This window comes from Saccopteryx bilineata, chromosome 8 (assembly GCF_036850765.1).
Source record: "Saccopteryx bilineata isolate mSacBil1 chromosome 8, mSacBil1_pri_phased_curated, whole genome shotgun sequence".
Classification (NCBI taxonomy): Eukaryota; Metazoa; Chordata; class Mammalia; order Chiroptera; family Emballonuridae; genus Saccopteryx; species Saccopteryx bilineata.
The window spans coordinates 36999418-37143596 of record NC_089497.1 but is presented as its reverse complement, the minus strand read 5'-3'; the positions used below and the strand labels follow the sequence as shown (position 1 = coordinate 37143596).

The following is a 144179-nucleotide window of genomic DNA, read 5'->3' as shown; positions in this document are numbered from 1 at the left end:
TTTAGTACCGCAACATAATCCATCTTGATTGATAAAAGAACCAACAGAGAGATTGGAGGGCTAGGTAATGAGCACAGTTTTCCTCTTGGCATACTATCACCAAAAGATATAAAATTATGGGCTTCTAATTTTAAGGCTTGAATATTAAAGGTACTTAAATTTGTTCCTTCAAAGAAATTTTCAGGATGTGAAAATTAATGAAAGAATATCTAGAATGTACAATACATACAGAGACAGAACTCCATAGGAAAAAAATCTGTGCATCCACAGGCTATTTATGGAAAAGAAAACCATAGGGTAGCAAGTATATATATAACAAAATGTTCAAACTTATTAGTAATCAAAGAAATGTAAATTAAGAAAAGATAGGACTTTATACCTATTACCTGGAAGTAGAAAGCTAGATAATTTTCAAGTATTGGCAAGAATAAAGAAATACGGTTTCTTCAATAATTGTTGATGGGAACATGACTAGTGAAGTCCTTCCAGAGAATAACTGGTTATGGTCAAATTAAGGATCCACAAAATTAGTTCTGGGTATAAAAAGTATAAAATAGAATAAAATACCCAGAACAAAATAAACCATTTCTGTAAGTTAATATATGTATGCAGAACAGTATGCATTTTTGAAAAACACAGATATAAGTACAAACATTTTCTCAATTAGAATGTTTGCCATTGTCAGCAGAGGGCAATGAGAGTAAAGAATGAGGATAAATGGAATGGTAAAAGTCTTGATGATCATGATCCATAAACTAATTTACATTACCATCTGCACTAGACATCTTCCCCTCCAAAACTAACTTTGTTACTTTCCTCACCCCAACTGAAAGTGGGTTATGGAAAAGGAGCAAATAATTTTTTTAGTAGTTGCCAAATGCCCAATGATTTTAAGCCATAGAAAGATACCTTGAGTCAGAGGAATGGTGGTATAAAAAATACTCCCAATCTCTTCTTCTTGAAATTTCTACAAATTGAACAGCTATAATAGAGCAGAGCAACCCCAGTGGGGCTAGAAGGCATGTCTGAAAGATCTGTGCCCCAAATGGACTAAAAGAAGAAGAAATTAAATACCATGGCTACATAAGACAGAGATGTCATTCAAAAAGAAAATAAAAACACCCAGAAAGCAATTTAAATCACATGGAAACCTTGGAGTAAAATAGCAGAGAATTCAAAATTGAAGTTCTGAAAATACACAAGATGTAAAAAAACAAAAATAAGCAACTTAATGAGCTCAGAAAACAAAATGAATACCTTACCAAGGAGATTAAAACTTTAAAACAGAGATGAAGAACTACATACATGAATTTAAAAACAAGGTAGCAAGTCTAGCTAATAGAACAGGCCAGATAGAGGAGAACATCAGTGACATTGAAGATAGTCCACTAGGGATGCTACAAAGCAAAGCAGAGAAAGATTTGTGAATTAAAAAAAAAACAAAAAACGATAGTGCTTACAAGAATTATCTGGTTCCATCAGAAAGAGCAATATAAGAATAATGGGTGTATCAGATGAAGTGAGGGAGAAGGAAATGGAGAGCCTATTCAAACAAATAATTGAGGAGAACTTTCCAAGCCTATGGAGTTAGATCCTTAATCCAAGAAGCAAACAGAATGCTGTTACCTCAACCCAAACAGAACTTCCCCAAAAACATTGTAATAAAATTGTCAAAAATCAATGACAAAGAAAGAATACACAAGGAAACTAGGAAAAAGAAAAACATAATATATAAAAGAAAGCCCATTAGATTATCATTAGACTTCTCAGCAGAAACTCTACAAGCCAGAAGAGAGTAGACCCAAATATTTAAAGTACCGAAAGAGAGGAATTGCCAGAAAAAAAATACTATATTCATGAAAGCTATCCTTCAAATATGAAGGAAAAAAACCTTTGCAGACACACAGAAGCTGAAGAAATTTATCACCAGAGAACTTCCACTGCAGAAAATACTCATGGGGGTTATTTGACCAGATACAAAGAACAAAACAAATCAAAACTACAAGTAAAAGCTCCAGCAAGTTTACATTAAAAAAAATTTTTAAAAAGACTAACCTGTGACAACAATAACATAAAAGGAGAGAGGATAAAGATCTGAGTAGCAAAGAAGGATGGAGTGCAGAAGCACTCATAAGACAAAGGATTCTTATACATATGAAAATTTTTCTTTTAATAACATAATGGTAACCACCCACAAAAAATCCAATACTGAAACACTTAGTTTAAAAAAAGAAGAAACAGGGGAAAGAAGTATGGAATACAATCAAACAAACAAACAAAAAAAAACAACTGACAGAAACACAAGAGAAGAACCAAATGAGACACAGAGCTACCAGAAAACAAAACATAAAAGGGCATAAATCTTCAAGCGTCAATAATTAACCTAACTGTAAATGGACTGAACTCACCAATACAGAGACACAGGGTAGCAGAGTGGATCAAAAAGCAAAATAGAACCATATGCTGCCTTCAAGTGACACACCTAAGCTGCAAGGATAAAAGTAGACTCAAAGTGAAAGGTTGGAAAATGATTCTGCAAGAAAATAATACCCAGAGAAAAGCAGATGTAGCCATACTACTATCTGACAATGCTAATTCCAGACAACAAAAATAACAAGAGACAAAGATGGACATAATAATAAAGGGGATATTGTATCAAGAAGATGCAACACTTCCCAATATATATTCACTGAATCAGGGAGCACCAAAATATATGACATCTACTAACTGATCTAAAAATAAAAACAGACAAAAACACAATTATACTTGAAGTTCTCAACATGCCATTGAAGGGCTTCGTATAGATCATGCAAACAGAAAATCAATTAAAAAAATCTTCCTAGATTGAGTCACAAAAGAATTAGAAAACCAAAATAGACTCATAAGCAGGGAGGACACTATCAAAAATCTCCTTCAAAATAAAAGTCCAGGACCAGATGGCTACACCAGTGAATTCTACCAAATATTCCAAAAAGATTTAGCATCTATCCTTCTCAAAGTCTTCCAAGAGTAGAATAAGAAACAGTACTCCCTAACACATTTTATGAGGCCAACATAACCCTGATATTAAAACCTGACAAGAAGAACACAAATTAAGAAAACTACAGACCAATATCACTAATGGATTCAGATGCAAAAATCCTAAACAAAATACTAGCAAATCTAATACAATTATATATTTAAAAATAATACATCATGACTAAGTGGGTTCATTCCAGGCATACATGGATGGTTCAATATATGTAACCCAGTCAATGTAATACACCACATCAATAAAACAAAGAACAAAAATCATATGATCCTATCAATAGATGCAGAAAAGGCATTTGGTAAAATACAATATTAATTTATGGTAAAAACACTCAATAAAATAGATATAGTAGGAAAGTACCTCAACATAATAAAGGCCATATATGACAAACCATCAGCTAATATCAAACTAAGTGGTGAAAAAATGAAGGCTTTTCTTCTAAAATCAGAAACAAGACAAGGTAGCCCACTCTCTTCATTCTTATTCAGCATAGATTGGAAATTTTAGACAGAGCTATCAGGCAGGAGAAAGAAATAAAAGGTATCCATATTGGGAAAGAAGAAGTCATTTATAAAAAGTAATACCTTTTTACAGTAATATCTTTTTACAGATGAAATGATCCTGTATATAGAAAACCCCAAAGACTCCACCTAAAAACTATCATATTAGAAACAATAAACCAATATAGTAAAGTCACAGAATACAAAATTAATACACAAAAGCTTTACTATATACCAATGATGAAACTTCAGAAAATGAACTCAAAATACAATTTATTTTACAACAGCAACAACAACAAAAAGACCTAGAAATAAACTTAATGAAGAATGTGAAGAACCTATATACTGAAAACTACAAAGGATTATTAAAAGAAATTGAAAAAGATGCAATGAAATAGAAATATATTCCATGTTAATTGATTGAAGGAATCAACATAGTTGAAATGGCCATATTACCCAAAGCAATATACAAATTCAGTGTAACCCCTATTAAAATCTCAATGTCATTTTTTAAAGACATAGAACAAAAAATTGCCAGGTTTGTATGGAACCATAAAAAACCCACAATAGCCAAAGCAATCCTGCAAAAAAGAATGAAGCCGTAGGTATCACACTACCTGACTTCAAATTATACTATAGAGCTACAATAATCAAAACAGCATGGTATTAGCAGAAAAACAGACACACAGACCAATGCAACAAAATCTAGAGCCCAGACATAAAACAATACAAAATGGACAAATAATCTTCAACAAAGGACCCCAAAACACACAATGGAGAACAGAAAGCATCTTCAATAAATGGTGGTGGCAAAATTGGAAAGCTACATGCAAAAGAATAAAACTTGACTACACCTGTCCCCCTGCACAAAAAATGAACTAAAAATGAATCAAAAGCCTAAATATTAGATCTGAAACAATAAATTACATAGAAGAAAACATAAGTACTAAACTTATGGACCTTCACCATAGAGAGCATTTCATGAATTTGATCCCAAAGTCAAGGGAAGTAAAGGCAAAAATAAATGAATGGGACTATAACAAACTAAAAATCTGCTACATTGCAAAAGAAACAGACAACAAAACAAAAGTGCAGCCAAACAAATGGGAGATGATATTTTCAAACAATAGCTCCAATAAGGGGTTAATATAAAAAATATATAAAGAACTCACAAAGCTCAGCAACACCAACCAAACAATCCAATAAAAGAATGGGAAGAGGACCTGAACAGACACTTCTCTCAAGATGACATAGAAATCACCAATAGATATATAAAAAATACTTATCTTTACTATCTGTTATAAAAATGCAAATCAAAACTTCAATGAGATACCAGTTTACACCTGTTAGATTGGCTATTATCAACAAGACAGGTAATAACAAGTGTTGGAGAGGCTGTGGAGAAAAAGAAACCCTCATTCACTGTTGGTGGGAATGTAAACTAGTACAACCATTATGAAAGAAGGTATGGTGGTTCCTCAAAAAATTAAGAATAGAACTACCATATGACCCAGCGATCCCTCTACTGGGTATATACCCACAAAACTCAAAAACATTGGTACATAAAGACACATGCAGCCCCATGTTCATTAAAGTATTGTTCATGGTGGCCAAGACATGAAAACAACCAAAAAGCCCTTCAAGAGATGATTGGATAAAGAAGATGTGGTACATATATACTATGGAATACTACTCAGCCATAAGAAATGATGACATTGGATCATTTACAACAACATGGATGGACCTTGATAACATTATATTGAGTGAAATAAGTAAATCAGAAAAAACTAAGAACTGTTTGATTCTATACATAGTTGGGACACAAAATTGAGACTCATTGACATGGACAAGAGTGTGGTGGTTATGAGGGGGTAAGAGGAGGGCAAAAAGAAAACCAGATAGAAGGTGACAGAAGACAATTTGACTTTGGGTGATTTGTATACAACATAATCAAATGTCAAAATAATCCGGAGATGTTTTCTCTGAATCCATGTAATCTAATTGATCAATGTCACCCCATTAAAATTAATTTTCTAACCCTGGCCGGTTGGCTCAGTGGTAGAGCGTCGGCCTGGCGTGCAGGAGTCCCAGGTTCGATTCCCGGCCAGGGCACACAGGAGAAGCACCCATCTGCTTCTCCACCCTTCCCCCTCTCCTTTCTCTCTGTCTCTCTCTTCCCCTCCCGCAGCCAGGGCTCCATTGGAGCAAAGTTGGCCCAGGCGCTGAGGATGGCTCTGTGGCCTCTGCCTCAGGCACTAGAATGGCTCTGGTTGCAATGGAGCGACGCCCCAGATGGGCAGAGCATCACCCCCTGGTGGGCATGCCGGGTGGATCCCAGTCGGGCACATGCGGGAGTCTGTCTGACTGCCTCCCCGTTTCCAACTTCAGAAAAATACAAAAAAAAAATTAATTTTTGAAATAAAATTTAAAAAAAAATGTGAAGTGGTTACCAGGGGGAGGGGATTGTGGGAGAGTGAGGTGGGGGAGGGGCACAAAGAGAAACAAGTATGCAGTAACAAAAAGTTATTTGACTTTGGGTGATGGGTACAAAACACAACCAGCAGCTCAAATGCTATAGAGATGTTTACCTGAAAGCTATATACTCACATTGGTCAATATCACCCCTATAAATTTAATTTTTTAAATAAAAAGCGAAAAAAGAAAGAAAGATACCCTGAGACATTCAAGATCCTTTGAGCACCAGTAAGTGTCAGTGACCACAGTGGTACCATTTTACAGTTTTTAAACAGCTCTATGCTAATGAATGTTTAAAAGATTGTTCTAGAATAGGGGAGTAGGGGCTCAACTTGTAAGGTTTGCTGATTTCTATGATGCAGATGTTCCCATCACAGTTGATTTTAAGCTATCACTGATTTAACAAACACATAGGTAAACTCCTGAAAATTTAATAATTGTCCTTAGTGAGCTGGTAGGAGCAGGCTCCAATACACTCAGTGCTGGGATTACACAGGTTTGCACCGGTTTGGCAGAACCAATACCTAATTTTTTGTTGAGTTCAGTGAATTGGTTGTTCAAATGGCACTTGTAATCAGGGTTCTCTCTAAGGTGGGCACCTGGGCAGCCGCCCAGTATGGAAATCACAAATTTACATTCCTTACTCTTTTTTAACATTCCTCTGTACAATAGCGTATTCTAAGTGCTTGTAATAATGTTCATTCCATCCATAGGTGAAAAAAATTGCAAGTGAAGATGCCAATCAAGAAGCAATATGGAAATATCTTAAATAACAGTTTTATTGTTTCTTGTCAGGTATTATTTAATATTTTTTTCATTAATATTTTAAAACTCTTATAATCTAGTTTTGTCTACCTCTTTTATTGTTCTTATTTAAGTATTAAATGCATGAAATGATAAACTACTTTTCAGTATATTGGTTTTTTATACTTAAAATGGTCATTAGGGCAGAGAACTGGTTGTTAAATTATTTGAATCCCATCACTGAGTAAGTACTCTGCCTTTGAACTCCAGAGTTAAAGCACAAGACCCACTAACTCAAATGCATATCTTGCCAAAGCTGTTATATAAAGTAAACACTGAAAGGTTTTCTGTCCATAGCCTCTAAAAAACTAACTCATTTATTAAATCTTCAATCTGAGCCAAAAAGAATTACTATCATTTTTCAATTTGAAATCTTCACACAAACCAGATCCTACCATTTAATGGGGGTCCTGCTAAAGATAGACCTGATTCAAAAGGCTAAATCTAAGGTAGTCTATTGTGTTCCTACTTAAGAGATATTCTTATGACTCGGACAGAAGACCTTAGATCAGATCAGATTAGAAGACACAGTGTTCTTCGACCCCCTGTTTCACAAAAGCTTTCTATTTCCTCCAAAACATTGACATCTTTCACCTAATGTACATGCTTGCCTATTCAACATCATGAATATTTCAATCGGTTCTATTTCCAACCTCCAGCATTCTCCTTGTTCCTCTTTTTAGCAGATAACTGCTTTTCAACAGAGGTTTTATAAAAATCAGACTTAAAAGTATCAATAGTGCTCTTGGCACATGGTACATGCTTGCGTATTAGTTTCCTTTTCTTCTTGGTTCCCACGTCCTAACTCAGTTTTGTGGACTAATAAACAACAACAAACCAGGTGCAAAATTAGGTTCTGACCTAGCTTTCTTCTTTCCTAATAGTCAGTTTACTCCTGAAGGGCATTTTTTTGTATCCATCTTTGTAGTATCTAACATTAATCATTTCAATTCAGCTTTAAAACTCCCACTTCATGAAACACATGATGTTCTCTCCAGCCATCAAGAAAATCATTACCGAATCAATTTGTCCAGACTTCACTCTATAGGCTCTAATAGCTACAACTTACGAAACTCCTCATGAAAGAGCAGATACCATAGATTTGGTTGAGGTTCTCAAGGCAGGTTCTGTAGCCTCGGGTACATCCTGGAAACACAGGAGCATTTTTGCTTGTCTGATGATTGACGACAGAGACTGGCATCTTAGGCATTTAGTGGTTAGGATCCAGAGATGTTAAATATTCTAAAACACACAGGACAATCTCACAAAGGAAGTGTCTTCCTGAACAATTTTTCAATATCCCAAGGTGCCAGACTCTCTACAAGTATGAATTAATAATACTTTAGGAGATGAGATACTGAAAAGATTTATATATGTTTCTCCAAAAAGTCAACATAATTTAAGAGAGGCATGCTATAGAGAGAAAAACTCAAATGGGATAAAGACTGTTTTAGAACTACCGCACTAAATAATTTACTTTATCTCAACTTTCTCTGCACTCAGTGCTGTATGGCGCGTTCAAGAGCATCTTAGTTAAAGAGGGTTTCGGCGCAGAAGTGCAGTGACAGTGCTGCAAATATACGAGGCAGATTGCAGCTATATAATAGTTTGGGGACTCTTTTTAAGATACTCGATGCCAAATATTACTAAATTAGAAGAATATACGGGGACCTCACTACATTTCATTATAAAAATGTTTTTTAAGTTTCATATTCTTACCATCTTGCATTATTTTTATAGTACCAGGATAAAAACTTATGTTGCGAACATAGCCTTATAATTATTTGGGGGTTGCTTGTTCTCAGTTCTTACTATAATATCATCTCTAATGGTTCATTACATAATTTCTCTATAGCTTACTGTTTTATGTTTTTTATTCAATCCTTCCTATAGTTACTATTGTTTATTGAAGAATATAGCCTCCCGGGCCTTTTTAGCCGAGACAGAACATATGCCCCAACATGTAATGGAATTTCAAAATAGGAGGAGATGTGACACTTTGTCACTATTATATCCTATGTCATAATATAGAAAGTGTTAACACCATACTTATAATGTTGAGTTCCTTTGCAGGAATCACCTATCCCCCATTGTTTTTACTTCAATAATCTATCATTTATTTTGGCATATTATTCCTACTTCAACTGGAGTTGTTCCCTCCCATTATATACAGATAAGCTCTCTGTCTCTAATACACAAGAATAATACTAGATTTTATTCTAGTGTTCATATCACTGTTTTAATTTCAGTGTATGTCTTTATGGAATGACTCTGATTTTCTCACTTACTTATTCAAGACACTTCTAATACTTAACTATTTCTTTGTCTTTTAACGCTGTATAACAACATTTTACATGACTGAATGTGTTGTTTATTTAAAATTTTTAAATGTTCTTTATATAACAGAGAATTATATTGATTTTTAAAAACAATAACCAGAGGGAAAATGGTGTGGGAGTAGGTGGAGGTGGGCACAGGGGGAGTGCAGTGAGGACAGAAAGAGACTTTGCTTGGGGCCGTGGGTGCATGATACAGAACGAAGATGATGTTTTGATGAGTTGTACACTTGAAACCTGTAGAGTTTTATGAACCAATGTCACCCCAATAAATTCAATTAAAAAAACTAGTTCAGTTATATTACTGATTAATTTCATTTTTAGCATAGAAAAGAAGACATTGCAAACATTTGTTGTAAGGGTAGATTGGATCTGATAATGCTAAGAACCGTGAATTTAAGGGAATGTTTACATAAACACGGGCTCTCCTGGGTCTTGCAGCAAAGTCCTTAGCAGTGAGGCCACTCTTCATTCTATGAGGAAGAGGCAAAGTCAGTGGTTGTTAGACTCTTTGAACAGTATCATTCCTTTAATTAATTTCCCTGAATTGCAAAATAACCTGTCTTCTAGTATATTTTTAAAATATAAAAATATTTTTAAAATATTTTTTGGCCCTGGCCAGTTGGCTCAGTGGTAGAGCGTCGGCCTGGCATGTGGAAGTCCCGGATTCGATTCCCGGCCAGGGCACACAGGAGAGGCGCCCGTCTGCTTCTCCACCCCTTCCCCTCTTCCTATCTGTCTCTCTCTTCCCCTCCCACAGCCGAGGCTCCATTGGAGCAAAAGATGGCCCGGGCGCTGGGGATGGCTCCTTGGCCTCTGCCCCAGCGCTAGAGTGGCTCTGGTCGTGACAGAGCGACACCCCGGAGGGGCAGAGCATCGCCCCCTGGTGGGCGTGCTGGGTGGATCCCAGTCAGGCGCATGCGAGAGCCTGTCTGACTGCCTCCCCGTTTCCAGCTTCAGAAAAATACACACACAAAAAAAAAAAATATATATATATATATTTTTAATATAATAGATGCTACACATCTATTATAATGGTTAAAGTTTTAAAAACTGACAAAACTGCTGTGAAGACACAGAGCAACAAAAATTCTCAAATCATTGCTGATGAGAATGCAACAAGGTGCAGCCACTTTACAAGACAGTTTGGAAGTTTCTGAGCATAGAATCCACCAAGCAAACACCTAGATATTTAGTCAACTATTTAAAAATGAATGTCCACACAAAATTGTACTCATAAATGTATATTGTACCTTTATTCATAGCTACAAAAAAAAAAACCCCTGAAAATCCCCAAGGTGTCCTTAAATAAGTGAATGGATAAACAAGCTGTGTACATTAACAATGAAATATTAGTTATAAAAAAAGAAATGATCTATCAAACCAAGAAAAGACATGGATTAATCTTGAATGCATATTGCAAAGTGAAAGAGGCCAGTCTGACAAGACTATATATTGTATGATTCCAATTATATGCTGTTCTGAAAAAGACACAACTTTACACTCCATAAATGGATCAGTGGTTGCCAGAGTGGAGGGAGAAGAGGGAAGGTTGCATAGGTGAAGTACATACATCCTGCAGCCAATGTATACAATGTAATTGTAGAAACATGAAATTATGTATTTGTTAAAACCCATAGAACTCTAACGAACAAACAGTAAACCTTAATCTGTGTAAATTTTTTTTTTTTTTCTTTTCATTTTTCTGAAGCTGGAAACAGGGAGAGACAGTTCGACAGACTCCCGCATGCGCCCGACCAGGATCCACCCGGCACGCTCTGCCCACCAGGGGGCGATGCTCTGCCCATCCTGGGCGTCGCCATGTTGCGACCAGAGCCACTCTAGCGCCTGAGGCAGAGGCCACAGGGCCATCCCCAGCGCCCGGGCCATCTTTGCTCCAATGGAGCCTTGGCTGCGGAAGGGGAAGAGAGAGACAGAGAGGAAAGCGCGGCGGAGGGGTGGAGAAGCAAATGGGCGCTTCTCCTGTGTGCCCTGGCCGGGAATCAAACCCTGGTCCTCCGCACGCCAGGCCGATGCTCTACCGCTGAGCCAACCGGCCAGGGCCCTGTGTAAATTTTTTGAAAATCACTTGGAAGGTCCAGGGATTCCAGGGTGGAATGCAAATTGTAACAGAATAATCTAATTGTACTACAAATGTGTGAAACTTCACTGAAGGGTGTAGAGGCAAAGGTGCTCATTTAAATAACTCTGGAAATGAGTCGAGAGGGTCTCTAACTCTAAGGTATAAGAAGCCGTACATAAGAATTGTACTCTAATCGCTAAAGTTGTTTCTCACGGAGGTGCTGCCCAGACAGGCTCAACCCTAGGTGTGCACGAAAAGAAGGTGCTGCAGGACTTAAGAAAAACACACACACAAGACACAACACACAGAAAAGATGGGTACAAGGGACTCCCAGCCTCTAGGACTGAGAGCCCAGATCACTGCAGCCTCATCATATTTATTGACCTCTTTGCTCATTAAGCAAATTAGCAGAGCCTGGGTTCAGGTGCAGAGAAGGGTAATTAACTAATATCTTTCAGGTATGTAGTCTAATTCCCAACCATTTTCCCACAGGGTACAGATGAACAATTCTGATACCACTATGCACATGTACTGGGACTGAACAATTAGGTAAATAGATGGCCAGTGATCAATGCCAGATTTTCCCCTGTTGGCAATTTACAGATGAGCAAAGGGAGGAAACTAAAATAACCCATATGTTAATGGTTACAGTTGGAGACATCACTATAAATCCAGGTTAACTTAATCTAGATATAGATGGTTATATATAAAAATATTTGTGGATATGTACATGAACAGTTTAGTACATGGTTTAGTGAAAATGTTTCCTTGCTCTACAGGCTGAGAAGACCTAAACTCAATGTCACCACAGTAACATGTATACCTAGATCCATGCAACTAACATATGACTCAGCAATTACATCCCTGAACACGTGTCCCATAGAGTGAAAATTTATATGTTTGCACAAAAACCTGAAGAATAATGTTCATAGCTGCTTTATTTTTAATAGTCAAAAATATGTAGGAAGTCCAGATATTCTTAAAAGGGTGAAGAGTTAAACAAATTGTGATATATCTGTACCATAGAATACTACTCAGCAGTAAAAAAGAAATAACTACTGAACTACTCTCCAGAGAATTATGCTGAGTTTTAAGAAACAAATTCTATTTCTGTAACATTCTCGAAATGACAAGTTATATAAACAGAAAATAGTTTAGTACTTGTCAAGGGTTACATGGATAGGGGGGAGGTAGATGGAGCTACAAAAGGTCAACAAGAGAGGTCCTTATGCTAATGTAACTGATCGTATCTATGTCAATATCCTAATGATGATATTGTATCATACTTTCGCAAAATGTTACTATTGGAATATACTAGGTATAGTGTACAAAGTATCTCTGTATCATTTCTCACAACTGCATGTGAATCCATAATTACCTTCAAATATAAAGTTGAATTTTATAGATCTAATTAAAGGGCTGGGTAATGGAGTGTAGGAATATGCTATGAAAACTTGCAGAGTTAGGGTGAACAGTCAGAGACAGTGAAGCGCCCTAGGGCAAAAGCCCTGAGCAGGTGAGAGTCCAGCGGCCTCTCTGACCCTGTACTGAAAACAGTGTGTGCTGGAAACAGCAGGATAAGATTCAGCAACAGAAAATTGTTTAGGCTCTCAGAACAGGGATTAGGAGTCAGCATGTTCCTTGCCCTTTACTTCACCCCCTGAAAACTTCTTCTGTCTGCTTCCTTGAGTTATTTGTACTGGCTAATACATATCTGAGTAAGGCTGGGGATGGGGCTTCAGTCCTTCAGTCTGATGACCGGGGCTGTTGCCTGCTCTCGGCACCTTGGAGCATTTCATCTGGTCTCCAAGTAATTCATCGTCACTGCAACAATAAAGAAGTTTTATTGAATATATAAATAATACTGTTAGGGGCTGTTATATTATCCAAGTGGAAAAAAACATAGTGATGTTCACTTTATAATGGGAAGATTATGAGCTTTGGTCAAATATAGCTCACCTGCATATCAGTTGTGTGACTTAGGACAGTCTGAGCTTCCATGTCCTTATATACAAAATACCAGATTTCTTTCAAGGCTTAAGGAGGTAGTGTCTAAATTGGATGCATAAAACACTATGTACTTCATACCCTTGGCACTGTGCCTAGCATATAGTAAGTACTCAAATGTCAGCTAGCATGAAGGAGGAAGATCAGAACTTTATTTAGCATGCAACTGTTTGCTATGTCCCTGTATTGTACTTGTTAAGTGATTATTAAACAGATTCTAAAACAACAGGTGAAAGTGATAGATTACCACAACAAAGCAGTCATCCATTAATAGGAGTACATGTAAGATAAAAAACAGTATAATAAGTTTTCCTTGTTTTTAAAGTAGTATGTGATTATAGAGATTTTCAAAAATTAATAAACAGATAATGCCATCTTTACAAAATAACTTTTGTTAATACAATGATTAATCTTATTTTTATATGCATATATTTTTAGAATACTAATATGCTGTTTGTACGCAAATTTTCAAACCTATTTTTATTGCATATATTTTCCCATGTCAATATCTTAAAACATCTTTTTTTTTAATGCTGCTTAAATTAGAGCCCAATATATAATTGACTAACTATATTAATAATGGACATGTTAGTTGACTCCATTTTTCTGTTGTAGAAATGAATAGAAATATTCTATTTACATAAAACTTTGAGTTGACTATTGGTGTAGAAATGCTTTCTACAGAGGGGATATTGAGAACAATATACTCTAAAATTCTTGCTTTGCCTGATAAATACTTCAGAAAGGTTGAAGCAGGATTTTTAAGAAGCTACTTTTCTGAAAGAAAATATTTGCTTCCCATGAATTAATTTAACTCTGACCAACAAAATAATGCTTTTTGAAGTAGAAGCAATAGAAACTTTGGGAAAAAGTGAAAACACCTCAGAATCTATTTCAACCAAAGAAAAGAGCATCAAGTACATTGTGAAAAGTATGCCTGATATTAGGAAGGTTTATTGCAAAGCATTCAGAGCATTCAAATACCAGACAATCTATTATTGTGAAAGATAGTTCAGGCCTGACGGGAGGCTCAAACTGAACTCTGAGTCATTTGGAAGATAATAGAGGAAAGAAAAAGAAAAATATACATAAATTGAACAACTTAGATTATAGTTTCAGAGGCCAAGCACATAACCAAAAACAGTAAAAGATTGCATCAGGAAGTCAAAATTAGATTTGCAAAAGAAAGTAATAAAGACAGGATAGAATCTACTGTTTGAAGAATATGATTTTTAAACAAATAATTCAGTTAAAGGAGGCAGAACTGCTTAATTCTGGTTTTCTTTCTTCTTCACAAAGGAGAAAATCTTTACGGTAAAGTAGAAGAGTATTAATAGAAAGTTGAAGCCAAGATGGATATAGTGAAGGGAAAACTGAGGGAGGAAAATTCACATTGCAAAATGGCACAGGGCAGTGTGGTTAATCTGACAAGTCATATTTTGTGAAAAATAAAGGTAGTTCTGATTTTTTTATCCACAGAAACCTGATTGAAGATAGAAGCAGTATCTTTCCTGAGAGGATTATATAACTACTATTGATAGTTGCATTTCAGGTTCAACTGTGGAGATTTTATGTTCAGGCTTCATCAAACTGCAGGAAGTCAGAATGGCTTTGTTGGTGGTGGACGGGCATCTTCGTAACAGCAACATCACTGATGTTCAGTAAACTAGTTTTTAATATTGGAGGATCATGTACACAGTGGTCCCCAACCCCCGGGCCACGGACCAGTACCGGTCCATGGACCATTTGGTACCGGTCCGCAGAGAAAGAATAAATAACTTACATTATTTCCGTTTTATTTAAATTTAAGTCTGAACAATGTTTTATTTTTTAAAAATGACTAGATAGATTCCCTGTTAACATCCATCTAAGACTCACTCTTGATGCTTGTCTGGGTCACGTGATACATTTATCCGTCCCACCCTAAAGACCTGTCTGTGAAAATATTTTCTGACATTAAACCGGTCCGTGGCTCAAAAAGGTTGGGGACCACTGATGTACACCACACATTCAGGATAACCTCTCATCAAATGTTAGTTTTAGTATCTAAAAGGAGTAATCTTCAGTTAATTACTTTGACTTTATTGCCAGAAACTACCGACATATAGGTATCACAAAAATACCTATATTATTGGTACATATTAAATGATTATGTTTTCTTAAGACTGCTGTGAGTTCAATTAGTTTCTCAAGCTAAAAGAATCTTCTCTCCAGTTTTGTAGCCTTAGTTGAGGCCAGACACAGGTGCTTCACTTCCCCTTTCTTCATAATTCTTAGAATTGATCACTAATCAGGATATCGCTACCTAATCAAATCTTTCTGGATTCATGGTACTCTTTGCTATTATTTTCAGCTTTTAATTCAGTGGAGTGTATGTTAAGGCAAAGTCAAAGAGTTCTTTCCCAACCTTGGCCACTTATTGCATAAAGCAACGGCCCTATGTATGGACATCCTGGGTTTGATTCCCGGTCAGGGCACACAGGAGAAGCAACCACTTGATTCTCTTCCCCTCTCTCTCCCACATTTTTTCTCATCTCCTCTGGCAGCCAGTGGCTTGATTTGTTTGAGTGTTGGCCCCAGGTGCTGAGGGTAGTTCATTGATTTGAGCATCAGACTAAAATGGGAGTGGGGGAAAATCCCAGTCGAGGTGAGTGCAGGACTCTGTCTCATTATCTCTCCTCTTTATACTTAAAAAAAAAAAAATAGTTACCTCTCATTTGCACATACATAGTATTTTCTCTTTGGTCAGGCCTTCCTGAAGCAAGACAGGAAGACCAGGAAGAAAGCAGTCCACTTTGCATTAGTAAAACCAAAGGAAATACAACAAAGATAAAGGTCTAATCCTATAAATCTTCAAAAAAGACAGGCCCAACTTCAACAACTAGATTCTATATAATTCAAAATAAACCTATTGCTTTATCAAATTAATGATGAAAAGCATGAATTGTCACGAAAGCAGTTTTTCTAGTTTTAATGGATCTTTGTTTTTTCTTTAAAAGTCTGTAAATTTCTTAAGTTATCAAGCTATGCAGATTGTCATAGGCAAAATAAAAGTTATAAGCAAATGGTATCTATGGAGGCACAATAATGAAATAAGAATTTTATATTTACTGATTTGTTCAAATCGAGTTTCCAATAAGGATTTCATTTGTAATATAGCTTTGTACTGAGTTTAGCTAGTCCCCGAGCCAATTTATTTTTAAATGTTGGATTTTCTTATCTTCCCAACTCATTTGAGTTTGGAAAAACTGCCTTCCTTCTAAAACCTCTAAATTCTCCAAACAATATCACGACTTAGCTAGCTCTTCATGTATAAATCACACAGAGATTAAACAAACTCAAGGGTAATTTGACACACAGCCATAGCTATATTTCTTTTCGGTCCCTTTCATCTCCCTCTTGCTTCTTCTGTTATTTTGTATTTAACCAGTGCTCAGATAGAATTGAAATACTTTAATCCGTTTTATTATCTAATATTTTCATTCACTTTTTGGTAATATTTTCAGAGAGAGATAAGTAGGGAAAGATTAAAAAATTTTTTGAACGTCCTTCGGGACCAAGTGTTGTCATTCTTACTAATTCTTCTGTAGTTTTCTTTTACAGAGGTAAACATTCACTTGAAAAGACTGAGGACATCCTTAAGAAGTCATTAATTACTTGTTAAGGCCATTTAATTGCTTTTGGATAAGACGTCAGATCCTTAATTCCCAATGTACAAAGGCCATTTCAGGAGGCAAGTTGCAATTTTATTATTTTGGAATTAGGCATCAAAATGGAATTGGAAGAATCCTGAAATAGCTCTCTCTAGTTTGTTATTTGGATAAGTCCTGGTTTTCATCAACCCGAATTTAACTGAGATGAGTTAAAAGAAAACTTAATTCTTATGGTACAACATTAACCACATGAACTTTTAATTTTACGATCCTACCTTGTGACTATTATATATATTTTAGTTTTGCTCCCAAAGTAGATTTCAGGAAGGAGGAGTTATTTGAATACTCATTAAGCACCTATGTGCCAGGTGTAGGGGGGCAAGGAAGACTGAAACTGAAGTAAACAGGCAATTACAGCACAAGTTGAAGAATGTTATGATGAGTATAAATCATCCAGGAAGCTATCAATGACAACAAATTAAGCTGCAGGGTTTCTACAGCCTTCTTTACAGAAACCAACTGACCAATTGTGGTGTTGAAAAAGAAAAAGCCAAATAGTTGTTACTCCTCCCATCAAAAGGTGTGTGTGTAGGGAGAGGGGGTTGTTCTCTGCTCACAAGACTGGGTGAACTTATAATTGCTTTGACCTATAAAGATCCAGCAGAGGTTGGATCATGGAAGGTGTTCCCTGTTCTTTAGAACACTTGCGCTCGGAGCCCCAGCCCTGTGAGAAGTCTGACTACCCTGAGAACAGTCGTGTGAGGAAGTCAGGCCACAGGGAGAGGTCAGGTGTAGGCATACCAGCCAGCCCTGAACCTCACACCATCCCAGGTCAGGTGCCTGTTATGAGTAAATAACCCCTCAGAGAAATCAGCCCCAGACCATGGAGTCACCCCCAGTCTTCAAGTCCTTCCTATTTAGGCCCTGAACAATGAAGAGCGAAGACAAGCCATGCTTGATACAATCTATTTGAGTTCCTGCCCCGTAGAATCTACTGTCCAAAGAAAATTCAGAGAGCTTAACTTATTGATAAGAATATATTTTTTTTATATTTTATTTATTGATTTTTAGAGAGAGGGGAGAGAGAGAGAGAAGGGGGAGGAGCAGGAAGCATCAATTCCTATAATGTGCCTTGACCAGGCAAGCCCAATGTTTCGAACCAGCAACCTCACTGTTCCAGGTCGACGCTTTATCCCACTGCGCCACCACAGGTCAGGCTGATAAGAATATTTTATTGAGCACAAAGCCAACTGTTCGCAAACAAGGTGACTTAAACCAAAATTGGTATGAAGCTCAGGTCTCAGCAGTTACAGCTCAGTTTACTAATCGAGGATGAGAAAGTATAGCTTTCTATTGTGATTGGTTACTAGAAACTTACATTTCTTTTAGGGTAAGTATGTTACTGGAAGCAACTTTGGCTGTCTGCTTCAAGGAAAAAATCAACATTCATGAGACAAATGCTCGTGAAAAGGAAAGAGGTTTATTGGCAGCCTAAGAATATGAGGGAATTTGTATCTTCAAAAACTAATCTTTTTCTTTTTTTCATGATAGAGAGAGACAAAGAAAAGGACAGATAGGGACAGATAGACTGGAAGGGAGAGAGATAAAAATCATCAAGTCTTTCATTGATTGCTTTCTCATATGTGCCTTGACCAAGGGTGGGGGTGGGGCTACAGCAGAGCAAGTGACCCCTTGCTCAAGCCAGCAACCTTGGGCTTCAAGCCAGCGACCTTTGGGCTCAAGCCAGCAACCCCTCGCTTGAGCTGGTGAGCCGGCGCTCAAGCCGGATGAGCCCACATGCACTCAATCGGTGATCTCAGGATTTCCAGCATGGGTCCTCCCCGTCCCAGTCTGACTCTCTATTCATTGCGCCACCATCTGGTCAGGCTCAAAAGCCAATCAATATTTTGGTGCAAGCAGGGGTTTTCTATGAGGATGGAAAAGAACAAACAAACAAAAAAATAGAACAAAGAAATTAAAAGGGGGGAGTGAGAATTCTTTGTTGAGGACACTACATGCAAGCCAGCACAGTCTGTTCAGATAACTAGCTGAAGGTCAGAAAATCTCCCAGAGCTGGTCTATCTGAAGGTCGGAATTTGCTTCTTTAGTTGTCACAGGAAACTGAAGCTAGCAAGTAACTTACAAACTAGTTACTGTTCTCTGAACCAGGTGCTCACACATTTCTGCAGTTAGGTTGTCCTCTTAGCCTTGTCCAAGAATCAAAACTGCAAACCTCAGCACAGTGGGAATAAAGGGTGGGGTGGCCGAGGCAGAGACATGTATTTCCTGCTTATGTTTATTCTTCTTGCTCCGATGCTAACTGTTAATGTGCATCAGCCAGAGGGGAATAGCCTTTTGACTGTAATGAGAAGTTGGCTAGAAGTAAAAGCATAGGATTGATTATATATTTTTGATTTGTTAACAGAATATAAAACTTTGGTCACAAAACTGGTAATATGGAATCATGGTTAGAAGAGTAATAAACTGGATTTAACATTTTACAGAAATTCTTGTATAAGTTTATTTGTTAGTATATTTTTATTGAGCTTGATTCTAAGGCTGGTCAGAAGAATATATGTAATACAGCATATCTATTCTTTGAAACAATAACACTGTATGAGCTTACTCATTTGTAGCTAATTGGCTAGGAAACTGTAAGGCCACACTGACATGAAGAAAGCTTAAGTTTTGCTTAATGTCAGAGTCAGAAATCAGGACAGTTTAAATTTTAGGGAAATCAGGACAGTTTAAATTTTGATTACATAACTCTAAGTGTTTAGTCTGGGGGTATATTCAAATATTGGTATCCAATTTGATGTTTCTTTAACAGTCCAAACGTAATAGAATGGTGTCAAGCTGTTAAGTTTGGGTGTATGTTGTTATGCATGAATAAGAAGTAGAATACCGGTTAAGCTGTGGTGGCCATGAGAATGAACGGCAGTGACCAACGGCTACAACCCCTGCAGTCTGAAAGCCCACTGCCAGGTCTGTGCAGAGGCGACGCTTCTGAAGGGCTGCTTCCAGGCAGTGGCTGAGTCCTGGCGGAGCTGGGGGACTCCTTGGACACTCGGTCGTGGTGTGCAGACTTCTCTGATGGCCTTGCTGAGCCTCCCTTCAGTTGTAACCACAGGTAACCACACTCGGATTTCCTTTTATCTCTTCCTCTCTCGGGTCAGACTTGCCCATGTGACAGCTCTTCTAGCCTTTTCCACCTCCCTCATCATTCTTTCTCATACAGGCATTTTATCTAATAAAATCCTTTCATATTTAACCCAGTCTTGGTTTCTTATTCTCAGACATCTCAAACAAACACCAGTGGTACCAAGAGTGGTCCAAGAAACAGGCAGCAGGATGGGGGTTTGGTCCTGCTCACCCACTACCAGGAGGACAGAGGACTCGAGGACTCGGCTCTGCTTGGTAAGTGCAGCACACACAGGTTCTGGCCAGAGGTAGTGACAAAATTGCTAGACTTCAGTGCCCTCTCACTTCTGTGTTTCTGATGGCTTGGGGGCTTGGTGTGGTCTCTGGAAAACATTTCAGTGAAGGTGAATACTGTGACATATAGGATTGATCCTGGCATTTATAAAATATGATGGGAACAATGCCTACAAAGACAGGGGAGTTGGAGCCCTGGCTGATAGCTCAGTTGGTTAGCACATTGTCCTGAAGTACAAAGGTCACTAGTTCGATCCCAGGTCAGGGCCCATACAGAAATGGATTGATGTTTCTGTCTCTCTGTCTCTTGCTCCCTGCCTCTCTCTAAAAAAAATTAAAAAAAAAATATAGGTGAGTTGGCTGGTTAGTACTAAGTTGGCTAGCTGTATTGGCACCCTACCGAGGGATAATAGGAGATGAGGGCTGAAAAGAAGCAGTTAGAAGCTAAGTATGAGAGCCAGAGAGTCTAGGTAGCAGCTCACAGAGAGGCCTATCTCCTGCTAGGAGGCCACACATAGTTGAGCAGTAGGCTAAAGACTTGATTGTTAAAATCCCAGAGCTCCAAAGACATTTAATTTCTCAGCCAAAGTAGGTCAGTTGTGTGAAGGTCAGGGCCTTGCTGGGGAAAACCTGGAACCTTGAAACAGGATAGAAAAATCTGACCTGGGGCCTGACCTGTGGTGGCGCAGTGGGATAAAGCATTGACCTGGAACACTGAGGTCGCCGGTTCGAAACCTTGGGCTTGCCTGGTCAAGGCACATATGGGAGTTGATGCTTCCTGCTCCTCCCCCTTCTCTCCCCCCCCCTCTCTCCTCTCTCTCTAAAAATCAATAAAGAAACTATTTAAAAAAAAAATCTGACCTGGATGCTCTGAGGATGTTGCTTCTATAAACTTCCAGACCCTCCTGACTAAGAACTACATAGTATTTCTGAAGCATCTCCCAGCTCCGCCTGCAGAATTTGTACTCTGACAAGGCAATACATGATTCCCAGATGGGCTACCCCTATGACCTTTCCTGGCTATGCCAGGACAGCAAGTAGTGTTTAATACCAGTTTAATCCAGCTGGAGAAGTGCTGGGCTGTATAAGGAAGGAAAGTGACTGTACACCTAAAAATCATACAACTGAGCTGGCATATGCCAGCAGAAGTCAGGAAATTACTACTGGAAATGGGTGCTGGCAGGGCTTAATCAAGGGAAAGACTGTACAACTGAATAATCCAGAATGCATTGACTCGGGGACACTTAATCAAGCCTCAAGACCTAACACCCTAGCAAAGTCCCTAGAGGATAGGTAAACTCACAGCTGGTGCAGCTCTTAGAAGCCCGGGAAACTCTCAATAAAGTAGAAATGTCCACGTTGCCCTAGCAGAAGGCACACAAAGGAATTAAGTAGCCAAGGGAAGTGAGCATGTAGTGTGGATATATAGCATAAGGCCAGAAGCACCACCATAGGCCCCCAGAGAGCCCAGCACTCACCAAGGCCATTAGGAGGCACTGGGGAGAGGCGCCCAGCACTCACCAAGGCCATTGGGAGGCACTGAGGAGAGGAGCCCAGCACTCACCAAGGCCATTGGGAGGCACTGGGGAGAGGGTCCCAGCACTCACCAAGGCCATTGGGAGGCACTGAGGAGAGGCGCCCAGCACTCACCAAGGCCATTGGGAGGCACTGGGGAGAGGGTCCCAGCACTCACCAAGGCCATTGGGAGGCACTGAGGAGAGGGTCCCAGCACTCACCAAGGCCATTGGGAGGCACTGAGGAGAGGGTCCCAGCACTCACCAAGGCTATTGGGAGGCACTGGGGAGAGGGTCCCAGCACTCACCAAGGCCATTGGGAGGCACTGGGGAGAGGTGCCCAGCACTCACCAAGGCCATTGGGAGGCACTGGGGAGAGGGTCCCAGCACTCACCAAGGCCATTGGGAGGCACTGAGGAGAGGCGCCCAGCACTCACCAAGGCCATTGGGAGGCACTGGGGAGAGGCGCCCAGCACTCACCAAGGCCATTGGGAGGCAGTGGGGAGAGGGGCACTGGCACCACTGAAACGTTCTGTGACGGTCTTCTTCTAAAGGCTACGGACGTTGATACTAGAAGCAGTCACATAGCTTTACTGGTTAATATCCTCGGAGATGATGGGACTTTGGAGTAATATAGGCCAAATGGCAGCACTTGTCTGCCAGGAGCAAGGAGGCTGTAATTAGCATAATGACTGGCAAGGCCGGGGGCAGCCATGGCTGCTTGACCCACAGGGAGTTGTAAAGATGCTTAATACAGCATGGTGTCCCTAGGGGTGAAACAGATGGGCAGCTAACAAGGGTGGTGTTGTTTAACATCACAACCAAAAAAAGACAAGAATGAAGGAGCAGGATGCTGAGAGTAGTAGTCCAATCACCTGCTCAGGTCCCCAACCAGAACAGATTTTCACATCTGTAGCCCATTAATTAAAGCATGGGTTGGCCCCTGGGGGAAGAACTCTGCCACACTATGGCAAGTATTTACCATGACAGTGCTGTGTCTGTAGGCACGGTTCAAACCCTACACCTGGCATTGGAGCAACCCCCACTGTCTGTCCCTGGTCTCTATAGTGAGAGCCAATAGAATGGCAACAATCAAATAAAAGCCTCTGAAACTATCTCCACCAAGACAGTAAATCAAAAGCATTATCATATTCCATGGAGGGGTGTGGCCAGAGGCGGATTTAACGGCAGGCGCACCGGGTGCGCTGTGGACCCCGATTCCTGAAGGACTCCGCAAAACCCCAACTTTACACTCTTTCTAATGACACCATTTGGTTTCATATGTGCAATTTTAACATTAGTAGTATATAATATTTTTTATTTATTTTAAAATATGGTTAACATGTATTTTTATTTTCCCTGTCTCTCTCTCTCTTTTTTTTAAGGGGCTCAATATTTTCTCCTGTGCCCAGGACCTCAACCGACCTTAATCCACCTCTGGTATAGCAAAGACAAGTACCAGCATTGAGTATCTGAAGGATGCAGCAATGGGGGCTCCTATCATGTTTCTATTTAATTTGATAATCTGGGCACTTCTAGAGCCAGGGGGATGCTGGAGAATTACTGTAGACTATCAGAATGTCAGCCAAGATATATCCTAATTGTAGCTACTATACAAGGCAGAGCATGATTGATTGAACAAATTAATATAGCATCAGGTAACACAATATACAGCATTAATCTAGTGAACATATTCTATTCAATCCCAATCAGGAAAGAAGGTCAGAAACAGTTTGCAGTCACATGGATGGACAAAAATATTCGTTTTAAATTTTCTCTCTGGGCTATGTTCACTCTTCTGTAGCCTAAGGAGATCTGTATCTTCAGGACATCCAACAGAACATCACACCTCTCCATCACATCCATGATTTACTGGTGACTGAGCAGAAGCAAGAGGTGGTTAGTATGCCAGAGGCCTTGGTAAGATGCATGCACTCTGAGGGACCCAAGATTTAAATACCAGCCCCTTCAGTGAAGTTTTGAGAATCCAGTAATCAGGAGCATGCTGGGATATGACCCAAAGTCAAAGACAAGTTAGTATATTTGGCATTCCCTACACACAAAAAAAGAAAGCAAAGCATTTGGAAGGCCTCCTTGGCTTCTGGAGGCAACATATTCCAAACCCAGGCATACTCCTCCCTCTCATACACAGGGTGACACAAAAGGTTTTGAGTAGGGTACTTAGACTGTATGGCACTGTACAATGAGTTCTTGCACTCATTTATTCTTCACCTAGGGTCACTATTGCACCCCAGCCTTTGCAAGCTCCCTTCTTATTTTCCGTCCCAGGCATATAGCCTAATAAAATTCTTGTGTGTTTAATCCCATTTCGGCCTCTGATTCTTGGAAGATTTGGACTAACACAAGTACTTTAGAGAAAGGGCACCTAAAGAATAAGAAAATATTATCCTCTTTAAAAGGAGGCTCTAAAAGGAAGAACCAAATTAACAGAATGATGAGAAGATGGCTATATAGGGTAAGAAAAATGAGAGAGTGTATATAGCAGCTCTTATCATTCTACCTGGTCCAGTCTCAACTGAGTGGAAACCAGAACCATTGTAGAGTGAGATGAGTTAATTATAGGTGTCATTAGCATGACTTTGGTGGTGATGACTACAAAGCCAGACCAATGTATAAGAGCTAGAAAATTCAATCAGCCATTATTAAAATATCACTAAGAATTATGGCTCAGTGAGACAGGAAGACTGTTAAGCAGATATTTCAACCAGGTACTTAAAGATTAATGAAGAAAATTACCACCAGGTAGAGTATTGCAATCTCAAATCACAGTGAAGTAATTTAACTAACTTTACTTAATTTACTGAGAAGCTATTGTAAGAGTCAAACTGGAAGCTATTTAAAACCAACTGGCCTGACCTGTGGTGGCACAGAGAATAAAGCATCGACCTGGAATGCTGAGGTCGCTGGTTCAGAACCAGCTTGCCTGGTCAAGGCACATGTGGAGTTGATGCTTCCTACTCCTCTCCCCTTCTCTCTCTCTCTCTGCTCTTTAACATGAATAAATAAATTAAATAAATAAAACCAACTTAGTCTGCAAACTATGGACTTAATATTCTCCTTATTGTGGTGACTATAAAAAGGACCCAACATGTCTGTCTCATGTTAGGGAGAACCATTCTAGTCATAGGTAGTAGCCACCTGGTCTTCCAGGTGATCTCTGATCAAAGATCTCTAGCTGAAAGGATCAGAATATGACATACCAAAATATGCCACTTTGGCATGAGAATTATTTTGAGCTGATGACAGCTGAGAAATAGCACACAGCAAAACAAACAAAAAACCAAACCCAAACAATAACAACAACAAAACAATCCTCTCTTACATTTGTTTAAAATCAGACTTAGACTTCTAATCACCAGAAACTCTTACTGGCAGAGACAACACTGAAAGGAATCTACATAATATGCCCTACCTGACAGGCATCCCCAAACTATGAGCCCCCTGAGGCCATTTATCGGCCCCTCACTGCTGCACTTCCGGAAGGGGCACCTTTTTCATTGGTGGTCAGTATACTGGTGGCAGCCCTCCAACAGTCTGAGGGACAGTGAACTGGCCCCCTGTGTAAAAAGTTTGGGGACCCCTGCTGGGAAAACCTTATTTTTTTTCATTAGCCTCTCCTATATATTTACCTCGGAAGTGTTACATCCCAGGAGACAGACCACAGCAAACCCAAAGTGAATTTTATAAGTTTTATTGCAGACCTGCGCAGGGACTGCAGGCAACCCACGCAAGGGAACACTGCAGCCCCGAGCTTCTAAAATGGCTCCTTTTTATAGGGTGGCTATCTAGGCTGAGCAAGCATTATACAGAAGCAGATGTGGCGGTTAGCTATTTGCTAGGGAGGTCGCGCGCAGCATAGCAACAGGGGTGGGATGTAGCTCAGTGGAGAATTTCAAACATAAACTTCTGATAAGGGTCTCTGACTCATAAAATGCAGCATGTTCGCCCAACTTTGTGCTGAACTCTTTGTTCTTGGCCTCACAGGGACCTTGTCAGCACTTCCCTGTTCCTGTTTTTCTAAGAGTTAGACTCTGGCAGCCATAGCACACTTCCTTGAACCTAACAGAAGCCTAAAACCTGTTTACTTTGTCTTGTCACTTCCATACAAATTTATTGTTCTTGATTAAGATGCTATGCTGTTTAAGCCTAAGTTCTAACCACCCCTTTGCTTTACTATGCATCACTGAGTATCCTCCACATTTAATCTCACTGTACCTGATAATAAACTCTGCTTTTTCTATTAAGCTGTCTTTTCTCAGTTTAATTGCAGGACCCCAGCCAGAAAATGTAGAATAATAGAGAAAAAGGTTTTCTCAATTTCAGTGAGTTAGATACTTTATCTTGGTCATTATTTACTGACCCAAGAACCTCATCCTATTTATGATAAAATAATTCCCTTAATAGATGCAGATATACCAGAAAATTAGTAAAATTTATGCGCCAGGGAGCCTCACTTGCATTGTTCTTTCAAAGACTTGCAGCTGATTTTGAATTCAAAATTTTATATTTCTTATTAAAAGGGACTCTCACCCCCAACTGCATAAGCATCAGCTCCCCCGAATCCTGGATCTGCCCCTGTTGGCTTATATAGCAGGATAAAAGATTTGGATGTTTTCCCAAAAGGGAGATTCATGTACAAATGTCAAGTAGGCCAATGACGTGTCCATATTTGCATTTTAGAAAGATTACTCTGAGAACAATGTAGACAAAAGTATAAAAGAGGACTAGATCTGCAGGGAAAACTATAAGGAAGCTGTCATTGTGTTCCAAGCAAGAATAAAGGCCGTTTTCTTTTTATTTCATAAAAAGACTTGGTGTTTTCTTTGAAAGAGCAAGATCCTCTGGGGCACTTCTAATTTTACTTATAAAATGCTCCCATCTCCCATTTCAAGAGTATTATTCTTTATCCAAGAAGCTGAAGAGATTCAAATCTTTGCAGTGTAACAATCTGTCCTTGCTTCAAAAAGTAAAATATGGAGTTTTCATACTCAAAAGGGATAACTTACTAGCATAAAAAAAGCAAAACTTTCTGTTTTAAAATTGACTATCAGATTGAAAATTGAAACTAGCCTGACCAGGCGGTGGTGCAGTGGATAGAGCGTTGGACTGGGACGCAGAGGACCCGGGTTCGAAACCCCAAAGTCAGCAACTTGAGCGCAGGTTCATCTGGTTTGAGCAAGGCTCATCTGGCTTGAGCAAGGCTCACCAGCTTGAGCCCAAGGTCGCTGGTTTGAACAAGAGGTCACTCAGTCTGCTGTATTCCCCCTGGTCAAGGCACATATGAGAAAACAATCAATAAACAACTAAGGTGCCACAACAAAGAATTGATGCTTCTCATCTCTCTCCCTTCTTGCCTATCTGTCCCTATCTGTCCCTCTCTCTGTCTCTGTCATAAAAATAAAATTGAAACTAGAATAGGTTTTCAAAGATCTTTTTAATCAAATAAGAGATTCAAATAGAGTATATGTTATATCCCTGGAATACCTTCCAGGTATTACAGGTATTATTTTTAATACTCAGTATTACAAATCTTATTCTAAGAGTACATATTTTAACACTAAATAAGTTTAGAGTTCATGGAGGAACAAATATATGATAATTAAAAATACTGAGAGAATTAGAGAGGTGGGTTGTTCTACCAGAGAATAAATCTCATTTTAAAGCCACACAAACAAAACCAATTTAATAGTCACAGCAGTAAGTAAACAGAAGTCTGTTAAAAGTCTGAAAATGAGTCAGATAAGTATGAACATTTCACATTAATAGGGAAAGAATGGGCTGGTGGATCGTTAGTCATTTTTCACAGTACTATGGGGTGAAAAGGAAATCATCAATTCCTAGACTGTGGGAGAGAAGATCTTCCCTTCCTTCTGGGGGTTTAGATAACCGCACAGTCTATCTACCAAAAATTGTCTACTCTTCCCTGGAAAGTTACTCTGAAAAATCTACCCTCGGCCTTGGGGTACTGGGGAGAAGGAAGAAAAGTTTCTACAGATTTTATAAGTATTCCTCTGAACTCTGGAGCTACAACTTAAAAAAAATGTATACTGGGTATGTAGATCAAGCACAAAGACTTTCTGAAAATAATAAATTGTTAGAAAGTAATTAAAAAAGGTTTTTTTAGTTTATGCTTTTGATTTAGGGCTATTTGGAATGAGTTCTTTCTAATTCTAATTTGAATTCTCAGCAGATAGGCCACAAGTATATCTTTTTCAGACTCTAGAATCATTGAACCATATATATAATAATATCTATGCAGACCCCTTGCTAAAGTTCATAGGCAAAGAGAGTTAGCTTATGCCCCTGCACACTTAAGCAAAAAACTAAAGGGCACCGGGTCCCACATTAGATACAAAGGAGAGGAGCCATCCATCATCTTTGCTCCAAAGCTTGGCTCTCCAAGCAAGAGATCTACCTTAACACTATTGGTTCCCCTACTAATCCTTTCCACCTTTTCAGAGCCTAGAAAAAAAATGAGGCTCAAGACAGAGAAAGTGGCGTAGGCTATGAGCATACAGAAGAGGCACAACCAACTCTGTCATGTGGAGGGGTAGGATAAAAGAAGGCTGGAGAGGCTTCCTCCAAAACACACTCTACTTCTCTAGATCTTAGGTTGAACTTGCCAGTTTACATGTATTTCCTGCATTAGGATATGACATATTTGAGCACAGACAACAGGCTCACAAGTCTTGGTATCACCAGGCCCAAGCATCATGTCTAACATATTATATGGACTCAAGAATTTGCTATGCAAAAAAAACTAGAAAATACTCTCTGTGGTTGTCAAAAGCAAAACACTGATGTCTGGATCTATTACTTTGGGCTTTCACATTCACACCTTCAGAAGAAAGTGCTCTCCTTGTCCAAATCTCACTAAATGCCAACAAAAGCAGAATGGATTCCTTGTTCTATTCATGAAGCAGAATATACAGGTATGAAGTATGAAATCATCTATGTTAAATAGCTAGAAATAAAAATAAGACATTTGGATTTAATAATTTTTTTTTAACCATGTAATGGTTTGGGCAACCAGTTTCAAAGCCTCAAGACAAGGTGCCAGTAGCCATTTGAGAAACAGGCCGTCAGAAAGCCTGGCGTACTGTACACTGAGATGCACGTCTGTATCGTGAAAGTCTAGCATCCAGCAGATTTTGCTTTTTTTAGCCTCTAGGAAGCCCCATTAGGAAGCCTTTTCCTTATAACATTTATTGTTTACTTTTGTCTTGAATTTAGTTTTTGCTTTGGGGATAAATGCTGTCCCAGATTGTAAAATAAATTGATTTTTTGTTATCTAGCCCTTAAAGAGGAAACCTATTTCCATTTCATCTTCAACGTGCTGACAAATAAGATCAATTCTTCTTGTGGAAGAATGATGGAACAGAACTCTTATCAAGAAACTAAACTGAATATTTCAATATTTGCAGTTACTTATCTGCTATTTTCCCATCTGACACTTTGTACTATAACTGATCAACGGGTTAGACTTATACCAACCTTATTATTTTGTTTGAAAAGCTTTGTTTAAGACCATCTTCTTGACTTCAGTACACATTCCACATAAAGAAGTTGAGAAGTGTTGCAATTTAATGTCAGCTATTGTAGTAAAAGCTGCTGGTGCCAACCCAGATCCCTTTTTACCAGGCTGATCCACCGATCCCCAGCTGCTATGAGTATTGACTGCTCAGTACTCACAGCTGCTTCCATCTCCAAAACATCACCCTGGGTCAACAGAAGCCACTGCCCCCAGAGATGATGAAGAGAACCCATAGCCAAGACCGAGTGAAATGGAATATAAAGTCTAGCTTTCTTTGTGGTGACATCGGTGCCCCCTAGAGAACATCTCATGGTGCCCAACACCTAGTTCTGTTGAATTTCCTTCCTAATATGTATTATTTTGCTCACCACTCCAATTGCTAACACCCTAGTAAAGGACCTGACTATTCAAATTGCCTTCTGAATCCATTTTCACCTTACTAAGTCTTTTCTCTACAATACTGTCAGAACACGCTAAGGCGCAAATTCAGTAATCCTCTACCTCCCTCTCCAACACACCTTCCTACTTGAAACCTTTATATAACCTTCCCCAATCACTTACTAGAGGCAGTAAACAGAACTCAGTTCACACATACACTTTTCTTTTATTCTCCCCCCCACCACCACCCAAATGAAGCCATGAAGCAAAGCAAAGCCTTGAAATAAGTACAATATAAATCGATGGTATCTTTCTGCCGTGAGAGCCAGACAGCTGAAGCAGTTAACTATATATAACCTTAGTGGAGTCAGAAGACTTCCATGAGTAGAGAATTAGAAAATAAAGTAAATCCAGAAGAATAAGTTATAAAACCACTTCTTTTTCAACTTAGGGGGTTTATTATAGCAAGATAGGATTTCTGTGGGATATGTCCCAATGGTATTTCTGGAAAGAATCTCTTCTACCTCTGGCCCAGGAAGCTCTTTGCACACTGGATGGAAAACTTCACAGGGTCAGGGTGGGGTGATGATTGATTCCCAGGCAGGTGACCATATTTTAATCCTGGAGAATCGCAACACTAAGTACAGTAATGATAAAGTCAAACCTGGTAGTAAGAATTATGTTAAAGAATAATTTGTGCATATTTGATACTTAAGTACCTAATGTTTGAAAATTTGGCTTGTCAGAGAAGCAGGCTGTCTTGTGATTCCATTTTATAATATATAATTAACTAATTTAGACTGAGTTGGTTTTACATTGATATCTACATTTATAAACAGCATTTGAATACATAGTAGGACTTATCCCTCTCTCCTTTCACCTTAAAAGAAAAACTTTTAGACTCAAGAGATTAAACAGTATCTGGAATGGTTTGTCAATTATATTAAAACAAATATGGTAAGTTTATGAACAGTTTAAAACCTCTATAGGAATTTAACTTGTAAACTACCCCCTCCAAACCTAACAATAACAAACATTTACAAATTGAATAAGATTTTAATATAAAAAGAAAAGTTAAGAACAAGCCTTCTCAATTTTGAACTGCAGTGCATTAATAAGTAACTTTAACAACTAAAGTAACTCCTGAAGTAATACTTTCTGTGTAGAAATGCTACCCTCAAGAACATTAGGATCTTACATTGATACACAAATCTAGGTTCAGATTCTTGCAAAAGAATAACACAAGGCAACATTGGACCAAATTCTTGCATAGCAAAAATGTTCCCTCCTTGAGATGGTGCATGAATTTTCTATTTCACTATAATCACTACACACACACACACACACACACACACACACACACACACATCCCTTAGTCACTCCTTTACCTTTACCTTCACATGCCTGGTCCTTATAAAGGTATTTGCATTTCAACTCACGCATCTGGAGCAGTGATTCTCACCAGCAGTGATCATGTCCCCAAGGCACCAGCTGGCAATGTCTGGAGATATTTTGGGTTGTTATAACTATGGATGGGTGCTATGGGCATCGAGGTAGTAAAGGCCAGGAATGCTGTTAAACAGCCTACAATGAACAGAACAGGCCCTAATCACAAAAAATTATCCAGCCTAAAATGTTAATAGTGCTAAGGCAGAGCAATGCTCAACTAGAAAAGCACATCTGAAATCCTCCAACATTACACAGAGGCCTTGCAATTGACTTACTACTTTGTGTATCCTGGTGATTAATCCATTGACATTATATGGGTCACAGTTAACTTCTGTCTTCATTGTTTATATAGAGTCCTCTTTTTACCCAAGTTCTTAAATTTGATGTTTCTCTTTCCTTTAAATTTGTTCTTTATTTCTTTCAAGAAATCCTTTCCTAAACTGAGGTTTAAGATATTCTGTTTTGTTTCCATCTAAACTTACTACCAGTATTTCACATTTATGTTTTCAATTCATCTGGAATTTATGTGCTGGAATTCAGAGATGTAATTCAGTTGCCACATTAATAAACCATAGCTTTAATAGCATTTTTTTGAGTAGTTTATCTTTCTCTATTAATTGGTAACACCAACTTTGTTGTATACTAAATTTTCATAGGAACTTTCACCTGTTTCTATTAATTCCTGTGATGTCATTTTTTTAATAAATTTTTATTAATGGTAATGGGATGACATTAATAAATCAGGGTACATATATTCAAAGAAAACATGTCTAGGTTATTTTGTCATTAAATTATGTTGCATACCCCTCGCCCAAAGTCAGATTGTCCTCCGCCACCCTCTATCTAGTTCTCTGTGCCCCTCCCCCTCCCCCTAACTCTCTCCCTCCCTCCCTCCCATGTCCTCCCTCCCCCCACCCCTAGTAACCACCACACTCTTGTCCATGTCTCTTAGTCTCGTTTTTATGTTCCACCAATGTATGGAATCATGTAGTTCTTGTTTTTTTCTGATTTACTTATTTCACTCCGTATAATGTTATCAAGATCCCACCATTTTGTTGTAAATGATCTGATGTCATCATTTCTTATGGCTGAGTAGTATTCCATAGTGTATATGTGCCACATCTTCTTTATCCAGTCTTCTATTGAAAGGCTTTTTGGTTGTTTCCATGTCTTGGCCACTGTGAACAGTGCTGCAATGAACATGGGGCTACATGTGTCTTTGCGTATCAATGTTTCTGAGGTTTTGGGGTATATACCCAGTAGAGGGATTGCTGGGTCATAAGGTAGTTCTATTTTCAGTTTTTTGAGGAACCACCATACTTTCCTCCATAATGGTTGTACTACTTTACAGTCCCACCAACAGTGGATGAGAGTTCCCTTTTCTCCACAGCCTCTCCAACATTTGCTATTACCCGTCTTGTTGATAATAGCTAATCTAACAGGGGTGAGGTGATATTTCATTGTAGTTTTGATTTGCATTTCTCTAATAGCTAAAGAAGATGAGCATCTTTTCATATATCTGTTGGCCATTTGTATCTCTTCCTGGGAGAAGTGTCTGTTCATGTCCTCTTCCCATTTTTCTATTGGATTGTTTGTTTGTTTGTTGTTGAGTTTTATGAGTTCTTTGTAAATTTTGGATATTAGGCCCTTATCTGAGCTGTTGTTTGAAAATATCATTTCCCATTTAGTTGGCTGTCTGTTTATTTTGATTTTTTTTTTTGTGATGTCATTTTAAGTTATAATTTTACTAGGAAACTTACTATCCAATATCATAATTCCTTCCTCATGCTTCTTTAAATTTACTCTTCTGTATGAATTTCAGTATCAGCCCTCATGGAATTTTAGTTGAAATTACACCGAATTTATAGGTTAGATAAGATAACTGATTTTTCTTATTCATGAACATTGTATCCCTATTTGGATTTTCCCATGACTTTATGAAAAGTTTAACAGTTTCTCCATAATGATAACAGACTTTTTCCTGGGTGCTATATATGGTTTGTTTCTGAGGTTTTTGTTTTTCCAATAACTTTTCTTTAATTTAGATCTCATATAGGGCATACCTGCTGAGGTATCTTAAGATCTGTCGATTCTCCATTTTTAATCTTATCACTTACAATAATTTCTTCAGCAATACTTACTCCTAATCTATTGTTTCAGTGTACTGGCTGTGATCTCTAGTTCAGTTTCAAAGAGTGCATGCTTTACAAGGCATTGCCTCCACTTCACATTTAAATATTTTTTTTCTCTTCTAGATTTTTGGCAGATTCTTTTGATTGGATTAAGGAAATTTTATTCAATTAGTGGTATTCTAAATTTTTAACATGCCAAATGAATGGTACTAAGCCATTTATAACAAAAAGCAGCATTTATAACAAAAGCCTGCCTAGTATTCTTGGAGGATTTTTTAAAAATATTTTATTTATTACTTTTTAGAGAGAGGGGAGAGAGAGAGAGAGAAGGGGGAGAAGCAGGAAGCATCAACTCCCATATGTGCCTTCACCAGGCAAGCCCAAGGTTTCGAACCAGCAACCTCAGTGTTCCAGGTCGATACTTTATCCCACTGTGCCACCACAGGTCAGGCTCTTGGAGGATTTGTTCTTACATTTGGAGATGTACTTGGAAAGCCTTCCTCCATTGTTTAACCTGCATCTTTTTCATACCCAGCCTTGCTCAGCATCTTTCAGGGAAATCCATTTAGCTTAAATCACCTTTGACTGGGATCCTGTTCACTCTTCAGAGATAAGCCCAATCATAGAAAAATTTTAATGACCTTAAAAATTACCTCCAATTGCCCTGGCTGGTTGGCTCAGTGGTAGAGTTATGGTCTGACTTGAGGAAGTCTCAGATTTCGATTCCCAGTCAGGGCACACAGAAGAAGTGACCATCTGCTTCTTTACCCCTTCCCCTCTTTCTTCTCTTTCTCTATCTCTCTTCTCCTCCTGCAGCCATAGCTTGATTGGAGCAAATGGGCCCCCAGAGCTAAGCATGGCTCCATAGCCTCTGCCTCAGGTGCTAAGAAGAGCTCAGTTGCTAAGCAGTGGAGCAATGCTCCAGATGGGCAGAGCATGTGGGCATGCCAGGTGGATCCCTGTCAGGGTGCATGCGAGAGTCTGTCTCTCTGTATCCCCTCCTCTCACTGAATTAAAAAAAAAGAAAAGAATAGGAGTATGAACATGTCTCAACATTCTATTCTCAAGCTCTTAACTAGTGCTTTAGTCAATGAATGAGCTAGTCTTGCAAAAATACTAACACAATGTATCACCAAAGCTTCCAAATGGCTGAGACAAATAAAAGAGAATTTGAATGTGCATTTTCACACATGTGAAGAAAACTACTTCTATCAGGGAAAATAACTCATACCCTCCACCTACACCCAGTAAGTGGTCTGCGAAGTAGGAAAAGACCTCTTTAAACTATTGTGGGTTTATAAACAAAAATTAGGGGGGGGGGCTTATAAAAATGAAATGACATTATTTTTTTTTTCCTGTGGGAAAAGCAGTGTTAACAGCTGTTTTTTCCTTTGTATCCTTCATTATTTCTGTGCCACAGCTACTGGGGGGCACTTTATATTTTAATCTCTCTTTCCTTCTTCACAGCACTTAAGAGGGAAAGTAATTCTATATACTGCTTTCAAAACAGGCTGCATAATTCTTGTACCTAAAAAAGAAATGGCTAGGTTTTCTGGGGGATTTGATTTTCACCCCTCAGACAAAGTACAGATGTTATTGGAGTGTTTTTCCTTCAGTCAAAAAATGTATGACTATTTCACCCTGGGTGCTGTATGTAACTGAAAATGTCACAAATCTTATGTAGGCAGCACACCTTGAGTGAATATCTATCTCCCTTTGTATAATTAATTAACCAGCAAAATCTGACACCTTTTTAAGAATCATGTTAAAAGCCACAGGTTGCTTGTTGATTAATCAAGAACCGCAAAGCATGATTCTGAGCTTTATTATTTTTTTGTGATCCCAAAAAGCTATATATCTGTCTTGTACTCTAGTGGGAAAACAGCTGCATTAGGCTTGCTCGTGGGTTTCCTGGCTCAAGCACTTTGCACAATTAGTGCGTGAGCACGTGGCAGAAAGCCATGTGTGCATCCCCATGAAAAGCCATGGGTACTTTCCATTCCTTGTGGTGATTCTCCCAGATCGCTCTCCCACCACCACAAGGTACGGTTCCCTGATTTCCTCAGCTGCCACCATGAGGGGAGGTTTTCCTGATCCTTTGCCCTCCACTGCGAAAAGTGGTTTTCCTTTGCTTATTTGCTCACTTGTCTCTGCAAGCCTCCAACAAATGAGAATGACCCAAAGTTTTCCACTCCGCAGTCCCCTGAATTCAGTGTGAACCAGCCTGGCCTTGGCCACTGGCATTACATATCTAAAAGTTATACAGGCATACCACAATATCCCTTACCCACACATGTGGGGGATGGGGTGGGGTTGTATGGGCCAAGAAACACTGTTCTAAGGAGGCAAGAAAACCAAGTCAGCAATGAAGTGGCGTCAAATCCTCACCTTTATTAAAGCAGCTGGTTTAATGACTTGTAGTAGGCAACCAATATCATTTAAAAATAATTCTCAATGACCTTCCCCTTTGGGTTGTTTTCTATACAAACCAATTATTTTACGTATTTCCCTTTTGATAAGAAGGTATCGCTGTGATTCCTTTGTTAGTATCAAAAACAAGTTCGGTCTAGACTGATGTTGAAATGAAAAGTGCTTATTTTCCCCTTTTTCTAACAAAAACAAAAAGATACTATAGATGAAGCAGCTACAGAAGAGATCCTATACCACTTTCCTTTAAAGAATTCAGAGCCAAGATCCTTGAGGGGGGATTGCGGCAGGCAGTTAGATAAAAGCAGAGCAAGGAGAATGGGCCAGGTATAGAAGGCTACCAGTCCAGAAAGCCCCAGGTGCCTAGCAATAGGCAAACTGTGAAAACAAGGTCCTTGCCCACAGGATAATCTTTCATTCCCTAGCTAGCCTATCGCTGGTCATACAGTTTGGAACCCCTGACCTTTCGTATTGCTGGTAATTTGGTTTGGACCCTCCCCTGACCTTTCCTCCCCTGGTATGTTGCTAGTTATATGGTAGACCCCCTTAAGGGTGGAACAAGGGGCAGAACAGCCTCAAAGGAACCCCACACAAGCCCTTGTATGATCACTCCCTTAAGCAGTAACCCCTAGGGATAATTTCTAGTCCTCAGTTGTGTTTCAGCTCCAGGCCCCAAAAAGCAGCAAAACCAGACAGAGCATGCCAGTGCTGACCTCAGGACCAGCCATGATGACTAATGACCCCCTTCCCGGGTGCCGAATAATCAGTGAAGACAAAACCCCCAAAAAAACGCACCCAGAGAGCTGATGAATATTCTATTAAGATCCTCCCCAGGGACCTCCCCTATTGGGGACCCCAAGCCAACAGGGTCTTTGTGATTTAGATTTTTGGGGGACAGAGGTGTGGGGGACTGGCAGTAAGCTGACAGTCTGCCCAACCCCCCACCTCATTTGCTCGGTTAAGTTGCTAAAGGCTAAGTTTTTCTCCAAACCTCCATGTCAGCTGTGATGCTGAACTGTTTCTACTGTCCACCCTCCATGTCCCTTGGAGAGACTGCAGGCAGTTTTCTTTTTATTCTTTGTTTTGTGAAGTTAAGATGTTATGTATGATGGGGGTTTTCTGCACTTGGGAGAATTCTTGGGTTGTCTTGGAAATGTGATCAGAGATATCACTGATTTGTTAATGACTCTCTCTGTCCTATAAATAAAGCTGGATTGGGGGTGGAGAGCTCTTTCTGTCTTGCCATCAGCTGGCAGCGGCATCTGATCCCATCCTATTTCTCTTTAATTTTATTTCTTCATTCTGCATCGTTCTCCCTCAGGACCTGGAATTACTAGCGGTGCTGGTTCATGGCACTCCCCACCCTTTAAAACACTTAGGCTCAAGGACCCATGTGTACTCTCTCTCCGGAGCACGCCTTGCTTCATACCTTCCCAGTCTCCCTTCTTCTTCCCCCAGGTACATTACCTTTACCCTTCTCTCTCCTAAGCATCAAGGGTCCTACTTTTTTTTAACTTCTTTTCTGAGCCCATTTCTTCTACATCTGTGAGTTTGTAAATGAATTCTCTTATAGTTTGGGGGGGAAAAGGTGACTCTTCTCTATTCCCTAGTAGGGGCAATAAGAGATCAGAGATCAGAGATTGTTCAAAAATTATATTACAAACACAAATACATGCTCAATTTCTTGCTGTGTTTGTCTTCCAAGAAACCTCTATTCATCTACCACTTCCCTCATTTTTTATGTAACTGTTAGGAAAACTTTTTGATACACAAGACTTCTTTAAGAACTGTAAAGCTGTGGTTTTGCCCCCTTTCTTGTATTTTCTCGGTTAATAGCCACAGAGTACAGTAATAATACTGTCTTTAGCCTGACAGCTAATTTCTTTCAAGAAATTTATTTTGATTTTTAACAAGGAATGCTAAAACTTTATATTATATGTAATGAGCCTGAAACAGATTAGGAGCAGCAGATGGATGTGAGTTTAGAATTCTTGATTATGAGGTAGAACAAATCCTTCCCAATGCCTCCTTTTTGCTCATCCTCTGCCATTCTTCCCTCCTTCTCCCCCACCCAACAACCCCTTTCCTAGCGCTGGAGTAATAGCAGGGAATAGTAATTCTAGTCTTATAATACACTGTTAAATCAAACACAACATTCCCTAATGAAAGTCTAAGTTTAAGGGGACAAAAAAGAAAGATCCTCCCTTTGAAAAGTTGCTGAGAGGTAAAGGAAAACCTCATAATATCGACTATCTTTACAACTGTGAAAACTTTCAATTTTGAGAAGGAAAAAACGAAACCAGTGAGCTAGCGTAGCCTTCAGTGCAATGCTTACTTGTTCCTTTTTCTTTAATCTTTTAAGCTGCTACCAGATGACTCATGCCCGCTGAGCTCTCCTTGGTAACCACCAGGTCTAATCCACCTCAAAACAGCCAAAGACAGGCGGAATGCACTGCAGACACTCCCGCGGACCCTCCCTTCGATTTAAAGCAGCAGCGGGAGGAGTTACGGTCCAACCTGCGGAGCTGGAGCCCCGCCCCGTGGGCGCGGCTGCCTCCCAGGCACTTCCTCCCTAGAGGCAGAGGAAGGGGCGGGTCCTATGACGCAATACACAAAGCCGGCCCTGGTTGGAGGAAATTTAGAAAATCGGGGCGGGGAAGGAGGAGGAGTTAGTTTCCCTGGTGACGGGTCGCCCGGCGGTCCCCTGGTAACCGGTTGCCGCAGTCCTGGCTGGAGTAGCGGACGTTAGGCTCTTTCTGTCCGTTGGGCGATGGCGGACACCGGGGCAGCGGTCTCGCCGGCGGGTTTGGAGGATGGAGTGGCTCGGTCCCGAGGCGAAGGGGCAGGAGAGGCGGTCGTAGAGCGGGGGCCCGGCGCGGCCTACCACATGTTCGTGGTGATGGAGGACCTGGTGGAGAAGCTGAAGTTGCTCTGCTATGAGGGGGAATTCCTCCGGAAGAACAACCTGAAGCCCCCGTCCAGGTGGGTGCCCTGGTCCCCGGAGCCTGGGTGCTGGCGAGGCCCAGGGAAGATGCCTTCCTCCGGCCTTTCGGGGAACGCCGAGTGCGGGTCAGCAAGCGCTTGCCTCCCCCTCTTCCTTTCCAGGAAAGGGCACTTGGCCCCAGACTTGGCGACGGAGGGCCACCGCGGAGCTCCCGGGGATTTGTCCTCGGGGATTTGAATAGAGAGAGAAAAGTGTTGGAACAGGAGAAAGGATCGGAAGACAGCTTGCCTTGTCTTTAAAAGCACAAACGCACCTCCACACATCAAACTTTTTTTATGATTACAAAAGTAATAAAATCCCTATTGTAGATAACTAAACACACACACACACACACACAAGAAAATATGTAGAAAAATACTAAATCACCCGTAATTTCATCCCCACAGATGAATGCCGTTATCATTTTAGAACTGTCTCTAGTTTTTTTTTTCCACCGCGAGAACCTGCCCCTCCAGCTGGGCACCGTGGCTACAGGTCCTTGTTGAGCACTTCCTGTGCAGTTAGTGAAATTGTTGCCTACTTGTCATGGTTTAAAGAACTTTGGCCTTTTCAGTAACAGTCCTCTCAGAAACTGAGAATTGGGAAAGACAAATGAAATGACAAGTACCGGAATTGTCTCCTAAATACTGCCCTTCTGGTGGGGAAAAACACATCATATTCTGAAGCCGGTGCCTTTGGTTGCTGAGAACAAAGCTAGCACTTTCTCCACCAGTCAGTGTAGCTTAGTTGATAGATCAAGTAAGTTTTATAGCTTTTCCTTCACATTAATACATGCTTATATTTGTTTAGTGTATAAGAGATAATTTAGGTTAAGAATCTGTACTACTTTCTCTCTATGGCTCAGTTTCCCTCCACACTTTTGATTTCATTCCTGCTCTCTTTCAGTAACTTGAATTATAAGGTATGTAAGCTTTATGTTAACTGTGCATATTGCAAAGTCAGTCCATAATAGGAGAAAAGTTAGAAGAAAAGTAGTGTTGTTTGATCAACATTTTCTGTGTTAAAGAATGGATTTTTCCCCAAGTATCTTTTTCAGACTAAAAGAAAATAGCCTTGAGGTTCTATTGATATATCCTCTGTACTGTTTCTTCAGGAGTTCAGTAAGATACTTTGAATCATGGATCTTGAGTCATGGATTTGCATGGATATATCTTAGTTTAATGGTTCTCAAAGTGGGGTCTTGAGGCCAGCAACATCAAAGTTGCCTGGGAACTTACTAGAAATGCAATCCCACAGGTCGCTTCCTGGGTCTACTGTATCAAAAGTTCTAGACGTGGGGCCTGGAAGTCTCTATTTTAACAAGTTTTTCAAGTGATTCTGATGCATGCTAATGTTTCAGAAACTCGGTCATAGGTCTACAGAATGTGTCAGAATCCATTCCTCTTTCCTGGAGTTATCAATCAATAAGGGAAAGTTAAGTTGTTACCAGTAGGTATTTCAAGAGGGTTGTAAGGCAAGAACTTCATAGCCTTTATTTCTTCTCTGCTTTCTGTTATCTTCCAAGATATTTATACTTATCCTGCAGGAAAAAAAAATTGGAAACATGAAGCAGACTGCTGATTTTAATGAAAAATAGCTGTAATAACTGAATACAATTATAAACATAATAGTAATAGCTATATATTAACAAAGCAAAATAAGATCTTTAATCAAACTGAATTGAATGTTGTTGGCTAGTAAATTTTATTCCTGGCATGTTTAGGTATATTAATCTTCGTAGACTGTTTTTAGTAAGTTAGGTGAGTTAGCAAAAAAATCAACAAATATTTGTTATTTGTTAGACTGGGGGTGTGATTCTCAGTGTTTCTTAATCCTGGCCATACCTTAGATCTATCTAGAAAGGTTTTAAAATATACCATTACTGGGGCTTCACTTCCAGAAGTTTTGATTTAATTCTTGAGGGAAGAACTGTTTGGTCAGATACCAATAGTTTGATGAGTTCTTCAGGTAATTCAAATATGCAGCCAAGACGAGAACAATAATTTAATGTAGCTGATAGACTAGAAACAGTAAATAAAGTTACCAATAACATTGTAAAAAAATGTAAAAGTGCATAATGAATAATAATTAAGGTATTTGTTTTGAAATTTTGAGATTCTTTTGATTGTAAATTACCATTTTTCAGGAAGTACTCTCCTATTAATTATTCCTGAAACATAAATTATTTTGGCAAAAGTTCTGTATGCTCAGTTTTTTAACATGTCCTGCGTTTTCCGAGTGTAAGGTCTTTGATCTAATATTTTTTATACAGTAGTTATTGTCCTGTCTATTAAAAACTTGGAACGTGAGTGCTGAGGATTATTAAACATTCCAAAGAGTGAATTAACAATGTCTTTTGATTTTAAAACTATTTGAAAAAAAAGTTTTTTGGCAATTCTGGACTTACCTCTTTTAGTTACTATAGACTTTGCAATATTTCGCTCTCCGCTCTTGTTTTGAACAGACACTATTTTGCACTGCCTACCAACCCTGGTGAACAGTTCTACATGTTTTGCACTCTTGCTGCTTGGTTGATTAACAAAGCAGGACGCCCTTTTGAGCAGCCTCAAGAATATGATGACCCTAGTGCAATAATATCTAACATACTATCTGAGCTTCGATCATTTGTAAGTGTAAACAACTTTCTTCTTTCTGCATGTGTTCAAGTTATGAATTTTAATATTATTAATTTAACAACATAAATGCTAGCCTTTTAGACGGATTCTCTGTGGATATCTATCTACCTAGCCATATAATATGTACACATACATACACAGATATATATATAAAATTACATCTGGATTTATTTTCAGTTAAAACCTCAAAATGATTGATGTAACATTAATGCCACTTCTAAAATTACTCAGTGTAAAACCTTCATAGCCCAGAGGAATATTTTTCTTAATCTTGATATGTCTCAGAAGTAAATTTGTGGATACTTAGTTCTCCTTAAAAATGATTTAAAAAATCTAGGAAGCTGAAACAATGTTTTGAAAGAGAACTTTTATTTAATAGGCCATTACCAGTTTTACTTTTCATTTCTGATTTTTCCTGAATAGTTTTTATTTCTGATTTTTTCTGGGGATAGGCAATAAGAATTTTCGACACACGTTATGTATTTTTGACAGATGAATTACTCTGTCCTTCTTATGGGATTTGATGATATGACACCAAGCTAGTGGTTTTGTTGGATTTTACCCTAACAATATCGATGATTTGTTCTGCTGTCACGAGTTGTTATTGCCTTTTAACTTGATACTTTTGACAGTAAAATGTCTTCATTTTCCTTTAGTTTTTTTATGCATCAGTGAATTTAAAAGAAAACTAAATAGATGGATTTTTAAGAAGCAATGTAATTACAGTTATTTTAAATCATATTTGAAAAATAGAGAAGTAATAAATTTATTCAGCAGTACTTGGCTTAAAATATTTTGACATTTTATATATAAGTAACAAATAATACCCTGTTTATCTTTTGCATTTCAGGGGAGAACTGCAGATTTTCCTCCTTCAAAATTAAAGTCGGGTTATGGAGAGCATGTATGCTATGTTCTTGACTGTTTAGCTGAAGAGGCATTAAAATATATTGGTTTCACCTGGAAAAGGTAAAAATTACCCAACCTGGCAATAGTAGTTTTATATATATAGCTTTTTCTTTCAAGGGTACAGAGCTATTTAATTAAACAGATAAAAAGTATTTTCTCTTGACTGTTTTTTAAACTGAAAATGCCACAGATGATTAGAAAAGTCAGTAAAGTATAGACCAGGCATGGCCAACATACGGCCCGTAGGCCAGATGCGGCCTGCGTAATGAGTTTATGTGGCCCGCGATTAAATTTTTAATATTCTCTGCTACTTTAAAATCTCAACTACTCAGAAGTGGAAGCGTCTTTGATTATTGGAAGTCAAGATATTTAAGAAGATAGTGATATGCGGAAAAGAATTCTGCGTGTGACTAATCTAGGGTTAACTTCCAATAATTGGTCGAATGAATTCACGATACTTCTTTATTTTTTAAAACAATTTCATTATAAAGATTTACAACTTTTATACTTGTCTGTATTTGATATGAACTGTTTGACGTTCAGCGGCGATGTGAAACCCACATTCTTTTAGGCGGAGTTTGCCAGTGCTCACCCAAGGTCAAACAATTCGTTATTTTTGTGATCAAGTGTGCTGAATCAAGTGGCATTGTAGCATAGACAGTAGCTGCAGTTGATAACTGAAAACGTTGTTCAGGCTGTTTGTAAAACAAAATAATTGTTTTATTTGTGATAGTAACCCCTTCAAGCTCATTCTATTAATTAAATATTGTTTCAATTGATTATAATACAGTTTGGATATTTATACGGTATATAATTATATTTTTATTAAAATATAGTTTCATTAAAATAATATTGTATATTAAAATTTTTTTCACTCACTTATTCATAAACAAATTACGTAATAAAATTTTGTTTACTTCAATGAATTGTTTCTGTATTTAACATTTTTTAATTTTAATAGTTTGTCCGGCCTATGAAAAAAGTTTTCTTTCTAATCTGGCCTGGGGGCAAAACCTGTTGGCCAGGCCTGGTATAGACACAATGGAATGTCTGGTGTCTTCAAAGCCAGTTCTGATATTATTGCATCCTTTTGCAGTTCATATATATAATTATTAAAGGTTTAACTATAACTGTTTATCCTTGTCCATTTAGGAAATTTTTTAAAAGTCTCTGTGTATATTTCTACATGCAAACATGGTGTACACAAGCAGGTAATTGATAGCTGCAGGTCTAAGGGAAATTAGTATACTAGTTTAAATAGGTTTTTTTTCCTTTGCTTAAAGCAACCGGGCAAAAATAATGCCTAAGAAGCCAATGGACACCCCTTAGACATTGTTCAGTGCTCTTTCTCTGACCCGACAGTGCTTTGTTTATATTTGTATTACTGTATTTATCACATGGCATTAAAGCCATTTGTTTATAGGTCTGGCATCCTTGCTAGAAATGATGAGAGCTGCATGTATTCTCTATGGCCGTTAGCATACACCTGGTATATTAAAGATGCTTAATTAATGGATGAAGGGATCAATTATTCAGAAGCTGTTAATTTAAGTAGGTTATAATGAGAAAATGTAAATTTGGTCCTTTGAAGATTTAGATTATTGATAGGCTAAGAGATTGTGAAATGCATTATTCAGGTAAGACATGAGCACGCAGTGATTTTGATGAGAACTGATTTCTGTGGAAAGGTGTGTACATTGTTTCCTGTTAGCAGTGTAATTACATTCTCTCAGCTAGATTGTCTACTTCCCACTAATAGGTACTGTTCAAAACCTACTCAACTTTGGTTATCATCTGGTTGAATCACGTGAAATTATACAGTTATTCATTTATTTTTGAGCTAAAAAATGGCAATTTCAATGCTTCAACCCCAAATATTACCACTTAGTGCAATATAAAGAATGATTCACATTAGTTCTTCAATTAGATTCCAAGAAGTGATAAGTTATGCTGCTTTGTTTCACATTTTTTAAAAATTATTAAATCTATTATCTAGTGTATTTTAATTTAACAGAAACTATTGGTTTCTCAACCACAATTAAATTTTGTACTTCCTTTGCTTCTGGACATATGTTATTCTTGGACATGGCCATGTATTGTGATTTGGATAATTCATAATATATATATATATATGGTCTACCGGAAAGTTCTGTTTGTTTCTATCACAAGTTTCGACACATAAGCACATGTTTATTTGGCGCATGTGTGCCTCTCTATTTTTATCACTTAATGTATACATACTGACATAGCAAATTAACTAAAACAAAGTTGATTCACGTTAGTCTTATGTGTGAAGTGATAGTGTACCCATGGCTACTGATAAAGTTCATTTACGCCACTGTAATTTTTACGAATTTCAACAAGGAAGAAATGCTGTAGAAGCATGTCTGTCGCATCCACTGTATTCCCTGGACTTAGCACCCTCCGACTATCTCTTGTTTATGTCCTTACAAAATTTTTTGAAGGGCAAAAAATTCAAAAATGAAAAAGATATCAAACAAGCACTGGTTCAATTTTTCGCATCAAAAGATAAAACATTTTTCAAAAATGGGATATACAAATTGCCCTCACGCTAGCAAGAAATCATTAATAATAATAGCAATTATATTATTTAATAAAGTTTATTGACGGTAAGAAAAATTTGTATTTTGTTTTATTCCAAAAATGGACAGAACTTTCTGGTAGACCTTTTATATATATGAATATATGAAAGAAAAAGGGGGTAAATATTAAAATAGGCAGTAGAGAATATATCTGCTATGTGATTTGCAAAGTACATAGAAGTTACATATTTATAGATGATTATTATATATATCTAAATATGCCCAAATCCTAGAACAGTGCTTATACGCTATATCTTATTCTAAGTAAATAAAAAATAGGAAATTTATTCTTTAAGAAGATTGATTTGGTTTGCAATAGTTGCCTTTCTTAATATTAAATATTCATTTTTATATTTTATTAACATGTTCAGATATGAATTTTTTTTTTTTTTCATTTTTCTGAAGCTGGAAACCGGGAGAGACAGTCAGACAGACTCCCGCATGCGCCCGACCGGGATCCACCCGGCACGCCCACCAGGGGCGACGCTCTGCCCCTCCGGGGCGTAGCTCTGTTGCGACCAGAGCCACTCTAGCGCCTAGGGCAGAGGCCAAGGAGCCATCCCCAGTGCCCGGGCCATCTTTGCTCCAATGGAGCCTCGGCTGTGGGAGGGGAAGAGAGAGACAGAGAGGAAGGAGAGGGGGAGGGGTGGAGAAGCAGATGGGCGCTTCTCCTGTGTGCCCTGGCCGGGAATCGAACCGGGGACTCCTGCACGCCAGGCCGACGCTCTACCACTGAGCCAACCGGCCAGGGCCCAGATATGAATTTTTAAAATAGTCTCCAGAAATGAACCCAAACGCTTCTGGATATTGTTAATATGGGAAATACATATTGTTAATCTTGATGGTGAAATGATATTTTAATACTTAATGTTAGGACCACTAATTGATTTTGGAAATCTAATTTGGATTAAAGCTGGAGCTCTTCTTATTACTTCTATAGAAATACATTTCTGGCCTGACCTGTGGTGGCGCAGTGGATAAAGCTCTGACCTGGAAACACTGGGGTTACTGGTTTGAAACCCTGGGCTTGCCTGGTCAAGGCACATATGGGAGTTGATGCTTCCTGTTCCGCCTCTTCTCTCTCTCTATTTCTTTCTTTCTCTGTCTTTCTCTCTCTCCTTTTTAAAATGAATAAATTAAAAAAATTTCAGATTCATCAAAGATGTAAATGTGAAAAATGAAACTATAATATTACTAAAAGGGCAGAGGGGCGTATGAGATGTGCTGTGTGGTGTTAAAGCTAGGATCTGTGCACAACAAGTTTGCAAAGTCAGTGTAATAAGAATTGTTAGTTCCGATTAACCAAGATTTTATTTGCAACAAACTAGAAAAACACTTTTAACACAGGTTAGGCCATGCATTCATTTTCTTAATATACAAAAGGTCAAAGGACATAAATAGGCATTTTTCTGATAAACACAGATAACCAATTAAAACATGAAACGGTATTCAACCACTTCTATGTGAAAGAAATACAGTTAAAGCAAGAATGAGATATTTTCACTTAAATGATTGGCAAGGATTTAAGTTTGTTTTTCATATTGGTGAATACCTTGAAATAGAGCCACTGTTGTTTGAAGTATAACTTTATAGAAGTCAGTTTTTGCAATATCTAGCAAAACAAAATGTACAAAGTTGTTGACCTAGCCATTCTATTTGTACAAATTTGTTCTAATAGTATGTACATAATGATAAATATACAGTGATGACCTTTGAAATATTGTCTAGTAAATAAATGAGAAACAACCGCAATGTTCAGCCATAGATTGCTAATTAAATTAATATTATGATACTGCTGTTAAATGGAATACATACAAGTGATAGAGGAAGAGATATGTATAGGTACTTAAATGTAGTATATTAGTAAGTGAGGAAAGTACGTTGAATAGCAGTGTACATGGCATAGCCTATTTGTGTAAATTTTTTCCTTATAAATTTGTAGATAAACAATACTACTTTACACAGAAAGTTTCAGGAAGAAGACCTCAAACATTTAACAGTTATTATGGAAGAGGGGTGGAAAAGGACAAAAATCTATTGTAAAGAAGATCCTTAATAGTCACAGTGTATATGCCTTTTTGTCCTGCTTAATTTTTATTTTCATCTCTCATCTCATATTAAGCTTTGTTATTTTAGACCAACATACCCAGTGGAAGAATTAGAAGAAGAAATTATTCCAGAAGATGATGCAGAATTAACGTTAAAAATGGATGAAGAATTTGTGGTATGAGTGTTATTGAACTTACTGTTCATTTTCACATTGGAATTCTTCTCCTTTTAATTTCCTAGCCTTCCATTTTCTGGAATATATTTTATTTTTCTAGAGACAGAAAGCTGTTAGAGTACCATGTACAGTTTGGTTAAGTTAATGCTCATGTTCTCTAATGATTGAGGTCTAGATTTTAGCAGAGGTTCTGACAGGCAGTAGTAGATGTGGTGGTTCGTGAAAGAGTTAACCACCCTGATGTTGTATGAAGATTATAGACCCAATGATTATAGACTCTTTAATTTTAATTTCGCCTCAGGGTGGTTAACTCTTTTGCAGACCAGCAGTGGTCCACAGAGCAGTGGTTGAAAAACACTGCAGTAGACCACTAGTTATATAAACAAACATTTTATTAACAACTACTCATGATCTTAAATAGGTCATAAATAATAAACTATTTAGAACCAAATAATAGAATTTTAGAATTAATACATTGTGCTTCCTAAGAACACCATTTATTTCTCAGGAACTCAATTATGCTTCTGAAATAAAGATAAATAGGAATTCTAGAATTCTACAATTTTCAATGCAAGAACTTTAAAAAATACTTGTAAATACCAATATCATTTAAATCAGGGGTCTCAAACTCACGGCCCGCCGAACAATTTTGTGCGGCCCGCAGACTAATCCACGGGCTTACTTAATTTTATCCAAAATATTTTGAACTTCATGGATTAGTCTGCGGGCCGCACAAAATAGTTCAGCGGGCCGCGAGTTTGAGACCCCTGATTTAAATTGTTTGGCAGCATCTTGGCTTTTCTGTTCTCTGTCCATAGTGTGAAGCTGTAAAACAGATTAGACTAGTAAAATGGTAGAAACAGCTCTTTCACAAAACCAGAGATGGATTAACCCTGGTGTGGTAGGAAATATAGATATGATCTGAAATGAAAATGGCAGTGTATTTTACTTTCATAACTCAGTAAAATTTTCCAGGTGATTTTTAAAATTAATATATAATAAGTATAGTCTGTATTTCCATTTAAATAATTTATTCAGCTAACAGGTGATATAAAGATATTAATCACTGCATTGTTTTATTGCAAATGCTGAAAATAACCATTAAAGAACTTAGGCTATATCCAAATAGTGGAATATGATGTATCCATTAAAAATTGCTTTTTAAGACTTGTTTGTAAGAAATACAAACTTAGAGTTATAAGATAAGTTGCAAGGATATAATGTACAGCATAGGGAGTATAGTTAATGTGATGACAGGTGGTGATTCCTAGACTTATGGTGACTACTTCCTAAAGTATATATAATATATATTGAATCACCAAGTTATATACCTGAAACTAATAAAATATTATATGTCAACTATAATTAAAAATTAATGTAAAAAAAGTCTACCTTGCTTCCCCCAAAATATATACCAGTATGTACGTGTAGTCAAATTACTGGATTTTAAAGTCACGTGAAATGAAATATTTTTTCTCTGTATGGCTATGCCGCAAACTGAATATATGTATATGTATTGTATTTTTCGCTCCATAAGATGCACCTGACCATAAGACACACCTAGGGTTTTAAAGAGGAAAATAAGAAAAAAATATTCTGAACCAAATGGTGTATTAAAATATTTAATAAAATGCCATATTTTTCACTCTATAAGATGCACAGGCATTTTTTCCTCCACTTTGGGGAGAAAAAAAGTGCATCTTATGGAGTGAAAAATATGGTATATGTATATATACATATATATATAAATATATAGACACATACATGTATGTGTGATGTATAGATATATACATGTGTGTGTATATATATATTTTTAAATAAATTGCAGTTTAATTGAAAAAATGTTTACAAAGAAATGCTTGTGGCATGGACATGATAATATACTGTATACATAAACTCAGCTATGTAAAATATGCAAAAAAAGAAAATATTAATGTGTTAACATTAGTTATATATGAGTAGCAGAATTGTAATTGTTTTCTATTCTGTGCTTTGTATTTTCAAAATACTTAATATGTTTTATAGAAGTAAAAAGACCGTTATAAAACTAGTCAATTTAGAAGGATCTTTTTTAACTTGATACATTTTAAAGGTAAAAATATATTCATTCATTCTATGTGTGTTTATTGAGCACCTGTTATGTAGTAGGCACTAAGACCCTAGTGGTAGAGCAGGGTGCTCCAACATTGGGTGCATAAATGTTTACAATGGTTATATCCTCTTGTTGGATTGTTCCCTTTATCATTATATAGTGTCCTTCTTTGTCTCTTTGGTTTGTTTTAAAGTCTATTTTGTCAAATATAAGTATTGCTACCCCAGCTTTTATTTCCATTTGCTTGAAATATCATTTTTATTCCTTTACTTTTAGTCTTTTGTTCTGAGGTGGTTCTCTTATAGACAGCATATATATGGGTTTGCTTTCTTATCAATTCAGCCATTCTATGTCTTTTGATTGGAGCATTTAAGCCATTTAGATTTAAAGTGGTTATTGATAGGTACTCATTTATTGCCATTTTACTCTTTTAACTATGTACCTCTTTTTTTCCCTCCTTCTTAAAGCAGGCCCTTTAACATTTCTTGTAATACTATTTGTGGTAACAGATTCCTTTAGCTATTTTTTTTTTTTTTTTTTGGTCTGGGTATCTCTTTATTTCTCCTTCAATTTTAAATGATAGCCTGGCTGGGTAAAATAGTCTTGGTTGTAGGTCCTGACTATTCCTCACTTTGAATTATTTCCTGCCAATCACTTCTAGCCTGAAATGTTTCTCTTGAAAAATCAACTGACAGTCTTATAGGAGCTTCCTTGTAGGTAACTTGCTGCTTTTAAAGATAAAGGATTCTCTCTTTATCTTTAACCTTTACCAATTTAAATATGATGGATATTGGTGTGGGCCTCTTTGGGTTTTTCTTGTTTGGAACTTTGTACACTTCCTAGACTTTTGTGTCTTTTTCCTTCACCAGGTTGGGAAAATTTTCAGTATTATTTCTTCATATAGGCTCTCAATCCCTTGCTCTCTCTCTTCTTCTGATACCCCTATGATACAGATGTTGTTACTCTATGTGTTGCCCCAAATGTCCCTTAAATTGTTCCCTTTTTAATTCTTTTTGCTATTCTGATAGTATGTTTTTTTTTCTACCTTGTTTTCCAAATCACTGATTCTGTCCTCTGCTTCATCCAGCCTACTTTTTATTTCTCACAGTGTATTCCTGATGTCAGATATAGTATTCTTCATTTCTGAGTGGTCCTTTTCTTTATGGTTTCTATGTCCTTTTTCATGCTGCTTTCTTTACTAAGTTCCTTGAGCATTCTTATCACCATTACATTGAACTCTTTGTGTGATAAATTGTTTTTCTCCATTTCATTTAGCTCTTTTTTCTGGATATTTATTCTGTTCTGTCATTTGGGACTTATTTCTTTGTCTCCCCATTATGGCTGCCTCTTTGTGTTTGTCTGTATGTTTGTATTAGATAGATCTACTATGACTTTCAGTCATCATGGAGTGATCTTATGTAGTAGGTATATTTTTGGACCCTATGGCATTGTCTCCTTGATCACCTGAGCCAAGTGCTCCAGGAATGACCCGTGTGGGTTATGTGGGCCCTCCTGTTATAATTGTGTCTTGATTGCTATTCGCCCATTTGTGCATGGGATCAGTCCTCAGGCTCTCTGTGTGGCTCAGCCACATGTTAGGAGACAAAACAAATATCAGTAAATTAAGATTGAAATCATATCAAGCATCTTCTCTGACCATAATGGCATGAAACTAGAAATCAATCACAAGAAAAAAATCTGAAAACACATGAAGACATGGAGGCTAAATAACGTGTTACTAAACAATGAATGGGTTAACAATGAGATCAAGGAAAAAAATTCAAAAGATACCTTGAAACAAATCAAAATGAGAACACAACAACCCAATATCTATGGTATACAGTGAAAGCAGTCCTAAGATGGAAATTCATAGCATTACAGCTGTACTTCAAGAAACAAGAAAAATCTCAAATAAACAACCTTACTTTACACTTACAGGAACTAGAAAAAGAACAACAAACAAAGCCCGAAGTGAATAGAAGGAAGGAAATAATAAAGAGCAGAAATAAACAAAATAGAACCTAAAAAAAGTACAAAAGGTCAATTAAACAAAGAGCTGGTTCTTTGAAAAGATAAACAAGATCGAACCTCTGACTAGACTCATTAAGAAAAAAGAGGACCAAAATAAATAATATTAGAAATGAAAGAGAAGATGTAACAATTGACATCACAGTAATACAAAGGAATGTAAGAAAATACTGTGAAGAAATATATGCCAAAAAATTAGTCTACAGCAGTGGTCCCCAACCTTTTTAGGGCCACAGACTGGTTTAATGTCAGAAAATATTTTCACGGACCAGCCTTTAGGGTGGGACGGATAAATGTATCACGTGACTGAGACAAGCATCAAGAGTGAGTCTTAGATGGATGTAACAGAGGGAATCTGGTCATTTTTTAAAAAATGAAACATTGTTCAGACTTAAATATAAATAAAACGGAAATAATGTGAGTTATTTATTCTTTCTCTGCGGACTGGTACCAGATGGCCCATGGACCGGTACCTGTCCGTGGCCCGGAGGTTGGGGACCACTGGTCTACAGAAACTAGATAAGTCCCTAGAAATATACAATCTTCCAAAACTGAATCAGGAAGAATAAAAAAAAAACCCTGAACACATAGATTACAACCAGTAAAATTGAAGCAGTAATCAAAACCTCTCAACAAACAAAAGTCCGGGATCAGATGGCTTCGTAGGTGAATTTTACCAAACATTCAAAGGAGAGCTACCCTGTTTCCCCGAAAATAAGGTCTCCCCTGAAAAGAAGACCTAGTGTGTCTTTAGGAGCAAAAATTAATATAAGATACTGTCTTATTTTCGGGGAAACAGGGTAGATTGTTGTACATGAAAATAGAGTCACAAGAAATTCTTGATGGAATTCAGAGTTTGACTGGTTATGCTGATATTTGTGATGATATGGCTACAGTATATTAATAAGTGTTGATATTGTTCAACAATAAATGTAAATTCTTGTTCATGGAAAAATAAGACATCCCCTGAAAATAAGACCTAGTGCATCTTTAGGAGCAAAAATTAATATAAGACATGTCTTATTTTTGGAGAAAAATGGTAACACCAATTCTCAGACTTTTCCCAAAAATTCAAGAGGAGGGAAGAATTGCAAGCTCATTTTAAAAGGCCAGGATTATCTTAATTGGAAAACTAGGTAAAGATGCTACAAAGAAAGAAGATTATAACCTGACCTGTGGTGGCGCAGTGGATAAAGCATCAACCTGGAACATTGGGGTCACTTTTGAAACCCTGGGCTTGCGTGGTCAAGGCACATGTGGGAGTTGATGCTTCCTGTTCCTCTCCCCACCCTTCTCTCTCTCCTTTGCCACTTCTGTAAAATGAATAAATAAAAAAAATTTAAAAAACACCCCAAAAGGTTATAGACCAATATCCCTGATGAACATAGATGCTAAAATCCTTAACAAACATTAGCAAACCAGGTATAACAATATATCAAAAAGATCATACACCATTATCAAGTAGGATTTATTTCAGAGATACAAGGCTGGTAGAATATCCACAAATCAGTTTACATGATACGCCACATAAAATGAGAGATAAAAATCATATGATCATATCAATAGATGCAGAAAAAGCATTTGATGAAATCTGGCATGTATTTGTGATAAAAACTCACCAGTGCAAATAGAGGGAACATACTTCAATGTAATAAAGACCTTAGGTGACAAACCCACAGAGCCAACATCATATTTAATGGGCAAAAACTATAAGCATTCTTCTTAAGATAAGAAACAAGAGAGGGATGTCTGCTATCACCCCTCTTATTCAACATAGTACTAGAAGTTCTAGTCACAGCAGTCAGACAAGAAGAGAAAAGGCATCCAGATTGGAAAAGAAGAACTGAAGCTATCGTTCTTTGCAGATGACATGATGCTGTATATAGAGAACCCTATAGATCCCACCAAAAAAAAACCTACTAGAACTGGTAAATAAATTCACTAAAGTGGCAGTATATAATATAAATAGCCAGAAGTCAGTTGAATTTTTTTTTTAAACTTAGTGAGAGGTGCAGAGGCATGGAAGCAGAGAGACAGACTCCCGCATGTGCTCTGACTAGAATCCAGCCACCTAGCTCCCTAGAGGGTGTTGCTCTGCCCATCTGGGACCACTGCTCCATTGCTTGGCAACCAAGCTATTTCAGTGTCTGGGGCAAGGCCATGGAGCCATCCTCAGCGCCTGGGACCAACTTGCTCCAACCAGTTGAGTCATGGCTGCAGAAGGGAGAGGTGTGAGAGGGTTAGAGAAGCAAACAGTCACTTTTCCTGTGTGCCCTCACTGGAATTCAAACTTAGGATTTCCATATGTTGGACTGACTCTCTACTGCTAAGCCAACTAGCCAGGGCTATCAGTTGCATTTTTATACACCAATAATGAACTCTCAGGAAAACTAAGAAAACAACCCATTCACAGTTGCTTCAACAAGAATAAAATACCGAGCAATAAATTTAACCAGGTATGTAAAAGTCTTGTATTCAACTAATTATAAGGCACTGGAGAAAGAAACTGAAGAAGATACAGATAAGTGGCAACATACCATGTACTTGAATAGGAAGAATTAACATAATTAAAATGTTCATACTACCCAAAGTAATGTTTACATTCAGCATGACTCCCCTCAAGATACAATTGCGTATTTCACAGAACTATAACAAATATTCCAGAATTTCTTATGGAACCAGAAAAGACCTTGAATAGTGACAGCAATCTTGAGAAAGAACAACAAAGTTGGAGGAATCACGCTACCTGATATCAAACTACTAAAGGTCCATAGTAATCAAAACAGCACGAGATTCTCATAAAAACAGACATGTAGGTAATGGGACAGGATAGAGACCCTGGAAATAAATCCACACCTTACAGTCAATTAATATTTGACAGAAGAGGCAAGAACATACAATGGAGTAAAGATAGTCTATTCAATGAATGGTGTTGGGAAAATTAGACAGATACATGCAAAAAAAAATGCAACTGGACCACCTTCTTACACCATATACAAGAATAAACTCAAAATGGATTAAAAACTCAAGTGTTAGATATGAAACCATAAAATTGTAGGAAAAAAATAGGCAGTAAAACCTCAGACATTTTTCATAGCAATATTTTTTCTGATATATTATCTTGGGCAAGGGAAATGAAAAAAATAAATTGTACTACATCAACCAAAAGATTTTGCACAGTAAAGGAAACCAACAAAATGAAAAGACAACCCACTGAATGGGCAAACATATTCGCTGATACATCTGGTAAATGCTTAATATCCAAAATTTATAAGGAACTTATAAAACATAACACCAAAAAAACCAAAATAATCCAATTAAGAAATGGGCAAAAGACCTGAATAGACATTCTTCAGAGAAGATATAGATATGGCCAGTACACATATGAAAAGGTGCTGGCTGTCTCTGATCATCAGAGAAATGCAAATTAAAACCACAATGAGATATCAACTCACACCTGTCAGAATGGTTACCCTCAATAAATCAACATACAAGTGTTGGCAAGGATGTTTAAAAAAGAATTCTCATGCACTGCTGGTGGGAATGCAGACTGGTACAGCCACTGTGGAAAACAGTATGGAGTTACCTCAAAAACCTAGAAATAGAATTGCTTTATGATTCAGGAATTCCATTTCTCAGAATGTATCAAAAAGAAACCCAAAACACCAATTTGAAAAAGTATATGCACCCCCTATGTTCATTGCAGCAGTATTTTAAAAATAACCAGGATTTGCAAGTATCCATCAATAGATGAGTGAATGGAAAAGCTGAGGTCCATTTACATAGTGGAATACTACTCAGCTGTAAAAAGAAGGAAATTTTGGCCTTGGCAAGTTGGCTCAGTGGTAGAGTGTCGGCCTGGCGTGTAGGAGTCCTGGGTTCGATTCCCGGCCAGGGCACACAGGAGAAGCGCCCATCTGCTTCTCCACCCCTCCCCCTCTCCTTCCTCTCTGTCTCTCTCTTCCCCTCCCACAGCCAAGGCTCCATTGGAGCAAAGTTGGCCCAGGTGCTGGGGATGGCTCTGTGGCCTCTGCCTCAGGCGCTAGACTGGCTCTGGTAGCAACAGAGCAATGCCCCAGATGGGCAGAGCATCGCCCCCTGGTGGGCATGCCTGGTGGATCCCGGTCTGGCGCATGCGGGAGTCTGTCTGACTGCCTCCCCGTTTCCAGCTTCAGAAAAATACAAAAAAAAAAAAAAGAAGGAAATTTTACCTTTTGCAACAGCAAAGGTCTTTGGGGTCAGTGCTCTAATCAACTGAGCTTCCTGGCCAGGGCTTTCATAACTATTTACTAGTTACTAGTCTATTGACAAATGCCTGGACCTATCCATTTAGCTTTAAAGACATAACTTGAAACTGCTAATTTGGAAAAAATATGTAAAAGCATACTTGTCAGAAAGATAACCCTATATGGCCCTATGAGGGCAGAAACAATTTTGTGCTTTTTTTTTTGTATCCTGTTTATTGTGCAGTGCCTGATGCATAGTAGGTATTCATTAATTATTTGACCACAAAATCATCTGTCACCACATTGCTGTGTAACTTTCAGAAATTATAGCTATTTTTCCCCCCTGAGAAACCTTTAAGGTTCCAAGCAGCATTGTTAGGTGGGTAAATTAGAGAAACAAACTAGAAAGCAGCCTCATCACACATTTCTTCCCAACTGTGAGTTAATGACCTATTGTCTTAAGACCAAACTCAAGGCCTTCCTAAAGTGATTGCCTTTGAAGTTGTTAGTTCCCTTAGTAAAGTCTGTTGAAGTGATGTTTTTTTCGTTCCCCTTCTTCTTTACTGTCATCATATTATTCTAAGGGGTCCTCTTATCTCTCCCATTCCTCTGGCTAAGGAGAAGTGGATCAGTGCTAAAAAGCCTTTGGATGGTTAGATATTACTTCATTTTGTTGCCTGAGTTTGTGGAGTGACTCAAGATGGATGATTAAGATCATTTCTGACAGAATGAAGTTCTATTACACAGGGGTCCCCAAACTTTTTACACAGGGGGCCAGTTCACTGTCCCTCAGACCGTTGGAGAGCCGCCACCTACAGTGCTCCAGTACACTGACCACCAATGAAAGAGGTGCCCCTTCCTGAAGTGTGATGGAGCCGGATAAATGGCCTCAGGGGGCCGCAATTTGGGGACGCCTGATAGGAACTAGAAAACTCAGGTTTAGACTGGCTAAATCATGATAGGACACATTGATAACTATTAAAGAAAGAAAATGTATTGGTCACAACAGAATCTTCTCACCTGCGGTATGTAATCATATCCTTAGTTATTGGCAGTAAGATAATTAAGAGAGTGCATATTAGGCAAAGAAGTGATAGGAAATTGTTGAGTGCCCTCTAAATTACTAAGATTAGAATCCTCAATTTATTTTAAAGCTGTTTTCTCTGTTTATATTTGAATTCTTTTTGAATGCTCTCAGTAATGTTCAGTAACTTAAGTACTTTTTCTAGTACCTACCTACTACTAAAGCTTTTTACCTGTTAGTGTTCAATCCAGTACAATTCAGCAAGTATTGATTGATAATCTATGTAAATAGCATTGATTAGGTTGTTGCAAAAATATTATAAACTTGCCTCTTCTCCCATGGGCATTGAGTCATTGGCATTTTAATAATTTACTCTCCTTGTTAAGTGCCGCAAACACAGAAGAGACTGAGCTACTTTTAAAGGTGCGCTTCAGTGTGTACGCTTAGGATTTAAGATGTAAAGAGTTCAGTTTTTATCTACACCTCTATGCCCTTCCTAAAAAAGTAAACATCACGAGTGTATAGAAACTGCATTTCTATTATTTTATGTTTTATTAAAATCTTTCTAGTTCACCAAAAATTAACAGTTTCACATCTTAGTTTAGTGGCCCGACCCCCAGAGATTCTCAGTAGATCTAGGATGGAGCTTTAGAATATGCATTCTTACAAGCTCCCAGGACATGCTGATGCTGCTAGTCTCAGAACCACCTTTTGAGAATCTACTGTCTTACGTAACTTTTAAATTCTTGAAGGTGAAGATTGTCTTTGCAATCTACCACTGCTACTCTTGTATACCTCTACATGTGGAATGTCCACCAAACAACACCACTTTTTTTCTTTACAAGACTTGGGGATATTCTTATTTAATTTGTTTCACCCACTATATCACTTGTCACTATAAAGACATTTGAAGAGAAAGGGAAGCTAATGTTTTGTCCTACAAGGTCATAGAACCTGATCACACTCCATATTTCCTATATATTAGGGAAGGGATTACCATATTTCCCAATGTATAATACACTTTCGTGTATAAGACACACCTTAATTTTGGGGCCCAAAATTTGAAAAAAAATGTATTACATAAAGCACTGGTTGTTCCACTCGGTCGTGCTTTTTTGTTGTTGTTGTTTCCCGTGTGGGCCCTGACTGGGAATCGAACCTGCAGCCTTGTTGTTTTAGGACGACACTCTTAACTGACTGAGCTAACCCAGTAGGGCCTGTATTAGTCTGTGTAGAATATGTATGTGAGAGTTGGAAATACATTTTTAAATGATAAAGTTTTATAATCAGTAACTTAAAATTCTTTTGTTTTCCTAAGGAGGAAGAGACAGACAATGAAGAAAACTTTACTGATCTCAATGCTCTAAAAGCCCAGACTTATCACCTGGTAAGTAGCATGGTATTTACACAGGGCTTACAAGCAGTTAGTACACTTTTCCTGCTGGAAATTGAAAGAAGTAGAAACCATTGTTGGTCATTGTTTAGTGCATCATTTGAAAAGTTGTCCTCAAAATTGTTTCCTTTATATAAAATGCAATAACAAATATAAAAATTTGGAGGTGCAAGGCCCTGGCTGGTTGGCTCAGTGGTAGAGTGTCGGCCTGGCGTGCAGGAGTCCCGGGTTTGATTCCTGGCCAGGGCACACAGGAGAAGCGCCCATCTGCTTCTCCACCCCTCCCCCTCTCCTTCCTCTCTGTCTCTCTCTTCCCCTCCCGCAGCCAAGGCTCCATTGGAGCCAATTTGGCCCGGGCGCTGAGGATGGCTCTGTGGCCTCTGCCTCAGGTGCTGGAATGGCTCTGGTCGCAACAGAGCGGCACCCCAGATAGGCAGAGCATCACCCCCTGGCGGGCATGCCGGGTAGATCCCGGTCGGGCATATGCAGGAGTCTGACTGCCTCCCCTTCTTAAGTTTCCAACTTAAGAAAAATACAAAAAAAAAAAAAAAATTTGGAGGTGCAAGGAAGGCAGGCAGCTGCAATGCAGTGCTTCTCCGTAAACCGAACATAATCATTTGCCTTATGTCATTTTTTTATTATGGAAATACATATATTATGTGATTTCAAGGTTTTTTTTCTTAATAATGGGCCAGTATTGAAGTGTTGAATGGTCTTAATCATAGGAAAGTAGCAATTAAATGATAATTAAATTCAGTGTTAAGTCTTTGAGATAAAATGGATTATATTAAGATTGGTATATAGATAGTCAGACAATCCTGTAAGTCAGAGTTTGCTTTGTTCAGTTAGGAAATAGGTCCAGTCCATGACAGAGAACCTGCTGCATGCGCTGTTTCACAAGTTACGGGATTTTTGTATTTCCCTCTATGTATGTTGTATTTCAATAAGGTGACACCTACTGCATGCTCAAAAAAGTACATATGGAAAGTAATATTCTCATTTGTCCTTTGTATCTTTTTTTTTTTTGTCTGAACTTTACAAACAAGTTTGGGTCTAGTTTTGGGTTAGTTTCATAAGGACTTCCTTGGCCACCCCACCCAAGGATGATTTCTCATTTCTCATTTACTGCCTTGGAATTATTAGTCAGCATTAGTTATTACTCATGATATGTGTGTGTTTTCTGCCCAACTTGAGATGTAATTTAACCTAATGATGTAATTAACGTGACTGAGTCTGTGAGTTGACTTTAATACTTTTAATGTTTACTAGGTGTCTGATCTTACACAGATTTCCAAACTTCATGTGCCTATCATTCTCATCTGTAAAATAAGGATAAAAATATTACCTCTTTCATAGAGTTTTTAAAGATTAATGGAGCTACTATGTGTAAAGTATTTATTACCATGTCTGGCCCATAGAAAGTGCTTGATAAATGTTGGCATAAGCCAAAACCTCATCTTTCCCCCAATTCCCTCTCTCTGATAATAGGGATAACTATCAATTTTAATGTTCTCCATGGTGTAACACAGACGATACTGAATGAATAATTTTTAAGTGAATGAATGTAGTTTTTATTGCTCAATTAAAAATTATATCAGAATAATACGTTAACATTTAAATCTAAACAAACTCCAGTTGTAACAATACATTTGCAGATCACTTTAGAGCATTCAAAGTACTTTAAAACACATTTTAATGACCTTGTGAAGTAATTGAATAGATGTTGTTATCTCCACTTTACAGATACAAAATCTGAAATTTATAACCTTAGGATCTTTTAAAAATTTATAACCTTAGTTAATCTTTTAAAAAGCTAATAAATTACAGAAGCTAAATTTGAACTCAGTTTCTTCAATCTCTCGAATCTGTTATTTTTTTCTTTCCCTCATAACTAGAGTTCAACAGGGTAGGTATGGTTTGATTCCTGGCTTAAGCAGGTACACAGTGGTGCTTGGTTTTCCTGCGCATGGGTTGAAAATGATGACAATAAAGTTCTCCTAGAGTAGAGATGCATACGCAGTTATTCTCAGAAAGAAACTGTCATTTGTGTTATTCTTGTACTGATGTGATTAGAGGCTTGGGATTCCCTGCGGACCAAGTAGTTTGGATTATTGGGAGCAAGGTAATTTAATTTGCCTCTACCACTACTCTTAAGTCCCTATTGGTCCTGATTTCAATTTTTCACCTCAATTAAGCTATAACCCCCTACTTGTGCCATTGTAAATGATCTAAGTATTAGATCCTTCGGATAAATATTATATAGTATTATACCCTTTCAAACTAAGACTATGTATGGTTACGTTTTCACAAGAGGAAGAAGTCTGAACAGCTGGTGTTTGTGAATGGTCAACCATAAAGTACTAATGAAACAGAAAACTCCTTCGTATTTTAAAAATCTGGCAAGCTTATGATGTTGTATGATGTTGCCCATAGAGCCATCTGCCTGAGACAGCTGTATCTGACCATAGCTTGTGATGGTTCAGGCTCCTCTTTCTCCAAGACAGAATTACTGTATAGGTTAATTACACAGATCTAAGATTTTATGTTTCATGCAGCAGGTGGACTCGCAATGCAGAAGAAATACTATTTTAGAAAAAGTTGAGTGTGATGAATTCTTCACTAGGACAGGAATGAAGTGTACTGTGTAGGAAATTAGTAGGACATATTAAATGTGTATGTGACTGCCAGCCCAGCTGTGTAGATCACAACAATCCCTCTCCACATGTGGTTTGGAAACAATAGATGCTTCTCCAGTCATCCTTTATTTTATCTCGTCACCTTGCTTTATTTTTCTTCGTAGACCCTGACATTATATTAATTTCTGGTTTGTTTCTTGTCTACACGAACCACTGGAATGCAAGCGCCTGCAGAGCGGCAGCTTTTCTCACCTGGGCCTGGTGTGTAGAAGGGACTCAACACTGAACAATATTGAATGAATTCATATATGCATGAACACTGTTTCGTATTTAGAATTTTACAGGCAAGGTGCAGTTTAATCTTCATGGAGAAAAGAGTCTCTCAACAATATTGTAATTGCATCTGTGTACCATGTAGGATAATACAGGAAAAGTCTACACCTCTTCTTTTGTTAAAGTGAAATCTGTTCCCTGAAAAGTATACTCTTAGTATCCTGATAATTCCAGAGAATGGGTATATACAAGCATTTTCCTGAGATTTGTGTTCACTGGAACAAGAGAGAATGTAAATGAAAAAGATGTATGTTGCAGATTGTGTTCTCTGGACGTGGACACTGAACCCGAGTTTGGGGTGCAATATGTTTACTGTGAAGGAACACGGGATTGGGCTGAGGGAGAAGTCGAGCTGCAGCTCAGGCCTGACACAGCCTTGGCCGACCTTGTGAGGACTCTGGAGGGAGTGGTGCCTGCTGGGCCCATTGGCTGGAGGCAGGCTGGGGGGGGGGCAGAGCCCCAGGTGACTGCAGCTGAGGCGGAGCCTGAGGGAGCTGACAGCAAGCTGGGAGCTCTTTGCTGGCTGCCTTCCCCGCAGCTGAGCAAGTCTTTCCTTGAAAGACGACCTGGTGGTCCATCGTCCTGACTGCCTCAACATATTTGAAGCTGGAAGGTGCTTATGTGAGGAATTTGTAAGGAGACAGTGTGTGGCCATTGACTAAACTTTGCAATGTCTGCCTAGTTGGATCTCGACACAGCAGTAATATTTCATGAACGTTGAAAACTATTCTAAGAAAATAGTTCTTCTTATCGAAGATAAATACTTATAGTGGTGAAATTGGTTTGCTTGGGAAGCAAGTGTTTTCAGAACACTTATTTACTTTAAAGTTTGAAAATTACAGGGTGGGGCAAAAGTAGGTTTACAGTTGTTTGAATGGAAAATAATACAATAAGAATAAATTAGAATACAAGAATAAACTGTTTTGCATACCCACAATTGTAAACCTACTTTTGCACCACCCTGTATATTTAAAGCCCGGTTCTTATTGTGTGGTCTTCCTGTCTAATTCTCTTATCTCAGTTACGGTTTTGCCAAATAAAATTTTCAAGAAGATAACTCCTACAATTAGTGAGAGATTGCTTTACCTTCCAAAATTTTATTTGCAGGTTAGTTATTTGAATTTTGATAGAGCGTTTCTTAGAAGGAAAAATAAATGGATGAATATTAGGCTTTAAGGCTAGCCCACAAAGTTTTACATTTTCTCTGTTTCTCTTATTTTTGAATATTTTTGAAACTGAAATTCCGCTGGCGCCTCCCTCAGAGTGATCACGGGGCAGGACCCCCGTGCTGTATTAAAGCTGCGACATGTGGGCAGGGCCTGTGATGCTCAGGGACGGTAGAGTGTTCAGAGATGGAAGGCGTAGGAGCAGAGAGGGGAGGCTCTGGGGGCGAGGTGTTAGGGGTGGTCTGGTCCTTGCTCTCTCTAACTTGAGCATCGCTAGTGGAAATTGCCTGCATGTTCGTGGTAGCGACCCTGTGAGTGGGAGTGGTCTTGGTCGCTGCCCTCCATTCTGCAGCTCAGTGGAAGCGCAGCAGCGTGTTCTGGCAGCATAGCAGTCATTCTCCCCCCGTGGAAGATGGCAGGGGAGCTGCGCTCTCCGAATTCTATTTTTAAATGCCCATCACTTCATTTCAAAACATTTTTTTTAAACATGCCATAGATACCATTCTTCCTTGAGATGCTAAATTTGAGGTTTTAGAAACCAACTCCTGAGTTAGACAGTATAAAACCAACTATCTCAAAGGGTTTAAACACAATTGGTTTTTAATTACTTAGCAAAAAATTCATTGTACCAAGAATGAGAGAATTTTTAGCTTAAAAAGCAAAAGCTGTAGGGAAGTAAAAGTCTAGGCTTAGAATAAAAAGTGTCGTCATGACAAGTCTGCAGTATTATCATCATAAAGGGGAAGGAGGTGGATCTACTTCAGTTACTATCTTAATACTTTACATTTCCTTCATTTCACATATTAGTTATAATTCTCAACAAAAACTGTCCTTTCTGAATAATACAGGGGGAAAATACCATTGTACAATATAACTTGTTCCATAAGTTACTGCAGGTTCATATTCCTGCTTGAGGAAAATGACTTTTCTTCTCATTTCCTAAAACATTGGAATGTTAGTCCTACTATTTGTGCTGTGACTGTGAGAAGTCTATTACTTCACAGGAGAAACAGTAAAAACGCTACATTTAAGTGTAATGGAGCACAATGTGACTGAGTAAATGCTTTCATTTTTCTGGTAACTAATCAGCACCACCCCATCAGGTGAATAGGAAATATAGGTTAGAGGAAAAAGCTGTACTCCTCCCTGCTCAGAGGAGGCTCAAATGACACTTCTTGCTGGATGTAAAAGAGCGTTTTTTCTTGATCTTTAGTGTAGTTTTGAACCTATACTGAAAATGAGAAAGATCAGTATTTTCATCCTGGTTTTATTATGAGCCTATCAAGAAGGAGGGCAAGGACTTTGCAAGGTCCCTTCCAAATCGAGTCCATAACTTCAAGGTAGATGCCATGGTTAAAATAGAAACTGTTGGTAAAATCCTGGCTGCACCACTCCAGCCACATGACTATAGCAAATTAACCTCTCCGTGACTCTGCACTCTTATCTGTAAAATGGGGACACAATTCTTCCCATTCATTTTGAGATTACCGTAGCAACTTGTGGACATCACCTAGCATGATGCATAGCCCTTGATGCATTTCTTATCTTATATAACTTTTCACCTTTCCTTGGGATCATTTTACTGACATTCTTATGTGCTATAGGAGAATAAAAAAGCCCTGATCTTTCAATACTAATTAGCTTCTAGATTGCCATTACATTTTTTTTTTTTTTTTTTTACAGAGACAGAGAGTCAGAGAGAGGGATAGACAGGGACAAACAGACAGATACGGAGAGATGAGAAGCATCAATCATTAGTTTTTCGTTGCGACACCTTCGTTGTTCATTGATTGCTTTCTCATATGTGCCTTGACCGCAGGCCTTCAGCAGACCGAGTAACCTCTTGCTCGAGCCAGTGACCTTGGGTCCAAGCTGATGAGCTTTTGCTCAAACCAGATGAGCCCGTGCTCAAGCTGGTGACCTTGGGGTCTTGAACCTGGGTCCTCGGCATCCCAGTTCGATGCTCCACCGCCTGGTCAGGCTAGATTGCCATTAAGTATTTTTGAGTAAGAAGCTCGCATAGCATGTAAATTATCAAGAAGCTTGCATTTTGATGTAAATTAGGAAGCCCTGGTGATACCCTGATTTTATTTTCATATTTGTGACATGGATTGCTATTGAAGGCCCACTAGACTAAATCTGCTGTCATATAAGATCTCCACTACAGAAATAACGAAGGGGTATTTGAAGAAAATTGATATAATGATTTTTTCTGTAGCAATTATTTGAGAATTATCATTTTATAAATAAATAGGTTATGTTCCTTTTTTTATTTAGAAAATTAAACTTAATGGGTAACATTGATCAATAATAGTATGTAGGTTTCAGGTAAACATTTCTATAACTTTTCTTTTTTTTGTATTTTTCTGAAGTTGGAAACGGGGAGGCAGTCAGACAGACTCCTGCATGCTCCCGATCGGGATCCATCTGGCATGCCCACAAGGGGGCGATGCTCTGCCCATCTGAGGTGTTGCTCTGCCGCAATCAGAGCCATTCTAGCGCCTGAGGCAGAGGCCACAGAGCAATCCTCAGCGCCCTGACCAACTTTGCTCCGATGGAGCCTTGGCTGCGGGAGGGGAAGAGAGAGACAGAGAAGAAGGAGAGGGTGAGGAGTAGAGAAGCAGATGGGCGCTTCTCCTGTGTGCCCTGGCTGGGAATCGAACCCGGCACTCCCCACGCCAGGCCGACGCTGTACCACTGAGCTAACCGGCCAGGGCTATAACTTTTTTTTTTTTTAAGTGAGAGGAGGGAATATATGATAGTAAGATAGACTCCCACATGTGCCCCAACAGTGATTTACCCAGCCACCCTGTCTTGGGACAATGCTTGGACCAACCGAGCTATTCTCAGCACCTGGGGCTGACACTGGAACCAATTGTCGAGTCATTAGCTGTGGGTAGGGAAGAGGGAGAGAAAGGGGAGAGGGATAGGGAAAGAAGCAGATGGTTGCTTCCCTTATGTGCCCTGATTGGGAATTTAACCTGGACCATCCATACACTGGGCCTATGCTCTATGCACTGAGCCAATTGGCCAGGGTTACATTTCTATAACATTTGAACTGTTGATTGTGTTAGGTGTCCATCATCTAAAGTCAGATTATTTTCTGTCACCAAATGTTTTTTCCTCTTTACTCTCCCTAACCCTCTCCCACCGGGAAACCACTTTTATCTATGTCCATGAGTGCCATTTTTATATCCCACTTATGTATGAAATCATATTGTTTTTACCTTTTTCTGTTTACTTATTTCACTTGGTATAATATTCTCAAGGTCCATCTATGTTGTTGTAAATGGCAATATGTCAATCATTTCTTATGGCTGAGTAGTATTTCAGTGTATATATCATATATACCACATCACCTTTATCCAATCCTCTATCAAAGGACACTTTGGTTTCCATTTCTTGGTCACTGTGGATAATGCTGCAGTGAACATGGGGGTGCATACCAATGTTTTCAAGCTTTGGGGGTAGGTACCCAGTAGAGGGATTGCTGGGTCATGTGGTAGTTCTAGTCTTAATTTTTTGAAGAACCACCATACTTTCTTTCATAATGGTTGTACTAATTTGCATTCCCACCAGCAGTGAATGAGAGTTCCTTTTTCTCCACAGCCTCTCTAACACTTGTGATTACCTGTCTTGTTGATAATAGCCAATCTAACAGGTGTGAGGTGGTATCTCATTGTAGTTTTGATTTGATTTCTCTATTAGCTAGCGAAGATGAACAGCTTTTCATATATCTGCTGGCCATTAGTATGTCTTCTTCGGGGAAGTGTCTGTTCAGGTTTTCTTACCATTTTTTTAATTGGATTGTTCGGCTGTTTGTTGCTGAATTTTGTGAGTTCTTTATATATCTTGGATGGTAACCCGTTATTGGAGCAGTTGTTTGCAAATATCATTTCCAATTTGTTTGGCTACCTTTTTGTTTTGTTGTCAGTTTCTTTTGCTGTGCAGAAGATTTTAGTTTGATACAGTTCTATTTGTTTATTTTTACCTTTACATCCTTTGCCTAAAGTGTTCTCTACGGTGAAGGTTCATAAGTTTAGTACTTATATTTTCTTCTATGTAATTTATTATTTTAGATCTTATATTTAGGCCTTTGATCCATTTTGAATTGATTTTTGTGCAGGGGGCAAGGTGTAGTCAAGTTTCATTCCTTTGAATGTAGCTTTCCAGTTTTCCTAGCACCATTTATTAAAGAGGCTATTTTCCTCCATTGTGTTTTTTGCTCCTTTCTTGAAGATTATTTGTCCGTGTGTGTGTGTGTGTGTGTGTGTGTGTGTGTGTGTGTGTGTCTATTTCTGGGCTCTCAGTTTTGTTCCTATGATCTGTGTGTCTGTTTTTCTGCCAATGCCATGCTGTTTTGATTATCGTAGCTCTATTATGTAATTTGAAGTTAGCTAGTATGATACCTCTGACTTCATTCTTTTTTCAGAATTGCTTTGGCCATTCTGGGTTTTTTATGGTTTCATACAAACCTGGTGATTTTTTGTTCTATCCTTTAAAAAATGACATTGAGATTTTAATGGGGATTGCATTAAATTTGTATATTGCTTTGGGTGATAATGGCCATTTTAACTATGTTGATTCTTCTTATCCATGAACAGGGAATATTTTCCTATTTCATTGTGTCTTTTTCAATTTATTTCAACAATGTTTTATAGTTTTCAGTATATAGGTTCTTCACATCCTTTATTAAGTTTATTCCTAGGTTTTTTTTATTTTTGCAATTTTAAAAGAAATTTATTTTTTAGTTCATTTTCAGAAGTTTCATTGTTGGCATATAGGAAATCTGTAGACTTTTGTATATTGTGTTTGTATCCTGTGACTTTACTGTATTGGTTTATTGTTTCTAATAATTTTTAGGTGGAGTCTTTAGGGTTTTCTATATACAGGATTATGTCATCTACAAAAAGTAATACTTTAGCCTGACCAGGTGGTGGCGCAGTGGATAGAGCATCGGACTGGGACATGGAGGACCCAGGTTCAAAACTCTGAGGTTGGGGGCTTGAGCGCGGGCTCATCTGGTTTGAACAAGGCTCACCAGTTGGAGCCCAAGATCGCTGGCTTGAGCAAGGGGTCAACTGGTCTGCTGTAGCCCCCTGGTCAAGACACATATGAGAAAGCAATCAATGAACAACTCTCCCTTCCTGTCTGTCCTTATTTGTCCCTCTCTCTGCTCTCTGTCTCTCTCTGTCTCTGTCTCTCTCTCATTCACATACACACACACACACACACACACACACACAAATGGTGATACTTCTTCAATTGCCTGATTGCTCTGGCTATGATTTCCAGTACTATGTTGAATAAGAGTGGAGAGAGTGGGCAGCATTGTCTTGTTACTGATTTTATAAAGCCTTCATTTTTTCACCATTTAGTGTGATATTAGCTGATGGTTTGTATACCCATTTTATTGAGTGTTTTAAACATAAATGGATGCTGTGTCTTATCAAATGCCTTTTCTGCATCTATTGCTAGAATCATGATTTTTGTCCTTGTTTTGTTAATGTGGGGTATTACATTGATTGATTTACATATGTTGAACCAACATTGTGCTCCTGGAATGAGTCCAACTTAATAGTGATGTATTATTGTTTTAATGCATTCTTGTATTTGGTTTTTCTAGTACTTTGTTTAGGATTTTTTCATCTGTATTCATTAGCTATTTGTCTGTAGTTGTCTTTGTGTTGTCCTCTCCAGGTTTTGGTGTTGTTATGTTGGCTTCATAAAATGTGTTGGTGAGTTTTGCTTCTTGTTCTATTATCTGGAAGACTTTGAGGATAGGTACAAAATCTCTTTGAATGTTTGGTAGAATTCACTAGTGTCACCATCTGGTCTTGGACTTTTATTTAGGGAAGGTTTTTGATAGTTGTTTCTATTTCCTGCCTGCTTATAGTTCTATTTGTTTTTCACTTCTTCGTGACTCAGTCTAGGAAGATTATATACTTGTAGGAACTTATCCATTTCTTCTAGATTGTTAAATTTGGTGGCATGTAATCTTTCATAGTATTCTACTATGATCCTTTGTATATCTATGATATCTGTGGTAATTTCTCCTCTTTCATTTCATATTTTATTTATATGAGTCATCTCTCACTTTTCCTTAGTGAGTCTAACCAGAGATTTGTCAATTCTATTGCTCTTTTCAAAGAACCAGCTCTTTGTTGTATTGATTTTTTTCTATAGTTTTTTTGTTCTTTGTTTCATTTAGTTCTGCTCTAATTTTTACTATTTCCTTTCTTCTGCTGACTTTGGATTTTCTTTGGTCTTTTTCTAGTTCTTTCAGATGTGATGTTAGATTGTTTACCCAGGATCTCTCTTGTTTCTTGTTACAAGACTGTAATGATATAAACTTCCCTCTTATTATTGCTTTCTCTCCATCCCAGAGGTTTTGATATGTCATGTTGTCAATCTCATTTGTATATATATTTTGATCTCTTCCTCTTTGACCCAGTCAGTTTTTAGAAGTATGTTGTTTAATTTCCACATTTTTGTGAGTTTCTTCTTTTTTGCAGTTAAATTCTAATTTCAATGCTTGTGGTCAGAGAATATGTTTGGTATAATTTCAATCTAACTGAATTTATTGATGTTAATTTGATATTGTTAGGGTAATTATTGATATTAGCTTTGTGGCCCAACATATGGTCTATCCTGGAGAATGTTCCATGCACACTAGAAAAGAATGTATAATCCGATGTTCAGGGATGAAATGTCCTGTAAATGTGTATTATGTCAATTTGGTCTAGTGTGTCATTTAAGGCAGATATTTCTTTATTGATTTTCTGTTTGGCTGATCTATCTAGAGCCATCCATGGTGTGTTGAAAATGCCAACTATAATTGTGTTTTTGTCTGTTTCTATTTTTAGGCCAGTTAGATGTCATATATTTTGGTGCTCTCTAATTTGGTGCCTATATATTGGGAAGTGTTATATCTTCCTGATACAATGTCCCTTTTATCATTATGTCCATCTTTATCTCTTCTTGTATTGAATCAGCATTGTCAGATAGTAGTATGGCTACATCTGCTTTTCTCTGGGATCATTTGCTTGCAGAATCATTTTCCAACCTTTCACTTTGAGACTACTTTTATCTTTGCAGCTTAGGTGTGTCTCTTGAAGGCAGCATATGGTTGTGTTTTGCTTTTTGATTCAGTATGCTACTCTGTGCCTCTTTATTGGTGAGTTCAGTCCATTTACAGTGAGGGTAATTATTAACACTTGAGGGTTTCCTTTAGCCCTTTTATGTTTTGTTTTCTGGTAGCTCTGTGTCTTGTTTGGTTCTTCTGTTGTGTTTTTGTCTGTTATTTTTGTTTGGTGGTATTCCATACTTTCCTCCTATTTCTTCTTTTTATAAACTAAGTGTTTTAGTATTGGTATTTTTGTGGGTGGTTATCATTATTTTATTAAGAGAAAAATTTTCACATGTGCAAGAGTCCTTTGTCTTATGAGTGCTTCTGCACTCCATCCTCTTTTTTACTGCAGATATTTATTTTCTTCCCTTTTATGTTATTGTTGTCACAGATTATCATTGTTTTTATTGTAACCTTGTTGGAACTTTTACTTATAATTTTTTTGTTTTGTTCTGTCCTTTGTATCTGGTAAAATAACCCCCTCGAGTATTCCTGCAGTGAGTTTTCCTGGTGATAGATTCCCTCAGCCTCTGTATGTCTGCTTAAGTTTTATTTATTTATTTATTTATTTATCATTTGAAGGATAACTAATGGCTATATAGTATTGTTGGTTGGTAATTCCTCTTTTGATAATTTGAATATTTAGGTCCACTTTCTTCTGGCTTGTAGAGTTTCTACTGAGAAGTCTGATGATAATCTAATGGGCTTTCCATTATGTGTTATGTTTTTCTTTATTCTAGCTTCCTTGTGGATTCTTTCTTTGTCATTGATTTTTGACAATTTTATTATGATGTGTTTGGAAAAGGTCTATTTGGATTGAAGTAACTTGGCATTCTGTTTGCCTCTTGGTTGTAAGGATTTAACTTCTTCCTTACGCTTGGGAAGTTCTCATCAATTATTTGTTTTAATAGGCTCTTCATTCCTTTCTCCCTCACTTCTTCTTCTAATATACCCATTATTCTTATATTCCTCTTTTTAATGGAGTCAGACAATTCTTGTAGAACCCTATCATTTTTTAAAATTTGTTTAAGTCTTTCTTCTTCTCTCTGTACCTTCTCTAGTTGCCTGTCTTTGATGTCCCTGATTCTCTCCTCTATCTAGCCTGTTCTATAAGCTAAACTTGCTACCTCATTTTTCAGTTCACATATTGAGTTCTTTATCTCTGTTTGTTTCTTTTTTAAAGTTTCCGTCTTCTTGGTGAAGTACTCGTTTTGTTCAGTACTTGTTTTTTGAGCTCGTTAACTTGCCTTTTTTTTTTTTTTTTTTTTTTTGCATCTCATTAAGTATTTTCAGAACTTCAGTTTTGAATTCTCTATCATTTAACTCCAGGGTTTCCATGTAATTGAGATTACTTTCTGAAGATTTTTCACTTTCTTTCTGAACCGTGTCTTTTTCTTGTGTAGCCATGTTTTTCGTTTTCTTCTTCCCTGATGGCATTTGAAAGTGGCATTGTTAAGAAATCTAACAAAGAACAACTTGAGTCAATACCATGCATCGATCATTCAGGCAAGCCTGTGAACCTGGCTGGGGTTTTTTCGCTGTGTTATAGCTGTTCAATTTGTTGAAATTTCAAGGAAAGAAATCAAGGGTATCTTTCATGCCACCATTACTGCAATCTTTTTTTTTTAAGATTATGTTTCTTGAATCAATACTTATAGCAGATATTTATTATGTAATTCAATATATTATTAGATGGGCACCCAGAATGTGCACTTTTTTCAGTATTATAAGCCTATCCTTTAAACCCATGCACACCCAATTGCCACCCACCAAAGTTAGTGCTTTGGATATTTTACCTATTTGCACTCCATACATCTTTGTGAGGTTAAACTGAAATCTCACATTGCCATTACAGCGCACTTCTGTCTCTTATTCAAACACCTATAACATTTACCACCTGTACCACCCTCTAGTTTTTGTAACTTAGTCTGACTTATAATTATACCTGCTTTTATAATAAAAAGGATAAATAAAAATATGAAAATTTCCCCAAATCTCAACATCCAGATATGAACATTATATTCATTTATGCATAATTGCTCTGATACTATGTAAAATACTAAACATTTGGTGGATCTAACAAAGGATATATGGGAATTTTTGTGCTGTTTGTGTACCTTTTTGTCTAAGTCTGAAAAAATTATACAAATAATTCAAGTATGTAGTGATATTAATATGTGAGGCATTGCAAATCAGTTGGGAAAACTGAACTATTCAATTAAATGGGGATAGCATAACAAGCTATTAATTTGGAGGAAAAAAAAGTAGATTCCTCCCTCATATCTTCCCACAAATAACTCCCATTGGTCAACAAATTAAAAAATGATGAAGTGCAAAGACAAAAACATGAGTGACAAATGTTTATATTCATTGATTGAAATAGGCATGATAAAGCATGGCAAGAAAATGAAAAACCAAAAAAGAAAAATACTGATAAATACAGAGTAACATGAAAATTAAATTTTATATATAAAAGGATGGGTTGGGGTGGGGAACACCATAAAGTTAAAAGACAAGTGATAAACCAGGGGAATCTAATTGTAACTTATATGACAAAGGATTTGATAAGCATATAGTAAGATGTTTCAGAGTTTGTGCTCTAGAGTAACATTGCCTAGGATCAGACACTTATTATTGATATAACATTTACAAAATTCCCTAACTGCTCTTTACGTCACTTTATTCATTTTCAAAAATGGGAATAAGACTCTCTTGATTCATGGTGTTATTATTGGGCATCTAACCCATATGTGAAAACATCTGGTATCTTGTTTGACAATAATAATGATAAGAATAACTGCTGTAATATATTGGGGGCTTGCTATGTATTAGGCATAGTGTAAGCCTTTTAAATGTATCATCTAACTTAATCTTCACAGCAACTCTCCCAATGAGGAGGGTACTACTATTATTATCCCCATTTTGTATATAGAAACACTGAGATTAGACTGGTGAAATAACTTGCCCAATAGTAGTAAGTGATGAAAGTGGAATTTGAGCAGAGATGGCACTCATCCTCTTACCATTTATACCATACTATGGTGATTCCCAACCTAACGTAGTTCCCTTTTCCTTGATTCCTGGGGCTACATATTTAATCTTGATATTTAATTGGAATTTCATGTCCCTTTTAGGAGGTGTATGAACTGAGCTTTTCAAAGGTATTTGCACTGGTATATCCATGAAGCTGCCATCTCAAAGAAAAGAAGTTTTATAGAAATTCAGGCTATAAAGAATTAAACTTATTTTGCATAATCTATACCACCAAGATAATCTCTATAGTAGTTTCTCCATACAAACGTTTTAAAGCACTTTCTTTTGTTTGTTTGTTTTTGAGGAAAGTAAAAATTAAGAGATGATTTTTACCTTAACACTGAGTGTACATTAAAGTAGTTTATGTAGTAGCAAAGGTAGGTGTTTCACATATTAAACAAATAATATTGAATTCTCATTCAAACACAATTTTCAGATTTCTTACCAGAAAATTAAATTGATTTTGTATGAATTTGGAGAGCTTTTTTTTCTTGTTTTCATTTGTAGGAGCATAATTTTTTAAAATCTGAGTTCACATTATAAGTCAGGATAAATTTTTTTTATAATCTTAAAATTGAACTTCAACTTCTATGAACTTCAACTTCTATGAACTTCATATATTCCTAAATTAAGTTGTAATCCACTTTGGTTCTGGGAAGTGGGAGTTGTAATGTCTGCCTACTCCATAGCCATTTTTTCCAGTCTATATTTGTGTTTCTGTGCTGAAAATTGTGAACGTCATATATTTATAGACAGAAGCTACCGTCTATATCTTTTGATAGATTATAGCCAGGTTTTAATTTAATCAGAACAAATGTGAAAATATTCTTTGTATAGTATTAAACATTTTTCTTCAAACTAATAGTGTTAAATCATGTAAAACCTAATTTGGAAAGAAGATAATAGTGAATCACAGTCTTGAATTACACTGCTTTAATCATGAAGAAGAATTGATTTGTGGGGCCATGAAAGGATTTAACTGTGCATTAACTATGATTTGTTGAAATCATTGGATTTTTAAGGGAACACTTTCCTTGATTGAAACAACTTGTTATTTATCCCTCTATCTAGCTTTTCTTTTATTGATAGATGGTAAAAAAGAGGGATACTAGATACCCTTAGGGAAAACCCTGTTTAATTCATGGCAATACCATATATATTCTATTTTCTACTTAGCTTCTTAGGCACCCTTAAACAAAACATCAAGTGATGAAGAATGCAAAGAAAAAAAATGATCTCTGAGCAACCAAAATAAGTGTAACCCCTTCAATTTTTAAAAGTTTCTCTTGAAGAGTCCCAATTTTACCCTCCCTCCAGAGATTTCACTTCTGTCACCGCTCCATGTTCTTGCCTTAACTAAAGTCTAACAAGTCTAGATTTTAGGTCTCTAAACCCATAGCAGTTTAGGAGGAGGAAGTTTAGGAGGCCAACCAGAAAACATCTAGAGATGATCCCTTGACATCTTGATAAAAAGAGAAGCTACTAGAACACTTTAAAAACAGAGAAACTGATAGCTATCTAGTATCAGTTCATGTGGATCAGTCATATCCAGATTCCTCAACCCTGAGTGTGACATTGTGTTATAGAATAGTATAATAAGAGACAACAAAAAAAGATTATATTATGGTCAATGTCAGCCTTTACCAGTATCTAGTATCCAGTATCCAGTCTGCCAGTGGGGCCTTCTATTAGGCTGTAAACTCTTTGCAAGCATGGGCTAAATCCTTTTATCTTTCCACACTGAACAACGTGCCTGGATTCTTATCTTGCATACTTTGAGAGCTTAACAAATGGTTTATTGGTAAATTAATTAATTATAAATGAGACTTTTGGATAGCCTGTGTATTATTGAGCTTTAATTGTTTCTTCAGCAACAGTAACTGGAAAACGCAATTTCCTGAGAGCTATGCTTTATCTTAGTTAATGTTGTTTCAGAGAGGGACTTTGTCTCGATGATATAAAATTTTGATTAAATGGAAACAGCAGTTTATTTCTCTTTTACTAATAGTGCCACATAAAATACCATTTGTTAAATGGAGAAACAATTGGAAGGGAAAGGTTTTCTCAAAGTATTATAACCTAGCATGGCATATAGTTTTAAAATGATCTATACTTTGTATGTGGGGCTTACTCAGTTAATGTATCCACTTCCCAGGCATTAGGATATTTTGACTGAGGAATGAGGTTATGAAATAGATGTGTAAACTTGAAAGTGGAAAGAGACTATTAGCTTGAATAAGTTAATGCTTCTCTATCAAGCCTAGTGTTCTCTTTTTGCATTTTCTTCATTTAGTAACTGGGCCATTTCCCCCAGGATGTTAACTATGGCCTAGGAGAGAATGAAAACTTTGGCACTGCTACATTAAAACATTGTAGAATATTGGGAATAGGAGTTAGCAAATCATTCCTGAAAGGGACCTGGTCATAAGCTGAGGGTAAATGCAGTTTATTAAAGAGCCCTGTAACAAATAGCTTATGCACCTGGGTATCTAAATGGAGTGCTTGGTCTCCATGTAACTTACTCTTAGATTATGAATCTGATTCAAAAAGGGCCACTGCTAACCCATTTGCATTTGTGAAAATTGACAAGTTTTACCCTTCCTTGAGTAAAATCTTTGTGTTATGCACAGTTTGAACAATTTTTAGGCCTAAAGAAAGTGAGAATGTGGATTGCATGCTAAGGATGTCAGTGTGGAGTTACCCTCTCTGGCCTAGTTTGGGGATTCTAGACTCCACCTTCCTGTAAGGCAGCGGTTCTCAACCTGTGGGTCGCGACCCCAGGGGGGGTTCGAACGACCAAAACACAGGGGTCGCCGAAAGCCATTGGAAATACATATTTTCGGCGACCCCTGTGTTTTGGTCGTTCGACCCCCGCTGGGGTCGCGACCCACAGGTTGAGAACCGCTGCTGTAAGGAAGGAAAGGAGGGGTGAGAATGAGGAGATGGGGTTGGGAGCGTATTTACGATGGCTTTCGGCGACCCCTGTGTTTTGGTCGTTAGACCCCCGTCGGGGTCGCGACCCACAGGTTGAGAACCGCTGCTGTAAGGGAGGAAAGGAGGGGTGAGAAGGAAGGGATGGGGTTGGGAGCATTGGCTCAGGGATTTAACAGTAGCATCCAGCTTCAATTAACTCAAACAGTGGTTTCATAAATCATACTTACTTTTAAATCAGTGACTGAAATATCTATAGTCAATTAAGAATCAGACAAAACTGAAGCTCAGAGGATATTCCTCTTTGGCTCAGCCTGGCTTATGCGGGATTGGGATACAGGGGCCCATAACCTTGGCAGGAACAAATGTGTGTCGGTGCCACACACATGCTGCAAATGTCAGAACTCACAGACCACCAGCAAAGCATACATCCTCCCACCTCCACCTCCGTAAGTCTACCCTGTTTGCTATGGAAAGTGAGCCAGTCAGAATTGGGTTTCCTAGAGCTGGGAACAAGTGATGGTATGTGCCAGTAAGTTGCAGTTACCTGGCTCCTCCAAGTATATGCATGTTAAGGATGTCAGTGTGGAGTTAGTTACATGATAAAGAACTTTTGCCATGTAACCGTGTAATAGCTCTAGGTTTCAACTGGAAGACCCAATCTCTCCTCCTACTGTCACATATATTCATTTTTTTTTAGGAACTTTTTTTGTGTGTGTGATTAATTTTAATGGATGACATTGATAAATCAGAGTACATATGTTCAGAGAAAACAGCTCTAGGTTATTTTGCCATTTGCTTATGCTGCATTCCCATCACCCAAAGTCCAATTGTCTTTCATCACCTTCTAACTGGTTTTCTTTGTGCCTGTCCCCTCCCCCACCCCCTCTCTCTCCTCCCCCCCACCCCGTAACCCCCACACTCTTGTCCATGTGTCTGAGTCTCATTTTTATGTCCTACCTATGTATGGAATCATATAGTTCTTAGTTTTTTCTGATTTACTTATTTCGCTCAGTATAATGTTATCAAGGTCCATCCATGTTGTTGTAAATGATCCGATGTCATCATTTCTTATGGCTGAATAGTATTCCATAATACATATGTGCCAAAGCTTTTTAATCCACTCATCCACTGACAGACACTTTGGCTGTTTCCAGATCTTCGCTATTGTGAATAATGCTGCCATAAACATGGGGGGTGCATTTCTTCTTTTCATACAGTGCTATGGTGTTCTTGGGGTATATTTCTAACAGTGGGATAGTTGGGTCAAAAGGCGGTTCGATTTTTAATTTTTTGAGGAATCTCCATACTGTTTTCCACAGTGGCTGCACCAGTCTACATTCCCACCAGCAGTGCAGGAGGGTTCCCTTTTCTCCACATCCTCGCCAGCACTTATTCTGTGTTGTTTTGTTGATGAGCGCCATTCTGACTGGTGTGAGGTGATATCTCATTGTGGTTTTAATTTGCATTTCTCTAATGATTAGTGATGTTGAGTATTTTTTCATATGCCTATTGGCCATCTGTATGTCCTCTTTGGAGAAGTGTCTACTCATTTCTTTTGCCCATTATTGGATTGGATTGTTTGTCTTCCTGGTGTTGAGTTTTACAAGTTCTTTATAAATTTTGGTTATTAACCCCTCATCAGATGCATTGTCAAATATATTCTCCCATTCTGTAGTTTGTCTTTTTATTCTGTTCTTATTGTCTTTAGCTGTGCAGAAGCTTTTTAGTTTGATATAGTCCCATTTGTTTATCCTGTCTTTTATTTCACTTGCCTGTAGAGACAAATCGGCAAATACATTGCTGTGAGAAGTGTCCGAGAACTTACTGCCTATGTTTTCTTCTAAGATGCTTATGGTTTCACGGCTTACATTTAAGTCTTTTATCCATTTTGAGTTTATTTTTGTGAATCGTGTAAGTTGGTGGTCTAGTTTCTTTTGTTGCAGGTAGCTGTCCAATTTTCCCAACACCATTTGTTGAAGAGGCTGTCTACTCCAATGTACACTCTTACCTCCTTTGTCAAATATCAGTTGTCCATAAAGGTGTGGGTTTATTTCTGGGTTCTCAGTTCTGTTCCATTGATCAATATGCCTGTTCTTATGCCAGTACCAGGCTGTTTTAAGTACAGTGGCCTTATAGTATAACTTGATATCCGGAAGTGTGATACCTCCCACTTTATTCTTCCTTTTCAAGATTGCTGAGGCTATTTGTGTTCTCTTTTGGTTCTATATAAATTTTTGGAATATGTGTTTTATATCTTTGAAGTAAGTCATTAGTATTTTAATCAGTATTGCATTGAATTTATAAATTGCTTTGGGTAATAGACATTTTAATGATGTTTATTCTTCCTAACCATGAGCACGGTATATGCTTCCACTTGTTTGTATCTTCCCTGATGTCTTTTATCAATGTTTTATAATTTTCCAAGTACAAATCTTTAATCTCCTTGGTTAAATTTATTCCTAGGTACTTAATTTTTTTGATTGCAATGGTAAAGGGGACTGATTCCTTAATTTCTCTTTCTGACAGTTCATTGTTAGTATATAAAAATGCCTCTAATTTCTGAGTATTAATTTTATATCCTGCCACCTTGCTGAATTCATTTATCAGGTCTAGTCGTTTTTTGACTGAGACTTTAAGGTTTTCTATATACAATATCATATCATCTGCAAATAATGATAGTTTTACTTCTTTTCCAACTTGAATGCCTTTTATTTCTTCTTCTTGTCTGATTGCTGTGGCTAGGACTTCCAGGACTATGTTGAACAAGAGTGGTGAAAGGGGGCACCCCTGCCTTGTTCCTGATCTTAAGGGCATTGCTTTTAATTTTTGCCCATTGAGTATGATGTTGGCTGTGGGTTTTGTCATAGATGGCCTTCATCATGTTGAGGTATGTTCCCTGTATTCCCACTTTGCTGAGAGTTTTGATCATGAATGGGTGCTGGATTTTATCAAATGCTTTTTCTGCATCTATTGAAATTATCATGTGGTTTTTCTCCTTCCTTTTGTTTATATGATGAATCACATTGATTGATATGTGAATATTGTACCAGCCTTGCCTCCCAAGAATAAATCCCACTTGATCGTGGTGTATGATTTTTTCCATATATTGCTGGATCTGGTTTGCTAATATTTTGTTGAGGATTTTAGCATCTAAATTCATCAGGGATGTTAGCCTATAATTTTCTTTCTTTGTGTTGTCTTTGCTTGGTTTTGGAATCAGAATTATGCTCACCTCATAAAAGGAGCTTGGAAGTCTTCCTTCCTCTTGAATTTTCTGAAAGAGCTTGAGAAGGATAGGAATTTGTTCTTTAAATATTCGGTAGAATTCATTTGTGAAGCCATCAGACCCAGGACTTTTCTTTTTTGGGAGGTTTTTGATAACTGTTTCAATCTCATTTGTTGTAATTGGTCTGTTTAGATTTTCTGATTCTTCGAGATTAATTTTTGGAGGATTATATGTTTCAAGGAATTTGTCCATTTCATCTAGGTTGTCTAGTTTTTTGGCGTACAGTTCTTCATAGTATTTTCTTACAATATTTTTTATTTCTGTGTGTCAGTTGTTACTTCTCCACTCTCGTTTCTAATTTTATTTATTTGAGTCCTCTCTTTTTTTCTTGGTGAGTCTGGTTAAAGGTTCATCGATCTTGTTTACCTTTTCAAAGAACTAAGCTCCTGGTTTCATTGATCCTCTGTATTGTTTCTTTAGCCTCTATGTCATTTATTTCTGCTCTGATCTTTATTATTTCCTTCATTCTACTACCTCTGGGCTTTACTTGCTGTTCTTTTTCTAGTTCTTTTAAATGTAGAGTCAAGTTGTTTATTTGAGCTTTTTTCTAGCTTCTTGAGGTATGCCTGTAATGCTATGAACTTCCCTCTCAAGACTGCTTTTGCTGTGTCCCATAAGTTTTGAGTTGATGTATGCTCATTATCGTTCGTTTCTAGGAATTTTTTAATTTATTCTTTGATCTCATTGTTTACCCATTCATTATTTAATAATGTGCTATTTAGTTTTCAAGTGTTTGAGTATTTTTCAGTTTTTCTGTTGTGGTTGATTTCTAGTTTTATGCCATTGTGATCAGAGAAATTGCTCGATATGACTTCAATCTTCTTAAATTTGTTGAGACCACTTTTGTGCCCTAACATGTGGTCTATCCTTGATAAGGTACCATGAGCACTTGAAAGGAATGTATATTCTGCTACTTTAGGGTGAAAGGTTCTGAAGATATCTATTAAATTGAGATGATCTAGTATGTCCTTTAAGTCTGCTGTTTCTTTGTTAATTTTCTTTCTTGAGGATCTATCTAGTGATGTTAGTGGTGTATTGAAATTCCCTACTATTATAGTACTGCTGTTGATCTCGCCCTTTAAATCCATCAAAATCTGCTTTATATATTTAGGTGCTCCTATATTAGGTGCATAGATATTTATAATGGTTATATCTTCTTGTTGGATTGCTCCCTTTATCATTATGTAGTGACCTTCTTTATCTCTTACTATAGTCTTTGTTTTGAAGTCCATTTTGTCTGATATAAGTATTGCTACCCCAGCTTTTTTTTCATTTCCATTTGCGTGAAATATTTTTTTCCATCCATTTATCTTCAGTCTATGTGCATCTTTTTTTATAAGGTTTGTCTCTTGTAGACAGCATGTGTAAGGGTCCTGTTTTCTTATCCATGCAGCTACCCTGTGTCTTCTGATCGGATCATTTAATCAATTTATATTTGTTATTATTGATATGTAATTGTTTATTGCCATTTTATTCTTTTTTTATTTTTTTTTATTATTTTTTTTTTTCTGAAGCTGGAAACAGGGAGAGACAGTCAGACAGATTCCCGCATGCGCCCGACCGGGATCCACCCGGCACGCCCACCAGGGGCGACACTCTGCCCACCAGGGGGCGATGCTCTGCCCCTCCATGGCGTCGCTCTGCCACAACCAGAGCCACTCTAGCGCCTGGGGCAGAGGCCAAGGAGCCATCCCCAGCGCCCGGGCCATCTTTGCTCCAATGGAGCCTTGGCTGCGGAATGGGAAGAGAGAGACAGAGAGGAAGGAGGGGGGGTGGAGAAGCAAATGGGCGCTTCTCCTATGTGCTCTGGCTGGGAATCGAACCCGGGTCCCCCACATGCCAGGCCGATGCTCTACCACTGAGCCAACCGGCCAGGGCCACCATTTTATTCTTTAAAATTGTATTCCTCTTTTGCTATATTCTTTTTCTCCTTTGATCTGTTTACAACAGGCCCCTTAGCATTTCTTGCAGCCTTGGTTTGGTGTAATGAATTCCTTGAGGGTTTTTTTTGTCTAGAAAGCTTTTTATTTCTCCTTCGATTTTAAATGATAGCCTTGCTGGATAAAGTAGTCTGGGTTGTAGGCTCTTGTTCTGCATTACTTTGAATATTTCTTGTCATTCCCTTCTGGCCTCAAGTGTTTCTCTTGAGAAGTCAGAAGTCATCCTTATGGGGGCTCCTTTGTAGGTGATAGTCTTTTTTTCTCTAGCAGCTTTTAATATTTTCTCTTTATCACTTAGCTTTGGTATTTTAATTATGATGTGTCTTGGTGTTGATTTTTTTGGGTTTCTCTTTAATGGAGTTCTCTGTGCTTCCTGAACATGTGAGATGTTTTCCTGCCTTAATTGAGGGAGGTTTTCAGCTATGATAAGTCTCTATCCCTTGTTCTTTCTCTTCTTCTTCAGGAACCCCTATGATGCGGATGTTATTTCTCTTCATGTTGTCACAGAGCTCTCTTAGAGTTTCATCAGACTTTTTGAGTCTCTTTTCTGCTTCCATGCTTTTATTTATCATTTCTTCTAACTCACTGATTTGATTCTCAACTTCATCCATCCTGCTTTTAAGTCCTTCCATTGTGTTCTTCATTTCTGATATTGTATTTGTCATTTCTGACTTATTCTTTTTTATTATTTCAATGCCCTTTTTTATATCTGCTATCTCTTTATTTAGGTGTTCATAATGACCATCTATTGTTGTTCTAATATCTTTGAGCATTCTTACAATCATTATTTTAAACTCTGCATCTGGTAATTTGATTATTTCTCATTCATTCAGATTCTTTTCTGGGAATTTCTCTTGACTCATTTGTGTTGCATTTCTCTGCCTTCTCATCTTCTCTGTGTAAAAGAAGGTCTTGGCTACTGGAGTCCACTGGGTGTGGCCTCTCTTTCCTAGGTATGGTCTATCTGCATGCTCACCACCCCCTCTTCTGTTGCTGCCTAGGGCTTTGGGGTTTGGGCATTGCCAGTGCCTGCCCACTGGGGCTGTTGCTGTGGTTTCCACCTCTCCTTCATGGGAGTGGCTGTGATCACGTGCTCGGGTGCACAAGCCTTGGTGGCCTTGGCCTTGCCCTGCCCCCATGGGTGGCATTATGCTTCTCCCTGAGGGCAGTGGCGAGCGCCTTTGCTCAGTTGCGGGTCTCTGCCTGATTCTGGGCTTTCACCCCGCCCTTGCAGGAGGAGCCCACTCATGGGACGGCCGCAAACCTTGGCTCCACAGGCCAGGTGGGACTGCGTGCCCACGCTCAGTAGTGGGACTCCGCCTTTCTGGGCTTTTGGCTCCACCCCCACGGGAGGAGCCGGCTCCCAAGTCAGGCCACAAGCCTTGGTTCTGTGGGCAGGGCAAGGCTGTGCTCCTGCGCCCTTCCTCAAGGGCAGGTCTCCACCTCTTCCGGGGTTCCCGCCCTTCTTCCGCAGGCTGGATTACAGGCGGCCTGCTGCTGGGCTTGACCACTTTTGCACTCCCCCTCTCCCCCTTCTCCCCAGCCGGGCAAGACTGAGCTCACACCTGGGCCCAGTGGTGGCCACCCGGCTTCCGCCCTTGCCGACAGAATCGCACTTCTGCATCCTGCTGCCACCTGCCCTCGGGCAAGCCCTCAGCCCTGTGGGTGGGGGCGCTGCAGCTCAGACCCTAAGACTCACTACTGTAGTCCCAAAAACTCCCTCCTTCTAAGCAACTCTGCTCTGAGTGCTGCGGGAGACCTTGTTTGGCTGGTGTCCTGCTTCCCTTTGCTGATATTGCTGTTTCCAGGGGCAATATTCACTTCAGATTTTGGGAGTGACTCGTCCCAGGGGTTAGGATGGCTGTCTCCCAAAAATGTTTCTCCCTGTGCCTCCTAGATTACACTCTCTTCCTGCTACTCTGGTCCTCTCCTCTCTCCCCATCCCCTGGAGCCCCGGGTGAGTGATTGTGAGAGCGATGTTCTGCGCGGTCCCTTTAAGAAGAATCCTGGGTCTGAGAAATCAGTCTCTTTCTCACAAACAGTATCCTGTCTTGTTTCCAGCTAAATACTGTCCATACACCTCTTCTAGGCTCTGGGGCTGCAGGCTGGGGCTTTGTTCCTGGGATTCAGGACCCTCCCCTCTCTGTTAAACTCACTTCCTGCCACGTGAATCTCTCCTGGCTGCCGTTCGCTCTGGGGAGCTGGGCAGCCCTCTCCACGTTTCTGCTTTTCCTACCAGTCTGGGTGTGGCTTCTTCAGTGTTCTTTGGTTGAAGAGTCCTCTTAGTTTTGTCCAAAGTTGGTTTTTCCAGATGATAGTTCTTAAAATTAGTTTGTAATCCACTTTGGTTCTGGGAGGTGGGAGTTGGTACGTCCACCTACTCCATCACCATCTTGTCTCTCTCTCTCTTTGTTCTTGTCTGTCTGCTCCTGTCTATCCTTCTGTCACATATATTCTTATATAACGTCACATGTGTCTGTTTTGTAAATACAGATAGTCCCGGGATTACAAATGAGATAGGTTCTGTAGGTTTGTTCTTAAGTTGAATTTGTATGTAAGTTGGAACAGATACATTTATCTATTAAATGCAACTTAGACAGATGTTTGTCTTACCATAGTATTTATTTTTGCCTGTTGTGCATATAAATACTTAAACATTTTCCAATCCAACTTTAAACAATCTTGGATGATGCAGAAGATGATGGACTTGTTGGGGAGAATGGGACTGGTGTTAGAGAGTCAGAGTTTGATTCTGCTGCTGGAGTCAGTTTCTTGAAGTAGGCCTCATGGGAAGTTTGTACAGAACTTTTCTTTTTCTCATCATAAAAGACCCTGTAACACCTCAGGCCTTCAATAACTGTACTGTAAACTTTGATGAACCTCTCTGTGTCAGGATCTTGCTACACTAACTGTAATTTCTGCTTCAGTGAGACAAAAAGCATTAGCTAACTTTTGTACAAAACATTTTCAGTTCTGGAGTTTCTAGGTGCCTGTTTTCTTCCCTAAATGCTGTCATCTGCTACTCTGATTCCACAAGGTCTTCATTGATTAGTTCTTTGCCATGGGAGTCAAATAGCTCTATGATATCATTTTCACTGATTGCAGTTCATTACCCATAGCCCTGTAAGTAAGTAAGGGCTATTTGTAAGTAAGTACAAGTTGTATGTAAGGTGAACGTTTGTAACTCAGGGACTTACTATACTGCTATCCCTTCCCAGGTTTGGTGCTCTTATGCTACCCTGGATTCAGTTTACCTAGATGCACATAGCATCCTAATAAGAACTCAAAATAATGCAATATTTATATATCTAAAGGAATGCTGAAATGTTTAAAATAGAATCTTCAACATCTTTTACTTAAGAGTTTCTACATTTTACTTTCTCTAAATTAATGTTTATATTTCTGCTTATTTAAATAGAATGTAACAGTAAATTCAGACCACATATTTTAAAATGTAAAAGCATATATTAGTTATCCATCCTCTAATTATGTAGTTAGGACAAATAGCCCCCTGAATTTCTGAACAAAAAGCAATATATGTTTTTTTTTAAGGCTTAGCGTCTATTCAGGACTTGCTAATATGAGCTAGCAGGTAGGAGCTGGAGGCTTTCTTATGTCACCAGTGCCCTGAAGACTCAACTGGGAGTGAGTTCAAAGCTGTTAAAGACCTCAGGCTCCCACTAAAATACAAGTTCCAGTATAAGGTTATTCTTGTACTTAGTGTTAGGCTAGATTGGAAAGATTAATCTAACGAGCTTTCATTTAAGAAAAGTCTTAGTGATATAAATTAACATTGAGAATATAACTTTAGTATGAAGTTTATATGGTGGGTAGTCTTATTTTTAAATCTTGTATTATGGAATATTTTTTAGCATACTTTAAATTGAGAATAGGATAATAAGCCCTTATGTAACATTATATGGTTTCAGTGGCTAACATTTTATCATCTGTGTTTTCTCTAAAGCGCCTCCTCCTTTATTTACTCAATAATGTTAAAGTAAATTTCAGATACCATGTCAATTTACTTGGAAATGTTTCAGCATTTATCTCTGATTTAAAAAGCCTTTTGAAAACATAACCGTCATGACATTACCATATGTATAAAATTAATAGTTCCCTAATATCATCTAATACTCTTCCAGATTCATATTTTCCTGATTATCTGAATGTCTTATTATGGATTGTTCAAATTAGAATCTGTATAAGGTTCATACATTGCATTTGGCTGCTTATGTCTCCTGGGTTTCTTTTTTTCTATATTAATAAATTTTTATATTTTTTCTTACATTTTCTTGTAATTTATCAAGGTAGCTTAAGTGGAAAAAAATTGCTACCCGAATTGATGCATTGGACTTAAAATTATTAACATACATTTTTTTACATTTTCAGATTTATACATACTCAGTGCTAAAATGTCAAGGGCTGAAAAAATGGGAAAGAAAAGAAAGGTTTCCTTTTTATTCAAAAACAGGCATGAATTGGTTTTCTTACTCAACAGCAGAAATCAAATGCAGAAATTTGGCCCCCACCCTATTTGAATTCAAATAGTCTATATTAAGTCACATTTTAAAGCTATACTATAGTTCGACCTAACCAGAATATCACTTTGATTATGAATCCAAAATCTGTAAATGATAAGCACTGTGCTTCTGGATCTTATCTTTTTTGCCTTTCAGATTTCTATTGTCAGTAATACAATATTTTCTTACCAAATATGTGTTTGTATCTCCTCTACTGTTAACAATTAACATACCTAAATGGCGTATCCATTTGATAGTATGTCCCATTGAGTTCATTCTGATATCTCAAAAACATTGTTCTTTGTAAAAATAGTTGAATCATATATTTGCTTCTTTTTTTAAAATATTTATTTTGCTATGCTACCAAGTTGGTGTATTATTTTCTTCCAACATAGATTAGGACAGAAAAGAATTTCTTCTGCCACTATAATTTTAACACTACCATGCTTGATATAAATTGTGTAGTCCTGCTAAAATGCCTCACAATTTTACCACTTCTTTTTATAACTCAATCTTGTGATATCTTTCCTTTCTTAGGATATGAAGGAGTCTGCCAAACAAGAAGATATTTTAGAATCCACAACAGATGCTGCAGAATGGAGTCTAGAAGTGGAACGTGTACTACCACAACTGAAAGTCACGATTGGCACTGACAATAAGGTATGAAAAAGTCTATTTTGTTCAAATAGACTTTTATAAGGCAATTTCAGAGTCAAGGGTACTCCTAGTACACCAGTGATTTAAGAAGGGTGTCAGGGTTCAGTGTTCAGTGTTTTCTCTTATTAGAGATTTAATAAATTGTTGAATGAATAAATAATGTAATATGGTAAAAAAAAAAAAAAAACCCAAAATAACAACAAGGAATAGATCTTTAAAATGATTTGGAACACATCATATTTCCCTGGGATAGGAAAGTATTTTCTCAGTATCTTTTGATATATCTTTTGCGATCAGATTTTGTTTAGGTGAAATAGTGAATGAAATGGACATTTCATGACTATATACTAACTGAGTAGGGCAGAAGATGATTAAGATCTCTGCTAAATGGCAAAATAGAAGATGTCCTGGAAGCTGCCTTACATTATCTGTTAACTACATATGATTAAAAGTTAAATATTAAGAAAATACTTGAGAAATCATATGTAGTAAGATTTGGGAATTAAGCCAGACTAACTGGCCCATTTAATCAAGTTTCTGCTTTTTTTTTTTACCTACAACTTGTAAATAAGAACTTCAGAACAAGCTAATAGGTAACTAGATAATATTATTCACATTAGTATTATAATACAGTAATTTTTACAAAAGGGGCTAGAGAGACATCTAGGTAAAGAAATGAAAGGATTTTCATTCTTGAAGCCTGGAGATGAGCCCAGCATCATGCAACAAAATTCTAAGGAAGAGTGTCACTCTGAAAATGAGGTCTTACGCCCTGGCTGGTTGGCTCAGTGGATAGAGAGTGGCCAGACATATGGATGTCCAGGGTTCAGTTCCTGGTCAGGGCACACAGAAGTGACCATCTGCTTCTCTCCCCCTCCCATCCCCTTATCTCTCCCTCACCACCCCCCTTCTCTCCTTCTTCCCCTCCCGCAGCCAGTGAATTGGTTCCAGAATTACCCTGGGCACTGACGATAGCTAGGTTGGTCTGATTGTCAGCCTCAGATGCTAAGAATAGCTCAGTTGATTCAAGCATCAACCCCAGACGGAGGTGGCTGGGTGGATCCTGGTTGAGGAGCATGTGGGAATCTGTCTCACCATCTCTCAGCCTTTCGCTAAAAAGAGAGAGAGAGAGAGAGAGAGAGAGAGAGAAAACTAAAGAATTAGAAATAGAATCCTTATAAAAAATTTTGCAAATTTTGACTTTCATTTATAAAAAAACTGAGGTACTGTGTCTGCCCCCAGAGTAGAAGCCCTACAAAGATTGCTGTTTTCAGAGTGCCTTGGAAGCTAATTTATTCTTAGAATGTCTAGATTTGGGCTTATAGAACTGTATACTAGAGAAAGTCAGAAGTAAGTAGCCTAGGCTCCTAGGGCAGTCTGGAGCAGGATAAAGATGGATACAGAGGGGTTACTAGACTGAACAGTTGTGGAGCAAGCTTTATCTAAGGTAAGTGGGCAAATCCTACAGCCTGTCTATATTTATTTAGTCATTATGGAGGATAGCTATTATTTGACTACATTGTGGGTAAATTCATTGTTTTCATATCTCTTATGTATAAATTCATATTATTAAAACTTCCTTCACTGTTTGACCTGTGGTGGCACAGTGGATGGAGTGTTGACCTGAAATGCTGAGGTTGCTGATTCAAATCTCTGGGTTTGCCCCGTCAAGGCACATATGAGAAGCAACTATGGCCTGGTGCTTCCTGCTCCTCCTTTCCCCCACATTTCTTTCTCTGCTGTCTCTAAAATCAATAAATTAAATCTTAAAAAAAAAAAAAAAAAAAGAATTTCTTTACTGATTAGATCTCTGCTGAAAGTCAAAATTTGAAAAAAAAATATTTTTTTAATAATTCTATTTCTGATTTGTTAAGTTTTTAATTCTTTTTTTTTTTAAGTGAGGGGAGGAGAGATTATGGGGCTGGTGCTCAAATCAACTGAGCTATTTTTAGTGCCTGAGTCTGACATGCTTGGGCAAACCAGTGCCCAGGCGACGCTGGAACCAATCGAGCCACTGGCTGTGGGAGGAGAAGAGGGAGAGAAGGGGAGAGAGAGGGGAAAGAAGCAGATGGTCGCTTCTATTGTGTGCCCTGACCAGGAATCGAACCTGAGACTTCCACATGCTGGGCTGACGCTCTATCCACTGAGACAACAGGCCAGGGCCAACTGATTCTTTACTTTTGTCAGAACAGAGTCTCTTCATAAAATTAAAAATCACTAGTATTGTAGGCCCTGGCCAGTTGGCTCAGTGGTAGAGTGTCCGCCTGGTGTGTGGAAGTCCCAGGTTTGATTCCCGGTCAGGACACACGAGAAAAATGACCATCTGCTTTTCCACTCCTCCCCCCTCATCTCCTCCCACAGCCATGACTTGAATGGTTTGAGCAAATTGGCTCGGGGCACTGAGGATGGCTTTATGGCCTTACCTCAGGTGCTAAAACAGTTGGTTGCCCGAGCAATGGAGCAGTGGCCCCAGATGGACAGAGCAGATTATCTCCTAGTAGGGGGCTTGCTGGGTAGATTCCGTTGGGGTGCATATGGGAGTCTGTCTGCTTCCCTGCCTCTCACTTAATAAAAAAAATATTATGAAAATATAAAACAATCACTTCAATACAAAAAAAAATCACTAGTATTGTGAATCTAGTTAGAATGACATGTTAAAATAATCGTATGGTTGGGAACTCTCAAGTACATATTAATCCCACAAGGAAGCAAGTTTAATTTGTTTACTTTAAAGCTATGTAAACTCTTGAAATCAAACATCTCATTTAGAACCTAATAGGATCACAAGAGAGTTTTTTTGTTTTTGTTTTTAAGTAAACACTGTCATTGATTTCCACATACTAGAATTAACTAGATAAAGAAAGAATATAAATGTAACTGCCAACATGTACATTTTTACAAAACTAAGTGCAGGACAAATTCTATTACAAGCCAGTATAACAGTAATTAAAACTGAGGGTTCTTAGAGAATCAGTGTTCTGCTTTGGGAAAGAACTAACCAGTTGAAAGGTAGACTCTCAGTCTCATGCCATACATTACCAACCTTGATCTTCTGAGAGTTACTGTGCCAAATTAATTACACAGTCAACCTGTATAGGCAACATTCCAAAATGTCAGATAAAGTTTTTGGTATTTTTTTTTAGCATTTTTTTAGAATATGTGAATATCACTTTGAATTTAGATTTTTGTGGTAAAATATACTGATCTAAAGTCATATATAGCCCTGGCCAGATGGCTTAGTCATAGAGCTTCAGCCTGGTTATGGATGTCCCAAGTTCGATTTCCAGCCAGGGCACACAGGAGAAGTGACCATTTGCTTCTGCACCCCGTCTGCTCCCCCCTCTCTTTCTTTGTCTCTTCTTCTCCCACAGCCATCGCTTGATTGGTTCAAACACATTGGCCCCAGGCTCTGAGAATGGCTTTTTGGAGCTTCTGCCTCAGGTGCTAAAAATAGCTCATTTGTGAGCATGGCCCCAGGTGGGCAGAGCATTGGTCGCAGATGGGGGTTACCAGGTGGATCCCAGCTGGGGTGCATGTGAGAGTCTGGCTATCTCCCCTCCTCTCACTTGGAAAAGAAGAATAAATAAATAAATAAAGTCATATTTAATTGCTTTTTCAGAATTCTCTAGATCATTTGATCTTCGTGTCCAGTATTTTACAAACTTTTCCTTTTTCTAAGTATTTAAGATGTAGCAAATGGGAAATACAAATGTAGGGTCAATTCTTTATTTGGCTTCCATAAGAAAAAGAAAATTATATATTAGTTTGAGAAAATAAGGTACTACTGAGTAGAGAAATGTTTTCTATGTCTCAGAAATAAAAAAGAATCTGGTTATATATGAGTTTTCTTATGGATTCATTATCCTCCATCAGAGGTTGACCCTAGTATCATTCTTCCCTTTGTTCCTCAAATCCTGACTCTACTAAAACCAAGCCCTCTCCTTTATTATGGCCCAAACAGTAACTTTTCACATGAAACATTTAGGCATTTAGAGATTTCAACTTTGTGTTTGAGAGGGGGAAAGGAATAATTTCAGATCAGTATGTTTCACTAATCACTATTAGCTAGATTTTTAAGAAGCACACTGTAGATATGTCAAAGGAAAGTGATAAAAGGCCTCCATTATTTATATCCATTATAAATTTATTTTAAATGACCTTGTGTTATTAGTAAATAAGCCTCATATTTATTTGGCACTAAATAAGATGTTTGCTTTTTTTTCTCACAAGTTCAGTTTATTTCTTTATGCTTCCTAGCAGAGAATTACAAAAAAGTAAACCTACTTTTCAATTATTTTTGTATGTATATTGTTTAACATGTATGCTTTGATGAGACCCTGTCACATACCAATATGTTATTTTGTATATTCTCCATAGGTTGCAGTCAGGTTTTTACTTATTGCACCCTAGCTTGCCCCTCTTTCCGGCACCACTCCTTACTGTTGCCAGTTCTCAAAGAATGTAAGCAAATTTTAGTATTAGCCTAAACAAAATACAATTAGGAAAATAAATATGTTGCCAAAAATACAAAGAATATGTTCTACAATGGAGATAAAAGATGTTTGTCATATGTTAGTTCAAATGGATTATATTAGTAGTTCCCTTTTTAGAACTGGTTATAGAGAATGCTTCTGTGATTACCGGTACTTGGAGAGTAGTTATATACCCAGAGACCAACTCAGAGATGCCCCAACTAGGAATCATGTGGCTAATTATACAGTAAGAAATTTTGCCATGAGTCAATAAATTAGCCAAATCCTAGGTCATTCCACTGTAGTTAATGCCTCAGTTATGACCGAGTGATCAAGGCTCAGGAATTAATTTCTTAGAAGGGCAGTCTGAGGACACCTAAACCAGAGTGTGGACATTGGCACCACCTAGTGAAATCATCTACAAGATCGCTGGGTCAAAAGGCAGATCTATTTCCTTTTGAGGAAACTCTATACTGTTTTCCACAGTGGCTGCACCAGTCTGCATTCCCACCAGCAGTGCAGGAGGGTTCCCTTTTCGTCACCCCCCCCCAACACTTATTTTGTGTTGATTTGTTAATGAAAGCCATTCTGGCAGGTGTGAGATGGTATCTCACTGTGGTTTTTAATATGAATCTCTGATGATTGGTGACATTGACCATCTTTTCATATGCCTGTTGGCCATCTGTCTGTCCTCTTTAGAAAAATGTCTATTCAGGTCCTTTGTCCATTTTTAATTGGATTGTTTGTCTTCTTGGTGTTGAGTTTTATAAGCTTTCTATAAATTTTGGATATTAACATCTTATCAGATCTATCAAAGAATATGTTGTCCCATTCATTGAGTGTCTTTTCATTTTGTTGATGGCTTCTTTGCTGTGCAGAAGCTTTTTAGTTTGATGTAGTTCCATTTGTTTATTTTTCTCTTTGTTTTGCTTGCCTGAGAAGATATATTTGAAATAATATTTCTATGAGAGATGTCTGAGATTCCAAAATTCTGCTGCCTATGTTTTTTAATAGGTTTTATATGGTTTTGTAATTTATATTTAAGTCTTTTATCCATTTTGAGTTTATTCTTGTATATGGTGTAAGAAGGTGGTTTAGTTTCATTTTTTTTAATTCATTTTTTAAATTTTTATTATTTATTTATTTATTTTTACAGAGACAGAGAGAGAGTCAGAGAGAGGGATAGATAGGGACACACAGGAACGGAGAGAGATGAGAAGCATCAATCATCAGTTTTTCATTTTGCAATACCCTAGTTGTTCATTGATTGCTTTCTCATATGTGCCTTGACCACGGGCCTTCAACAGACTGAGTAACCCCTTGCTCGAGCCAGCGACCTTGAGTCCAAGCTGGTGAGCTTTTTTTTGTTGTTGTTATTGTTCAAGGGAGATGAGCCCACGCTCAAGCTGGCAACCTCGGGGTCTCGAACCTGGGTCTTTCCACATCCCAGTCCGACGCTCTATCCACTGTACCACTGCCTGGTCAGGCTAGTTTCATTTTTGTGTGTATCTCTTCAATTTTTTCAACACTCTTTAATAGACTGTCTCTACTCCATTGTATATTGTACCAGCCTTGCATCCCTGGAATAAATTCCACTTGATCATGATGTATGATCTTTTTCATGTAATGCTGGATTCAGTTTGCTCATATTTTGTTGAGAATTTTAGCATCTATATTCATTAGGGATATTGGCCTCTTTTTTTTTCTTTGTAATATTTTTATCAAGTTTTGGAATTAGTATAATGTTTGCACTGTAAAATGAACTTGGAAGTCTTCCCTATTGAATTTTTTGGAATAGTTTGAGAAGGATAGGTATTAGTTTTTCTTTGAATGTTTGGTAAAATTTGCCTGTGAAGCCATCCAGTCCAGGACTTCTGTTTGCTGGGAGTTTATTATTTTTTTTATTCTTATTTTTTTGTGACAGAGTCAGAGACAGAGAGAGGGACAGACAGGGACAGACAGACAGGAAGGGAGAGAGATGAAAAGCATCAGTTCTTCATTGCGGCACCTTCATTGTATATTGATTGTTTTCTTATATGTGCCTTGACCAGCAGGCTCCAGCAGAGTGAGTGACCCCTTGCTCAAGCCAGCAACCTTGGGCTTCAAGCCAGAGGCCATGAGGTCATGTCTATGATTCCACGTTCAAGCCAGTGACCTCACGCTCAAGCTGGTGAGCCTGCGCTCAAGCTGGGTGATCTCTCACTCAAGCTGTGATGTCCTCGTAGTTTTGAACCTGGGTCCTCTGCATCTCACACCAATGCTCTATCTACTGCGCTACTGTCTGATCAGAAATCTCTTGATTTCTGTTTTCCTTTCTTCTTATAGCAGACCCTTCAACATTTCCTGCAATGCTGGTTTAGTAGTAATGAAGTAATGAACTCCTTAAGCTTTTTTTTTTTTTTTTTTGGTCTGGGTAGCTTTTTATTTCTCCTTCAATTTTAAATGATAACCTTGCTGAATAGAATCGTCTTGGTTGTAGGTCTTTGCTTTTCATCACTTTGAATATTTCCTGTCAGTCCCTTCTGCCTGAAGTATTTCTTTTGAGAAGGCAGATGTCAACCTTATGGGGACTTGTTTTTAGGTAGTTAATTGCTTTTTTCTTGCAGCTTTTAAGATTCTTTCTTTGTCTTTAGTCTTTGACATTTAATTATGAAGTGTCTTGGTGTGGGCCTTTTTGGGTTCATCTTGATTGGGACTATCTGTACTTCCTGAACTTGTGTGATGTTTTCCTTGACCAGGTTATGGATTTTTCAGCTATTATTTCTTCAAACAGGTTCTCTATTTCTTGTTTACTCTCTTCTCCTTCACGTACCCCTCTAATGCGGATATTGTTTTGCTTTATGTTGTCCCAGAGTTCTCTTAGACTTTCATCAGCTTTCTTAATTCTCTTTTCTTTTTGCTGCTCTGCTTGGGTGCTTACTGTTACCTTGTTCTCTAAATCGCTGATTCAACCCTCTGCTTCATCTAGCCTGCTATTGATTTTTTCTAGTGCGTGGTCGGCAAACTCATTAGTCAACAGAGCCAAATATCAACAGTACAACGATTGAAATTTCTTTTGAGAGCCAAATTTTTTAAACTTAAACTATATAGGTAGGTACATTCCTTATCGAGGTAGTGTCCACACGTGGTATTTTCTGGAAGAGCCACACTCAAGGGGCCAAGGAGCTGCACATAGCTCATAAGCTGCAATTTGCCAACCAGGGTTTTAGTGTGTTCTTCATTTCAGATATTGTATTCATCATTTCTGACTTGTTCTTTTTCATGGTTTCTATGTCCTTTTTAATGCTTACTCTTTCTTTGTTTAAGTTATCACTGAGATCATTCATTCTTGAGCACCCTAATAACCATATTTTTAAACTCTGCATATGGTAGTTTTGTTGCTTACATTTTATTTAATTCTTTTTCTGATGATTTCTCTTGTTGATTCATTTGAGGCATATTTTTTTGTCTTCCCATTTTGTCTGTGTATTAGGAAGCTCTGCTATGACTTTCAAATTTGTTATGTCTTTATGATGAAGGTGTCTGTAGGGCCAGTGGCCACCACCATTGTTCTCATTGGATTCAGGCAGATGGTAAAGAAACATTGGAACCAAAGAATGGTGGGCCATTCCTTTATTAAAGTAATGAGCAAACACACAGGGAAAACACTTCTCTCCAGTTCAACAACCAGGAAAATTTTCTCCGGTTTCTCCTAGAATGAAAGTCCCCACCAGTCTCAGCGGAGCTCACAAAGCCCCTCACCTCTGGTTCCCCATCTGCACACCTTCTCCTTTCCTGCCAACATGGCTTCTTCTTCAGCACTCTTCATTCTCTCTGCTGTCATTCTGCAAACATGGCTTCTTTCTGTCTCTTCTCCTTCTCTCTCTTTTCAAAACTTTCTGGTGAGAAAACCTCTCCTCCAGCAAAAATTAGCAAAACAATGGCCTTTCCCAAGCAGGAAGGTAATTTGCAATTTCACAGACCATGTATTCCTGGTGCTGCCCAGCCCCCAATGCAAACTATAAGTGAGCAAACATAAAAATTATATTTTACAAACTTACTTGACCAACAGTGTCTTGTTGGGCTCAGTGGTACATACTTCAGGATCACTTGAGCTCCTTGCTCTAGGAATGTTTCTTTAGGCTTATATTTATGCTTCTGTTGTGTATGAGTCTTGAATACTATTGACCCTTTCATGGGTGGAGTTAACTCTTCAGCCTGGCTGGCTCTCAGGGTCAACGTTGATCACTGTGTATGAGATGCTGTACACTGGCTTCCCCCTGAGGTGGAATTATTCCCAGCAGGGTCTTGTGCTGGCTAGACTCCTCCTTTACATGTGCCCCTTTCATGGCTAGTTGGATCTAGCTGTGGTCTGAAACCCACCACTAGTTGTGTTGGTTCTGGGTCCACTTTGGCAGGGTTCAAGAATGGGTCACGTCATACATTGGTTGTAACCAGCCATGGACAACTTGTGTGGAGTTACCACTCTGTTTACTGTTTGTGGCAGCATCTACTGTGCCTGCGTATGTGTGGGAGGAGTGGCCAATCTGTGTACTAGAGTCAACTTCCACTTAGAGCTGAGGACAGCTCTGTGGAAGGGCTCAAGCTCCTTGAGGTCTGCCTTTACCTGCCAGCTGCTTCACCTTTCCTTGGGGTAGCCTTGTCTTCCCACAGAGCCATCTGCAGAAAGCCTCTAAGAGGCCCAGAACAGCCTCGCCCCACAATCTCTTCCACAAGTTGCAGGCTCAGTAGGGCAGGGCAACCAGGGTCGGGAGGACAGGGATAGTTGGTCCCCTACTTGGGGTTCACTTGGTCAGGCAGTCAGTGAAGGGGAAGTGGCTCTTACTTTAGAGGCAAATCCGTCAGTCACTGCCAGAGACTCTGACTCTTTCCCCAGGAGGGGTAAGCGGCAGATTCAGTTAGGTGGGGCTGCAGTTCCCGCTGTAGCAGTACTTTCAGCTGTAGAGCCACTGGTCTCGGGGGCAGGTTGAGAGAGTCTCCCTCTGGGCTGGTGGTGGCCTAGCCTACAGGAGGGGCTAAGCCCTTTGTCTGCATCCTTGACAATCCTCTTCAAGGAACTCACACTTTGCATGTCTGTGCTGTAAGCCTCTCTCTCTTGCCCCTGTGGAACTGAGCCAAACAGGGCGGAGAATCCAAAACTTGGCAGGGCTGATCCAAACAGCTTCCCTTAGGAGGTGGTGTCTGCAAGCCTGTAGAAGGGGGCCGGGCACTTTCCCCCCTTACTTCCTGGGGGCTGAGCTTGCAGGGGAGGCAGGAGTTGCCCCCCCCCCCCGCCACTCACGAGAAATATGCATGCACCCCACACCTGCCTGTGCGGCTCCCAGACCAGAGCTTCCCTGGGCAGCCATGGCTCTGCGCAGCACTCTGCTCTCCCAGTGCTTGGTGCATGAGGTCGGGTCCTACAGTCCTTGCTCTCTGCAGCGTTCTGCTCTCCCGCACACCGTGCTGTCTTTCCAAGGCCCTGCCAACACTCAGTCCCCCGTTGGGGATGGTGCCCGCAGCCTATAGAAGGCGGCTTGGATCTCTTCCCCTTCCCGGGGTAGCAGCGGCTGTGCTCACTCATGAGGTGGGAGTCAGGTCCCTGTGGTGCCTCCCCACACCGTAGCTCCTGCCTGTCTGGTTCCCAGACAGAAACTTCTCTGTAGACAGCTCTGTGCTGGAGGTGGGAAGCTGGCCCTCTTTCCCAGGCCACACAATTTAGTCGCTGTCTGGGTCTCTACCAAAAACCTCCCCGGAAGAAGGCGCACTGCAGAAGACAGCGGTAGGAGTGAGCACAGCCGAGCGGCCCTCCAGCTGGGATCAGCTCTGCACTCCCCAGGCTGGGTCCGTGGCAGCGAGAGTGCCAGTACCTGGGGAAGTGGCATCTGCACTGGGAAAGTGGCATCTGTGCTCTGATTTTCACCACCAGGCGCTGTGTGGGCTCCTCTCCCGTCTCTGTTGTTCTGGGTTGGGGATGCCTGTGTGGGTTGACACCCTACTGTCCTGGGCAGAGGGAGCTCGTGGCCATGATATCCTTTTAGCTTTCAGCCAGTGCATGTTGGGGCAGCCCTTACCCTACCTCTGCCCTCCTTCCCTGTCTTTCTGTGGCTTCTTCTGTACATTCTTGGTTATAATATTTCAATTCAGCTCACCTTCAGTTGGCAAGTCAGGTTGCTTGCTCTATATTTTAGCTGTAAATTCGGTTTGGGGGCAGAAGCAGGGGAGTGTAGCATTCACCTACTCTGCAGTCATTTTTGAATCTATTGTGTATATATATTAATTCATTTAATCCTCCCACTACCCTGTGAGATGCAGGTACCTTTTACTACAGATGAAGAAAATGAAACACAAGAAAAGTTAAGTAACTTGCCTTTGCCTAGTAAGTGACAGATATGATACTTGAACCTACAACCTGGTTCTTACTACCTATTCGATTAGCAACAAGGTAGCATACTAATTAAAAGCAGAAATTCTGAATCCAGTTTTCTTGACTACAAATCCTGGCTCTGACTCTTACGAGCTGTTGGACTCAACCACTCTGTGCCTCAGTTCCCTCATCTATAAAATGGAGTTCATTATAAAACATACCTCTAAAAAGTTATCAAATTGATTAAATGAATTAACATAGCTAAAGGACTTAGAATGGTGTCTTGAGAATTACTTAAAATATTTTGACCACTATTTCTGTGTGCTTTTATCTATCATATATTTAGTTGAGATTATACACCTTTTTATTAACATGATATAACATCATGGGCATTTCTATACATTCTTAAAAATTATAAACTGTAACTTTTTAGATGGTTGTCTGTAGTGCTGACAGGTTACCATCAATCCTCAGCTGCGTGCCAGGTAGCAGAGATGGCTTGGCCAAGTTCAGCGGGTTGGGGTCAAAAGAGAAGGTCCAGCATCTGGGTGGAGGAACGACAGGACTGAGTCATACAAGATCTGAGGCTTAGAATGTAGGCAAGCATAAGAACCATAAGATCTGAGAACACAGACCGGTGGCAAGTAACGGAGTCTCCCAGTGAGTCATTTTAGAGAAATAAGTGGTTGTTGAAGGTAGAAATCCAGTTGAAAGGCAAAAAAAAACATGGAAAGCAGGAGGCAGAAATGAAGATTAAAAGAAAATTATTTTTAGAAATCTTGTGTGATTATTCATCACTGCAAGAGTGTATAGTCAGATCTGACTATAGGTTGTAGCTGCTGTTACCTTTTTCACCTGTGTGAGGGGCTCTTCTCTGGGATATTTTATGACAGTTATTGAAGGATAATATTTTCCTACTTGATTGAAGTATTCTTAACTCTAAAACAGTATTTGTTAACTTTTAAGTGAATTAATATGATAGTTGCTAAGTCAGTAGTAGCATGATAGTTTAAAATAAAAATAGTTGAGACTGAGCTGCCAAAGAATTCCACAACATATTATTCTGGGGCAATAGAAAATGTGGATGTATATTTATGTATATTTTGCTTTTTAGATTTTTTATTAGTTTTGAATCAATAAATACTTAATGCTGTTTCTTGAGGAAAATTATTCTGTCTTTGAGTTTTCTTTTAACTATTGAAAAAGAAGTCTTTATTTGATTTTGTGGAAATAAATAGAGACTACCTAAATGAGAACAAGTCAGGGTATTTATTCAGAGCTTGCTGTATAGCAAGGGAGCCAGCCACTGCCACTTGGATTTAGCAGACTCAAAGGCAGGCAAGAGGATTTATAGTGGGAGAAAGAGGGAGGCTTCAGAGAGGTTAAGATAATGGAAATTTGGAGGCAGGCCATATAGAAGCAGGGCCTCCTTTGTAAGTGGTTAAGGGAGATTGGTGGCTTTGGTGGGTTTTACATGGGAAGTGGTGGTGGTGGTTGGGGGAACTGGCAATCTTTAAGTCTTGACTGGTCTGGGCCGATTGCTACAGAGTTTGGCTTTCTGGACTAGTTGCTGCAGATTGTGGGTCAGAATTCTGTTTTGTATAATGGTCAGACTGTTGTCTGTTGTCCATTTGTATATAGTCATGTGCTGCGTAACAGTGTTTTGGTCAGTGATGAACTACATATATGATTGTGGTCCTGAAAGATTAAAATGGAGCTGAAAAATGCCTAGTGATATTGTAGCTGATATTAACAGAGAGAAATGGTTATGCTGCATTATTTGCTTACAAGCAAATATATGATGAAAAAAAAAAGAAAGCAAACCACCATTGACATATTTCTGAAAAGAATGACACGTCCTTAAGAAGAGCCTCAGTCATGTTCTTCAGAAAGTGTTCTAGAAAAAGCACTGTTATCCTAGGCGATGACAGCTCCATATGTGTTATTGCCCCTGAAGACCTTCTGGTGGGAATAGAGTAGAAGTGAAAAACACTGATATTGATGATCCTGACCCCATGTGGGCCTAAGTATGTTTGTGTCTTAGCTTTAAAAAATTTTTTTTAAGTAAATAAATAAATTTAAAAGGCTTATAAAGTCAGGATTTTTATTAAAAAATACATTTTTGAAGATTCTATAACATTTTTATTTTATTTTTAAATTTTTTATTTTTATGGAATTTATTGGGGTGACACTGGTTAACAGAATTACACAGGTTTCAGGTGCCCAGTTCGGCAGCACATCTCTGTGCACTGCATTGTGTGTTCACCACCATGAAGCAAGTCTCCCTCCCTCACCATTTACCCCCCTTGACCCTCCTCCATCCTCCTCCCACCCCTCTCCCCCACAATTTTGTAATAGCTGTACTATGTATTTTAAGCTGTGTAATTTCAAGAGTCGAAAAGTTAAAAACATTAAGAAGTTTATAAAGTAAAACAGTGATAGTAAGCTAAGGTTAATTTATTATAAAGAAAGAAAAATATTCTTTATACATGTAGAGTAGCCTAATTGTACAGCATTTAGAAGTTTGTGGTAAAACAGTCTGTTGTGTTACATCAGCAGGCTCTCATACATCTTGTTCTTTACTCAACCTCATGTTGTTTTGTGAATGTGGTGCATCTTCAGTGGTGTTTGTAGTCTACTGTAGTGTGTGGTAGTGTCCTAGGCCTTCACATGCACTCACTATTCATTCAGTCACCTAGAGCAACGTCCCGTCCTGCAAGCTCCATTATGGTAAGTGCCCTGGATAGGTATATAGTTTCTTTTATATAATATTTTTACTTTACTTTTTCTATGATTAGATATGTTTCAATACACAAATACTCACCATTATGTTACAGTTGCCTTCAGTATTCGGTACAGCGATGTGCCACACAGGCTTGTAGCCTAGGAGCAGTAAGCTATCCGTATAGCCTATAGTAGGCTGTACCATCTAGGTTTGTTTAGGTACACTCTGTGATGTTCATATAGTGATGAAACCCCCTAATGACACATTTCTTAGGACATATCCCTGTTGTTAAGCAACGCATGGCTTTATTTAGTCTCTCAACTTCATTCATTGAACCGAGGGAAAGTGGCTTCCTAAAATAATCAATCTTATTAGTCTTTATCAGGAAAATTATTTTTTTTCAAGTCAAGGGTTTTTACCATAATATAAACCAAGTAAACATTAGTAAATATTTTTTTCCCCAGAAATAAAAGCAGAAAGTGTGAAATCAGTTTTCAGCTAAACCTTACATAGGTCTTTTTCTTCAATTATACAGTACTTAGTTGTAAAAGATTGTATAATGATTCAATATTTGGTATTTAATGCAATGAACAAATGTTCTATCATGCTTTAATGCCCTGTGAATATTGTAATTAAATTTTTGATTAATGACTTAGATTTTTAAAAAATTATAATTGAATGTTTCCTGCTTTGTTGTTTTAAAAGATAGTTGGCAAGGTACCTCCTTCATTTCACCAAAAAGTCTTTAGTCATTATGTAAATCTTAAGCTTCATTACAAGGTATTTAAGTAGAGGTTTTTTAAGGCTTGGGACTATAGGCTGTGTTTTAACTATTTCAAGTCTTTGATTCAGTGAACTGCTTTTTTTACATCCTTACCTGTTCTTCGGTGTTTGACTTTTTCAGGATGCAATTGTAGAAAGAACCTTAAACTTTAAATTTCAACTCCAAGCAATTGGATTTTGTTTCAACATAAATAAACCTTATAGGTGGTGCTTTGAGTCATTCGCAGCAAGAAACGTTTTGGAAAGAGCCATTGTGCTAAGGAAGGAATCGTTGCAGTAGTCTTGAGCCTTTGGGCTCTCTGGTCACCTTGAGAGCTAAAACCTAGGAGGGAGGAGCTTGGCCTTCATTAATCAGCAGATGGAATTCCTTTTAAATGAACCTGGAGGGACGACAAAATTGCTGTATTACATCTAAGTCTCTTCAGATCAGAAGCCAAGTGCTGCAGAAATGTACAGTGGTAGGCTTTGTAGACAAATCTGTATCTGGAGGCAGTAGAGGGGAGTTTCTCAGTCCAAAGCAGCGGAGACTAACTGCTTTTACCTTCTGCCATCACTGTGTTTGGATGCAGTGTAAGAAGAGTGCTAATGAAATTTAGCTTTCTTAATATTTCTGACCTGTAGTGATTTATAAATTGTTAACAGTTTGGGAATAAAGAACATTTCTTAAGATTTGTACTTTGATTATTGAATAGGTTTTATTGATAGGATTTTTATATCAATGAGAAAAAGGTATATTCTGTGAGCTAGGATACAGGAATATATTTTATGTATATGTTATTAAAATTAAATTCTGTTATATGAATAATGAGGAAACTACATTTCTAATTCTTACAGGTTTTTTGGTAGACAGACCTTTCATTGAAAAACTGCAACATAATATTTTTTAAAATAAGGCACCAAATTTTAAAAAATCAGCTTTACAATTACCAGTAACAAATGTAAATACAGGTGGCAATAAGTTGGTCTCCATGAGGCTCCATGCAGGAGTAATAGCTCCAATTACTGTCATAAATGTCTGTAATTGTATCTATTGCTGCCAGGCAGTAAACGCTTTTTAATATAGTAAGACCATAAATGTACCTGCTGTTGTTGTTTAAACAAAATGCAATTTTCAGCAAATTTATCCTTGAAACACCTGTTATAATCAAAAAGAGGTGAATGCTATCAAAATAAACTGCCTAAATTAACTAGACACACATACATTTTTAGAGCAGCCTGCACGAGTACTCCACTGCCACGTCGTCTCAGAGCGAGGGAGGTACTCACTGACGGACTTGTGCAGGCAAGCTTTCTTTAAAGGAGAGTCTACAAAACAAATGCTGTTTTGGATTTTTGTAGTATTTTAAAAACTTGGTTTCACAAGGTCAATTGTTTGTTTGTTTTTCCTTTGTAGCATATGGGTCAAGGACAGATATCAGGGCTGTGGGAAAAATACTACACTTAAAATTATATATATATAAATACTGCAGAGGGGTTGAGGAAAAACCCAGCTATCTTTAAGTAATTGAAAAGAGTTTTAGCTGCTTCTATCACAGTCTTGTTCAACATTCAGGAGATTCTGTACTTAAAGATGGTTGATGATGCCTTCCTTCTTATTTATCCTGAGCATGATAAATGTTTCAGCTGGATCAGGAAGAGGTTTCATTTATCACAGTGGAAATAAAACCAGTGCTTGTGCTTCAGAGGTTATTATCAGTTCTAACTAAAGAACGTCAACAGTGGTAGCAGAGTTTAAGGAAATAACCAATAAAGACTGCATTCAGTATAAACTCTGCAGAGGTTAGTTACTAATGCCTCACAGTAGATATACCTCAAATAGACATTTGTGATTGAGAGCAGTGAATTAATACATATTGATCATAATTAAAATTTCTAGACTGCCTAAATACTTCATTATTGCAAACTATGATTTAACGTTTTTTTTTAAATTACTTAATATAAAATATGAATTGAAATAGAAGCCATTTGTCATTGGATCTCCCTATAAAATGTACTTTTTAATTGGCTTGACTCATTTTTCTAACCAATGATATTAGGTAGTTCTCAGTGTCACTACTATAATTTTTTATTACAAATTTATTTTCTTTTTAATTTTTTTATTTAGTGAGAAAGAGAGGCAGATAGGGCACTTTTTTAAGTTGTTCATTGATTACTTTCTCGTATGTGCCTTGACCACAGGGCTTCAACTGAACCAGTGAGCCCTTACTCAAGCCAGCGACCTTTGACCTCAAGCCAATGACCATGGGGTCATCTTATGATCAAACCTATGCTCCAGCTGGTGAGCCTGCTCTCAAGCCGGTGATCTCAGAGTTTCGAACCTGGATCCTCAGCATCCCAGGTTGATGCTCTATCCACTGCGCCACCGTCTGGTCAAGCACAAATTTCTTAATATTTGGACAAATTTTACTCCCATGGTCTTTATCCCATTATATTTGTTAACTTATGCCAAGCTAAAATTTAGGTTTCTTGGTTCTTCAAGTATGCAGATGACTTTTATGCTTTCAGTTTTTTGTTTGTTTTTTGAGTATCAGTATGAGATCAAAGTTTTGATTAGTAGATTCTTGAAGTTGAGAGGACTGTCAGTCATTCCTTCCACTGTCTACCTTGGCTACTCAGAATTCCGTGAAATAATTGCATTCTGACTTGTGCCTTCAATCTCAGAAGGAAAGACCCATTTACTCCCTATCTGCCTTGCCAAATCTCTTCTCTGGGCATGTGAATCCTTCCAGAGTGTTCAGACCTTCACTTGAGAGCTTTATAGTCATTTAAAAAGGGTATGGATGGAATAAGCATGAATAATAAGTTAAGTCTACATGTGAAGACACTTTAGAAACAGACGGTAGGGCCTGACCTGTGGTGAAACAGTGGATAAAGTGTCACCCTGGAACTCTGAGTCGCTGATTCAAAACCCTGGGCTTGCCTGGTCAAGGTCCATATGGAGTTGATGTTTCCTTCACACGCTCCCCCCCTAAAATGAATACACTTTAAATTTTTAAAAAATGTAAAAATAATAAAGAAACAGATGGTAGTTCGTAAAGATGACCTTGGCACACACATTAGAAATGTATTTAACAAGGTACTTTACTTAGAGATCATGGATCTTTAGTTTCAGTTCAGTTATAGGCAGGTGTCCAGTGGTTGTTACAATAGCCTTTACTTATAACTCTATGCAGACTATTTTATTTTCCTCTATAAGAAGAGGAATACCTAGAAAGCAGGAAGTTTCCCGAAGAAACATTTCTAGCTATCATGAATCCTACACCCCCTGCAATAAACACATAAAACATACACCACACATACATACTCAACTCTCCTTAAGTCATATGTTTAGTTCCTTGAACAAGTATAAAGAAAAACCATGCTTTCCCACCACAAGGGTACACCACAGAAGTCTTTAAGCTGCTGGCAATGAAAGAAAAATGTCTCATTTAAAAATTCAGGAAAGCCACAATCTGTAATTATCCCACAACCTGATAGGCATTTTTCATTAAGAAAGTAATTCAATCTCATGAAAAAGTTATTTAATTTAATGAACAACCTCACTCCTTTTCTCCTTCTCTCTCAAACACATACATACAAATGCACAAATGCAAGCAGTGATGAAGCTGAAAATTAATAGAACAAGAAGAGATTACAAAATTATGCCAAGTGGCGAAAAGAGAATACAGATAATATTCTGTTACTAGGAAAAGGAAGTGTTCCCCATGGAGGATGGAAATATATACCTTACTTATATCCTTGCAGAAAGCAGGATAAGTTATTGACCTATCCCAGAAATATTTGCTACAGTGAACCGAGACACAAACTACTTACTCTGTCAAACTGTCTTCTCTGCCTCTTTCACTTAACATATTTTTCTGCAATTAGATTTCTGAAGAATTTTATCATTGACCATGGATGGGGTATTAAACATGTCACAGGAACAACAGCATCCCACATTGAAATCTTGAGAGTGATCACTTTTGGATGCAGCTTACAGATGGCCCTACCTCTCTTTTCATTGCAGCCTCAGTTATAATTTTAATCACTGGTTGAAACACATGAGCTGTGCAGCTCCCCTTGTAAGCGAGGACTTGCTGTCCACCCATAGAGAGTACAGTCAGTAGACAGCCTCCAGCTGTCTGTTCCTACAGTGGCAGAGAGCTGCCTAAGCAGAGGTCATGCCCTTCCAGAACGGCCTGCATCTGGACTTAGATGAGTTCAAGTTTGGGACTATTGTAATCAATGCTGCTTTGAAAATTCTTGGATGTGACTCTTGGTAAACATGTACACTACACATTTCTGCTGAAATTTCTACTAGGAATTGAATTGCTAGGCCACAGTGTATGTGTATGTTCAGCTTTAGCAGACCCTGCCAAATAGTTGCTGGAAGTGGTTATATAAATTTATTCTCCTGCATGCCAGTGTATGCAAGTTCCATTTGCTCCACATCTTTATCAGGATTTGGTATTGTTTTAGTCTTTCTTTATTTTAGTCATCACAGTAGATCTATTGTGATGTCTCGTCATTTTAGTTTGCATTTCTCTGATGATCAATGAGATTGAGCCCCTTTCCATATGTGTGGACAAGTCCTGCCGGGGGTGAGGACCATGGAAATGCAAAGACCCGACTCCGGGGACCAGGTTCAGTGACGCAGATCCTCTTTATTTAGGAAGTAAGCTAGCTTATATACACAGGTTCAGCCAATAGGATGTTACAGCATGTCCTTCATAGCCAATGGCTGAAAAGATCAGGGAGCTGTGTGATTGGTGCTGAGTCACTTCCTTATAGCAGGTGAGCTCCATTCCTGGGTATGCCCAGGAGGCTTCTGGGAGCTGGAGTGTTCTCACAGCACTGCATCAGCCACAGCTGCTAGGAATGCGCTCTGCGCTCCACCCGCAATATGTTTATTTGGCATTTGGATATCTGCTTTGGTATTTTGCTATTAGGTTATTTGCTTTTACTTTTGATTTATAGAATTTCATTATATATTCTGGGTGTAGGTCCTTTGCTATATTTATTGCAAATATCTACTGTTTAGCTTCTCTCTTCATTCTTATTGGTGTATTAGGATAAAGAGTGGCTTAATTTCAGTATACTCAAAATGATATTTTGGGGGGAGATGATTATAGCTAATATTTGTTTTATTTAAGAATCTTTGTTTACCCCAATGTTATGAAAATGTCCTCCTCTGTTTTCTTCTTGAATCTTTATTGTTCCATTTTTTACATTGAGATCTGCATTTCATCTAGCACTGATTTTGTGTATGGTATGTAGTAGAACTTAAGACTTATTTGGTTTTCATATGTATATGCAATTAACCCAGTTTACAGAAAAGGTTATTCTTCACCATTGTACTGCTTTGTCATAATAAGCAAGCGTGTATGTATGGGTATGTATCTGGGAACTCTTTTTCCTATTCCATTGGTCTATTTGTTGTTATTTGATGCTATTAAATGTGGCGCTTTTAGATTTTATTGTTTATTTGTGGCTTGTATGTAAAAATACAATTCTCTGTGCATATGTGTATATATTATAGTTTACTTACACATATCTTCAGCAAACTTGATAAATTCATTTATTCTAACAAAAGACTTATAAATTCTTTGACATTTTTTATGTCCAGTTATTATCATCTGCAAATAAGTAATATCAGTCTTCCTTCTTTACAAGCCTTATCCCTTTTATCTTACCTGATAGACTGGTTAAGAGCTCCATATTGGAAATAAGTGGTATTAGCAGGAGGAAAGCTTTCAATATTTCAATTTTGCCATTATAATGATATTAGCTTTATGACTTTTATGAATATCCTTTACTAGATTAAGGAACTTCTATTTTGTTTCTAGTTTGCCAAGAGTTATTATAAATGGGTGTTAAGTTTTCCAAATGACATTTTTTCTTAACCTGTTGAGTTGACCATGTGATTTATCTCCATTTTCTTTCTCTCTTGTTATGGTAGATTATTTTGATTGATTTTTGAATAACTGACCATGCATTTTGGAATAAATGCAATATAATCATGATATATTATCCTTTTTATATATTACTTGATTCAATTTGCTGGTATTTTGTTGAGGATTTTTATATCTATGTTTATAAAAGATATTGATCTGTCATTTTTCTTTTAGGTATCTGTCAGATTTCAGTGTAATGCTGTGTGGGCCTCATAAAACAAGTGGCAACTGCTTTCCATTTTCTGATAGAGTTCATATATGTTGTTATTTCTTTTTTTTTTTTTTTTTGTATTTTTCCGAAGCTGGAAACGGGGAGAGACAGTCAGACAGACTCCTGCATGCACCCGACCAGGATTCACCCGGCACGCCCACCAGGGGGCGACGCTCTGCCCACCAGGGGGCGATGCTCTGCCCCTCCGGGGCATCGCTCTGTTGCGACCAGAGCCACTCCAGCGCCTGGGGCAGAGGCCAAGGAGCCATCCCCAGCTCCCGGGCCATCTTTGCTCCAATGGAGCCTCGCTGCGAGAGGGGAAGAGAGAGACAGAGAGGAAGGAGAGGGGGAGGGGTGGAGAAGCAGATGGGTGCTTCTCATGTGTGCCCTGGCCGGGAATCGAACCCGGGACCCCTTGCACGCCAGGCCGACGCTCTACCACTGAGCAAACCGGCCAGGGCTATGTTGTTATTTCTTAAATATTTGGGAAAATGCATGATGAAGCCGTGTGAATCTGCATATTTCTTTGTGAGAAAGTTTTAATTGCATATTTAACCTAACAATGTTTTAAATTCATTTGTTCATTATACAGTTGATATATCAGTTACAAAAACTAAAGTCTCCTTTACCCATTACCCCTATCAAATTTTTAGTTACACTTTACCACATTCCATCAGGGAAATGATATGTTATGATACAGGAGATTTGAGCTCAACCACACATTTGCCTATGTAAGCCGGCGCAGTCTGGTGTACTTAAAAGTAGTAACACCTCACCTGACTTACCGTGGCACAGTGGGTAAAATGTCGAGCTGGAATGCTGAGGTCGCCGGTTTGAGGCCCCAGGCTTGCTCATCAAGGCACATACGAGAAGCAACTATGAGTTGATGCTTCCCACTCTACCCCTTCTCCCTCTCTCTCTCTCAAATCAATAAATAAAATCTTAAAGAAAAAAAAAGTAGCAATGCCTTAATTTCCTCATCTTAAGAGCATTTTTAGAGAATTATAGGTGTTAATGTATGGATAGTGCTTCTTAGCATAGTGCCTTATACACGCTAAGTATTCCTTGAATATTAACATTGAAGTTGTTATTATTTTACTTAAAAAGATCTCAGAATGGATGGGACTATTGAGGCACTACTCTATATCCAAGCTAGGGACTAAAAAAAGGTTTATGGTAGCTAAAATAGTTATCACAATAACTATGTACTAAAGCTCATACATTTTTAATATTTTAATTTCATAAATTTATTGTATTGACATGGTTTCAAATGTCCCACTCAGTATGACATCCTCTACATACTGCATTGTGTCCCCACTATGTCCCATGTAAGGTTTCTTTACTCCTGTAAATCCTCTTTGGAGCTTATGTATTCTTGTTGTAGAGCTTATTCTGCCAAGGTTGGCTATCCAGATTGTTCGTCCACAGAAGATTAGGAGCCGCAAATCTCTGTAGCATCTATGCTTTTGCAAAACAACAAAGCTAAGAAACATTTATTTAATGTGCAAACTTGAATTGGGAGTAGTCGGTTTCTTGTGCTTCTTACTGAAATTGGGTGAGAAAGTAAGGAAATGAAAGCAGCAGTTGTGTAATGAAAATCTGTGACAGACAAGACATTGTTTCCTATTTATTTTGTGATTGACAGTGTAAAAATCACACAACCTCCCTCAATTTATTACCCAATCTGTGAAATGGAGGAACGGGATTTTCTCCCTAGAGTGATCTTGAAACTCCCTAGAGAAAGTGAATTCAGAGTTGAAAGAAAGACCTTTGAGAAAAATGAAATTAAGCACCTTAAATGAAGGGAGCCCATAAAAGTCCTTATAAATATTTGTGTATTTACTAAATAAGACTATAAAAACATAATATTGAATTAAGATTTTATTAATAATTATTCATAACATAATGGCAAAAGGAGCATTAAGAATAAAAGAGAAAGGTAGAGTAGATGGGAGAAGTAACATTTTTGTGGTATAAGCAATTCAAGACACATCAGGGCCATGGGGCCCCTGCTCTTGGGAACTGGAGCAGAAGGAGCCAGTAGACCCAGGAGTTGCTAGAGTCAGTTCTGTTCTGGCATGAACTTCTCCTGAGCCCAGGAAGAAACATCCTAGTACACACTAAGGTGCCTTTTTCTACCAAGCATCCTCTGGCACTCTGCCTCTCCACACATAAAGAGACTCAATCTTTGGTAAAAAAAAACAAACAATGACAATTTGATATTTTACAAGTTGTAAATTAGTGAAAACTTTACATAAATATAAGTTCCATTTGCTATCCCTAGCTCATGTTTCAATCTCTTTTCCTGCAGATTCAGAGAGGAGCTTTGTCTTTAGTTGGTGATTTAGACAAAGAAACAAAATATCTCTGCATATTCAAAGGACATCATTTAGATGTTATTCTGTTAAAGTAAAACCCAGAGAGCCATATAGTCTTGCCAGTCTCCTTAACAGCTACAATTAGATTTCATACATTTTGATTTTATGGTATGCCGTGAATCACCATCTGCAGATATTCATCACAATTCTCCAGTTTCTGAAAAAGGGCGATATATAATTTAGTGCTAAAGAATTCAGGGTGAGGAGGGGGTTATGGTTACATTACCTTTGCTTTCTACCTCACAAGTGACAGAGAATTATAATGAGATTTTTATGAAAGGATTTTGAAAAATAGAAAATCTGAAGAAAGGATGTTCTGGGTTGTTATTCGTCCTCTTAATCCATAGAGAGGTGAAAAACTCAACTTCAACAGAGAGGAGAAATGATGCTTAATAAGTACACTAAGAGCAGTTTGGAATAGGTGACCCTTAAACTCCCGTGACCAGTGGGGTCTCCCATAACATATAACAAGGAGAATTCTTTGTTTACCTTAGATCTTTGTCACAAAGGACAGCACCATATCCTCTGTGGGAAAGGCACTGGTTTGGGAGTGCTTTCCATTCTCTAGACATGAAGCTTTGGGAAGGTCATTTAACCTACCTATTCTTTATTTTTTTAAGGTTTTATTTGTTGATTTTAGGGAAAGGAGTGAGAGAGAAAGGGTGGGGTGGGGTAAGCAAATGCAGGAAGCATCAACTTCTATAGTAGTTGCTTCTCTTATGTGCCTTGACCCGGCAAGCCTGGGTTTTTGAACGGGTGACCTCAGCATTCCAGGTCGACGCTTTATCCACTGTGCCACCACAGGTCAAGCTGATTCTTTGTTTTTCTCCGATGAAATTTGTAGATATCTTCAGTTTTGCTGTATCACAAAACAACCCCCAAATTATAGTGGTTTACAATAATAATAACACATTTTATTATTTTCACGTAAAATTCATGTCTGCTGATGTGTGACTCAGCTGCAGCTCTGCTTGAGCTGCATTCCATGGTCCTTATTCCCAGACCCAGACTGAAAGGATAACCCTTATGTGAGGCATGCCTGTTGTCATGGCTGAAAGAAAGGGCAGGAGAGCTGTTGGTCGCCTCTTACAGCTTCTGCATAGCCCTGACATAGATGATGTCCTATGCCGTCGTTCCACTGGCCAAAGAGAATTACATGGCCAAGGTCAGCATTAGTGAAGCCAGGAAGTCTAGTCCTCCCACAACCACCCAGCAAATCTTACAATCCTCTTAGAGAAAAGGGTAGGGGTATAAAAGAAGTATGAGCCCTGGCTGGTTGGCTCAACAGTAGAGCGTTGGCCCAGTGTGTGGAAGTCATGGGTTCAATTCCTGGGCCAGGGCACACATGAGAAACACCCATCTGTTTCTCCACCCTTCTCCCTCTCCTTTCTCTGTATCTCTCTCTTTCCCTCCCGCAGCCAAGGCTCCACTGGAGCAAAGTTGGCCCGGGCGCAGAGGATGGCTCCTTGGCCTCTGCCTCAGGTGCTAGAATGGCTCCGATTGCAGCAGAGTGATGCCCCAGAGGGGCCAAGCATCACCCCATGGTAGGCATGATGGGTGGATCCCTGTCAGGTGCATGCGGGAGTCTGTCTGTCTGCCTCTCCCCTGCTTCTCACTTTGGAAGGGGGAAAAAAAAGAAGCGTGGTATTGACAGGATAGACACACAGACCAAGAGCTCAGAAACAAACCTGTTTATGTATGGGAGAATATTCAACAAAAGAACCAAAAACACAGTATAGAAAAGAAAGCCTCTTCAATAAATAGTGCTGGCAAAATTGGAAAGCCACATGCGAAAGAATGAAACGAGACTGCTGTTTTTCCCCATGCACAAAAATGAACTCGTAATGGATCAAAGACCTGAATAATAAGACCTGAAACAATAAAATGCATAGAAAAAAGTATAGATACCAAACTTGGACCTTGGGCTTAGAATTTTATGAATTTGACTTCAAAGACAAGGGAAGTAAAGGCAATAATAAATGAATAGGACTATATCAAACTAAAAACCTTCTGTACAGCAAAAGAAACCATCAACAAAGCAAGGCAATCAACAGAATGGGAGAAGATATTTGCAAACAACACCTTGGATAAGGGGTAAATATCCAAAATATATAAAGAACTCATATAACTCAACAACAACAAAAATAAACATCCAGTTAAAATGGGCAGAGGACCTAAATAGACACTTCTCCCAAGAAAACATAAAAATGGCCAGCAGATACATGGAAACGTGCTCAACTTCACTAGCTATTTGGGAAATGCAAATCAAAACCACAATGAGATGCCATCTCACACCTGTTAGAATGGTTTATATCAATAAGACAAGTATTGGAGAGTCCACCAGACTCATACAGTGCTGATGGGAATGTAGACTGGTACAGCCACTATGCAAAACTGTGGAGGTTACTCAAAAAATTAAGAATAAAGTTACTATATGACCCAGCAACCCCTCTTCTGAGTACCCAAAAGAATTTGAAAACATTTATTTGTAAAGATATATGTACCACTTTGTTCAGTGCAGCATTATTCATTGTGGCCAAGACATGGAAAGGCCCAAAGTGTCATTCAGTAGGTAATTGGACAAAGAAGATGTGGTATATATACACAATAAAATACTGCTCAGCCATAAGAAAAGATGAAATACTGCTGTTCGCAACAACATGGATGGAACTTGAGAATATCACGCTAAGTGAAATAAGTCAGAAAAGGTCAAGAACCATATGATTTTACTCATGCAAAATATAAAACTAAAAGCAACAAACAAACAAAAACTCATAGATACAGACAACAGTATGGTAGTTACCAGTGGGAAAAGGGGGTTAGGGGAGGTAGGAAAGGCTAATGGGGGTTAAATATATGTTGATAGAAGGAGACTTGACTTTGGGGAGTGAACACACAATGCAACATACAGGTGATGTATTAAAGAATTGTACACTTGAAACCCATATAATTAAGTAATGTAACCTCAATAAATTTAATAAAAGTTAAGATAAATTTTAAAAAGCAAAAAAAAGAAAAAGGATGCTAATACCTACTTAGTGTTCCAAACCTTTGTGAGTATCAAGTAAGGAAAGGTATATAAAAATTGTATTGTTACCTCATGGATTCTGTACAAATGTAAGATTATCATTGCTGAACAGTTTCTTGTACTATTACTATTTGGGGGGGATCAATTTCTAACATCATTAAAACCGATCACTTTTTCATCCTTATCACAAGTCTTTATAAAGTTTTTAACCATTTCAGTTGTAATTTTTTAAAATTTTTTATTTATTTACTTTTTTAGATTTTATTTATTTATTAATTTTTATTAGAGAGAGAGGGGAGAGAGAGAGAGGAAGAGATAGAGAGAGAACAGGGGGAGGAGCAGGAAGCATCAACTCCCATATGTGCCTTGACCAGGCAAGCCCAGGGTTTTGAACCAGCAACCTCAGCATTCCAGGTCAACGCTTTATCCACTGCACCACCACAGGTCAAGCCCAGTTGTAATTTTTTTTAAAGCTATGTATTTTGCCTTTTTATAGTTATGTTTTTAAATGTTACAAGTACAATCATTTCTATTTTCCACTATAACTATATTAAACTCCTTTCAAGAACCTAACTGATCATCCAGAAGTTTACTGACTTTTTTCCCATTTGATTAAAGTGATAAAATTCTCCTGTGGAAAATTTGGAAAAATAAATTTAAAAGACCAATATTCAAATATCTGTCTTAATACACATATATGTATAGTCAGACAAATTTACACAGATACTACTTTTTACCAAATTGGCCACCTAATGAATATACTCTTTGGGAAATGTCATTCTACTTTACTATATGCTAGTAGCATGCATTTTTGAAGATTATTAACTATTTTTGGAAAACACAAATTTTACATTTTAATATGCAATATTTATTTACTATGCAATAGATAATTATGAAGCGCAATAATAAAGCAAGCACTCACAAACCCACTACACTATGCATCTTGAGAGGGAGGCAATTACAGCATCCTTGTGGTTACCTGTTTGGTTCTGTGCTGCCGCCCCTTGGGTAACCACTGTCCTCAAGGTTGTGTATTGTCAGTAGTGGTTGTGTTTGTTTTTTAGTGTGTCTATGTATATATCTCCAAACAGTGTATACTGCATTAATTTTACTGGTGAAGTGAATATTACAAAATTAATTTAAATTGTCCTGTATTGTTAGATATTTAGAGATATTTCTGTTATTTTACCTTTGTAAAGAAGTTGTTCATTAATCTCGGTGTGTATAACCCATTTTTTTTGGGGGGGATGATTTCTAGAGATGAAATTGATTGGTTAAAGGGTAAGAACACTTTCAAGGCTTTTTCAAAATAACGGTACATCAGAAAATGTGTCCATCTTGAACATTTTAATAAAACCTTCAGATTTTCCTGGAAGATAATTATAAATCATTACTAGCTTTCCATTTTAAAAGGCAATAGAAACACAAATGTCCCAGTGGCTTACCAAATTAAAAAATCCAAAACAAATCTCCTCAGTGTGTCTTGGCTCATTGAAATCGATTCTATTCTGTCACAGTGTGATATTACTCTCCTCTTAGTTCCTAAAGCTGGACATCTCAAAAACACCTTCTCTCTACCTCCCCACCTCCACTTTGGCCACCCATACTTCAGTTAGTCATACATCAAGTCCTGCTGCTCTGTCTCTGCACTGTCCCCTGAGCCTGTTCCTTCCCTTCCATTCTTCCGAGCACTGCTCTGGTGTAAACCCTGCTCTTGCGTACTCTGGACCATTGCATAGCCTTTTCACTTACCTCCTACCTGTCTTTTGTCTCGTGCTTCTCTAGTCAGTCCTTCGTGCTATTACTTTCTCAAAACACAGACTTGTCTTTAAAACTGATGCCAGAGGCCTGACCTGTGGTGGCGCAGTGGGATAAAGCGTCGACCTGGAACACTGAGGTCGCCGGTTCGAAACCTTGGGCTTGCCTGGTCAAGGCACATATGGGAGTTGATGCTTCCTGCTCCTCCCCCTTCTCTCTCTCTCTCTGTCTCTCTCTCTCACTCCTCTCTCTCTAAAAAAAATCAATAAATAAAAAAAAAAATATTTAAAACTGATGCCAGAAATCTTTGATGGCTGTCCATTATCCATATGATAAAATCTGTTCTTCTTAGTTAAAGCCCTTGACCTAATTTAACCTCCCTCCCCAGCTTTGTTTGCTCTTGATTTATCCTCCCCATCCCACCCCACCCAACCCCACTTCACCATGCCACCACCACATTCTACCACCACAACACACCACACCCACCACTTATCCCAAGAACTTTGTGTTTTATGTCCAGCCTGGGCCACTTGCACCCTATATATTTTCCTCTATTTCCTTGTACTTGTTACTCCCTCAGCCTACAATGCCCCTTCCCTTCCACCCTCCGTGTGTGTGTGTGTGTGTGTGTGTGTGTGTGTGTGTGTGTATGACATAGAAAGGGACAGATAAGGACAGACAGACAGGAAGGGAGAGATGAGAAGCATCAATTCTTCATTGGGGCTCTTTAGTCTCCTTAATTTAATTGTTCATTGATTGTGTTCTCATATGTGTCTTTGGGGGGGGGGAGGCTGCAGCAGAGTGAGTGACCCCTTGCTCAAGCCAGCGACCTTTGGGCTCAAGCTAGCAACCATGGGGTCATGTCTGTGGTCCCACGCCCAAGCCAGGGACCCTGTGCTCAAGCTGTTGAGCCCATGCTTAAGATGAGCCCACGCTCAAGCTGGTGGCCACGGGGCTTCAAACTTGGGTCCTCCACGTCCCAGTCCCGTGCTCTATCCACTGCACCACTGCCTGGTCAGGCTCCACCCTCCCTTTTGAACTGCTACTTACACTTTAAGGACCTACTGAAACGCCAGCTCCTCCATAGAGTGGAACATCAGTGTAAGTTGTCATAGTTATATACAGATGAGTCAGGCATGTTTGCGGCTCTCAGAGTATTTTGAATGTCAAAATGTGAAAAAATAATTATATTTCCTGGGTAGAAAATGTTGGGAAGAAAAAGCAAAACAGACTATTTTAAACATGTCAGTTATATTTATAATAAGTAAAAAACTATGTAAAAATATATACGTGTATGTATGTGTGCATTTATACATATATATGGACACACTGATAGGAATGCTTGAGTTTCTGAAATTCTTTTTGGAATCAGGCAAGATAAGTACTTTCTAAAAAATCAATTATAAAATGAAACATGTCTTTTTTTTTTCTTTCTTTCATGAAGATGCTTGAGCTTAAACAGGTGTCTATTTTGAGGCTTAGATCATGTTTGGTCCAGCTGCAGGAGACCAGCCAGTTAGTCGCTTCTTTCCCTGTTCCAGTGTCAACTGGCTGTGTTGGAGGGACCTGTTTCCTTGCCAAATCGGTCTCGTCAAACTCGAGACTGACAGGTGGTGAACAGTCTCAATTGTAAAATGAAAGCAGTGTACTAAATGACTGCTCAGTGGATGAGTAGACAGTTTTTGAGGCCCTTTCCAACTCTCCTATTCTGACATACCTTTTATTCATGAGACAGAAATGCCCAAGGACAAAGGAAAGTGCTGATTTGCTCTCTGTTCTAGCATCTTCACCGGTGTCAAGTAGCCAATTGCTTTTATTAACTCGGAACTGCCAGAATGTATTGTGTGATGATTTAGTATATTTGGCTTCTGATCCAAGTGTACCACTATCTGCGTGGCCTGGGTGTGCTCTTTCTGTCACCGGGCCTGTGCTCATCTGAGAGAGGATAAAGGTGAGACTGAGTGCTCTCTGGCAGGTGCTTTGCAGCTTTCCTACAGTGTTATCATTGGCATGTGTGAAGTGCCTACAGAGTGTTTACCCTAGAGTCACTATCCCATGTTTCAAAGCTAAGTAGAATGGGACTGTTCACAAAACCTTTTTCCCTTCACAGAGTACTATAGGTAGCGAAGTGGAGCATCAGGGTGTGCAAATAGCAGTGTAATGGAGGAAATCTTGGTTCCATCACTTACTTCAGCTTACCATAATATTTGTTCCTTACAGTGGGTATTTCTCAAGTCTTAAGATTATCTTTGGTAATATAAACCAAAAATTTTTGAAGATATTTTGTAGGAAATTAAGATGATAGGTTTTAAATATGCACTCTAACAGTCAAGTAGTAGTATATATCTCAAAATATCTGAACTTTTAAAAATCATTATAGACTTCTTTTCTTAAGTCTTACTGAAGAAGAGAGCCCCATTTCCGTTTCCAAAGGACAAACTAATATTTGATATATGAGACCTGATTCCAGAGTTCCTTCTGGCAAACATAATTTTTACTACTTAAACAAGTATTTCTTTTCTAGTAATTAGATTTTTTCATTTTGCTGGATAGTCATAAATATTAACGACCAGCAATGCAGAAATGATTTATAATCAAATTGTCAGACATCACTCTGTGAACACATAAAATAATTTACATTTATTTAGAACCTTTTATCCTAAAGTGCTCTACACGTATTTCTTTTTAATTTGATTGCAAGCTACTTATAGGATTCCAACCTGAAATAGGGCAGTCACCAAAGTAATTAAAATAAAGTGTACTACCAAAAAAGTAGAGGGAAGAAGGAAATGTAGTTTTTTACTTGGCCCTGTGTGCTTTTTATGTCTATAGGATTGGAGAATCCATGTTGAACAAATGCACCAGCACAAAAATGGCATTGAATCTGCTCTAAAGGAGACCGAGGTATGTGAATTCCTTCAGATAAATCAGTGTATATTCACTCATCTGTGGAACACCTATTAAGGGAGAACATGAAAGAAAAAAGACAGCCCTGCCTTTAAGGAGCTTACTGATTTGAATGTACAATATTATATTTTAACAACCCTAAAACTTAAACCACCTAGAGAAAGGTAACTTTATATAAAAGCAGTAAAATATATATTACATTGCATATATTAGATATGTATGTGAATATATACATATGCACACATATTATATCAGAGAGAAACATCATTCTTTCAAAATCCCAAGGAATACCAGAGCACCAAGCCAGCCATGCCTAGAATCCACAGTTTCCCCAGACTAAGTGCCCAGACAGATAGATATAAGGACTTTTGGAGGATACCACAAAGAAGCAAAGTTGGAATAAGAATTTGTGGGTCTCAGGCTAGAGCTATAAGTTTAATGATGTATTTCCAACTGGAATAGAATATTCCAGCCATGTTTGAATTAGAAGAAAGTCATGTTATTCCCTTACCTACTTTGATTGTGAACATCACATGAAACAAATTTCACTCAGATCTATTCTAGATATGCATTAAAATGAGTGAATTGACTAACACTGCCAGGTGCTATTTTATTTTAACATTTTGTGAAATGAATGAACTGTTTCTCATTGCAGACTTCTTTTGCTATTTAAAATTTTAAGCTGTCTTCTTTTTCTCAAGTGGTTGAGAATTTGTGGGATGGATTTGGGGAGATTTAACTTATTTTAAACTGATTTTGAAAAACATTTTTGTGAAGCTTTTATTTACTAAAATCCCATGGAATTTCTAGGGCTTTTTGGACAAACTGCATAATGAAACCAGTAGGAGTCTGGAAAAGATCAGCAGCCGAGAAAAGTACATCAACAATCAGCTGGAGCACTTGGTTCAGGAGTACCGTGCCGCCCAAGCCCAGCTGAGTGAGGTAACTGAAGTGATAGCCAGGGATTTGTGCCTACCAGTGACCCTAATCCCTAAACTGGACATAGCACTTTCCATAGAATTGTGACATATGTTTCACAAATAGCAACATAGTATGTCTATACTTAACGTTGTTGACAGCTTCTTGGAAACTGCAGTTTTAAGCAAAGGGACGTATACACAAAACCAAGTTTTTACTGAAGGCTAATTGATATACAGAAATATGCCACAGAAATTTAACTGTTGTTTCTATCAGTTAGCTTATGGTAAAATTAGTTAAAGTCAGTTACCAAGAACCTGTTGATGGACATTAAGTGAGGACTACTATATATTGATTCTCTGCTCACTTTAGGAAGTTAAATCAGACAATAAAACTTGACATTACCATTTGACAAGTGTTAGAAATCATCTCCTAAAAATCTTTAAATGCATTTCTTCATTCACTTTAAATAAATGAAGGACTATATTGTTTGGGAACAAGCTTAGAACAGGAACAGGGTGTCAGGACACCTAGTTTTGTTTCTATCTGCTATTAATTTACCATATGAGTAAGAGGGAGAAGAATAGTATACATTCACATGTGTCAGGGGGAAACGACATCTTTGCCATGTTTACAACCATGTAATAAGGAATATGAAAGTACGACTCATTCAAAGACAAGCAGTGGAGTTAATTAAATGAGAATTTTTTAATCCTTTCAAAGTTTTAGAATTTCCGCCAAAAGATAAAACCTTCAGTCTTTGAAAGCAGCAATTCTTGCCTCAGCAGCAGGGATCTGATCTAAAGGCTCTTCTTGAGATTATGCCCTCCTTTAATGATGTTGAAGAAGACCAGGAAGAACATGCAAATGTCAATTGAAGGCATATTTTTTTTCTTTCAGCAGACAAGGTTAGAAGGAGAAAATAATGAAAATAAACTTTAGATATTTCTGTACTTTCAGAAGTTTTCAAAGACTAAACAGAAAGTAATTTTTGGCCCTGGCCAGTTTGCTCAGTGGTAGTGTTGGCCCAGTGTGTGGATGTCGCAAGTTTGATTCCCAGCCAGGGCACACAGGAGAAGCACCCATCTGCTTCTCCACCCTTCCCCCCCCCTTCTTTCTCTCTGTCTCTCTCTTCCCCTCCCGCAGCCAAGGCTCCACTGTAGCAAAGTTGGCCTGGGCCCTGAGCATGGCTCCATCGCCTCCTGCTCAGGCACTAGAATGGCACCAGTTGCAACAAAGCAATGACCCAGATGGGCAGGCAGAGCATCGCCCTCTGGTGGGCATGCCAGGTGGATCCCGGTTGGGCTCATGCAGGAGGCTCTCTGCCTCTCAGCTTCTCATTTCAGAAAAATACAAAAAAAAAAAAGTAATTTTTACTTTTTTATTGTTATTTATTTTCTCATATATATATATATATATATATATTCATGTATATTTTTACTTTTAAAATGCTGTAAAAGTCTGATAAAAGCCACCATGTAGCTCTCAAACTTTGCTATTAAATAATTGATTATTAGATTAGTTTCCAAGAACAGATTCCATACTGTCATACTGTTTGTTAATCCTTATTAATTGCTGATCCTGATGCTTTATTATGATTAATTTTTTTAAAACTCGTTTTCTCTGCATAGCATACAAATCAGATCGACCAAGAGCCGGTCTCCTAAACTGTATAATAATGGCTGAGGACAGTTCTTATTGGGAACCATGCCCATGCGAGTTACAGTCAGTATATGAAGGTGAAAGCAGTTCATCATTTTATAGTGCTTTAGTTAAATACATGGGGCCTATTAGGGACATGAAATAGCTAGAGTTAAATCTCACTTTCACAAATGCGTTCACAAATAAGGGCAGAGATTGTCATAAAATGATATGCAGAAATTGCAAACACAAAGAGGTCCTATTTAAGTACTCTTCTTCTGTGGTGAATTTGTTATTAAATAAAATGTTTTCTCCCTCAGGCAAGGGAGCAATACCAACAAGGAAAGACGAGAGTGGCGGAGAAGACCAGGGTGCTGTCTGAGGTGCGCTGTGCTCCTGTGGGCAGGCCTCTCCCGGCTCTCAGCTGCTGCACGCTGGCTGTGCAGAGCCTCCCTGCTTCCTTACTGCCACTCTGGGCTCGCCTCAGGGGCTGTTTCCTGTGGCTCTGAGTCCTTTTCTGTAGGAGAAAATCCCTAATTTTCTTATCATTAAATCAACTATGTATGTGTAATTATACCTGTTTCCATAAAATGCCCGAAGTTCTGTTAAATTGAACATAAAACCTGCTGATAATATTAGCAAATTCATAACCTTCCTTAATGTTCTTAAACATAATAATTATAATGGATATATAGAAGAGCAGGTAAAGCACTGGCTTAAATAGCTAACAAATTTTAATGTTAGTCTGCAAGATAAAAGATTTGCTTTTAGTGATTATTGATAACGTGTGTGTGATGCTGAGTACTCCTCTGTCCATATTTTGGGGTGTGTTGGAACCCTTTCCTTCTGAAAACCTTTGGAGTATTTACATATATCAGTGTATTTACTTTTATTGTCTTGAAAGAAAAATAAGACCTAATATATATTCATATTTTTCACTAAAGATCTGAGAGAAAAATAAAACAAAACAAAACAGAAAACCTTTAATAAGATCAGTAGTCAATGTGGGACTAAAATCCAAGATTATCTTTGATTACTATCTAGTATAATTGTCACAAACTTTTCTATACAATACAATTAAGCTTCTTTAATATAAATTATCCGAGGAGCAAATAGTTATTTTAACATGAAAAATACAACTTTAAAAATACTTAGACCTTAATGCTGTGGTGCTTCTAGGCAAATAGAACATTATATAGAAATGAAGCACTCATGTAGGTTGAGTGAATTAACACTTGAAGGGAGTCCAGGGAACCATTAGTTGTTTTGGAGTAGGTATTATCCTCAGTTGTAACATTTTGGGTGCTAGAAAAAATTAATTTGCTTTACTTAGATAAGTACTTTATTCCCCAGGAAATTTTTACTCACCAGTATGATAAAAAATAAAGCTGACTAAGTTATAATGATTATGGCTTAGTTCTAGATCATATCAAAAATTTTTAATTTTTTAAAGATGGCATTTCTACCTATATTAATGGCAGCCTGGAATTTTGTTAGCAATAGTTATATAATTTGGAGTATTATTTGGAGTACTTAGAGAACCAGTATGGCAGCACAGTGTGCCTCTTGGAGTTCGTGGTTTGGATAGAGCAGTTAGAATATTTTTATATACATAGCCATATGGTCTAAACATTATTTTTAGTGTGCTATAGAGATAAAGGTAGCATATTCTCTATAACATTAAGAAAAGTATCTAGTACACCTTTAGAAATACAAAATCTTTTAAAGATGTTTATATTATTTTAATGAATAACATTATTAGAGACTGGCGTGGTAAATGCTATGAAATCACTGCCGGGTTGGAGTGCCTGTTCCCTAACACACCTTAGTTCTCACTCTGTCCTCTCGCCCCTGAGAGAATTGTGGGGAAGGGATCTGGGGGAGTTGAGCCTTAGGAGCGCTCCTCAGAGGATAAAGGCGTTGTACGGTCGCATACTTTATCTGATTATCGAATTATATCCAGAATACTCCTAATATTTCTGTATTTCTTTATGTATGCATTATTTCTAAATTAATTTTCTTAATGCCTCATTCAAAAAATTTTTTAAGTTTATTGAAATTTAGTGCTCATGAAAACTTTTTTTTTTTCCAATGAAAGCTTACCGAAGAACTAGAAAAGGTAAAGCAAGAAATAGAAGAAAGAGGTAGCAGTATGACTGATGGTGGTAAGTACACACTCATTTTAAGGAGAAAATGAGCAAGACAAGAAGATCTCTGCAAGAAGTCTATTTAACAAAATGGTGTTAATAAATAAAGAGTCTGCTTTTTCAAGTGAATTTGTTGAGGAGAGGTACATGGTGCCGAAATGGTGTCTGATAGTATACTGTTTTCCTTATAAGTCAGCTGAGAAGAGCCATTTTCAGGGTTTTTTTTAATTCAAATATAGTGGGAAATATTTATGTACTTTGTTGTGTCAATTTAAAAAAATATTTTTTCTGTTTTTATCAAATGAGCTTCATTATCTCATTTTATGTACAGAAGAGCACTAAGTGGATGCCCAAGTGACACAGAAGCAGCGATCTGCTCACCTCTGTTGTTTTTCCTCTTCCCCAGCAGCGCAAACAGAGGTCAAACAGCAGCAGAGGTCAAATAGAGAATTAATAATTCTTCCGTAATCACCCTCGATCATGAGCTAGTTATTCTGACATGGCCCAGTGGTGATTGCCTGACACCCCTGTGCTCTAGAAGGATTTTCTAATGGCATATGCTGAGCCATCTTTCAAAAGGGGATGCGCAGGGATTTGCAGAATGATTGAATGAGCCCATTATCTATACTTAAAAGATAATTTTTCTTTTCTTTTTCTCCCACTATATTCCCTTTCCCTTCAGACAAGTGTACCAGCCCATAAAAAAATATTGCAGACCTCCCGAAAGCACCTCTTCAGCGCTCTTTCCCTAGAATAGGCAGGAAGTGTAGCCTCAGTACCTTCAATGCTGGGCCATTTCCCACCCGAGGAATGCCACAGCAGAATGATGTGAATGTCAGTACGTTGTTAACTGGGTTTTTAAACCTATTTTTGGCTTAAGACAAAGTGAAGAAAATGTTACACAATTCGGTAATACGATGCTACTCCAAATGAACATTTTTATTCCATGTTATTTGCACTCTGCAGCTCCTCTGGTGAAGATTAAACAGAGCTTAACAAAGCTGAAGCAGGAAACCATTCAGATGGACATTAGAACCGGTGTTATAGAGCACACGTTACTGCAAGCAAAACTGAAGGAGAAGTCTAACATGACTAGGGACATGCATGCAACTATCATCCCAGAATCTGCAGTGGGTTCTAATTAAAACACTGGTGTTTTCTTCGTTCGTTCGTTCTTTGTCCCTCTGAAGAGTTGCTTTTTCATACCAAATATTTCATGTTGCATATTGCAAAGCACAATTATACCTCTCAAGCATGTTCAATGGGTATTTTTATATACACACACATATTGTTCATGGTGATTATGGATGGTTGAAGCCCTTAAGATATCTGACCTGTGGTGGCACAGTGGGTAAAGCATTGACCCGGAATGCTGAGGTCGCAGGTTCGAAACCCTGGGCTTGCCCAGTCAGTGCACATACGAGAAGCAACTATTATTTTAATGCATCCCACTCCCCCGGCCCCATCTCTCTCTCTCTCTCTCTCTCTCTCTCTCTCTCTCTCTCTCTCCCTCTCCCTCTCCCTCTCCCTCTCCCTCTCCCTCTCCCTCTCTCCCCTCTCTCTAAACTTGATAAATAAAGTCCTTTTTAAAAAGCCTTTAAAATGAATATAATATTTAATAAAGTAATTAAAAATTCTCACTTTCAAGGAAGATTTCACTAATCATTACATATTTTAAAGTCCCCAACCGGTGACTCATTTCTTCTGTTTCATGTGTAAGCCGTTGCATGTGACCCTGCTTGTACGACAGGACCCCTGGCCCTCCAGCCTGGCTGCTTCAGCTTGGTCTACCTCTGCAGCGATGACAAGAGCTTCTGCACTCAGGGGCCGCTAACAGTGGCTGGAGAGTTCCCGAGAACACAGACTGCCGTTGCATCAGCTGTATGGTTCTCTGAAATTATATATATTTTTAAAAGTGAAAGAAAAAACTTACACGTCCTTATTAATATTTGAAGTTTATTATTTATCATGAGTATTTCATGACTAAAGTGATTTTATGTTGCCCTGGCCAGGTAGCTCGGTTAGTTAGAGTGCCACCCCATACGCCAAGGTTACAGATTCAGTCCCCGTTCAGGGCGCATGTAGGAATGAATCGATGAAGACATAAATAAGTGGAACAGCAGATTGATGTTTCTCTCCCCCCCACCTTCCTCTCTCTAAAAATTAATAAATTTTAAAAAATGATTTTATATCTTCTATGATTTAAGGCCACTTAATAAATATTTCAAGTCATGCTAACTCTGCTCCTATAGTGACAGAAAAGTATATACGTGTCTCAGTTCTACTTTTTTCTGTTATTGGTAATACTAAGGAATTATCTTGTAGGTAAAGGAGAGAAAGCAGGTCACGTGCAGATCAACTTCGTAACTCTGGTGATGGTTACTTATACATATTACTGACCAACTTTGTAGCCTGGAATTTCTTTTTTTGTTGTTGTTTTTGTTTTTGTTTTTGTATTTTTCTGAAGCTGGAAACGGGGAGAGACAGTCAGACAGACTCCTGCATGCGCCCGACCGGGATCCACCCGGCACGCCCACCAGGGGGCGACGCTCTGCCCATCAGGGGGAGATGCTCTGCTCCTCCGGGGCGTCACTCTGTTGTGACCAGAGCCACTCTAGCGCCTGGGGCAGAGGCCAAGGAGCCATCCCCAGCGCCCCGGCCATCTTTGCTCCAATGGAGCCTCGGCTGCAGGAGGGGAAGAGAGAGACAGAGAGAAAGGAGAGGGGGAGGGGTGGAGAAGCAGATGGGCGCTTCTCCTGTGTGCCCTGGCTGGGAATCGAACCCAGGACTTCTGCACGCCAGGCCGACGCTCTACCACTGAGCCAACCGGCCAGGGCTGTAGCCTGGAATTTCTGAATCGTAAAATAAACAATATTAGAATGAGCAGATTTACAACTAGGGAAACTGGTAGAGGGGCACAAACCATAAACTAGCCCACATTTCTTTTTCTAAAAAAGCGTTGCTGGTGAATTTTGATAAAAATACTATGTATTGAACAAAATTAATAAAATCCCTTTTATTTTTTACCCTGTTTTCTAACTCAGTTTTTTTTTCTTAGCCTTTACTTTTTAGACATATACTCTTAACAAACAACACAAAATATCTTTTTCTTTTCTTCAAACTCTGAGTTTAGCTGAAAGAAAATCTCAGTAAGCCACTGTAATTCAAGAGGATGGCTGTCAATACAATGGCAATAGCTGGCTTATTTAATTTACAAAGAAGAGGGGGAATCCCACCATCTGGTTATATGCAGTTTGAAAAAGTCCAGACCTTTTTTTTCCCTTTATGACTACTGGGTGAGACCTAGCCGAATGACAGCTAACTTTGTTCCCACAGCTAACATTGATTCCCCGGGAGTGTATTTGCATAGGTGTTATGGCTGAGTAGTTTTTTGATGAATCCAATCAATGTAGAGAACCCTTCTGAGTAAATCAGAGCTTTCCATAACGTGTTTTTGCTCAGAAGCAAAGTGCCCTCCTCATTCCATGCAAACACGCAGTAGTCTAAACACTCCTCCGGTGAGTCGTGTGAGCAGCCCGTTTTTACTTCCCTCTCTGAAATAACCCAGTTTCCTCAGCTTGGTCTGGGTGACCCCCTCTCTGTTCCCATAGAACACTGACTATCTCTGATGGAGAACTTACTGTACTGCATTCGGATTATCTTTTTTCTCCCCTCTACTGGTTTGATCTACTGAGGATAGGGGAAAATCCCTATTTGTAGCCATAGAGTGAGGTAGCAAATGAATGGGTGGATGACTGGCATGCAGTTTCAGAAAATCTCACTGCCCCTATTCTACAGCATGGCAAACTTAAGGACGATAAGTTTGCCACAGTTTCAAGATGGTAATTATAAAAGACTTCTTTTTCCTGTGCTATTGAATTAGAATTGGAAACATCAGTATGAACTCATGGTTTTTTCATACATATAGCTTAATAGAAATAAGTAGAAATACATGTACACATATACACATATAGTTACTGGTTCTGTCCGCTAAAGGCCTAGAAGCTGGCAGCCCACTAACTGAGAGCACCTAGTATTCAGATCTTGGTTTCTACATTTTCTAATATATATATAAAGGCTTCTTGGAAAAAAGTACGGACTCCTGAGCAGAGAAAGGACAACATGAGCCTGAAATATCTTGCTCTGAAAGAAAGTAAGAAAGTGCTCAAAGAATGATGGGAAAATGGCTAAAGAACACAGATTGAGGGGTAACCCACCGGCCAGTCTGGGACAATTGAGCATGAAAGTAAGCATTTATGATAATAAATTCTAAGTCATAGGATAAAAATGAGAACCCATGAGTCTAAACACATAAATCAATGGGAGAAGAAAAACTATAATAGAATGACAGCTAATGTAAAAGGAATACTATATTTAGAAATCACCGTTTGGCAAATACCATAGTAATAATTGGGGCATGAATTGTCAATGGATATTAAAACTAGTAGGTAAAAGTTTAATAAAAAAAAAATATTTACATTGCCTCAAAGTACTATATTGTAATTTTAAAGTTGAAAACTGGCACACACCGCCCTGGCTGGTTGGCTCAGTGGTAGAGCGTCAGCCTGGCGTGCGGAAGTCCCGGGTTCGATTCCCAGCCAGGGCACACAGGAGAGGCGCCCATCTGCTTCTCCACCCCTCCCCCTCTCCTTCCTCTCTGTCTCTCTCTTCCCCTCCTGCAGCCGAGGCTCCATTGGAGCAGAGATGGCCCGGGTGCTGGGGATGGCTCCTTGGCCTCTGCCCCAGGCGCTAGAGTGGCTCTGGTCGCAACAGAGCGTCGCCCCCTGGTGGGCGTGCCGGGTGGATCCCGGTCAGGCGCATGCGGGAGTCTGTCTGACTGTCTCTCCCGATTTCCAGTTTCAGAAAAATACAAAAAAAAAAAAAAACCTGGCACACACCACTTTAACTTAGTGATCAAAAGTTAACATCACTAGCGGTGGAACAAAGAGTATCTCCTGAACAGTGGACACATGTGGTTCCTGCTGAAAAAGCATAACCAGAATCACAGGGAAGCATCAGCTGAATCGAGTGGAGGGATCTTGTAGGAATGGCCTGTATTCTTAAAAAATGATAAGTCATGAGAAAAAAAAAAGAAACTCACCTGACCAGGCGGTGGAGCAGTAGATAGAGCAGGGGTCCCCAAACTTTTTACACAGGGGGCCAGTTCACTGTCCCTCAGACTGTTGGAGGGCCATACTATAAAAAAAACTATGAACAAAAATCCCTATGCACACTGCACATATCTTATTTTAAAGTAAAAAAACAAAACGGGAACAAATACAATATTTAAAATAACAAGTAAATTTAAATCAACAAACTGACCAGTATTTCAATGGGAACTATGCTCCTCTCACTGACCACCAATGAAAGAGGTGCCCCTTCCGGAACTGCAGCGGGGGCCGGATAAATGGCCTCAGGGGGCCGCATGCGGCCTGCGGGCCGTAGTTTGGGGACCCCTGGGATAGAGCATCGGACTGGGATGCGGAGGACCCAGGTTTGAGACCCCAAGGTCGCCAGCTTGAGCGCGGGCTCATCTGGTTTGAACAAATCTCACCAGCTTGAGCCCAAGGTCGCTAGCTTGAGCCCAAGGTTGCTAGCTTGAGCCCAAGGTTGCTGGCTTGAGTAAGGGGTCACTTGGTGTGCTGTAGCCCCCCAGTCAAGGCACATATGAGAAAGCAATCAATGAGTAACTAAGGTCGCAACGAAGAATTGATGCTTCTCATCTCTCTCCCTTGCTGGCTGTTCCTATCTGTCCCTCTCTCTGTCTCTTTTTCTGTCTCTGTCACACACACACACACACACACACACACACACGAAGACAGAAACTCAAGAGACTAAAGAGATTATTAGACGTCCTGAGCTAGGAAAGGACATTTTGGACCAAGAGGTCAAATTTCAATAATGTTTGTAGATAATACAAACATTAAATTAATAAATTTGTAAATTAATAAATTTAACAGTATTGTCTGTTAATTATTTGGTTCCTGTACTGTGGTTATGTAAGAAAATATCCTTTTATCAATACACGAAAGTATTTGGAGATAAAGTAGAATCGTGTCAATTCTCAAATGATTCTGGAAGTGTGTGTGTGTGTGTGTGTATTTATACTTGTATATAGAGAAAAGGAGAATGATAAAGGACATGTGAATTGTTAACATTTTGGGAATCTGGAGGAAGGATATATAGAAATTCACTGTACATTTTTAAATAATTTTCTATAAGTCTGAAATTTCAAAATGTAAAGCTTAAAAAATTATGGTTCTTAAAAATTATATACTCTATATAGATGTTCGCCTCCTGAAAATCAAATAATCAACTTGTTGAAATAATTACCTTCAAAATAAAGTTAAATAGCCATTGAATACATCTTAAACTTATGATTTTGTAATCATTGATTCATTGCTTATAAAACCAAGTAGGAACAATATTTTGACTCTAAGGAAGTTTTTTTCTATAGCCCTCTAGTTTATTTATGTCAGCTTTTTTTATGACTTTTACACAAAAGCAAAAGTTTCTGTAGCCAGCAGATTTGAGAAATGTTTAAAAAGTTTCATTTTCTTCATGTCTTCCCATCTACACTGTGACTCTGAAAGCAGCAAATGTAGTTCCATCATCACCATCATCATCATCATTATTATTATTACAAATATGTAATCACAGACCCTTTTAAGAACAGGACACACTGAGAATGCTGATTGAGGTAGATGAGCATGTGAAAATCAGTATACAAATCTGAGATTATTTTCCAGTTTGTATTAGAACCGTCAGACCTATGTAGGAAGATAAGAGACATGTGCCACACTGATTCATAACGCTCCTGCCTGGATGGTTAACAGGTCTGCCATGCCGTTTGAATGTCAGTAGACTTTGAAGTGGTGAGGAACTTTGTAGAGAACCTAGGATTACATGACCAAATACTTTTCTTCTTAAAACCCCTATGCCAGCTCAAAAAAATTTTTTTTTCTTTGAAACAGTCTTTATTATAACAATGCAATTAAATATAGTTAGAATATACTGCCCCATTTTGTGGTCAGGTAGCATTGTCATAGCTGTATGTTTTTAAAAAGTTAATGTGACTAAGAAGTCATAGATCCTAAAATTTTCTATTTAAAAAGGACTAATAACATTTTAAAGGGGAAAAACCAACTTGAATTTATTAGATTTGGGGCACTTTTTTTGACAAGCCTTTAAAAAGAAATACAGGAGAGAGGAGAGCAAGAACCATGCTCATCTTAATGTGTCCTAAATTACACATCTCAAGCATTAGATTTCCATAATTGTGTGCTTTTAATACAGACTCACAAAGTTCAAATCTATGATTCGCTGACTTACCATCAGTGCCTTATTTCAGCGCCTCCTTAGGCCCCTCTCTACGTTGTTCTTTCACCGCTGAGAGCTACCAGGACACTCCTAGTTGACATCAGATTGTACCCTACAGCCCCCCACCTGCTCCGTTTCCGGTCCCTACTTGAGAAGCTATTGGATAGATAGGCTGAAAGCTCCCTAGCCCCTTCTCTAAGGGTTGGGAGTTTACAGCTAGTTACCACTTTCCTGCCCTGCAAAGCATTCTCTAGGCTAGCAAGCTCTGAAGTTCCTAACTCTGAGTAGGCATCAAAATCAAATAGGAAACTGAAAAAAATACCCAATTTCCCAGCCATCTCCCCCCTCAGTTCTTACTAAACAGGTTTTGGGTAGAACTGGGGAAGTGGGGGGTCAGAAATTTTAAAAAGCTCCTCTAGTAATTGGTCCAGCTCATCTAAGAACTACTTTAGGGACTTACCCACTAGAAAGTTTCCCCGGCTACAAGTAAACAGATATAGCATCTTAGATCTACAAAGTTCTTCAAAGAGAATCTAAACCAGTGTTACTTAAAGTGTGGCCTACAGGCTGCCTTAACAGCCCCACCTGGGGCAATTTTTAGTAAGTACCCTAGGTCAGTGGTCCCCAACCCCCGGGCCGCGGACCGATAACGGTCCGTGGGCCATTTGGTACCTGTCCGCAGAGAAAGAATAAATAACTTACATTATTTCCGTTTTATTTATATTTAAGTCTGAAAGATATTTTATTTTTTAAAAATGACCAGATTCCCTTTGTTCCATCCGTCTAAGACAGGGGTCCCCAAACTTTTTACACAGGGGGCCAGTTCACTGTCCCTCAGACCGTTGGAGGGCCGGACTATAAAAAAAACTATGAACAAATCCCTATGCACACTGCACATATCTTATTTTAAAGGAAAAAAACAAAATGGGAACAAATACAATATTTAAAATAAAAAACAAGTAAATTTAAATCAAGAAACTGACCAGTATTTCAATGGGAACTATGGGCCTGCTTTTGGCTAATGAGATGGTCAATGTGCTCCTTTCATTGACCACCAATGAAAGAGGTGCCCCTTCTGGAAGTGCAGCGGGGGCCGGATAAATGGCCTCAGGGGGCCACATGTGGCCCACGGGCCGTAGTTTGGGGACCCCTGGTCTAAGACTCACTCTTGACGCTTGTCTCGGTCATGTGATACATTTATCCATCCCACCCTAAAGGCCGGTCCGTGAAAATATTTTCTGACATTAAACTGGTCTGTGGCCCAAAAAAGGTTGGGGACCACTGCCCTAGGTTATTTAATCCACACTAGAGTTTGAGATATACTAATAATAGAAGCTGACACCAAAAATAAGAAATTGTTAAAAAAGTTTCCCGAAAGGTTAAGTGACCGGCTTGCTTACAAACCGAGAATACGAACTGCAATTTCTATATGCTTCTCAATGCAATTTGTAGCAGTTCCTCGGGAACTTGGTGTTCACAGCACCTGTCACCATTCTGTCCAATTCACACCCCAAAGCAATATTATACAGCCATATTTCCATTCCTGTCCAATGTCTATTTTTTCTCTACTCCCTGTAGAAAGGCTTTTGCATAAAACAGTGTCCCTGGGGAGTCCAGACACTGTGATTCCTCCCAAATCTGCTAGTAACTTTCGGCATGACTTTTGGACATCACTTATCCTCAGTGTCAAGTTTTTTTTCTTCTGCATAGGTAGGGGAAGAGTTAGAAAGTCTGAATGCTTCTAGTCCCCAGATCCCATGATTTTAAATCTTTAGCAGGCTCTCCTCGCTGTTTGGAATAAATTGCAACGGTGTACCAGCTCCTAACTGCTGATTGTCAGATATTCAGGAACTTTGAGAACAGTTCTTAAAATGTTGGCTGTTTCAAACCAGACCATAATGAGAATATATACACCACAAAAATAGGAGAACACTAAAAATAAGGGTTTTAAAAAGCAAAAACAAAACAAAACAGTGGTTTATCAGCATACCACTGATAACAAGTGTGATGTTCCATAGACCAGAATGAAATGCAGTGACTATGTAACAGAGTGTTTCTCCATATTTTAAGGTAGATTATTATAGTTCTAATTGAATTACATCAGATTTGCAAATTATTCTAAAAAATCATTAAGTCTCCATAAAGCTATTTGGTGTGTCAAATGTGCGTCCCCTGCACAGTTTTATTGATGTCGCTTTACTGCCTTCCTAACTAAACCCAGTTCCTTTTAGTGCTGCTCAAATCAATAGGCTAGAGCCGCCCAAGCGTCTTCCTACACGATACAGTCAAAGATCATGCTTGTATGACTGAAAAAATGTAGAATGCACAACTAGTTCAATTACTTGACTATAAAAAAAACAACTAATTCAGTTCACTGCATCATTGATCCATTTAATTGTATGGCAGCTTCCTGTTGATAACAGGAAATGTCCCTGAGCCAACCATGCTGAAATTGAAACTGGCCAGTTTTCCACAACCATAAATTTCAATAAGGATTTTACATAATACACAGGGACTAAAACTCACAGCCAGGGTTTATTAAAAAGATTTTTTTTTCATTTCACTGCCTTATTTCCCCAGCATGTGACCCCATTTCTCTCATGCTTTCTGGACTTTGTTAGTCATTAAATGTTAGCTTATACTTATGTTTATGTCTGGATATTTTATTTCACATATGAATTGTGATAATTTTTTTTTCTTAAGTGAGAAGTGAGGAGGCAGAGAGACAGACTCCCACATGTGTCCTGACAGGGATCTACCTGGCAAGTCTCCTACCAGGCGATGCTCTGCCCATCTGGGGCCATTGCTCCGCTGCTCGACAACTGAGCTATTTGAGTGCCTGAGGCAAGGTCATGGAGCCATCCTTAGTGCCTGGGGCCAACTTGCTCTAACCTAGCCATGGCTGCAGGAGTAGAAGAAAGAGGTGGAGACTCAGTTAATGCTCATGGAGAAGGAATGAGATTCAGGGTCTAGAGAGAGCCCGTGCTTGATTTAGACATGGTTGAATTTGAGCATGTTCAAAACATACACATGAATACACTCAAGTAGCCACAAATACTGGCAATCAGGATTTGGTCTGGGACATCTTGTAATGGAGATGGTGGGGGAACCTGACTAAAAACTAAAATAGAATAGAGTAAAATGGGCCAAGCTTCCATTTCCCTGGATGGGTCCAATATGGTAAAGACCAAGTCTGCGGGGTCACTTTTCCACATGAGCTTCACAGCGAGAGGAAAGGGATGTGGGGGGTTTCAGTCCAGTGGCAGCCAGCCAGGAATCAGAGGGGAGCTGATACAGAGTAGGTAAAGATGCCGGGTCGTGCAGAAGGAGGGGAACATCTGGTCGTCCCAGGGCCTGCGGCCGGTAAGGAAATAGGCTAGGAATAGGGATATTGAATGGGATCTCCCCCGCAGTGACCGCACTTAGTTGGGATCTGAAATTCCAGGACACCAGAGAAGTGCATGGCCCTTAGAAACTATTCAGCGGCCCCTATTCTTTTAAGGACATGTTGCTGATCCCAAAGTGCCCCTTTTGGTCAGGTTTCTGATCTCGTGGTTTAGGCAGATGTTATTTAGTTCCTAATCTCACTGGAATTCTGAAAGGGACTGAAGTGACTCCGGCCTAACACATCCCCACTGATGATGCGCAGTTGAGCTGCACTGGTTCACGTGCGCAGGTGGCAGGCTGGGCGCCAGCCAGGCCAACCCAGTCCTGGAATACAGGACAGAACCGGAGTGAGAGATGGGAGTCATCTGCCAGGAAGCTGTACCTCAAAGCCTGCAGTGGGCAAGCTCATTCAGAAACAGACACTGGGAAAGGGACCAGGGGTGGGAAATGATTACCCTTCGGGACCAGGCAGAGGAAGGAAACTGAGAGGAATTAATCAGATAAGTTAAAGGAAAGTGAAAAGAATGTAGCTTCTAATTTCCCCCTCTTTTCTTTCTTCCCTCATTTCCTGTGTAACATTGTTATTCTCTAGTTAGATTGGTAACTGGAACAAACCTTCAAAAAAAACAAAACAAAACTCTATCCTAACAGGGCGGTGCCGGTTCCTCCCTCTGGTGTTTCCCTCTGGTGTTGTATTAAAGGGATAACGCACAGGAGGACCCCACGGGTGTCGCCTCGCACCACCACTGGCTGCTGCACCCGCCCCCCTCCCTGGGGACATAGTCCTGTGCCCCTGAGTCCTTTGATTCCACCATCAATATAGAAACAGCTGGGCTCAGATTAGGTGCGGTCGCTTTTCCACATGGGCTTCACAGCGAGAGGAAAGCTCCCAGTTCCCACCGTGTACTGAAAGGCGTCCTTTAGGCCTCCCCTTTCGTGGGTGAGAAAGGTGGAACGACTGCTGAGCAGGAGTGCCTTCCCCAGATTCACAGTTGTCGTCTGTGCTGAGCATCTGGGACGTTTCAGGGATCGGAGGGCGCAAGGTGACGCCTTTGGAAGTGCTTATCCTTCCGATTCCGGAGCAGACCAATTCCCCGGATCCCCGCATTGCTGGTCTACTGCTTAGCTGTTATATTTCAGCACTGCCATTTTAAAGTGCAGTGGTGATGACTGGCAGCCTGTTATCTTTCCCCTTACCAGAAAGAAGTAGTTGGTGTTTACGATTATACGTGGTATCATTAGTTCCACTTCCTGGGCCCACATTTCCTGTATTATGACATAGAGTTTATCTTAGAAACTCACACAGCTTTCAAAAACCGTTCCACTGCCAACATGTAAGCTCCCTCATGGCCCGGGACCTGTGTGCTCTTTGACAAACAAAACGAGGAATCTAAAACAAATGTAGTCTTCCTGAGCCACCTGTCCCTAGGTAATTTATAGGTGTTTATGCCACGGCCCGGAAGCCTCTGTACCCCCGCTTTGGAGATCAGGCTGAGCTCCAGAAGGAGAGAACACGAGAGCGCGGCCACGGTACTGGGTTACACCCCTCTCCTCTCCCTGCCTGGCTCCACCCTCTCCTGTCCACAACCTGAGGGCCCAAGCATCCCCAGGGAGAACTTGTCTCCCACAGTGACCTGTGCATGTTTGTATGATTATGTATATAGACACACCAACGTTCAAAAGTGAGGGGAGTTTCACACAAAACGTAATATCAGAGAATGCCACAGCACAAAGTCCGCACCCCAATCTGTGACAGTCAGGTCAAGGGAAGGGATGCTCCTCACAGTACCTCAGTCCCCGCCACTCCGGGCTGCATTCCCGAAATAAGGCCATCACTTGCTGTTCTAAACGCTACACATGATGACACGGGATTATAAGAGTACTTATCTAGGCTGCTTCACTCTTTCGCATTATCTGCTGGGCCTAGCCCAGTCTGATCACCTGCTGGACTGATCGCCAGCACAGGCACCAGAGACTCCTGCTCCTGAGCTGTAACCGTCAGGGAAAAAGTTAGTGGGTTCTTTTTCCCCTCTCACTGAGTCTCTCGAACTCTTGGAATAGAATCTGTTCCAGATTGCTAAGGCCATCCAAAGGCCATGGGACAGTTCCCAGGACTGGAAGGCATGCTGGCTGGACTGAGGATGGCATTGGGCCCCTTGGCTGCACCCTGGCTCTTCCAAGTCCCCTGCTAGGACAGTTCAGTGTGAGCTGACTGAAAGGAAGATTTTTGTTGTTGTTGTTATTGAAATACTGGCATCTCTATCATTTATACCTACATATGCAGAGGTGGATTAAATGGTGGGCACACCTGGCGGGTGCCCTGGGCCCTGATTTCTGAAGGGCCCTGCAAAACCCCAACTTTACACTTTTTTACTAATGTAAAGAGCCCAATATTTCCTTCTGTGCCCAGGGCCTCAACCGACCTTAATCCGCCTCTACACATATGCATATTTCACACATACATAGGCCAAGATGATTTTGATACATCACAGTAGAAAAGTTAGATATTTTATTGGTCTATAGACCAATTAAAGAGAGGAAGTCCTGACCCGAGTATATGGACCTTGTTTCCCAATATCTCCATTTTCTTTCCAACTTGAGAAAGTACCCCATATAGACATAAATGAGCATCTTAATCTTTAATCAGCCTTATTCTGCTGAACAAGCTTGTACCACCATTCCCCCTCATGGCACCTCCGCGTTCATCCACAGAGATGCAGGGGGTAGAGGCTGTGGCCGTGCTAACGGGAAGGAAACCGAGGCTCAGTGGAGTGCACGGCTGGCGGCCGTCGAGTGGGTGGGGCGCAGTAGAACAGCCAACCGCCAGCCGGGGCTCCTTCAGAGACTGAGGCCTCCATCAGAATCCAGTACACATGTGAAACATAGCTGTGATGGTATAAACTGCCCACAATCCTAGGCATTTGGTACACAGACAGATAACATGGAATATGTTAAAAAAGACACGTGCACAGTACTGGAAGTTCCTAGACATTGTATAGGAGTAAGAGGCTTAGTGTAGCTCTCAGGGTACTTTCTAATGAGAAATGGTCATGGGTGGAGTGTGGTCCTTTATCTCACTAATTCTATACTTCATTTTTTATCAAGGTCCTCAGGCCTGAAGAGCTCAAACTGCATTTTTAAAGCTGATCTCATTAGCATTCACCACCACACCCTCCAAGGGCGTGGGGCTCGTATCATTATCTTCATGTTTCAGGTGGAAACACAGTGCTGGAAAAGAGCACAGCCGTGTCCATCTGGGGGAAGGATGCAGGGACTGCTTCCTTTAGCATCATCATCCATGTCGGATTCTGTTCTGCCCTCGCCTATGAGAAACAAAACTGAGAGAAACCAAGCAGGATGCAATCATTTCAGCTGATGTCCCCAGTGTCACAGCCTGACCAAAATAATAAGATCAAAGCCCTCAGGCTATGACGAAAATGAAAGGCTATGATGGAGGCGAGATGGGCAAAGAAGCCATTATGCGTCGGCCTGGTCACTCAAATGTCCTCAGAAAAATATGAAACACACAGATGTGAATTATTAAACAGTGACAATTAAAACCTGTATTTCACAGGGGAAACAGCCAGCTTTAGAGGTCCAAGCACTGGCCACACAAGAGCTGGGAGTTTAGATTTTATTCCAGCGTGATTTTTTTGGCATGATCTTTGGCATTCGTGTGTCAATTTTATGGCTTCCAACACTTCTCACTGTGCCTCATTCAGCAAATCTCTCTGAGGTTTTAAAAAATCAGGCTAAAGACACCTGTCATTAGTAATATCAGGGACCACTGGAAAAAAAAACAACATAAAAAATGTCACGGTGGAAAGATTAGTGGTCTATCTGATCAAGAATTCTGTGACCATTATCTGAGACATTTAGGGGAAATCATGACTTCTTAAAAACCTGGTATTAAACTTCTGAGAACTTACTTTACAAATATGAAAATTACACAAAAGTTATTCATTGTAGTGATGTGGCTTTTGGGTTTTTTGTTTGTTTGTTTGTTTGTTTGTTTACAGGGACAGAGAGAGAGAGAGAGAGGGATAGACAGGGACAGACAGACAGAAACAGAGAGAGATGAGAAGCATCAATCATTAGTTTTTTGTTGCGACACTGTAGTTGTTCATTGATTGCTTTCTCATATGTGCCTTGACTGTGGGCCTTCAGCAGACCTAGTCCCTTGCTCAAGCCAGCGACCTTGGGTCCAAGCTGGTGAGCGTTGCTCAAACCAGATGAGCCTGCGCTCAAGCTGGCGACCTCGGGGTCTTGAATCTGGGTCTTCCGCATCCTAGTCTGATGCTCTATCCACTGTGCCACCACCTGGTCAGGCTGTAGTGATGTTTATAATGGCAAAAGCTTAAGAACAAACTAAGTGGCCATTACTAAGAGATTGGTTGAATAAATTATGAGGCATCCATACAGTGGAATACAACGCTGCTTGAAAAAACAACAACAAAAACTGGTGAAGGGCTTTAGGTATCATAAGGAAAGATCTTAAGGACTTATGGTCAACTGCCTAAAGCAAGATGCATTTAAGTGAGTGTGTATGAAATGTTACTCTTTGTTTAACAATTGTGGGGGTGAATATATTCAATCACCTAATATATATTTATCAAACACCTTCTAGGTCCCAGGAACTTTCCTAGGTGCTGAGGATATGGTAGCTAACAAAACTTCCTGCCTTCAAGGAATTTATTCCGATTTTCTTGTAGAGGGACTTTAAAGAATATTAGAAAAAGATACACAGAAACCCATAACAATGATTACATGTTGGGAGAAGCAAGCACTGGGCAGATGTGGGACAGATGCAGAAAAAAAAGCTCTCACTGTATGGCCCGTCAAATTTTTTAAGTATTTAAATCAAATAAAATATAATTTTTTTAAAAAAGAATATCTTAAATTCTTTTCCTTATTAATCTGATGGATTTTCACTCACTAATTTATTCCACCTCTTTGCCTACTTAGCCAAAGTATTATGCTCTGTGCCATCACCTCTTTCATATACATACTTGTGAAATTGAAATAAAATGCCATTCTCTTTGTTTATCCTATAGGCATTTTGCTCATGCTTGTGAAACTCCCTTTTCATCTAATATTCTGATAGTAAATGAATACATTTATGTTTACTGTCCTCAAACCATTCAGGAATCTATAAGGGTTAATGAAATCTCCCCCTTATCTCTGCCTTCTATGACTGGAGCTCTCATTTCTGCTAATAAACGTGTTACTTGGATTCTGTTCGTGATAGGAACCAGCTTCTTTGCTTGTGATTAAGGTGATTAGGACTCCATTTCTTTTCCTACTAGAAACACCAGCCTCTCACTCCCACAACTAGCTTTCACCTTCATTTTTATTCATGAGCTCCTTTCCCTCAGGAAACAGCCCAAAATGATCATTTTGGAACACTTTCTTTTTTAAAAAAATTCCGACAAACAGTAAATTCATCTCTTCCTGTCTGCCCCCTTCCCCTAACTCCCAGTTTTCCAACTGTCTCTCATTCCCTCATACCCTCAGCCACAGATGACGCTGTGCCAGGCGCCCCCTGTGGAGTCCCATGTTCCAGCCCAGCTCCTAGTCCTACCAATGTGCCTTCTGCCCTCTTACCTCACCAAACTCTAATTCCAGACGAAAACATGCTTCTCCACTTTGTTTTCTTTTTTCTTTCATTTTTTTTTTTTTTGTATTTTTCTGAAGCTGGAAACAGGGAGAGACAGTCAGACAGACTCCTGCATGCACCTGACCGGGATCCACCCGGCACACCCACCAGGGGGCGACGCTCTGCCCACCAGGGGGCAATGCTCTGCCCCTCCAGGGCGTCACTCTGTTGCGACCAGAGCCACTCTAGCGCCTGGGGCAGAGGCCCAGGAGCCATCCCCAGAGCCCAGGCCATCTTTGCTCCAATGGAGCTTCGCTGCGGGAGGGGAAGAGAGAGACAGAGAGGAAGGAGAGAGGGAGGGGTGGAGAAGCAGATGGGTGCTTCTCCTGTGTGCCCTGGCCGGGAATCAAACCCGGGACTTCTGCACGCCAGGCCGACGCTCTACCACTGAGCCAACCGGCCAGGGCCTTGCTTCTCCGCTTTGATCATCCTCAGACATCCTGCAGTGTCTGAAATACTTTGAAGACATTTAGACCAATCATAGGGCACAGGCTCTTATACTAAAAGAACTGTTGGCTGCCTGTTGACCTCCAGCATCGCTGGCCTCTTACAGAGACACCTGGGGAGGGTGCTGTGGACCCCACACTCCAGCTTGGGGTAGTCCTGAATCCACTGCAGCAGCTGCTGTCATGCTCTGCTCAAGTTCCCCGGGACCCTTTCCTACAGTGACCAGCCCCTCAGTTTGTCCAAGACTGAAGGGCTTCCCAAGACGTGGGACTTCCCATTTTAAGTAGAAACAGCCTCTGGCATATGGGGACCACTGGTCCCCCTGTCTTTACTATTGCACCCATGCTGCTTCTCTGTGTGTATCCTCACTCCCAAATTTCAGCGCTATGTCTGCGATTGGAGGGCTACCCTCAGGCTGCTCATATCCCTTACACTTCTGCCCAACAGAGCCAGAAGTGACTGGGAGTTTACGTGTCCCTGGGGAAGCCCTTACCCAGTGACTGAAGGGTGAGGGAGTCTAGGTCCCGCAGTCCGTTTGACCCTGATGGATCAATGCCGAGTTATGACTTACACAGTATCCAGAGCGCCCTGTAGAAATAGGTCACACCTGCCTCGTGTGGGGCTTTGCTTGGCACTACACCCTTGCTTGCTTGTCTTCCCTTTGCCATCCCAATTCCCATGCCACGTTTTGATTTTCCTGGGAACACATCCTCAGAAATCATTTTTGCCTGACTTGCGGTGGCGCAATGGATGGAGCGTCCACCTGAATTGCTGAGGTCGCCAGTTCACAAATCCGGGCTTGCCAGGTCAGAGCACGTACGAGAAGCAACTATTGTAAGTTGATGCTTCTTGGTCCTCCCCACCCTCACCCCTTCTCTCTCTCTTCTCTCTAAAATCAATAAATAAAATCTTGAAAATTAAATTAGATTTTAAAAATAAATAAATCACTTTCTAATCTCAGAGTCTGCTAATGGAGAACCTAAATGTTCTAGTTATCTCTTGCTGTGTAGAAAATCACGCCCAAACGTAATCATTAAAACAACCGTTTTACTAACTCTCACAATTGAGTGGGTTGACTGGGCTCAGCTGGGTAGGTGATTCTTCTGTTCCACGTGATGACAACGAGGGCTGCAGTCACCTGGGGGCTTTACTGGACTGGAGTGTCCATGATGTCCCATGCCACGGGCATCACGTGCCTGAGGCCCAGGACAGTTCTTGTGTCCCTGGGGCTCTCTTTGGTGGTGATGGTGGTCAGACAGCATCTGAGGCAAGTCATCTGAAGGATCAGCCAGAATGCTGGATAGCTAACTAGTCTTCATTCTTTTTTTTTTTTTTAATTTATTTATTTTTTACAGAGAGTGAGTCAGAGAGAGGGATAGACAGGGACAGACAGACAGGAATGGAGAGAGATGAGAAGCATCAATCATTAGTTTTTCACTGCGCATTGCAACACCTTAATTGTTCATTGATTGCCTTCTCATACGTGCCTTGACCGCGGGCCTTCAGCAGACCGAGTAACCCCTTGCTGGAGCCAGCGACCTTGGGCTCAAGCTGGTGGAATTTTGCTCAAACCAGATGAGCCAGCGCTCAAGCTGGCGACCTCGGGGTCTCGAACCTGGGTCCTCTGCATCCCAGTCCGATGCTCTATCCACTGCACCATCGCCTGGTCAGGCTAGTCTTCATTCTTTCTCCACATAGTTTCAAGGCCTCTCTCCTCTTGTATGAGTTTCCTAGAGTTGCCATAACAAAGTAACACAAACTGGCGGTTTAAAACAACAAATATGTATTTTCACAGTTCCAGAAGCTAGAAGTCTAACATCAAGGTATCAGCAGGACTGTGTTCCTTCTGAAATCTCTGGGGAAGAGTCCTTCTCTGTCTCCTTCCATCTTCCAGAGGTTGTTGTGAATCTTCGCCGTTCCTTAGCTTGTAGCTGCATTGCTAAAATCTCTGCCTCTGTCAGTACAGGGACTTTGTCCTGTGTATTTGTGTTTTTATATGGTCTTCTTGTAAGGACACTAGTCATTGGGTTTAGGTTCCATTTAATCCAGCATGACCTCAGTTTAATTTGACTTTGGCAGATGGTGGTGATGGGGAGGGTTGTTCAGGGAAAAGAGAGCATTTCAGACATGGAACAGCTTCTGCAAAGACCCTATTTCCGAAGAGGTTTCATTCACAGGTTCTTGTTGGGCACACGATCCCTCCATCAGGGTAGCCGGCCTTCTTACAGGCAGCCCAGAGTTCCCAGAAACACAAAAACAGAAGCTTCCAGGCCTAATTAAGACTTACCAAGTACTCGCAACGTGCCTAGTGCTGTTTTATGTGTTCAGGTTACAGTGGAGAACAAGACAGGCAAGGTGCCTGCGTTTGACAACTTCCGTTGTAGTAGAGAGAAGACCATTGACATTCCCCCTGCCTAGAACTCTGAGTTAACATTTTATGATAGTGTGGGAAGAATATTGAACTCCATCGGACACCTGGACTCTAGCTGTGTTTTGGGTTCCAGACAGAATAGAAGATAATATAGCCTATCTCCCGGCTTAGTCACATAATGTCCCTTGGCTGCCATTTCCTCATCTACATAATAGAGGTTTTGAATCAGGTGATCTCAGGGCCTTCCAACTTAGGTCTCCACCATTTACACAACTGCTTCCCTTTGTTTGAACAACTTTCTAACTTTCACCTCCTTTAATACAGTCTCCAAAAGTAGCTAACACTTTGGGGATGAGTAAGGAGGGTGTGAGAACTTACAGAGGAGAAAAATGAAAACGAGGTTCTTGGACAGTTGAAAACTGCCTCTTTTGCCCCACAAGATATATTGCCATATTCTTGTACTTTTTCTTTTAAATTGTGACACTTCCCTAAATTATTAATACACATCTACTCAAATTGTGGCTTCCCTCTGAACTGGCTTATTTGGCCAGAGTGACAGGCTGCAGATGGTGATCTGGGCCAATGTCATGTGATTTTTTTACCATTGCTATCTCGAGCGTGCACCTGTTATAGAGAACGCCACGTGTTAGGCAACAGGTGTTCCTGGGATTCACAAAGGAAAACAGGTAACTGTTCTTCTAGGCTTCTTAGCATAAAAACACAATGATACCCATTAATATACTTTAATGGAAGGTACCGGAAGGTCAGCCTACATGGTAGCATGTGTGTATCTTGTTCCAAGCAAGTCAGCAAAACTGAGAACACAGGTGTGTGTGTGTGTGTGTGTGTGTGTGTGTGTTGCTCTGAATAAAAGGTATCTCTACACCAGTGTGTTTCCAAAGTGCAGCACAGGAACTACATGCTTCAAAATGACTTGGCTGCATATTAAAATGCAGGTTTCTGGGCCAGTTTTGGAGTTTTAGCGTTAGTAGGCCTGGCACTTAATCATTTCTCCCAAATCCACTAAAAATAATGAATCCTACTGGCATCTCATCACAGGACACCCACCACTCCCCATTCTTTCCTCTAGGCAGTTCCCTTTCCAGATCAGCCATTCCCAAATTTCCCTCCTGGCAGTGACCGTAAATTAGACCGACCATCAGCATCACCACCATTACCCCCTCGCCTCCACACACTACTACACCCATTAGCTATTCCTGTCAAAGCTGTAGGAACACAAAATCCAAGGGTGAAACAAAAGAACAGTCTAAAGCAGGGGTCCCCAAACTTTTTACACAGGGGGCCAGTTCTCTGTCCCTCAGACCATTGGAGGGCCGGAGTATAAAAAAAACTATGAACAAATCCCTATGCCCACTGCACATATCTTATTTTTAAGTAAAAAGACAAAACGGGAACAAATACAATATTTAAAATAAAGAACAAGTAAATTTAAATCAACAAACTGACCAGTATTTCAATGGGAACTATGCTCCTCTCACTGACCACCAATGAAACAGGTGCCCCTTCCAGAAGTGCGGTGGGGGCTGGATAAATGGCCTCAGGCGGCCGCATGTGGCCCACGGGGCCGTAGTTTGGGGACCCCTGGTCTAAAGAATCACCCCCACCAGGGGCCGGCAGTAGGCTCTGCCGTGAAGACGAAGGAGCGGGCGAGTCCAGCGCCCAGGGTTGCACAGAAGTGTGTGAGTGGTGGTGGTGGGGGGACAGCCAGAGCCCCAGGGCAGCACGCTCCGGCTGCCGCGCCCGGGGTTGCACAGAAGTGTGTGAGTGTTGGGGGGACAGCCAGCCAGAGCCCCAGGGCAGCACGCTCCGCTGCCGCACACCGCACTGGGGCCAAGACTCAAGAACCAGGGATGGGTTTCAGGACCAGATCTCACCCTTCAGTTATATGCCACTGAGAAACTTGAAACAATTATACATTCAGATAGTCAGAGTGTGTTAAGCAGCTTATAATAGAAGAGGAAAGTTTTGAGTAAAAAAAAAAACACATAGCTATCTTAAAATTTAATATTTGACCTATCACTCAACAGACACTTAGTTCCTACCATGTAATCTGTTACAAATAAAATTCATTCTGTTATGTTTTGTAGAGTCATTTATCTTAATCATTCAGTGAATATTTATCAAGGCCTGAAGGAGATACAATGTTCTGCAAAAACTGACTCAGTCCCTGCTCTTGTGGAATATATTTTATTCCACTGGGGAAGAGAGTCACTGAAACAATCATGTAAACAAAATGATAATTACAAACTGAGCTGGGTATTAGGACAGTGACGTTCATGGTGTTACACAGTCATATTACAGGAGAACCTGCCACAGTCTTGGGATGAGGGGTAGGAAAGTGTCTTTGAAAAATTGACACGTGATCTAAGAACCAAAGAGTGAGTAAAAGTTATTCAGACTTTGGGGGGGGGGCGGTGTGCAGGGAAGAGAGAGCATTTCAGTCAGAGACTAGCATGTGCAAAGGCTCTGCAGTGGACTGAAGTTCCCCAAATGAAAGAAGGCAAGTGTCCTGAATACAGAGAGCAAGGAGACGGGATCTATCTTAGCGTGGAGCTCTGGACAGAGGCCAGCCCTTGCAGGCCCTACTGGGTCGTGCTAAGTAGATAGTTCTTTATCTGATAGCAATGAGAACCATGAAACAGCTTATGCGAGAGGTGATATGGTCAGATTTGCATTTTGAAAAGACCACTTAGACCACAGTGTCAAGAGCAGAGATAAAAAGGGCCAATGCTAGAAGGGAGGAGACCAGTCAGGGGCCTATGGCACTAGATCAGATGGGTGAGAACAGGGGCTTGGGGAAAGGTGGTAGCTGTGGAAATGGAGGTTAGAAGGTTGCTGTGAACCCTACTTCAGAGGTGTCAGAAGCAGTGCTTTACAATGGATTGGATAAAGGATTGATAAAGAAGAGAGAGATGAGTCAAGGGTGATGCCCAAGTGTTTGGGTTATATTGCCAAATAGAGGGCCACAGGCAACTTCTCGTGGGACACTTAAGAGGACTGAGTTTGGAGGGTGGGAATAATTGGATTACCTGTTGGAGGTGTTTAGATTGAAGTGCTTTGAAGACATTCATATGAAGATCTTGACTAGGCAACTGAAGTTTGGCAGTCATCAATGCTCCAATGGCAGTTGAACTCATAAGTGTGGATGCCATCACCTAGAGCTTCCATATAAACCAATGGTAAAGGCCCTGGCCGGTTGGCTCAGTGGTAGAGCGTCGGCCTGGCATGCAGAAGTCCCGGGTTCAATTCCCGGCCAGGGCACACAGGAGAAGTGCCCATCTGCTTCTCCACCCCCCCCCCTCTCCTTCCTCTCTGTCTCTCTCTCTTCCCCTCCCGCAGCCAAGGCTCCATTGGAGCAAAGATGGCCCGGGTGCTGGGGATGGCTCTGTGGCCTCTGCCTCAGGCGCTAGAGTGGCTCTGGTCACAACATAGCGACACCCCGGAGGGACAGAGCATCGCCCCCTGGTGAGCAGAGCTTCGCCCCTGGTGGGCGTGCCAGGTGGATCCCGGTCGGGTGCATGCGGGAGTCTGTCTCTCCCCGTTTCCAGCTTCAGAAAAATACATACATACATACATACATACATACATACATACATAAATAAACCAATGGTAATAATACACAGAGGTGCTTGGAAATGGGGTCTTGGAGTAAAGCTACCCTGGGGAAGAGATTTTCAGCCCAACTTTGTAACTTCCTAACTGTGCGATCATGAGGAAATCACTGAAATACACGAAATAAAATTTTCCGATCTATAAAACAGAGACAACAATATTCCCTACCCTATGATGCTGCCAGGACTTTAAAACTATACTAATGATCAGTCAAAAAGTGTGGACTTTCTCTCTTCCAGAGAGCACACAGAGTCAGTTAGTAGGACCCAAGGCTAAGCCCTGAGGAAATCCAACGCTTAGTGGCTGGATAAAGAAGGATGAGGGAACAACCAAGTTATGGTCTGAAACTGCTCCGTCCAAATCCACCCACCAGAGAAACTAGGTCAGTATCTGTGTTTGGAGCCTGCTAAGGTAGGTTATCCCTTTTAAAGCAGTTAGACACAGAGCCAAGAGTCCTCCTTGAAGGGAGCCCAAAGTGAAAGGCCTGGTGCAAGGACTAAAGGAAGACAGAGAGTCAGGAACAAGCTGGAAATGAGCTGGAATCAGGGGAGAAACCAGGGGTCTAGGGTCTGAGAAATAACTGTTAA

The 144179-nt window shown here is 39.2% G+C and overlaps 1 protein-coding gene across 1 annotated transcript; it reads left to right on the top strand.

Moving 5' to 3' along the window:
* Positions 1–38465: 38465 nt before the first annotated feature.
* Positions 38466–121941, top strand: IFT57 (intraflagellar transport 57). The gene is made up of 11 exons (XM_066241378.1): positions 38466–38761; positions 41227–41389; positions 42249–42367; positions 47047–47134; positions 57823–57891; positions 85412–85534; positions 115998–116069; positions 116883–117014; positions 118952–119014; positions 120730–120796; positions 121745–121941. The coding sequence occupies exons 1-11, from the start codon at positions 38550–38552 to the stop codon at positions 121921–121923; spliced, it is 1287 nt and encodes a 428-aa protein (XP_066097475.1). The 5' UTR covers positions 38466–38549; the 3' UTR covers positions 121924–121941.
* Positions 121942–144179: the final 22238 nt, after the last annotated feature.

Bases quoted from the DNA above. Each gene is read 5' to 3' on its own strand.
- IFT57 (XM_066241378.1), top strand. From the start codon at position 38,550: ATGGCGGACACCGGGGCAGCGGTCTCGCCGGCGGGTTTGGAGGATGGA. The intron at 116,070-116,882 runs GTATGTGAATTC...TGGAATTTCTAG, and splicing joins CTGCTCTAAAGGAGACCGAG to GGCTTTTTGGACAAACTGCA. The intron at 117,015-118,951 runs GTAACTGAAGTG...TTTCTCCCTCAG, and splicing joins CCCAAGCCCAGCTGAGTGAG to GCAAGGGAGCAATACCAACA.